The 125,146-nt window shown below is 48.4% G+C and overlaps 18 protein-coding genes, 2 long non-coding RNA genes, 1 other non-coding gene and 2 pseudogenes across 29 annotated transcripts; 14 read left to right on the top strand and 9 right to left on the bottom strand.

Moving 5' to 3' along the window:
- The first annotated feature begins 7,085 nt into the window (after positions 1-7,085).
- Positions 7,086-14,954, top strand: LOC112895820 (respiratory burst oxidase homolog protein A-like). Its single transcript, XM_025963814.1, has 14 exons — positions 7,086-7,932; positions 8,019-8,178; positions 8,330-8,378; positions 9,224-9,337; positions 10,661-11,083; positions 11,759-12,142; positions 12,231-12,326; positions 12,405-12,520; positions 12,664-12,831; positions 12,951-13,110; positions 13,238-13,435; positions 13,535-13,663; positions 13,828-13,906; positions 14,311-14,954. The coding sequence occupies exons 1-14, from the start codon at positions 7,260-7,262 to the stop codon at positions 14,418-14,420; spliced, it is 2,859 nt and encodes a 952-aa protein (XP_025819599.1). The 5' UTR covers positions 7,086-7,259; the 3' UTR covers positions 14,421-14,954.
- Positions 14,955-15,211: 257 nt separating this feature from the next.
- Positions 15,212-19,006, bottom strand: LOC112895821. Of its 7 annotated transcripts, none has more exons than XR_003229281.1 (5): positions 17,564-19,002; positions 17,191-17,341; positions 15,804-15,963; positions 15,654-15,725; positions 15,212-15,527 (listed from the first exon to the last, which is right to left on the bottom strand). It is a non-coding gene; the product is annotated as an uncharacterized LOC112895821 (long non-coding RNA). The 7 variants fall into 7 exon arrangements; XR_003229283.1 differs by lacking the exon at positions 15,212-15,527 and having other exon boundaries at positions 15,573-15,725; positions 17,564-18,069; positions 18,122-19,006; XR_003229282.1 differs by lacking the exon at positions 15,212-15,527 and having other exon boundaries at positions 15,573-15,725; positions 17,564-18,058; positions 18,122-19,006.
- Positions 19,007-19,939: 933 nt separating this feature from the next.
- On the top strand, positions 19,940-21,562 carry LOC112893568 (UDP-glycosyltransferase 88B1-like). The gene has a single exon (XM_025960970.1). It carries the CDS (start codon positions 20,093-20,095, stop codon positions 21,461-21,463), a length of 1,371 nt encoding a protein of 456 aa, XP_025816755.1. The 5' UTR covers positions 19,940-20,092; the 3' UTR covers positions 21,464-21,562.
- Positions 21,563-25,328: 3,766 nt separating this feature from the next.
- On the bottom strand, positions 25,329-27,197 carry LOC112893567 (anthocyanidin 5,3-O-glucosyltransferase-like). Its single transcript, XM_025960969.1, has one exon. It carries the CDS (start codon positions 26,944-26,946, stop codon positions 25,537-25,539), a length of 1,410 nt encoding a protein of 469 aa, XP_025816754.1. The 5' UTR covers positions 26,947-27,197; the 3' UTR covers positions 25,329-25,536.
- Positions 27,198-27,439: 242 nt separating this feature from the next.
- Positions 27,440-27,943, bottom strand: LOC112894100. The gene is made up of 2 exons (XR_003228951.1): positions 27,825-27,943; positions 27,440-27,755 (listed from the first exon to the last, which is right to left on the bottom strand). It is a non-coding gene; the product is annotated as an uncharacterized LOC112894100 (long non-coding RNA).
- Positions 27,944-28,023: 80 nt separating this feature from the next.
- LOC112892390 lies at positions 28,024-29,506 on the bottom strand. Its single transcript, XM_025959569.1, has 3 exons — positions 29,306-29,506; positions 28,929-29,260; positions 28,024-28,798 (listed from the first exon to the last, which is right to left on the bottom strand). Exons 1-3 carry the CDS (start codon positions 29,504-29,506, stop codon positions 28,024-28,026), a joined length of 1,308 nt encoding a protein of 435 aa, XP_025815354.1.
- Positions 29,507-41,086: 11,580 nt separating this feature from the next.
- On the top strand, positions 41,087-42,880 carry LOC112894858 (annotated as a pseudogene).
- A 2,719-nt stretch (positions 42,881-45,599) lies between these two features.
- LOC112895762 (anthocyanidin 5,3-O-glucosyltransferase-like) lies at positions 45,600-47,665 on the top strand. The gene has a single exon (XM_025963753.1). It carries the CDS (start codon positions 46,104-46,106, stop codon positions 47,550-47,552), a length of 1,449 nt encoding a protein of 482 aa, XP_025819538.1. The 5' UTR covers positions 45,600-46,103; the 3' UTR covers positions 47,553-47,665.
- Positions 47,666-49,960: 2,295 nt separating this feature from the next.
- LOC112891504 (anthocyanidin 5,3-O-glucosyltransferase-like) lies at positions 49,961-51,745 on the top strand. The gene is made up of 2 exons (XM_025958385.1): positions 49,961-50,086; positions 50,119-51,745. The coding sequence occupies exon 2, from the start codon at positions 50,152-50,154 to the stop codon at positions 51,595-51,597; it is 1,446 nt and encodes a 481-aa protein (XP_025814170.1). The 5' UTR covers positions 49,961-50,086; positions 50,119-50,151; the 3' UTR covers positions 51,598-51,745.
- A 938-nt stretch (positions 51,746-52,683) lies between these two features.
- Positions 52,684-54,174, top strand: LOC112895018 (anthocyanidin 5,3-O-glucosyltransferase-like). Its single transcript, XM_025962878.1, has one exon. It carries the CDS (start codon positions 52,702-52,704, stop codon positions 54,130-54,132), a length of 1,431 nt encoding a protein of 476 aa, XP_025818663.1. The 5' UTR covers positions 52,684-52,701; the 3' UTR covers positions 54,133-54,174.
- A 5,299-nt stretch (positions 54,175-59,473) lies between these two features.
- Positions 59,474-61,038, top strand: LOC112891689 (anthocyanidin 5,3-O-glucosyltransferase-like). The gene has a single exon (XM_025958615.1). It carries the CDS (start codon positions 59,556-59,558, stop codon positions 60,942-60,944), a length of 1,389 nt encoding a protein of 462 aa, XP_025814400.1. The 5' UTR covers positions 59,474-59,555; the 3' UTR covers positions 60,945-61,038.
- A 1,756-nt stretch (positions 61,039-62,794) lies between these two features.
- LOC112892389 lies at positions 62,795-63,391 on the bottom strand (annotated as a pseudogene).
- A 323-nt stretch (positions 63,392-63,714) lies between these two features.
- Positions 63,715-65,366, top strand: LOC112893741 (UDP-glycosyltransferase 88F3-like). The gene has a single exon (XM_025961208.1). It carries the CDS (start codon positions 63,809-63,811, stop codon positions 65,222-65,224), a length of 1,416 nt encoding a protein of 471 aa, XP_025816993.1. The 5' UTR covers positions 63,715-63,808; the 3' UTR covers positions 65,225-65,366.
- Positions 65,367-65,396: 30 nt separating this feature from the next.
- On the bottom strand, positions 65,397-67,023 carry LOC112893740 (anthocyanidin 5,3-O-glucosyltransferase-like). The gene has a single exon (XM_025961207.1). The coding sequence runs from the start codon at positions 66,946-66,948 to the stop codon at positions 65,527-65,529; it is 1,422 nt and encodes a 473-aa protein (XP_025816992.1). The 5' UTR covers positions 66,949-67,023; the 3' UTR covers positions 65,397-65,526.
- Positions 67,024-70,207: 3,184 nt separating this feature from the next.
- LOC112893742 lies at positions 70,208-71,254 on the top strand. The gene is made up of 2 exons (XM_025961209.1): positions 70,208-71,034; positions 71,159-71,254. The coding sequence occupies exon 1, from the start codon at positions 70,251-70,253 to the stop codon at positions 71,016-71,018; it is 768 nt and encodes a 255-aa protein (XP_025816994.1). The 5' UTR covers positions 70,208-70,250; the 3' UTR covers positions 71,019-71,034; positions 71,159-71,254.
- Positions 71,255-79,181: 7,927 nt separating this feature from the next.
- On the bottom strand, positions 79,182-80,475 carry LOC112894869 (RING-H2 finger protein ATL67-like). The gene has a single exon (XM_025962698.1). The coding sequence runs from the start codon at positions 80,183-80,185 to the stop codon at positions 79,610-79,612; it is 576 nt and encodes a 191-aa protein (XP_025818483.1). The 5' UTR covers positions 80,186-80,475; the 3' UTR covers positions 79,182-79,609.
- A 515-nt stretch (positions 80,476-80,990) lies between these two features.
- On the bottom strand, positions 80,991-81,062 carry TRNAD-GUC. The gene has a single exon. It is a non-coding gene; the product is annotated as a tRNA-Asp (tRNA).
- Positions 81,063-83,987: 2,925 nt separating this feature from the next.
- On the top strand, positions 83,988-86,049 carry LOC112893499 (reticulon-like protein B1). Its single transcript, XM_025960866.1, has 5 exons — positions 83,988-84,469; positions 84,898-85,078; positions 85,213-85,354; positions 85,442-85,511; positions 85,600-86,049. The coding sequence occupies exons 1-5, from the start codon at positions 84,256-84,258 to the stop codon at positions 85,764-85,766; spliced, it is 774 nt and encodes a 257-aa protein (XP_025816651.1). The 5' UTR covers positions 83,988-84,255; the 3' UTR covers positions 85,767-86,049.
- A 212-nt stretch (positions 86,050-86,261) lies between these two features.
- Positions 86,262-88,321, bottom strand: LOC112893500. Its single transcript, XM_025960867.1, has one exon. The coding sequence runs from the start codon at positions 87,722-87,724 to the stop codon at positions 87,050-87,052; it is 675 nt and encodes a 224-aa protein (XP_025816652.1). The 5' UTR covers positions 87,725-88,321; the 3' UTR covers positions 86,262-87,049.
- A 2,503-nt stretch (positions 88,322-90,824) lies between these two features.
- Positions 90,825-110,013, top strand: LOC112895299 (polynucleotide 3'-phosphatase ZDP). Of its 3 annotated transcripts, none has more exons than XR_003229174.1 (17): positions 90,825-91,456; positions 91,552-91,587; positions 92,226-92,522; positions 92,599-92,634; positions 93,018-93,074; positions 93,393-93,707; positions 93,789-93,824; positions 94,162-94,224; positions 94,336-94,392; positions 95,690-95,761; positions 95,908-95,964; positions 96,054-96,130; positions 96,991-97,095; positions 97,479-97,595; positions 98,496-98,623; positions 109,416-109,485; positions 109,813-110,013. XR_003229174.1 is itself a non-coding variant. In XM_025963248.1 (17 exons), exons 1-17 carry the CDS (start codon positions 91,118-91,120, stop codon positions 109,858-109,860), a joined length of 1,677 nt encoding a protein of 558 aa, XP_025819033.1. In that variant the 5' UTR covers positions 90,831-91,117; the 3' UTR covers positions 109,861-110,013. The 3 variants fall into 3 exon arrangements, 2 of the variants coding, with proteins under 2 accessions (XP_025819033.1, XP_025819032.1); XM_025963248.1 differs by having other exon boundaries at positions 90,831-91,456; positions 92,226-92,312; positions 97,014-97,095; XM_025963247.1 differs by having other exon boundaries at positions 90,831-91,456; positions 97,014-97,095.
- LOC112895301 (Werner Syndrome-like exonuclease) lies at positions 108,455-124,309 on the top strand. Its single transcript, XM_025963250.1, has 2 exons — positions 108,455-108,459; positions 123,493-124,309. Exon 2 carries the CDS (start codon positions 123,521-123,523, stop codon positions 124,133-124,135), a length of 615 nt encoding a protein of 204 aa, XP_025819035.1. The 5' UTR covers positions 108,455-108,459; positions 123,493-123,520; the 3' UTR covers positions 124,136-124,309.
- LOC112892388 (Werner Syndrome-like exonuclease) lies at positions 111,022-111,714 on the top strand (the record flags this gene model as incomplete). The annotated part of the gene is made up of 1 exon (XM_025959568.1): positions 111,022-111,714. A coding segment is annotated over one exon (633 nt), but the record flags the coding sequence as incomplete, so codon positions are not given.
- Positions 120,737-121,767, top strand: LOC112895300 (Werner syndrome ATP-dependent helicase homolog). The gene has a single exon (XM_025963249.1). The coding sequence runs from the start codon at positions 121,138-121,140 to the stop codon at positions 121,765-121,767; it is 630 nt and encodes a 209-aa protein (XP_025819034.1). The 5' UTR covers positions 120,737-121,137.
- Positions 124,310-125,146: the final 837 nt, after the last annotated feature.

The following is a 125,146-nucleotide window of genomic DNA, read 5'->3' as shown; positions in this document are numbered from 1 at the left end:
AATTTCATCAAGTTGGAGGCTACAAGTCAAAACCATAAATATCTTGCTGTTCCTTCAAGAGTTGGAACTTCCTGGCAAGATGAATCATAAAAGGGTAGGTGGCTTTAATCTTCTGTTCTTGGCGCCGCTCAAGCAATCCAAATAGCTCAGAGAGAATACCCTGAATTATATTTATTACTCAAATTATGTCATCTTTTTCTGAAATAAGTTGTACTGATTGTGTCTCTATACGCCATTTATATTGTATTATTGGTCGATGGGTTGTCAAGGAATTCTTTTTAAGGGAAAAACGCTTCTTCGTGTACAAGTAACCTATCTGCCTTCTAAAGCAATATTCTCTTTGGACTATACATAAGACCTTTGCAATTTCCTGTTTTCTCTATCACACTCGCCATTATTTACCAGGACATTTGTCCAAATTATATATATATATATATAGGAAAGGGAAAAGGCATTCACCTCGTGGCAAGCAGGTTTGTGATGTTCTGCAGCATGCCATCATGGCATCATATAGCTAGGAAGATTTTTTTTTTCCTTTAGACAATCTCTCCCATGACTCTGGACTTCATCAAAGGCATTGTAAACTGATTACCTGCCCTCTGGCGATAACAACTTTTCGGTAACGTGTGTTGGATCTCATGGCGACCTACCGCAGTTTATTGTAGTGAATCTGAATGAGAATGAGAATGTGATGTTTAGCTTTATTCGTGGTCTTCCTACTTTGCATTGCAAAGTCAGACAGGGAAACATGCACGACAGCTTAGTCAATTATATATTTTGCTTTACTCACCATTTTCTTTTGTTTGCTGATTGTCTGATGACCAACTTGATCATTCTCTCCTCCTCATTTTTTTCTTTAAAAACATCCATTCTACCGCCACATGCCCACATCCCAGCTGGAATGCAACAGATCTATTGTTGAAACGTATGCATAGCTAGGAGATGAACAGGTTAACCACTGAACTTAAGAAGTCAACCCATCACCCTATGTATCAACCAATTACACAGTCCACAGTCGAAACTACAATTTTCTAATTTTTTTAAACTTGCACTGCGTGAAATGGAAGCAGATTTTGGCATTGCAGACAAAGAATCCTCGACTTGTGCAAGATTGTTCAGGACTTCACGTTGCGAAACTGAAAAGCCCACAGGCCACACCTAACTAAGGATGAAAATCGGAAGAAAATAGAAAAATAGATATCCGAGATATCCGAATCCATTTCCATCCGTATCCGATCCGTTCAATCGTTACCGCTCTCCACAGTCCGGACACAGATGAGACCTGCCTGCAAGGATCTTTAGCCGACACTGGCTTCGAAGACACTACACTACACTACTGCCCGCCGCAAGTCAAACGCGCACCGCACGCAGTTCCCTGTTTCAGCGCACCGCTCAGAATCATCGCCTAGTCAACTAGCTCCAGCGCAATCATTCCTCCTCCAGGCCCCAGAGAGTCCCCTACGCGCTGCCGTCTCCTCCTGCTCTATCTATGCTCGCCATGCCAATGCCATACCGAAATCATGTCACTTTGCGCGAAAAGGCTCGCGTGAGACCCGAACTTTTTTCCAATCGTGGCTCGCGGGTCGCGGCCGCCGGAATGAGGCTTCGCCGAGAGGTGAACAGGTGGTGCCCGGATTTGTCAGATCGAGCCACGAACCCGAGCGCGCACGCCCGGCGCTCGGTGCCTGTCCGCGCTCCCGGTGTCGGCCTCGGCGATCACACAAGGTGCGCGCCGCCGTCCAGGGCCGGCTCGACCCGTGTCGCCGACCCGTCCGGTCGCCAAGCACGCGACGCAACGCCAGGGTACGGCACGCGACTGGGTTGTTGACGGATAAGCCAAGCTAGCTAAGCTTAGTGGCGTCGACGCGACCGGCGGCGGCGGGCAGCTGGTGGCCGTCCTCCGTCTGCATGTGTAAAGTTGGAAGGGGAAGGGCATCTCTGCTGCTGCGCCTGTGGCTGCCGGACGCGACGACGCGCATGCTCTCTGGATCCGAGAAAGCGTTCCGGAAGGATCTGAAACCAGCGGTTTTATTTATTTGTTTAATTTCTCCCGCGAATTCTACTATTCCTTTCGCAGTATCAATGCGCGATTAGGATAGCAAATTACCAGTACGTATCATCATGTCAAGCACTTCGCGTTTTGATACTAGTACCAGGCACGACGAGTATTAAATTGTGGAGATCGCAACTAGTCAAAGGCCTGAACGAAGCTGCATCGATCATACCAGGTTTGATAAACAAAAAGTATCTAGTCTGCAGTCCGCTGATTGTTTAGCCCGGCGAACACACACTTCCAGGCGCTCCAGATCGCCACCCCCCTGCTGGGTTTCCTGGCGTTGCATGACAAGTGGGCATCGGTCGATTCGAGTTCGTGTATTAGGAGACGTCTCGTCCCGGTTCCCATGTCGTTTGGTACGCACGGTTGTGCCGTCTCTCCTCAGCTTCTCTTCGTGTTTAAGGCTGTCGTTTGCACTCGGATTTTTCTCGTTTGGAGCCGGTTTTAAGGTTTGGATTAGGTCTTGGTTACCTCTATCTTTTCCCGGTAGTCGGTTAGGATTGTGCCCGGATCAGGGCAGGTCAACGTTCCTCTGGATTTCAAGCCAAGCAGATCACCTGATGGAATTGAATCCGGGGGGCCGACGGTTTTGCGCGCCCCTGCACGCTGATTTGGCGAGCTTTTCGTTATTTTATTTTATACACCCACTGTTTGCTTAAAAACTCTCCAGGACTCTGGTTGGGTTGGGTATGATGCCGGTGAATTCTTCTTCTTCTTCTTCTTTTTTTTTGCAAGGATGATGCCAGTGAATTCTGGAGTGCACCGTATCTTGGTGGTGAATAGTGAAGGAGGGTATATGTGCGACCGAACCTTTTGTGATGAAGTCATTAGGTCATTTAATAATGATACTTCTCAAATTCTTGAGATAATTTCCTATATGGCACGAGAAGATAGCTCAATTTTCTTCTTGGTCCTGAAAAATTTTGCTGCCTCATGTGAGAATTTTAGTTTTGTTCCTCCAATGACCTTGTCGTCCATTTCATATCGTGTTCCATGAATCCCCCGGAAACCATGTCAGAAAATGGATGAACTGACGAAATTACCCTTACCCTCCATCTTCATTTCCGTTTCACTCCCATCTCTCTCTCGTTCCCATTCTCTCTCTCTCTCACTTGTCCCCCCCCCCCGAAATCGGGCACACGCCAGCGGGGACGCGCCATGGCTAGCGGCATGGAGGCCACAAAGAGCCAGGGACGTCGTCGCCCGAGGTTGCGAGCGCCTAGGCCGGCGGCGCAGACGGGCGGCGCAAAGGCAGCTCGGGTGGCTGCTGGCGCCCACGCCGGTAGGGTGTAGGTTGCTCGGCCAGCGGCACGGAGGCTGCTCGGGTGGCCGCGGGAGCCCACGCCAGCGAGGCGGAAGGCCGCTCGGTGGCGCGGAGGCCGCGGGCGCAAGGCGGCCAGGCGGATGGCGCGGAGGCCTCAGGGGCCAACTGCGCGGAAGGCGCTCGGGTTGGATTGGTGGGGGAGGCATGGTTGGTGGCGGCAGGGCGCGCGGCCCTTCCGGCGCCATGGACGGAAGCACTTCTAGCGACATAGGGGGCACGCGTTGGCCTCAGGCGCATCTGCTAGGGGCGCGGCGGCTAGCGGCCCCTCGGGCTCCGCCGCCGGGGTGTTGGGGGCGCGCCGGCCAAGGGTGCTAGGGTGCGGCGGTAGGGGTGTTCGGCCCGCGGGCGCCGAGGGTAGGGGCGTCACGGCCTGCTGTCCTTCGAGCGACGCGGCAGGAGGCGTCGTGGCCGCGGCGGCCAGGGGCGCTGGGCCGGCGGGCGCCGAGGCCAGGGGTGCAGAGGCTAGCTGCCCTGCGGACGTCGAGGGCAAGGACGTCATGGCCGCGAGGGTCGTGGTGAATAATAGGTTTCATGCTGATCAGTTGGCTTCAGTCTGATTCTACGGGCAAAATGGTCTTTTCACAGTCCACTTCACGACGTTTAGCCAATAAACTAAGGGTAAAGTTGTTGGAGGAACAAAAATTAAATTTATGGTCATACGAGGCAGCGGAATTTTTCGAGGCCAAGAAGGAAATTTTCTCCAAATTGTTCCCATCTAGGCTTATGATTTCGCCGGCTACCGGCTAACCTACTAGTATTTAATGTACAACAGCAAGTTCAGCCAATAGCAGCGAGCGTAGTGCATCTCCGCCGGTTTCGGGTGGGCGCGTCGCGAGACGCCCGTCTCCTTCTCTCTCCTCCACGTAGATATCAGCTTGCTTACCGCCCATCATAATACTTGCTCTTATGGAGTGAGATGTGTTAGTTTTTCTGCAAATGCGAAAGTCGATGATTTGGCACTTATTGTCACCTTGTAATTTCATTCTGGAGGATCTAAAGGTGGCTGCTCCGTCCGATTATACGATGTCCACATGATCTTTAATATGCCACTTTGACTAGTAATATTTATCTTTACATTGTCAACTTACATGATCTTTTAACAAGCGGTTAAAGTTAAAAAAAAATGTTCATTTAAGACGACTCTATATGGACTTGTATTACGACGGGAAGAGAGTAGATTTCCTACTGAACGTGAAAGCAACTTTACCCTGTGTGTGTATATATACGCCTTGAATCGCGCAGCTTGTCGTAGGAGAAGCATTTTTTTGGGAAAATGCATGCGGTCAATACTCTGTGACTACGTACGCTTCGTGCAAAAGACCATTTGAGATTTCGCCAAAAAAAAGAGCACGCATGCAGTTACTGCAACTAGGCAGAGCCGCAGAGGCACCTTGCTGCAAGCGCAAACACGTACGCGCAGGCCGGTCTTCCCTGCGGCGGCCACGAAATAGCCGGAAGAAACAAACATGCGGTCGTGTCCATCGGTCCTGGCTACTGGGCAAAGTAACTGTGCTGGGTTGCTGTCTCAGTTTCAAATATAAGTTTTTTTAAAACTTTTTTGAAGTCAAATTTTAATTTTGATCGAGTTTACAAAAGTATACATCAACACATACAAATCAAATTAGTTTTATAAGTCCATCATACAATGTTTTTGAAATAGTATTCATTTAGTATTGTAAAAATTAATATATTTTTTGTAATCCAAAGTAAAGTTAGATAAGTTTGACTTGCTGCAAAATGTAAAAGACTTTTATTTAAAAAAAAAGGGTTCTATGTGTTTCGTCCCATCTCCCATGACATTGACAAGAACATGATTCGATGGTGTGGAATGGGGCAAATATTTATGTTGTATTGTATATAAGTGAGTAATATTAAGCAAAGGTCCCTCTCCCCGGCTCTTACGAAAACGTGCTATGTGACAAAATATGCATGCGTGTTTCCAAGTCTTTTCCTCTCTGTAACGAAAAAAAGATCATTTCCTCTGTGTAGAAGGAGGGTGATGACGCTGCATGTGAACTAAAACATGCACCCTGTTTCTTGCCTTTGGAGCCAATAAACTCCCGAGACACGATGGCTTCGTCTCGGCGGCAATGCTTACATATACATTAACAATCCAAGGCATGAACAGCAAGGAATCCATGTTAACCATACATGCATCTCGATCGCCTTTTCCTTGTAGGCAAAGATGCACAGTCACCTACTCATCCTAGCTGGTAGGTAAAATTCAAATACGCTACGCTTACGTACGAAAGACAATTTTTTTTTTGCGATGTACAAATAGTCCTCTATAGGTTCCTCCTCTAGCAGCCCAACGTAGATCGTAAAACGACGTGTATGAATAACACAGCATCCCCAGTTTTTCAGCATCTCCAGTCTCTCGGGCCCGGTACCAATGGACCATCGATGGACCGGAGTACAGCGACACTAGCGCTCTTTTGTACCAAACACCCCGTAGGCCAGTACCATGTCCCTGTTTGCCTGATCCGCGCGTGAATTGCTTTCCTCCTTGCTTCTCTACTTATTAAAGCGTGTCTAGCCAGAGACTACCCTAGAAGTTCGATAGAGAAGCGAATGAACGCCCATAGGGACTGAGGCGTCGTCACGGAAACGATGTGAGAAACCTATACAGGTTCATGTCGAGCTGCAGTTAAAAACCATGTATGTTCCAACAAATGCTATTCATCAAGTTACTGCCATGCTGACGTTCATGTAAAGCACCATATCTGTAACACACAGAAAAATACTCCACCCAAGGGGTTATTTAGATAATTTTACATGATTCAGGGTGCTCAATACATGATTTCGTAGCTCAAGGAGTTGGCCACAGAAAACCCCAATACCTAGAAGGGTTTATGTAGAGTTGTAGACTTTTTACTTGGGAGTATAAATTTGTGGGCCCACTCGTGCGATTCAACTTGCAACATGTTGATTTTGTGTATGAACTGTATCTTTCTTATGGTACAACTTCTCTCAATCTATCCATTAATTTCGCGCCATGTCAAAAAGATCTTATGAACTAGTACTTACGCATGATAAATTTAAAGGTACTATGTTGAAACTAAGAAATAAATCACTATCATATTCATATCCAGTGGCGGACCCAGGTATCGAATGGAGGCTGGGCCAAGTCTAATACAAATCTCTTTCTATCTGTAACCGAAGAGGATTACGACTATGGTAAATTGATTCAAACGCTAGCCGTCAGAACAGATTCTAGACTCTCTGATGATTTGGTCCCTATTGTTTGAATCAAATACATACTTACAGGCGATAGAACAACGCACAAACCTTTAGAACGGCGCCGTTAGCTGTTAGAACTGATTTTAGCCTCTTGCTGGTTTGGCGATAGAGCCCGGGCCGCTGCCCAGGGCCGCCGGGCCCTGGGTCCGCCCATGGTCATATCGCTGCCTTGTGCAAGGAGATTTTAATGGACGAGCCAACGAGGTGAACCAGAAATTATCGAAAAGGAAAGGGTGAGCCAATAAAGTGTAAAATGGACCACGTCATTTTTGTAAAGCACGGGAATAGGCTGCTCTTTCCCTACGAGTTTGTGCGAGGCTAATCGCCAGAACTTAAGCTTGCCGTACTACCGGTAGTAGCTCTCAGTGGGTGGAGTACAAAGCTTTTGTTAATTATTGTGCTTGTGCGTGGGCCGGGCCGCCGTGCTCGCCTCCTCATATATGCCCCTCCCGTTGCGCTTCCTCTTTCGTCGGCTCGGCTCCCGCTCGGACGCGTCGCGGGCGCCTTTCCCCAGAGATTCCAAAGCCACCCTGCCCAAATCCACCCATCCAGCCGTCGCCGAGCGCCTCTCGTCTGCGAACCAAGCATTGGACTGTTCCGGGAGCCGCGCTGGAAAGCCGCTCCTGATTCGGCCCGGCGATGAGGGGCGGCGCCGCCCCCGCGGCGGCCGCGGGCCACCACCAGCGATGGAGCGCCTCGGCGGGGACGACGCCGCGGTCGCTCAGCACGGGCTCCTCGCCGCGGGGCTCCGACCGCAGCTCCGACGACGGGGAGGAGCTGGTCGAGGTCACGCTCGACCTGCAGGAGGACGACACCATTATCCTTCGGAGCGTCGAGCCGGCCGCGGCGGCCGGGGCGTCGAGGCTGCCGCTGGGTGCGCGCGGGGACCATGCGGGAGGCGGCGGCGCGTCGTCGTCGTCGCGGTCGCGGTCGCCGTCGATCAGGCGGACCTCGTCGCACCGGCTGCTGCAGTTCTCGCAGGAGCTCAAGGCGGAGGCCATGTCCATCGCGCGCCAGTTCTCGCAGGACCTCACCAAGCGCTTCGGCCGCACCCACAGCCGCGCCGAAGGCCAGGGGCAGCAGCAACAGCCGCCGCCGACTTCCGGCATCGAGTCCGCCCTCGCCGCACGGGCCGCGAGACGGCAGCGCGCGCAGCTCGACCGCACGCGCTCCGGCGCGCACAAGGCGCTCCGCGGCCTCCGCTTCATTAGCAGCAACAAGGCCAACAACGCCTGGATGGAGGTGCAGGCAAACTTCGACCGCCTCGCATGCGACGGCTTCCTCTCCCGCGCCGACTTCGCGGAATGCATAGGTACCAACACGCCGCGCCGCCTTCCCTCGGCTCGCCCTCCATTTCTCTCCCCCAGCCATTGAAATATTGGCGAGGTGCGCGTGCAGGGATGACGGAATCGAAGGAGTTCGCGCTCGAGCTGTTCGACACATTGAGCCGGCGGCGGCAGATGCAGGTCGACAAAATCAACAAGGAGGAGCTGCGCGAGATCTGGCAGCAGATCACGGATAACAGCTTCGACTCCCGCCTCCAGATCTTTTTTGACATGTAAACCACCGCGCAACCATGCTCACCATTACTCCACTCCTAGCTTAGCTAGCTACTATTTTTTAAAATTTGTTTTGTTAATGTTATTATAAGAACAACGCCATCAATAATAGTATCGATTTCTCACTTTTTTTTTGGTTGCTTAAATCAGGGTGGATAAGAACGCGGACGGCCGGATTGGTGAGGAGGAAGTGAAAGAGGTAAGCAACAAACACTGTCTGTGCTTGGAGTTGGTGGTCGTGCAGTACGAGCAGTTTCTTTCCCTTTTCTTTCTCCCTTTTCGAGTTTGCTATTTGGGGACATCAAAATCGGATTATTTAGGCGCCTTTGACGGCACGAGTTTTAATATTTGGCCCATTGAGCTGTCTAATTCCAAGCCCCTGCCACAATCATATCTGCTCCTGTTCTTCTAATGGGTAGCGCATCCATGTCGCAGACCTTACGGATTAGTATTGTTTCTTAATTATGGTTTAGTGGAGGAGAAACCTTAGTAACCAGTGATAATCCGACAAGATGGGGTTCTGGAGGAAATGTTCATGGGGGAAGGAAGGGAGTACGCCGAAAGTATTGGCATCTAATCGTAGTCGGTGAGCGAAACCGGCATGGAAAGCATCACGCCATTACCCACTCCTACCTGCCAGTTTTGGGACACTCCTTTCCCCCCTCAGCCTTCAGGAAAGGGGCACCTTTCTTTCTAGAACGTGTGAGGGCATTCCGGTAATTTTCTGCAGATGGGAGTCTGCAGTCCAGCCGCAGTAGGTGAGGGGCATTTTCGCCACGCCAACTGATCTTTTTTCTCTGATCCGCTGAAACAATGCGTTGAAAGGTGACTTGGTGAGGTAAGTAGCTTTTGGATTGGAGCTTGTGTACGTGCCTTTCACAGTTGTCAGTTGTCACTGTGTAAGGACTAAGGAGTCGAGTCAGCCATCTTGGTCGTTGTGGGTTACTTTCTAGTGGTTTGGTAAAATGTGAGATCATGCTCGTTGTACTAACTTATGTTTCCCTACCGTCAGAAAAACTTACGTTTCCCTTTCTACCATTCCAGATTATCATGTTAAGCGCATCAGCCAACAAGCTGTCCAGGCTTAAGGAACAGGCTGAAGAGTACGCCGCCCTGATCATGGAAGAGCTTGATCCCGAAGGACTTGGCTACATTGAGGTAAGCTTACTATTTTTGCATACGCATTTTCTGCAATGTAACAATTTGGTCTCCTGACCACATGTTTAATGTCAGCAACAGTGACGACGAAATAGCACATCTTAACTGAAAGGAAGTGTACTTAGTATTTGGTTAGGGTAATGGAGAAGACTGCAATTTGGATGCGCACTAGACTTCATGGTAGTTGACCGGGGTTGTTTCTTATGACAAAGGTAGTGGATGAGTACCAGTATAGGATTATAAAATGTCGGTATCCATATATACTTAAGTTTTCTGTCACGTTGCTTGGTGATGGATGCCCTTCAACCGGAAGAGCCTACCGATTACTGTGGTAGCAATAAAATTTTGTCCCGGGCTAGGTTAGGACTCGAGTAACATGCAAAGAATGCACTGTTCATAATAAAAAATACTGAAGACTGGCTATAAAAACCTCTTTCCCATCATCATTTAAATCGAAGTTGGTGAGAAGCTGTGGACCAGCTCGCATGCATTTCTTATGCTTCATTGATCTGCCGAGTTTAATGTCATCCTTGCCGCTCACAGTTCACAGCTGCCCCACCACGTCCTCATAGCTATTGACCCTCCTTTTTTCCCCTTCGGAAGGGCGTTGTCATCTGCCTGAGCATAGAAGAAATGATGACACTACATCCAAAGGAAACGTCAAAATAATTAGTCAGGGCTCCATGATTCTTTCATAGACTGTTAATGCACAAGGTTAGGCACGCTGATTTCAGCAGATTAGCAACCACAACTGGCTAGTTAACACTATTATGAGAGTTGATTTCAGGGTTTCAATACTTTTTATTTCTTCTTCTTACTCTTGACATAGTATGGGGTGTTTTGCTGCGCCATGATGCTCCATTGGCCTTTTCAGCGGTCATGTTAGACCACATTCGTAGGGGGGCAGGGGTAGACCAGCTCATGCCATGCTCTGTACAAGGGAGATTCAAGTCCAACCCCCACTTTTCTGGACATAATTATTACACGGGCATCACAAAAACTTTGGATAGCACGGTCACATGAGCTGATGAGAGGGGCTTATTTAACTTGTATAATTGTATCATAATAAAACACTGCATTTAACTGGTTCTTATGCCAGCCTTGGTCATCTACAGATCTGCGCTTAGGTAGTGTGCCTATCAGTTTCTATTTACAAACGTGGCATTCCTTCTTGATAAATTGTATGAAACAATGGCCTATTATTCGTTCATACGACAAATAGTATTTTTATTGATCTAACATTCTAACCTGTTATTGGCAAAGTAACTTTTTGGAATTAATAACTAGTTCTAAAGAATACGCTGCTTGTTGTTGGTTTTGCAGCTGTGGCAGTTGGAGACACTTCTATTGCAGAAGGATACCTACATGAACTACAGTCAGGCGCTAAGTTACACAAGCCAAGCACTAAGCCAGAACCTAGCAGGCTTAAGGACAAAGAGTCCAATTCGCAAAATAAGTACCACATTGAGTTACTACTTGGAGGATAATTGGAAACGCCTGTGGGTGCTTGCATTGTGGATCGGGATAATGGCCGGACTGTTCACTTGGAAGTTCATGCAGTATCGCAACAGGTATGTGTTTGATGTGATGGGCTACTGCGTGACAACTGCAAAAGGTGCTGCTGAAACCCTGAAGCTGAACATGGCAATTATCCTCCTGCCAGTCTGCCGCAACACCATTACTTGGTTGAGAAATACAAGGGCTGCGCGGGCATTACCATTTGATGATAATATAAACTTCCACAAGGTTAGCATTAGTTTATCATCGCCTCTTCTTATCCATATAGTTGTAGAGTTTCATATTAGTGTGATCTTTGTACCTGAATCAATTAATTTAGGCCCAAAAGGATGTGAGTGCACATTTGCATGATCTGTTCATGTAGATGTAGGCTGTTTCAACATTATTTTCATGTGCTTATCCTTAATTTTCCAAAAAACGAACTATGCTCAGCGAAGTTGAATGTAGAATTGTTTTTACCCTTCTGTTCATTATGTGTACTTATTGTACCTGCATTGTGAGCCAAATTAATTCATCCAGTTGAATGAGAAAAATGGAAAAAATATATTCAGTTACTCATGTCCTATGCATACTAAATTCTATTAAAGTTTTTTGATGATTAATTATAAGCAGCATAGCAAGTACCCAAAAAGCATAAAGCACATCATCCACCTGCTGGAATAAGTTGGCGTTCTGTGGTCCATCCTATCTGTACAGAAACACACCGACACCATATCGGATTTCCCCTTTTTTGCAACGACCAAGAATAAATTTATCATATTAGCTCTGGTAGAAGGGAGCCTATACTTAACAGTTACATGGAGAGCTAATCACTAGATGCAACATATGAATATTGATACTACATTGACCAGCTGAGAAAACTAACAATAAGTTGTTGTTGTTTTTTTATGTTCTGATGGGCAGACTATTGCAGCGGCAATTGTTGTTGGTATAATCCTCCACGCAGGGAACCACCTTGTATGTGATTTTCCACGGCTTATAAATTCGTCAAATGAGAAGTATGCTCCTCTGGGCCAGTATTTTGGGGAAACAAAGCCATCATATTTTACATTGGTCAAAGGAGTGGAGGGCATCACCGGTGTAATTATGGTTATCTGCATGGTTATAGCTTTCACTTTAGCAACACGGTGGTTCCGCCGTAGCTTGGTGAAGCTTCCAAAACCATTTGACAAACTGACTGGTTTTAATGCCTTCTGGTACTCTCATCACTTGTTCATTATTGTGTATCTGGCACTCATTGTTCATGGCCAGTGCCTGTACCTCATTCATGTCTGGTACAGAAAAACGGTGAGATTTCATTATTTGTTTTCATTCTCTGGACATGAAAAATTAAAAGTTTTTGTCCTGAGGTTCTTGTATTTTTATTTTGATGCAGACGTGGATGTATCTGGCAGTGCCTGTTTGCCTGTATGTAGGGGAGAGGGTGCTGAGGTTCTTCAGGTCTGGCAGTTATTCTGTCAGGTTATTGAAGGTCAATCAAAAGGACACAAGAAACTTGAGCATTCATTATGCGTGCAGCTACTAATCCAGTAATTTTTAACCCTTTCAGGTGGCCATATATCCTGGTAATGTCTTGACACTGCAAATGTCCAAGCCTCCTGCTTTCCGGTACAAGAGTGGGCAATATATGTTTGTTCAATGTCCAGCAGTGTCACCCTTTGAATGGTAATTGGTACTTGCAGCACTAAATTTTGATTGAAACACACCATTGCTAGTACTGTACCAAATTTCATCAATGCTTCACATATCCATAAAATGTAGTCTTGATGCAACCCATTGCATGCTGAGCATTTCCTTTCTCTTCACAGGCATCCTTTCTCAATTACTTCAGCGCCCGGAGATGATTATCTCAGCATTCACGTTAGACAACTTGGTGACTGGACACGAGAGCTCAAGAGGGTATTTGCAGCAGCTTGCGAACCCCCAGTGGGTGGTAAAAGTGGCCTTCTTAGAGCAGACGAGACAACCAAGAAAGCGTATGAGCCCCCAATCCCCATCCCCACCCCTCTACCAGCATCATTGAAAGGGTTGAATTTGTGCATTATAGATCCTTCACAAACTACAGGTTATAATATTTGTCTTTTTGACAATGCAGCTTACCAAAGCTTCTGATTGATGGACCTTATGGCTCTCCTGCTCAGGATTACAGCAAGTATGATGTTCTTCTACTTGTTGGATTAGGAATTGGTGCAACTCCTTTTATCAGCATACTGAAAGATCTGCTTAACAATATCATCAAAATGGAGGAAGAGGAGGTAAAATTACTATTTTCCATATCTTCACTTGTCACCTTCCTAATCTCATTAGTGAAATGACAGATTCTGAGCAATCTTCTTTCTGTAGTATTTTGGCATCTTTCTAACAATATTTCTGTGTTGGCAGGATGCTTCCACTGATCTTTATCCACCAGTTGGTCCAAATAAACCGCACATTGATCTGGGCACACTTATGACAGTCACCTCAAAACCAAAGAGGGTTCTAAGGACCACAAATGCTTACTTTTATTGGGTTACGCGTGAGCAAGGTTCTTTCGATTGGTTCAAAGGAGTCATGAATGAGATTGCTGAATTGGACCAAAGGGTAATGCTTACTTGTTTTTGAAGTGCGATTTGATCTCATGAGAAATCTTATGTTCCCTTGCGTGAGTTTTACTTACAGTTTACCTTTGCTCCATTCTAGAATATCATTGAGATGCACAACTACCTCACGAGTGTTTATGAGGAAGGGGATGCTCGGTCAGCGCTCATCACCATGCTTCAAGCTCTGAACCATGCCAAGAATGGTGTTGACATTGTCTCTGGAACTAAAGTAAGTACTGATAGGACAATTAACAGCTCACGTAAATCAATTATGTTGGAATGTGAGTTTTGCACCTGACAACTATTAGCATAAATGATTAAAACAGTGTACAATCGCCTTTTAAGATATCAAGCTAATAGTCCCATCTCATCATTGATATGCTGATTTTGCAGGTCCGGACACACTTTGCAAGACCAAATTGGAAAAAGGTCCTATCTAAAATCGCCTCCAAGCATCCATATGCCAAGATAGGTTAGTCTATATACTACATTGTCTGGTTAAATTTCTCTCTTCTTTTATATAGTCATGCACATCCTTGTGAATGAGTTGTGCCCTTTATCAAAACTTCTATTTTGTTGTTTCATAAAAAAATTACTGCATAAATATGCAAATGCATCAACATTTTATAGACTACAATCAAAATTTATTAAGGTTTAGCCCGCATGATTGAGCAGGCAGTGAGAATAGCCAGCTCAGGCTGATTTAGTATGTCGTTTCCATTATCAACTTTACATGGAGGGTGACTGTGACTGTTGTAATAAAACTGTTTTTCCTATACTAATATAATGGCACGCAGTTATCCTGTTTATTCTAGAACGAAAATACATTTGATATTGTGTATGCATTTTGTAAAAATAGAATTTGTTTGCACGCAGGTGTATTCTACTGTGGAGCTCCAGTTCTTGCACAAGAACTAAACAAACTGTGCCATGAATTCAATGGGAAAAGCACAACAAAATTCGAGTTCCACAAGGAGCATTTCTGAGTTCAAGTAAATACTTGGTGGCAAACAAGGGTAGATTATGTATGTGTACAGCATTTTTGTCTTGGTATATTCATCTGGACGAAGGACAGAAGAGGACAGAGCAAAGTGATGAAGCCACCATGAAGTGATTAACAGCTGATGCCCTGTACTTATTTATGTGGCTGCTCCTAAATGAATACATATGTACCGTCACGGATGGTACATGTGACGTCCAATCGTCCATCTGCAGATTGGACCCCAATGCCCAGTGGAACTGTGAGGAGTTCCCTTCCAGTTGGTCTCCAATGTACAGAGCACACATGAAGAGGTCGGGGGTCCATTTAATTTAGTTGGGGATTGTCGGTAGCATGGTATAGGACATAGGAGGGATACCACTAGTCACAAGGCTATTTAATTGTATATTTTTCATGCAGCTGAGTGTCTGGTTAAGGCCAGAAGCACGAATTTTTTACATTTGTACTTGCATACAGAAAAAAAAAGCAAAACAAAACGAGGTGAAATGGAAAATAGTATACTCGATTTGAGTGCTGCTTAGTGTACAGTGATAGTAGTTTTCAATTTACAGGCTGTGAACATCACCAGCATTCAGATGTTCTGACCAGGAACTGGGAAAACGGTGTCTCGTTTGACTGTTTGAGTGCCCTGTTTTGCCCGTTACTACGATCTTAGGGATACACAGCCGCAGGGTGGTAAAGGTTCTAAAATTTCAAATTTTAGCCTAGACTAGATCTGTGCCCGTGCGTTGCTACGGGTTCATACCATGATTGAATTCTATATCTTGAGACCAGATATATAAACACAAGAACTCATTCAATCAAATATTCTGCCCTGAAACCTGATACACAACGAGTTTTACTAATCTCAAGTTCTGCTATCCAAGTGGATGTATATGACCAAATATTTGAAGCAATGTGACTTCTAGCCTGAGACCAACTAAACAAATAATCGAGATGCAGAAGTATAACATCTGTTAAGGTATAGATATAACATATTTCCAACAATCATTTTAACGAAATGGTAGAAACGTGCTTGAAGATTTATCTTAGCTACAAAGTTATCAATATCTCAATAGCAGCCAACAGCATGTAGGTCGTGAGAGATGACATGCTACAAAAAATTAGATGAAATGCAGATATCAGCAAGTCTATTCCCCTCCCCCCCCCCCCCCCCCCCCAAACCAAAATAAAATAAATTATATAGCTCCATTTAAACAAAAAGCACTGTGTGGCATACTGAGCGTGATTTGCTTGATGGGGTGATGGTAGATCAGTTCAGCACAATGGTGAGATATATCAACTTTGTTACCTGCAAATTTAACAAACCAGCTTTAGCCAAATATGCTATGAATCTTTAGTAAGAATACTGTTGTTTATATGCATTTACCAGAGCTATGAGAGTGGCTGCCTCATGTAAGCTGTGGCCACTGTTTCCATGATATGCGCCTCTGCTCCCTCCCAAGTATTACATCCATCTCTCAACCATTTTCCTCCCTTCATCGAGTTAAGCAAGCCATTCCACCATGATAATGCAGCCTAGTAATAATCTAATATTGTAGCCAAGATAAAAAGATGTAATTAGAAACCAATTCAAAAGCTGGAATCAGAAACTAATATGTTCGACGGCATACCTCGGAGACCTCTTTGACAATAGGGTAAGAATCAAAATATAGAGGCAGGAAAATAATCCATGTAAATAATTGGGAGAACCTGGTCTAAATAGACTGATTTCAAGCTACATATTTTCACAACATTGCTGTGAATCTGCTCATTAGCAAAGTGCGCCCCTGAAGCTTAAACATGTTCAGTGCCTGAATTTTTCTATAAATATATCAGGGTTTCATTTATACTAAAACCACGTGGAGTAGTCTTGATGAATAAAATATAAAAGTTCAGCTACTAAAATCACCAGAAAAACTTCTTATCATGCCAGAATTTCCATCTAATAGAAATATTGACACAATAAAAGGTCACCATATTACAGCAAGTAGAACTACACAGAGCTTTTGTGAATATGATAAAACCAAAATTCTGCCTAAAACAAACTGAAGGCAGGTTGCACATGGCATCCTACTAATATGCAATATTTTCATGTGAGACTGAGAGGAAATCGAAAACACTGAAAAAATGGCATCTCCAACTCGAACTACAGGCATCATCTCTAATTGGCAACAAAAACCTTACACAAGGAGGCAGACTGCCAAACATCCTATTATAGGGGCCATATTGAAACAAACATGAAAGTATTATAAAGACCCTGAATAATAGAATATACTATCATGGTCAGTCATATGTTCTAGCTTGGAAGACATGCTCAAAAGCCTATGAATAAAACATAAAAGAAATTAGTAGTAGCATAATTCATTGGGAAACAGCACAAGAAACATTTTTTAGCTTTACAACTTAAAAACCTGCCATGTGTTTTCTTATCAATATTGCTTTGCAATTGAAACGACACTCCGGCATGGATACTACAAAGATAAATCAGTCATAACATGGTAGTAAATATGCATTCTCATTGCCAGATAGGTAACATGTACCAAGTATGTTGCATATAATATATCTATGCCTTTTCTTTTCAGTTTTATAAATGGTGAACATTTATCCACATTTTCTGAATATTAATTTGCAAAGAAATTGCCACAACACAAAGCTTGAGGCTAGGAATCAACAAAATATAACCTTAAATTGTTCCAAATATGACAGCCATTGACTTCATTCTGAATATTGTCAAGAGAACACCTACAAGCTAATCAGAAGTTTCATGTTCTCACCAGATAAATAACACCTGCGTTAGTAATTCCAGCCAATCGCCAGTGCAAAAACAGAACCACATGCTCCATCCATATCTGATTATTTCACTAACCATATTCTTCCTTTAACTTTCTCTTATGCTCCCGCGTTAAGTAGAACATCTTAAATAACCTGCATCATTAACCAGATTATTGGCCATGGAGAATAAATACCAGCTTCACAGGATCGCAAAGGATGTGCCAAAATTCAAAGTCATGCTTTCTAAGATAATTTTGTAATTAGCCAAAAGACCTAATGGTTGACCCAAAACTCAGCCATATGCTCTGTTCAAGTGAGAAAGCAAGAGGCGGATCCAGCAAACAGTACAGCCTCCAGGTGTGGCAAGAGCACAACCTGCTACAAGCAGCGCAACCGGTACATCGCTTGCCTGCTATCCACCTTTGCCAATGTTGTATGGCTCCACCCTTGTCGACCTCTTCCTCCCAAGCATTTCACCAAATAGTTGTAGTGCATGCAAGCTGCACCATTTAACATAAGCGACCATAGAAAAATTAATCAAGCCGTACTACTACCAGGAAGGCCATTGTAACTTTAAGAGCAGCTCACTGATCCGCCATAGTAGCTGCATACTAACCAGAAACAGAAGTAAACTTGCAAACAAAAGAATAATACGAGGGAACGCACTTGTAACAAACCTTGCATCGGACAAAAGACGAGCAACAGCTTGCCGCGCAGCCAGTGGCTGTCTGGCTGAGCACCCAAGCGCTGCTCAATCACCTATATATAATGTGAAGAAGCCGATAAGATCCGTTGCAAATTAAATGATCCAGCTCAATTTCTCCTCTTCTGCTTCTCTTATTCTCCTTTTCTTCGAGGACTCCATGTCCTCTATAAAGATCCTTATTTCTATAAAATCCTGGACAAGGTTATTTGGTTAGTTTGTTGAATTACCGGATCAGCTCGGAGAGACAAATCATCGAACCCAGCTGTACATGGACCGCTTCAGCGTCTCCACGCCGTGTGCGCTGATGAACCCCATCCCTGCTCGGTCGGGCTCGCGGCCAGCCGGGCGGCGGCGGAGCGGGTACGATCGGAGGTGGAGGGGACCTGGTAGCCTAAAAGATACTGGAAGGGCCGAGAAGGGGACGTGGTTGCGGCGGGGCTGGAGAGTGGAGGGGTGGCGGCGCTAGTTCCGCGAGATCGCGAGGAGGCCAAGGTGGGGAGCGGATCAAAGGCGTGGCCGCGTGCCCATCCTCCTGTACGATGAGCCCTCGTGCGGGCAGACGCTGCCGGACGCCCCCTCCCCCTGCGGCGGCGGGCGCAGCGGTCGGCGGGGCGCTGCCGTCGGCTGGCGACGCCCCGGGCGTGCCCAGGCCGCTGGGCCACGCATGCGCCCCCGCACCTGGCCCACATGCGGCGGTGAGAAGAGCGCCCAGCGGTCCTGGCGCCGGCCCTCCAGGGCGCATGTCCGGGTTTGGAGCAACGCCGCCTGAGAGATCGGGTAGCCCACCGCTGATCTGCCGATTTGCGCCGTCAGAGCCTCGTTTCCGGCCTCCGCCGCTGCCCGCCGGTCAGCCATCGCAGGAACCGCCACCGACTTCCGGAGGAGGAAAAAGAAATGACGGCGGCGGGGGAGGAGGTGGCGCAGTGGGGCGGGGCGTCGAGGATGGCCGGGTCACGACGGCGGCGGCGCGTCGGCGAGCGGGCGGGCGACGTGTTGCCTGGTCGGGTGGACGGGGGCTCGCCCGCCCGTGGTTACGCCGGCAGAGACAAAGGGGCAACGTGGACACTATCGTTTTATCGTTCTACCAGTAGTAGAGATAATTTAAACGTGGGGCCGTAACCTTATATAACTTTAAGCTCAAGGTATATAAGAATCAAATTAAGTGTAAAGAGTGTATTAGGATTATGATCCGTTACCGTCTAACGTAAGGTTGATTTGAGCAAAATTTCCCAAAATTCTTTAAGCTGCTTGTGGACGTCAAAGTGTCGCTGAGCTCACCTGACGAATGCAGCGCTTGGAGCAACGGACGGTAACCCTCCAGCAGTTGGGACTCTCGTCTGAGTTAGGCAGCCGAAGGCCAGACTGATGGCGAGGCGTCACCAGATGCCGGTGGTGGGAGCAGCTACGACTACGATGCGGGCAGCGGCAGCGCGGCACCGTGTGGGAGGGGCTGCCGGGGCTGTGAGGCGGCGCCGGTGTTTGGGACGACGGCACGGATGGCGATAGCGGGGGGCGGTGGATCATAGTGGGCTTATATTATTGGGCCGTTGGCTGCTTATCCGCTGCTTGTTTGTATTGGAGGCCCCCGCCAGTTCCTGGCCCGCTGCGCGCCATGCTAGTAGGCCGACGGTTGTTGGGCTTTTAAGCCGGAACATAAACTTTCCGGCTTTTTAGGCAGATCGGCTGATCACGTCCGTGCGCGCGTCATCCGGTCCGATGGGAGCATACTGGGAAGCTCCCCTGGTCTGGTCGGCTGGTCGTCCCCTCTCCCCACTTGCGGGGAACTTCCTCACCCGAGCAGGCATGGGCTGTGGCCTGTGGGCAAGGGCAACCCGCCCTTCGCCAGCAACGTCATGGCCAACGTCAGCAACGTAGTGGGTGGTTGGCCGTCACTCAAAAGACTGCTTTTGAGTAAGCTGGTCAAAGGCACAGAAAGAGAAAGACTTGTTCTCCTGGGCCAGAGAAAGAGACATCTGACGAGCCAGAGCAAAGCCACGGATGGTTCTCAGTTCTCACCATGACACCATATATACCCCGATCCCGGCACCCCTGATGACATCGCACGATCCCACAGCTGCGACAGCGACACGAGCTAGAGCAAAGCCCGCGCCAACGCTTTCGCGTCTTCCACCTCCACCACTTCCACCGCTCCTCCCACCTCTCACGCGCGCCCGATCGAGTGGAAAAGACAAAGAGTCATGGACAAGACCGTGGTTCTGTACCCGAGCCTCGGCGTCGGGCACCTCACGCCGATGGTTCAGCTGGCCAAGCTGTTCGCCCGGCACGGCGTCGCCGTCACCGTCGCCCTCGTCGAGCCGCAGGTCGAGTCGCCCAGCTTCTCCGCCGCGGTCGCCCGCGCCGCGGCCACCAACCCGTCCGTCACCTTCCACGTGCTGCCGCCGCCGCCGCCGGCGGCGGCCGAAGAAGCCCCGCGCGGCAGGTTCGACTACCTCCGCCTCATGGACGCGCCGCTGCGGGACTTCCTCCGCTCGCTCCCGGCGGTCCACGCGCTCGTGCTCGACATGTTCTGCGCCGGGTCGCTCGACGTCGCCGCCGATCTCGGCATACCGGCCTACTTCTTCTTCGCCTCGGGCGCCAGCTTCCTCGCCGTCTTCCTCAACCTGCCCAGCGTGGCGGCCAGCATGGACAGGAGTTTCGCGGAGCTCGGAGACGCGCTTTTCCGTCTCCCCGTCGCTCCTCCGTTCAAAGCTACGGATCTTCCCCAAGTTATCCTGGACAACGACGAGGCCTCCAAGGCCACTCTTCGCATGGCCGAGAGAATCGCGGAGTCCAGCGGGATTCTTATCAACACGTTTGAGCAGCTGGAAGCTCGGGCGGTGCGTGATCTCAGAGACGGGCTGTGCATCCCTGGCCGTCCGACACCGCCGGTCTACTGCATTGGGCCGTTGGTCACGGAAGGCGGAGACAAGAAGCACGAGTGCCTCGAGTGGCTGGACGCGCAGCCGGACAACAGCGTCACGTTCCTCTCCTTCGGCAGCCAGGGCACCTTCTCCAAGAAGCAGCTCGAGGAGATTGCCGTCGGCCTGGAGAGATCCGGGCAGAGGTTCCTCTGGGTCGTCCGGAGCCCGCTCGGCGACGAGCAGAGTAGTGGCGACCCGCTCCCTGAGCCAGACCTCGACGCGCTCCTCCCCGAAGGGTTCTTGGAAAGAACGAAGCACCAGGGGCTCGTCGTCAGGTCCTGGGCGCCGCAGGTGGAGGTGCTCGGCCACAGGGCGACAGGTGCGTTCATGACGCACTGTGGGTGGAACTCGACGCTGGAAGGGATCACGGCGGGGCTGCCCCTGCTATGTTGGCCACTGTACGCAGAGCAGAGGTTGAACAAGGTGTTCATTGTGGAAGAGATGAAGCTTGGAGTGGTGCTGAGGGGTTATGACGAGGAGGTAGTGAAGGACGAGGAGGTGGAGGCGAAGGTCAGGTGGGTGATGGATTCTGAGGGAGGAAGGGCCCTTCGGGAGCGTGCCATGGCTCAGAAGAGCAAGGCCGTGCAAGCATTGAGTGGAGGAGGCTCATCTCAGGCTGATTTTGTTGAGTTTCTAAAGAATCTGTAGAATTTGAACCTTGCATGGTGCCACATTTGTGATACTTCGATTTGTGTACCCTTACCGTGTTGAAAAATAAGTGAGTTCCATTTGTGCGATTGAAACATAGGCTTCACATGATTGTATACTCTATTATTTTAAACTAACGAAGCTACAAAGTAGCCGGATGTCCAATTAGAAATTTCTTATCGGATGCTCCATTGCGATATGGAAAAAATTTCTTAATTGCTATAACGTTAGAAATTAACACTTGTAATATTTAAAAATATGTATAAAAATGACTATGTCATCTGATTCTAGGATAGAAAAATTCCAACTGCAACATGACACCTTGTTACATGCAACATCCACTGAGAGCAGCGATACTTAGAAATAAATTTTGCAACATTAACGCTTACCTTTTGTAATATTTTAAATTTATAGTCATAATATTTTTAGACTGCACTTGCAATATTTTTAAAGCATATTAATTTTTTATAAAAATAATAGTGAAACAAATAAAACTAGACAATTAGACTACAGAGGTGCAATGTAGGAAATAAACTATTGAAACATCTCGAATAAACTTTTACAATATCTTGAAGCAATTATAACAACATCACGTCACATATCAAACATCTTGAGAATAACCATTGTAATGTCACGAATCAACCCATCATAGCATCTTAAAATAATTGTTGCAACATCAATAATTAATGAAACTCCTGCTGCAACGTAATATATTTTTTATTATAGTAGTGAAATTTTGTTAATTGTTGTGGCTATGGAAATCCCTTATTTAGTGGTATATTTTGTCATCATTATAATATTATATTATTTTGTAGTACATTACTTGTTGTATCATCATTATTCAGTAGTATATTTTGCGTTATTCTATTTTTTGAATAAATACTTCTCTTCATAAAATGTTGAATCTATCCGAAATGTTGATGTAGATTTAGTGGATTGTTGGATTAAATTTGAGAAAATACTAAAGCATGTCTAAATTTGGTGATTGGTGGGCTGTCCTAGTTGAGCTAAATGGGTGGTATTGGGCTTTAAATTTCTAACCAACCTTAGGAAGCTACATAGACCCGTGTCGTCATACATGCGTTCTTTAAAATCTAAATGATACTATACCTTTTCTTTTATATCTATAACTGGTAGGTGGAAGCTTTTTGAAAAGAAAAAAGTCCAGTTTACACCCTCGAACTATTACAAAAATTTAATTTTCAACCTTTAACTATAAAACCGGATAACAGAGGCCATCCAACTGTCAAAACCGGGCAAATTTAGCCCTTCGGGTGGTTTCAAATGTGGCTTAATCCCCATTGAGGTGTGGAGATGCCTGGGCGAGAGGGCAGTAGTATGGTTAACTAAGATTTTTAACCTAATTTTCAGGTCAAACAAGATACTGGAGGAATGGAGGAGAAGTATATTAGTACCGATCTTCAAGAATAAGAGAGATGTTCAAAGTTGTACTAACTACCGGGGGATTAATCTGATGAGTCATACGATGAAGCTTTGGGAGAGGGTTATCGAGCATCGCCTAAGAAGATTGACAATGGTGATCCAAAACCAGTTTGGGTTCATGCCTGAGAGGTCGACCATGGAGGCGATTTTCTTAGTACGACAGTTGATGGGGAGATATGGAGAGGAGAAGAAGGACTTACACATGGTCTTTATTGATCTAGAGAAGGCGTATGACAAAGTACCGAGAGACGTCATGTGGTGGGCCTTTAAAAAACATAAAGTCCCAACTAAGTATATTACCCTCATCAAGGATATGTACAAGGATACGATGACTTGTGTTCGAACATATGATGGCGATACCAGTGACTTTTTAATTAAAATAGGACTACATCAGGGGTCAGCATTGAGCCCTTATCTATTTGCTTTGGTGATGGATGAGGTCACAAGGGACATACAGGATGATATCCCTTGGTGTATACTCTTTGCTGATGATGTGGTGCTAGTTGATGAGAGTAGGGCAGGGGTTGATATGAAGTTAGAGCTGTGGAGACACACGTTAGAGTCGAGGGGGTTCAGACTGAGTAGAACCAAGACCGAGGATATGATGTGCGACTTTAGCCCGACTAGGCATGAGGATGGGGACGTTAGCCTCGAAGGTCAAGTGGTGGCCAATAAGGATACTTTTCGGTATCTAAGATCAATGCTTCAGAAAGATGGAGACATTGATGAAGATGTTAGGCATAGAATTTCAGCCGGTTGGTTGAAGTGGCGGCAGGCTTCTGGCGTCCTCTGTGACAAGAAGGTGCCACAAAGGCTAAAAGGTAAGTTCTATAGGATGGCGATTCGCCGGACGATGCTATACGGTGCGGAATGTTGGCCTACAAAAAGGCGACATGTCCAGCAACTGAGTGTAGCAGAGATGCGTATGCTGCGTTAGTTCTGCGGCCATACAAGAAGGGATAGAGTCCAGAACGAAGAGATTCGAGATAGGGTCGGGATGGCACCTATCGAGGAGAAGTTGATTCAACATCGGTTGAGATGGTTTGGACATGTACAACGGAGATCTCCCGAGGCGCCGGTGCGTAGTGGAGTTTTAAAGCGGGGCGATAATGTAAAGAGAGGTAGAGGTAGAAATTAGTTATGGATAGGAGCGCTTGGAGATTAGCAATTAACGTATCTGAACCGTGATCTTTGTTACTTTTTGTTTAACCCCTAACTCTTCCTTTGTCTTGTGCCCTTTTTGTGTTTCTTATTCTTATTTTCTGTGGGTTTAATCTCTAGCCTACCCCAACTTGCTTAGGATAAAAGACTAAGTTGTTGTTGTTGTTGTAAAAAATTCAGATTTAAACTAAAAGGTTCATAAGTAATTTATTTTAAATTAAAAAAATATGAAATGGGTATCAAAAGTTTTATCAGTTATTCGGATCCAATTTTTTCATGTTCATAGTATTTGGTTGGTTGTAGTTATGCCTATTATTTTTTAATAAATAAAATTCAAATACCATAATAATAGATTGGTTACATTTTTTGAAAATTTTTGGTACTAGTTCCGTATTTTTCTGATTTAAAATGAATTAGTTTTGATTTTTTTAATCTAACTAGAATTTTTTATTTTTTTAGAAAAATACAAAACCACTCAAAGGGCTAAACATGTCCGGTTTTGATAGTTGGATGACTCTTGTTATTCAATGTTGTTGTTCAAGGTTGAAAATTGAACTTTTATAGTAGTTTAAGTGTGTAAACCGGATTTTTTCCTTTTTAAAAAAAATGCAGTTTAACCCACGACAAACTCTACAAGGTCGCAAAACTGACGCTCGGCTATGAGGATGTAGGCTGCCAATAAACGGTGCTGCATTTTCTTTAGCAACATATAGTAACCGTATGCTTCTATGCTCGCTGTACTGTAAAACTATGAGGCAGACCAGATCAGGGGCAGTGAATAAAAATATCCAGGTGGTGGATCCACTCCACTTCCGATCCATTGACACGTCAAAAAAGGAAAACATGTCACTAAACTGAATGAAAATTCAGGTGGTGGATCTGAATCCACCTCAAACATTGTTGTCACCCTTGGCTCTGAGGCACGCATCATTATTGGATGGGGACTTGATCACGTCATGCATGACTTTGAAGCCACCTCACCATCCCCATCAGGTCGACAATTTCGCCTCCATCGGGCTTGTCTTCTCTTGTTGCTTTTTCCCGTGGAATTTATTTTCCATGGACCATACTTTTTCCTACCACCTCTGGTCGCCAATCCTGATAGCAAGCTGAAGAAGAAGATGAGCATACGCATGGGGCTGCATGGGAGGCTGGGAGCATATATAGATGCTCTTTGCGTCCGCATGAATGCATGCGAACATGCTTTAGTTCTCTCCCATCCACACCATAACCTTTCCTTCAAGTTTATATATTATTACCAGAACCAAACAGAAGAATATGTAGAATTGATGTTCTTAGAACAACGGCTAATCACACAAAGAAGCTCAAAATATATGTGGTATCATGAACATGAGTAGAAAATCCACAGCTAGCCATGCATGTTGACCACTTGAGTACTGAAAGGCAAGAACTAACGGTGCCTAGCTATGTGGGACTCGAAAGCTTTGAAGAATTAAGTATTTTGTGAGCTAATGGTAAAGCAAGCTCATGTTATCGAGATCCTTCAAGAATTCAACAAAAGCAGCATGAGATGAGCCCCCTTCTTCGATTGCTTCGGTCGCTCTACCTTTCACCTCTGCCACCCTCTTTCTGAGCGCTTGCCCACCTTCATACTCCATCACCCACCTAACCTTCGTCTCCACCTCCTCCGCCTCTACCAACTCCTCATTGTAGCCCTTCATCTCCACCCCAAGCTTCATCTCCTCCACGATGAACACCTTGTTCATTCTTTGCTCTGCATACAGTGGCCAGCACAGCAAGGGCAGCCCCGCCGTGATGCCTTCCAGTGTCGAGTTCCACCCGCAGTGTGTAACGAACGCACCGGTTGCTCTGTGACGTAGCACATCCACTTGTGGCGCCCAAGACTTGAGCACGAGCCCGGTGTCCTTGGTCCTCCCCAAGAATCCCTCCGGAAGAAGGGCGTCCAGGTCCGGCTCCGGGAGTGGGCGAAGCATGTCCTCGGGGTTTCCCGGGCTCCGCACCACCCATAGAAACCTCTGCCCTGACTTCTCCAATCCAATGGCGATCTCCTCGAGCTGCTTCTTGGGGAACGTGCCCATGCTCCCGAAGGAGAGGAACACGACGCTGTTTTCTGGCTGCGTGTCCAGCCACCGGAGGCACTCGTGCTCCTTCTCTCCGCCTCCGGATACCAACGGCCCGATGCAGTAGACCGGCGGCGTGGGGTGGTCGGGAACGCACAGACCGTCCCTCAGAGCGCGCACCGCCCGCGTCTCCAGCGACTCGAAAGTGTTGACGAGAATCCCGTTGGCCTCTGGCAGCCGGTAGAGCGCGCCGAGTATGGGCTTTGCTCCCGGGCTGCCTTGCGAGATCTCTTTGGGCAAATCCGAAGCTTTGAACGGAGGCGCGCCGGGTAATGAGACGAGGGAGTCGCCGAGCTCCGCGAAAGTCGTGCGCGTGTCCATGCGAGCCAGGTTGAGGAAGACGGCCAGGTCGCCGGCGCCCGAGGCGTAGAAGTAGTAGACTGGCAGGTTGAGCTCGGCGGCGACGTCGAGGGCGTCGCCGCAGAACATGTCGAGGACGAGCGCGTCGACGGCGGGCAGCGAGCGGAGGAAGTCGCGGAGCGGCGCGCACATGGCCTTGAGGTAGTCGAACATGAGGACGATGTGGTGCTCTGATGAGATGCCGCCGTCGGAGCTGGAAGGGTCAGCCGGAGCAGGCGGCAGGACGTGGAAGGTGACCGACGGGTTGGAGGCCGCGGCGCGGGCGACCGCCGCGGAGAAGTCGGGGGAGTTGGTGGGCGGCTCGACGAGCGCGACGGTGACGGCGGCGCCGTGGTGGAGGAACACCTTGGCCAGCTCGACCATCGGCGTAAGGTGGCCGACGCCGAGGCCCGGGTACAGAACCACTCTCCTCTTCATCTCTCGACGGCTCGACCAGAACTCAGAACCCCCTTGCTGCCGGTATGGCACTACCGGAACGTACACGAACGTGCTCGAGAGCTCTGTCCTCTGGATTGAAATGTTATGGTGTCTTCTATTTTTGGTTCAGACGATGGCCTATAAAACGGATCGGAGTACGATCCAAGCTGCATCCATCTGGAGTCAAGTCTGGGCGATGCTTGGCTCCAGAAACATAAGTCACACGCAGAGACAAGGGAGTGACGACTGGCAGTGCCGTGCGTGGCTCATGGTGGCGCCGTGGCTGTGGTGCTTGTGGTGGAGAGGATGAGATCTGCGCACGCAGCGCGGACCCGTCACCTGTGGCTGTGCTGCCAGTGTGCGAGCACCGAGAGAATTGGCTTTTTGCCACCGCCAAGAGGTGGCTTTGCCAAATTGCCACCGATTTCGTTGGCTTCGCCAAATTGCTACGTAGAATATTAACATCTTGTTTTTTCTACCATCGGGCCATTATATTTCATTTCCATATTTATAGCCACATCAAAGGACGAATTTGCCCCTGCTAACTGACCATACCAGTACCAAATACACTTAACCATCAGTACACATCAGTACAAGTTCGATACAAGGAAAACATACAGATACATTAGTGCACTTAATAGTGGTTGAGCTCACAGCTTCCTCCTTGGAGTAATTTTTTGTCTAGGCTCTTTTTGCCTTTTTTTCTTTGGAGTAGTCTCTTTGCTGGACTTGCAGTGGCCTCCTAGACGTTTGTTGTGGAAGTGGCTGGCTGTGAGGAAGTGCCCTCACCAAATAAGAATGCAAGGCGGCTGCATAAAAAATACTTTAGAAATATTTTAAAACATGGTAGTAATGGATATAAGTAGACCATAGCTTACCTTCTAGTCATCCTACCAGGGCTATCTCTCAGTATTTGGTCCCTAGTTGGCATTTGTGTTGTGGTCACTGAATCTTTTCTCTACTTTGTAGTATTTTTCCTAGGCTTCCTCTTCCTGCAGCAAAATAATATATTATTCTTGATAGATTAAGGTTACAACAAGGTTATTTGTAGTTTTACTTGCCTTTTCTTAGTTCCATTTAGTGGACATTTGTAGCTAGCTTGTCTGTGGCCCTTCTCTCCGCATCTCTTGCAAGTGACTGGTCCTCTAACCATCTTCTTCCTTTTAGCATTTGTTGGAGCTGAGTTGTCAGGGTTCCCATCAACAATATTGTTGTCATTAGAGACATCCTTAGCACCTTTTTTCTGTGACCTCCTTCAAGGCAGGACTTGAACCTCAGTTTTCTTTGCCTCCCCACATTCCTCTTGGTAAGTGGGGCACACACAGAGAATGGAAGATGCACCTCAGGCCATTGTGACTTGTCTGTCAGTGGCTCAATCTCCCTATCGTATGCAGCTTGGAACATGCACACAGAGAAATAAGGATGCACATATTGTTCCATATCAACATTCTTCTGTGTTGTTAGGAATGCCAAAGTATGACGACAAGGTTTCCCAGTGTGCTGCCACTCTTGACAAGTACAAGTATTTTCATTCAGCTTCACTCTGTGTCTTTCACCACCTTTGCTGTAGTCTACAACCTCTGCACTCCAACTACTAGACTCAACAACCTTCAAATGACCCAAACCTCTAGTGTTTGCCTTAAGCTGAACCATTACAGCAGGAAGAATCTTTCCTGTAGGGAGCCTTTCTGCAATCCTCCTCCTCTTGCTCCATAGAATCATTATCATGTCCCTCACTTTGTCAGCTAGTTCAGCAACTGGTAAGTCCTTGATACCTCTGATCCAGTTATTGAACACCTCAGCTAAATTGTTAGTTATGAAGTCACACTTGATTTCTGGGTTGAAACCACATCTGTACCACAATAAAGAATGGAACTGTTTCATCCACTTCCATATGTCATCCAATTGCAGCCATGTGTTGTGTAAACACCTCCTCTCTATAAGCTCTTGCTGCTGGATAAATCCTACCAAATCCTTGAAACCTCTTCTGGAAATTCTTCATAAGGTGAAAGAAACACTCCCTCTGTTCAGCTGTAGGGAAGACTTTTTGCACAGAGTTCTCTAGTCCTTTGCAAGCATCTGTGCAGATAGCAAGAAGCGGCAACTCTCCAATTGCCTGCTTTAATTCATTCACGAACCAAGTCCAATTATCTTTTGTTTCTGAAGCTATGAATCCAAAAGCCAATGGGTACATCCACGTGTGCCCATCTACTGCTATAGCAGAAGCTAAATGTCCATTCCACCTTCCATTCAATACTGTGGAATCTATACTCAAGTAGGGCCTACACCCTTCTTTAAATCCATCAATACATGGCTTCAGGGCACAGAAAAAATGATGAAAATATACTTGACCATCTACCTGAAAAGTATCAATTTCAACAACACTTCCAGGCATTCTCTTTAGTACCTCAGCCTTCCACCTAAACAATAACTCAAAACTGTCAGACCATTTTCCATAAACCTTGTCCAATGCAATTTCTCTACCCCTCCATACAGTGTCATACAAAAGAGTGACACGGTATTGTTGTTCTAACTTATCCTGCAGCTCTTTAGCACCCATGTCTGGTGTCACTCTAAGTATACTTTCAGCCTTGCTAGCAACCCAATTCTTTGATGGTAGTGGTCCTCATCCTGCTGCTTGATGTACAATTATGCTCGTCAACTAAAATTGTAACCTGTATTCCATTCCAAGGCAAAATTAGTTAGTTTAAGTAATAGACATACCATATACATGCATGTGAAAAAGTAAAGTAGTAGACATCAATTAGTTAGTAAAGACAGTAGTCCCATATGCACCTTAATGCTTTTGTTGTCATCCTGCCGAGTTCCAACAATCCTCTAAGGGCAGTCTGCACTAGACTTGCAAAATCCTCTAAATCTCTTCTTGTCAGATTTTTCTGTGCCTAGTGCAAATTCTTTGTTGATTGCAAACTACCTCACAGCCATCCTAAAATCAGTCATTGTTGGGTACACTAGTCCCAAGATCCATGCTTGGATGATCCTTATCATATGCTATGATAACTTCATCTGGAATGCTATCAGTGACAGGAATAGCAGCACGTACTATATCATCACTTTGTACAGTTCTGTGCATTGCTCTCACCATTTGATTGTCCTCCTCTCTTTTCTGTGCCCTCTCATCTTCATCCCTTAAACCCAACATGACATACAATTGCTCCTCACTAATAATTTCCATCCTATCTTCCTCATCTTGCCCCGTAATTTGCAGGCTGTTCCAATCTATCTCAGGAAGCGCATTTTGAAGACCAAGAGTAGGTTCTGATAGCAAATTGTTCCATTCTATCTGTGGGTGCACAGGTTCTACTACCATATTTTGACCATCTACATCGCCCAATGATCTTGACTGGCTACTAAGCACGGCCTCAGTTTCAACCCTACTCGAATCCCAGTTGAAAATAATGAAAAAAATAGGAATTGACTTCGGTTAGTTCCTCCTAGTCGCAGTAGTGTGACAACAATCACAATTAGCACAAAGGAAAAAAACTTACGTAGCATGAACATCCTCTAGGTCACAATCCATGCCACTAGTTTGACCTAGGGTTTGGTGGGATTCCGATTTTAATCCAAATCTTATGCAAAAACAAAGGGGAGGCTTTACGGGACGGATTCAAACCTGACAGGGGCAATGCCATGTTGCGTCGCCGGAGGGGGAGGGGACGGACAGAGCAGCAGCCTAGGCGGTGATGGGAGCGCGCCTCCCCTCATCCCAGACAGCCACGGTGGAGGGAGGATGAGGAGGGAGGACGAGGGAGGATGACGACGGTCGAGGGAGGCCGTTCGCCGAGAGAGCGCCGGAGCTGGAGGTCGAGGGAGCCGGTGCCCTGCTGTGTCGCCGGAACGGAGGACGAACAGAACAACAGCAGCCCACGAGCTCACGAGAGCTCACGGAGTCACGGTCAGCAAGCAGTCCAGGAGGTACCGAAGGGATGAAAGGATAAGGCAGGGGTAGATTCGTCCTTTGATGTGGCTGTAAATATGGAAATGAAATGTAAATAGATTAAATTGGTCCGATGGCAGAGAAAACAAGGTGTCAATGTTCTACATGGCAATTCGGCGAAACCAATGAAATCGATGGCAATTTGGCAAAGCCACTTCTTGGCGGTGGCAAAAAGCCAATTCTCTCGAGAGCACCAAAGTCACCTGTGGTACTCGTTTGCTGGAGCAGTGGACGTCGTCTCTACTAGCGGGTGGACTGAAGCTGATGGAGCTATATAAATACGGCAGTTCTCTTCCAACCAACCGCCAAAACAGAATAATCCAAGAAGCCAAAGCTGTCATTAGTCATTCGGTAATCTAGCTATGGGCACGTTTGGATATACGTAGGTTAGACCCAACCGAACCGAACGGTTCCTCAGGTATTTTGAAATTTCGGTTACCTAAAATTAGCAACCGATCGGTTCCTGAAATTTTTGAAAACTGAACGATTCAGTTTCGGTTAGTTCGGATCGGTCTTCTGTCCCAACCGAACTAATCGAGGAACTACGGGTCACATCCAAAAAAATGAACTGAATCAACCTTCAAAAAGGTAGAAAAATCACATGAATCAACATTCAGCGAAGGAAAAAGAAATGAAAAACACAAATCGAAGCAATGTCTGAGCTGCCGTCGCCCCTCGGCCCCACCACTTGCTCGCCGCCCAACGCCGCATGCAGGCACCACAGGGCCATGTGCCCACAGGCCATAGGTGCCGCCGCTGCACACCCGTAGGTGCCGCCTCGAGCCCTGCAGCCCCGTCCGCTGCATGCAGGAGCCGTCCGCCGTCTATTACATCTCGGTTTGCTCAGTTTTTCCGGTTAACCGAGACATAAAACTGAATTAACTGTTAAACTTCAATTACCTCAAACCTGAGACCGAACCGAGGACCGAAATTGTCGGTTTCGGTCATTTCGGTTCGATTTTCGGTTATTTATGCCTAGGGTGAGCTACCAGCCTACCAGTTCCCCGAGCCCTGCATCTAGGTACGGTGGCCGCCGCCGCCGATGTCCGGCCGGGTAGCGTGTGCTTGTGACAGGATCTATCATTACCAGGTTCGGGGTTCGTGCACATGGTACGAATATTTTAGAATAACGGATGGGACATGTCCCATACTTTATAGCTGTTGTAATCTATTCGGACACGACTAGAACTAGTCGGAATAGAAGTAAACTACCCGAGCAGTACTCGGGTAGGACTACTGAGTTCGTATCTGGTGTTACATCCGGTTTTAGAAAGGAAACTGAATGCATCTCATATGTGCGCCAGAATCAAGTTTCACATATACGATAGACAATACAAGTGTATACCCGAAATAATATCATAACGAAAGAGAGTATCATGGTACTTTATTACATGACCAAAAGTCTTAATCTTAAGCGAATAAATAAACATTTATAACTAGCAGTGGACTTCAACTTCACACGCAGTTCACACACAGATGACTGGGAGACATACCCTAGTACTCTTCAAAATCTTCAGGTAACTCCGGATAATTATCTTGTTCTGAGCAACATTGGTTTTAATAAAGCAAGCGTGAGTACACTTATGGTTGGTACTCAGCAAGTGGAGTAAATTATATGACATGTAAGGCCAAAATTAAGGAAAAGCTGGCATGGTTTAACTGCGATAAGCACTTTTAGTTGATCAAATTTTATTTAGCAAGCATTAGCTAAATATAAATATATACCGACCCTTAAATAAATAAAGAGATAAGATAACAAGAACATCAATTTAGATCATCTTCAAGTTCAATTATCATGTAAGGGTTCAAGCCGCTCTTAACCGTGAGTATGGCTGATATATCAGTTTTCACTATGCAGAGGTTGTACACTTTACCCACAACTCATGTTTCCCTTTATGTCCGGGTTTGCTAAGCCCTTAAACACTTCCGAGGTGAGTGGCAGGGATTCACTACGAGGCCTTTATAAAGATTTCTTAACTTGCAACGGTCCGCTAAGATTTTAGGGCGCATTGGTCGTAACTCTCCCTAATGAGGCTGTAACTTAGCCAAGGACCATAAACAAAGCCTCCAAAAGAACCGAGCTATACCCATCAACGCACTCCCCTCTTGCCCTTTCGGTAAGATCTTTACAAACTAAAGTTTCTAATTATTTAGCCAAGATCAGAGCCATGTAGTACTGTGGTCGCACTATTTTTCTGGGTGGTTCTCCATGTTCCAATTAATGCAATGATCTTGAAGTTATTACCAATAAAGTATTCCAGAACATGAAGTTAAACAAGTGTAGCATGATTTTCAGGTTATCCAACCAAAGTATAAGTAATAGCAACTAGACACATGCATGCATCCTTAGTTTGGAATCCATCATATTGAAAAGAAAATAGGCACATCCTTAGTTTGGAATCCATCATATTCTAGACACATGCATGCATATAAAATAAATGTGTGCGTTTATAAAGTTATTAGGACTGGAATATGATCAAGGACCACTTGCCTTCGTCAAAGAACTGCTGTTGCTCGGGGACGTCTTCAAAGCCTTGCGGACCCTCGAACTGCGCACCGTCTATCATAACACACAAGTACATACAAACAGACAAATACAATAAATAAAAAATAGCACACCAAACAATATAAATAGAGCAAAATATCACTATATAGCTACCATATGCGTTGCAAGGGTCACGTGAGCGTGAGAATCGATGAAAATGGAGTTAAAACGGAGAAGTTATGGCTAAAACATGATTCTAGGGGCTTATTTGTAGAAGATTTGTAACTAGAAGGGCTCTGAACAAAGAAACCGAGGGCTAGAACATAATTAAACATTAGATCTAGGGTTTAGATTGCAAAACAGAGAGGCTAGGGACGGCGGGTTCTATTTTAGATAAGTACAAGGGCTTAAACAGAAGAAAAATGATCTATTTGTAAATACTTTTGAACTGTCATGGACTGCGGGTTGATTTCAGTAGAACTCAGGGGCTAAAGTGCAAAATAACCTAGGATTGATAGGTATCGGTTCATTTGACTCCGATCTAGATCTAATCTAGACCGTCGGATCTGGATCGAACAGCAGCGAAGCGGCGAGCGCTGGGCGCCGGCGGCGGGCGGCGGCGGCTCGTCGGAGATCCGCGTAAACGCGACTCCGGCCGCGGATTCAACTCGGGTTTGGCCTGGGAGAAAGAGAGCGAGGAGGGGAATGCGTCTACGGGGTTAGGACGAAGCGCTAGTGGCCGAGGAAGGCGGGCGACGACGAGGTGCGGTGTCGAAGCTCCGGCGAGCAATCGTGCACGTGGGAGGACGGAAAACAGAGGGGAAAAGGCCCGGCGAGGATCCTCACCCCAAGGCGGAGCTCCGGTAGCAGCTTGCGGCAGCAGCGGAGCGACGAGGCGACGGCTGCGACAGCGACCGAAACACGGCGGTAATGGCGGCGGCAGCTAGGACTTTGAGGGCGAGAGGCGGCGGCTGCGGGTTTGACAAGTTCTAGGGCACGGGGCGGCGTTTTATAGGGCGGCCGCAGGCGCCGTGGCGTGCGGACTTGGGACGGTCGTGCCGTGCTGTGGTCGGACTTGGGCTCGAGCCTGAGTCTGGCTCGAGGTCGGGGACGACCCTGACGGGTGGGTCCCGGCTGTCAGCGAAAGAAAGGGAGGGGAGAGAGTAGCTGGCGCACGCGGGCCGTTGGGCCGAGGAGAGGGCGAGCAGGCCGCGCACGGTGGAGGGAGAGGCGGGAAAGAAGGCTAGCTGGGTTGGGCTGCAAGGAGGGAAAAAAATAGGAGAAGAAAACGAGGGTGGGCCGGGCCCAAAGAGATATAGAGGGAGAAAAAGAATTGCATTAAAATGCATTTAAATTCAAATGCATTAAATTTGAATTTAAAATTTAAATTCAAGTAGAAGATAAATAATAAAATAATGCAATGCGGCATGAAATGCACAAAAACCTATATTTTCTTATGGTTATTTTTATGGTTAAGTAAATTAATATTAATTCACGGTAAATGCTCTAAAATCAAAATAATGGAATAAAAAATCTTATGGACCCTGTAAAGAATCTAGCAAAATTTATTTAGCTTCCTAATTTGAAAATTAGGGTGTTACATCTGGTTAGGATATGTTCCCTCAGATTATATAAGGGCTGGCAGGGACGCCCTCCAAACCAATCCAGATCTAAGGCAATACAAACCACCACACAAGATTTAGGGTATTACGCTTTCGGCGGTCCGAACCTATCTAATATTTTGTTTTCCTTGGATCTTTGAGTTACAGATCTCAGTGAGACCCCACTTACACCCCACTATCTCGATGGTATCCCTCGGTGGGCTTGACGGTAAAACACCGACAGCTGGTACGCCAGGTAGGGGCATTCATTGAAGATTCCTTGGCGAGCTGGATCGCATCGTTCAACCTCACCGTTACGCTGGAAGAAGGCACAACTTTCGTATTTGGCTCCTGGGTTCACATCGCTAATGGTTCTCATGGCTTCGACAGCCATATCGCCAAACCCTAGGGAGCCGGAGGCATCGACGCCAACATCCAGCCGCGACATCGATGAACTCACCGACAATCTCAGCGAAATCCAAATTTCCGATCTAATCGGAAATCGCAAGAGCGAATTCGGTTCCGACTCGGCTCCTACTCATGATGGGTCCGAACTTGAGTCTCTGTTCAAACTTCACATCACAACCATCGTTTATCGGGAGGCGCTACAGTCTAAGTCTCTATTCGCATTGCAAAAGAACTTGGATGATTTGTTTCAACTCGAACTCCGACCTCAGCTCGCGCCACAACATCGGCACGCCGCTACTACTTCGACTTCACGAGGACGCTCGGTAGCCAGAACCTGTCTAAAGTTTCGTGTTCCTTGCACCTTCGAGTTCCAGATATCGGTGACACGCTACCTACGACCTACCACCTCGTGGGTATTCTCGGTGGATTTGATGTAAAACACCGACAATCTTGCAATATGATATCCAATTGAACACCTACTGAATTGTTGGGAAAGAATGATTCCAACTTTCAGTTCACCAAAGTTTGCAGGCAATTTCGTATAATAGCACCAGCGGCTCTAGTCACGCGGCAGGGTCGGTGAACACCAAAGTCCCCGTCGAAGGGTAGAGCCGTCGCCGTCGGACCGGCGCTGGACGAGGACCCACGTCCGGCTCCAGCGTTCGTGAGTAACAGAACGGAGCGTCGCCTGCTCGGTGCTGGACTGCTGGTTCGCCGCGCGCTCGTGGCTGCTGCTCTCGCCGATGTGGTGCGCCGTCATCGTTTCCTTGAGATTCACTCTGCGGTTTTCGAATCGCCGGCGGCGAACACCAGGCGGACAAGTGAGCGACAAGTCAGGAGACCCAACGAGGAGCGAGAGGGACGGCGGCGAACTGTACAGGGTGGATAAGGGGCCAGGTCGGGGGAACGAACACTTGAGTACTTGACAGTGGACTCACGGCTAAAGAAATAATAACGTGCAATTACCCTTATACCTTTTCTTAAAGGTGCAAAATTAAATTAAATTAGGATTTTGTTCCATATTTTTGGCACTTGGTCCCATATTTTTATACCACCAGGTACCTTAGTCTAGGTACTTGCAGCAGGTACTTTCTACCTTTACCACATACAATTCTATCATATGGACGGCTTTCATTTTTTTACTATCATAGTAAAAAATTCTCTTTTTATTAAGAAGAAAAAGAGTTTGTTACACCGTAAGATGTGAGCTCGCCAAGATCCATGCTTAGAAAAGTCGGATCAGAAAAAGAAAAGGTAAACAACCAAGTTTTACAGCCCCGGCTGCGATCCAAGATTCGCCTTCTTGCCGAATGGAACTTAGCTGAGCTGCTACAGCGTTCGGCAGGGCATGTTTGGATATACGTAGGGTTGGGAATAGACGAGTAGCTGCTAAAAGTTAAGTCCGAACGGTGAGTTAATAGGTGGGCTAGCTGTTAGCCAAGTCCCTAACTAACACATATCCTATGCATATCCAACTAATGCATATCCCATTAGCTGTCCAAAGAATTATCCACGTGCATATCCTATGCATGCAGCCGTGATTTATAGGAGGGGCTAGCTCGAAGGGAGCGTTTGGCGCGAGGAGCCGAACAGATAAAGGTTTTCTCTGACTACGGCGTGCGTTCGCTGCAACCGGTCGCGGCGCTCGCGCGCGATAAGAATTTTGCCACGCTTCTCTACGATCGTATCCACGCCGTATCCTAGTAGATAGCGCAAGTCTCCTCCCTTCTTCTATGTCTTCTTCGACACTGCTCCAGGACCTGAGGCGGTCGACAGTGACAGAGTCACTCTGAAGACACTAGTGTTGCAGAGTCGCAGTTTGGAAGCTTCACTTCACCGGGCAAGTCAAGTGGATCTCTGCTCGGAGCCCCGGACATCCGCGGAAGCGTCATGGGTGACGTCCGTCGGTCCGTGTTCTGAGTGGTAGGCTGGTTACTGTCGGTGGCGGCACTTGCCCAGTTGCACAGATGGGCCACAGCCGCACCCTCCCCATCCTGTCCACCACAGACAAATCCCCAAAGAACAGCATTACAGCAAAGCACTGCCAATTCTTTGCTTGTCTTTTTTATAATAATTCTTTGCTTGTTACTGCCTCATTATTATCTTACCCCTTCACTTAAGGAAAAGAAAACTTTACAACAAAAAAGGCCCTAGTAGCCCTTAGAATTGGGCCAGTGTTCACAATTAGTCAATGAAGGAGCTAAATTGCAAATGCGCAGCTAGCTTTATCCTACCACTACTTTTACCCAAGTCTTTAGCCTGACTTCAAGCACAACTACAAGTCTGCAACTTGGATTTGTCATTCGTGCCCATCTTTATACCCAGCCTCCCTTCTTTGTTCTCCAAACCAAATCGACAGAGAAACATTTCACGTCTAGCTAGAGTGCGACACCGGCTGGAGACTCCGGACTCATCGAGCCATGACAAAGACCGTGGTTCTGTACCCGGGCCTCGGCGTCGGCCACCTCACGCCGATGGTTCAGCTGGCCAAGCTGCTCCTCCAGCACGGAGCAGAGGATGAACAAGGTGCTCATCGCGGAGGAGATGAAGCTTTGGGTGGAGATGAGAGGCTACGACGGGGATATGGTGACAGCAGAGGAGGTGGAGACGAAGCTTGGGTGGGTGATGGAATCCGAGGAAAGGGGTGCACTTAGAGAGCGTGTGTTAGTGGAGAGAGAAAGAGCTGATGGGGCACTCAAGGAAGGGGGCTCATCTTATGACGCTTTTGTAGAATTCTTGAAAGATTTGGAGATTGTCAATCGATTGTAAGGAACTTATCTCGCAGACTCGCACGGTGTGTGTCAGATTACTCATGTACAAGTATATATGGTCAAACGGGCTGCCCAGCCTAGCTTGGCCCGCATCCGCACGACCACATTAACGGATTGTGCCGGGCCGCATGGCTAGCCCAGGCACAGCATGATGGCACTATAATCATGCCGGGCCGGGCCGACAAGCCCGAGGGCCGTGGGTGCCTGCTAACCTGGGAGCCCGAAGCGGAGAGAGACGCAGCGACGGTAGAGTGGAGGGCGGCGCGTAGAGGTCGGAGCAGCGGAGGCCGGCGGCAGACAAGAGGGTGGCGATGGCGTAAAGAAGGATGAATGGGAGGGTGGCGGCCGGGTAGAGGTGCTGAAGTGGGGAGGAAAGAAGTTAGGGTTTTAGATTTTGTTAGATGGTGAGAAATTTTAATGGACCTATCGGGCCATCTAGTTAAACAGATGGTACCTATACCGCCCGACGTGCTGCACAAGCGCCCCAAGCATGACACGCTCTATCGGTCCGTGCCGGCCCGGGCACAATATTGGATCCAGCCGTGCCTTGCTTGGGTCGTGCCTTAGCAGGCCGTGCTCCGGGCCGCCGGTGAGGCACGACCCATTTGGCCATCTATATGTACATGATAGTGCCGGCGCCTAGTTAGGTGATAACTAGCCTATCAACCCGTGCTCGCGCATAGGCTATTTAGAATTAATATAAAAATAAGACTTATAGCTAATATTTATAATTATCTATCTTATGCTCTCTTTCATCTATTAAATATTCTAACATAAAATACTCTAAAGATACGTACTCATTCTTATCTAGTTGTAATATGTTTAGTTAGTAATAATATTTTTCACTTTATATCACACTCCATATGTATTTAATTGAACCATCTGTTTAAGCTATGTGAACAATATAAAAATTGGTATCTTATATCTTCTCTCATACATGACATGTACCATGGTTAATATTTTTATATAGCAATAATATAACTAATATATAATAATAATAGACATAGTAATTTAGAATTTTATACTAGTGCACTTTAATATTTTGTTACAATTATATAATTTAGATTCAGATTTAGGGATTACTTTAAATTTTAATACTGACATAATTGGATAATTTATATGCAAATTTAGGGGGTTATTTGTATTATTTTTATAATAACATAGGTGGATAATTTACATGAAGATTAGGAGGTTATTTTAGAATTTTTATAATGGCAATGGTGGGTAATTTAAATACATGTTTAGTGAGTTACTTTAGTCTATTTTTATAATGATAGGGGTGGATAATTTATTAGTAAAGATGACAGATCCATGATTAGACTTGTCGGATTGATGGCCGAATATTTCTGATTTTTCTAAAAATTTCTCTATTTTTTAAGTGTCCATCTCGAATTCTAGATGGCTTCATATGGAGGCTTCAGAATAAGCCTATAATTAGTAATAGTAATATGATACACATGTGTGGGATAAAGTTCACCGCATGCGCTTAGGAAATATGACATGTAAAAAAAAAAAAAAAGAGGGAGCAGACCGGGAGGAAAAATGGTGAGCTCGAAGTTACTCTTGCAACGTCGCAATTTATTAGAAAGATTGCTGCGACAGCCATAATTTCCTAACCTCCCTTGTCAGATTGGTTGTATTGTCAGATTGCTGCATAACCCTATATCTCTTAAAATTGTTGGCACATCCGGAAGCGCGACTTGATAAACCAGTACACCCCTGGGTATTTTGTCTTTTATACTCCTTGTATGTATAGTGCAAGCATAGCCAACCGCCACGGATGACCATGCAAACTTCGTGAACAAGTTTTCAGTCGTATGCAGGTATTAGGTGTGTTTGCATCCAGTGATTTATTTTTAGTCCGTGTCACATCGGATGTTTAATTTCAATTAAAGGGATTAAACATGATTTAACTATAAAACTAATTGCATAAATGGAGACTAATTTACGAGATGAATCCATTAAGTCTAATTAATCCATCGTTAGCATATATTTACTGTAGCACAACATTATCAAATAATGAACTAATTAGACTCAATAGATTCGTCAATGAATTTTATAATTAGTTTATATTTAATACTACTAATTGATATCCAAATATCTGATGTGACCGGAACTTATTTTTAATCCCTGGAACCAAATACTGCCTTAGAACTTAAAAGGCTAGGAAGCATCTCCAGAAGTAATAACAAAGCTAGCCGTGGCTTGACGCGTGCATGCCTTGATCTGTACGCTAAGTGAGTGTAGGCTTTGGCTGTCAAACTGTAGAAGTCAGCGCTCCTATAGGTCCACTGCTTGTATCCCAAAGCTGCCGAGCAGAGCTCCCAACCTCGATTTGTTTCAGGACAGCATCCAAGTGGAAGCTGACAGGAAGCATCCTCCTCTACACTGCCTTGCGAGAGATCGAGGATATCCAAGATAGCAAGGTGTGTGCTTTGGATCTAGTGGAACATGATCGAGTAAGCTTCTGTAAAATAGTGAGGATTTTTTTTTATAGAAAAACTGGATTTTAGTTGTTACTCTGTCACCATTAACTTTTAGACATTTGACCATTCGTTTCATTCAAGGTAAATATCATATTTTGTTATGGCTTCTTTAATCAATAAAGGCATTTAAGATGAATTTTGTTTTTATGCATGTGCTATAAATTTTTAAATAAGAAAAATCAATTGTGACACATTTAGGAACATGAAGAGGATTAGCAGACCATGCTGTTTGGACACCATGTTTGGTTGGAATAACATGCAGCTAGTAACCTCACATGCACAGCAGCCAACAGAATTTCAGGTTGTGTCTCGTGAGGCTCCAAACGTGTTTCCCTTTTTGGCAAAATTTGAGATTCATTTCGTAACTGTACGGGGAAGTAGTGGCAAAAAAATGAAAAAAAAAAACAAATCGACCCCCTCCTTTGACCACCAAGAAGGCAAGAACAACAAACAAGTCATGTGCTTCGCCGGCAAGGCAGTGGCGCAGCAGCGCAGGTATAAAAAGTTGGGCACTGCAGTCTGCAGCCAGTCATCTCCACAGCAGCTCCGAAGCCACAGCTACTGTACTTTCTTTTCCTATCTTACCCTCAGGTTGGGCAGCCACCGCTCCTATGGACAACGGATGCGCGAAGCAGACCGTTGTTCTTTTCCCCGGCGGCGGCGTCGGGCACGTCGGTCCCATGACGCAGCTCGCCAAGGTCTTCCTCGACCACGGCTACGACGTCACCATGGTGATCATCGAGCCGCCGATCAAATCGACCGACTCCGGCGCCGGCTTCATCGAGCGCGTCGCCGCCTCCAACCCGTCCATCACCTTCCACGTCCTGCCGCCGATCCCACCGCCTGACTTCGCAAGCTCCCGCAAGCACCCTTTCCTCCTCATGATTGAGTTCATGCGCCAGTACAACGAGAAGCTCGAGAGCTTCCTCCGCTCCATCGTCCCGCGGGCGCGCTTGCACTCCCTTGTCATCGACATGTTCTGCACCCAAGCCATCGACGTGGCCGCGAAGCTGGGCGTCCCCGTCTACACGTTCTTCGCGTCGGGCGCCGGGGTTCTGGCCGTCTTCACCCAGCTGCCGGCGCTGCTCGCCGGCAGGCGAACGGGGTTGAAGGAGCTCGGAGACACGCCCCTCGAGTTCCTTGGCGTTCCGCCGATGCCGGCGTCCCACCTCGTCAGGGAACTGCTCGAGGACCCGGACGACGAGTTGTGCAGGACCATGATGAACATTTGGAAGCGCAACACGGACACCCTGGGCGTTCTGGTCGTTGGAGAGCCGGGCCCTGCAGGCGTTCAGGGATCCTTTGTGCGTGCCCGGCCGGGTGTTGCCTCCAGTCTACTCCATCGGGCCGTTGGTCGGCAAGGGCGGGAGCGGGGCGGACGAAGAGGAAGCGGAGAGGCCCGAGTGCATCGTATGGCTTGACGCGCAGCCGGAGCGCAGCGTCGTGCTCCTCAGCTGGGGGAGCAAAGGCTCGCTGCCGGAGGAGCAGATCAAGGAGATCGCCGCTGGCCTAGAGAAGTCCGGGCAACGTTTCCTATGGGTCGTGCGCACGCCGGCCGGCAGCGACGACCCCAAAAGGTACCTGGAGCAACGCCCCGAGCCAGACCTCGACGCGCTCCTGCCGGAGGGGTTCTTGGAGCGGACCAAGGGCCGCGGATTCGTCATCAAGTCATGGGCACCGCAGGCGGACATCCTCACGCACCCGGCCACGGGCGCCTTCGTCACCCACTGCGGGTGGAACTCGACGCTGGAGGCCATTGCAGCGGGCGTGCCGATGCTGTGCTGGCCGCTGGGCGCGGAGCAGAAGATGAACAAGGTGCTCATGACCGCGGACATGGGCGTCGGCGTGGAGCTGGAGGGGTACAAGGCAGGCCTCATCAAGGCCGAGGAGGTGGAGGCGAAGGTGAGGCTGGTGTTGGAGTCCGAGGAGGGGAGGGAACTCAGGGAACGGGCGGCGGAACGGAAGAAAGAAGCGGAGGAGGCGCTGGAGGACGGCGGCTCGTCGCGGGCGGCGTTTCTGCAGTTCTTGTCGGATGTTAAGAATCTTAGAGCGTAAGCTTGACGAAATTAATATTGCAACCAGTCTTGGTGTTTGTGTTTGTTTTCTTGCATACTACTGTCCAGGGTCCATCCTTTGTCAATCCTACTGTACTCTTTCTGCTGTCTTTCTTAAGCAATATCTACTAGCTATAGAATAAAGGAAACGATGGCGATTATTGACTGGCATAGAGGTTGATCATGAATTTGGGATACTACACTACACATATGCCTACTGTTGAGGATATCCTGGAAATAGGCAGTTGCATTGTTCTATTGAATAACAGAAGCAACTAGTAGGAATCTAGGATGGATCGAGGCTACGGAGCAGGACATTCCTACACGGAATCCAATTCAGCCATCGCTTGCTGGAGTTGCTGCTGGCGGGCGATGCGCATGCGCCTGACACGTTCCGCTCCGCGGGGCCCACCTTAGGTGGCCACCTTAGCATGCATGCATAATGTTTATTTACTTTCCTTCCTTTGGTTTTCTATTTTATTTTTACTTCTCAACATATGGTAGCTACAATCATTAGCTATATGGCTAATCAAATTCATATATGTTTGAAAGTTTATCTAGAAAGAGTTATGCACAAAGTTATGCGAAATAAATTGTATATATAAATTTGCTAGGGCGTTGATTACTTGTACAAATTATTTATAAAAGTTGTGTTAGAAAACTTATGCGGATAAATTTTATTATAATTTTACTTGTAAACTTTGTTGGCACTATTCTCATGTGAACTTGTGATCAAGATTATCACTAAGAAGTTATTCTAAAAAATTATAAGGATGAGTTATATCTAAAAATTTTATTCGAAACTTCTCTAATAAAATTTTCACTGAAAAGATACTTAAAAAAGTTTGGACATGAAAATTATACATAAAAATTATATATACAACTTTATAACTTCTAAAAATGGAAAATGCGGAAAATAAAACTTTCCAAAAAAGAAAAATTTGGTGTTATCGAGATCGATCGCTGGGAAGCCTCATGGAGATCGATCGCTGGGAAGCCTCCTGACGCCCACTCGTTAACTAGAAATCCTCCATTGCTACACTGCTACGGCTGGCGCCCCAAGCGCCCACAAGGCCACAAGTCACCACCGCACTAGGAATCTAGGATGGCGCAAGCCAAAGTTGTCATCCCGCCACCCATGCCTCACTCGGGCGGTCGCTGTTGCTGTACCGTCTGCAGATCACCGCCCCACAACATGGTGTGGCCGCCAAAATTGGTACAACCTGCGGGCGCTGCGTGCGATGCCAAGAAAAATGGATGGACTGAGGGTTGAGGCTCCGATATGGATGGATATGCTAATATGATATTACTGTTTGTCTATTATTTAGAAGAAGATTCCATATTTAACACTGGTAAAGTTGAGAATTATTTATTTGACACTGAAATTTTTTCAACTATTTGACACTAAGTTGAACTTTCGTTCAGACACTTCCATCCATTTTATCAGTTAACTCACATAAACATTAATATATGGACTCTCCCTTCTCTTTTCTAGGCTAAAATGACTATCAAATCACCTCTGAAATTTATAAAATTGTTTGTAGGGATATAATGGATGTAGATAAATCCATTTTACATAAAAACATATATGTAGCCTTTAAATTCTTAAAATAAAAAACCATCAAAGTAGGTAACTTTTGAAGATCATCTGAATTTTTAGTACACAAAAATACTTTCCAACAATTATGCAAAAATACATAATATTCCTACATTTGGATGAAAGAATTTATAAAATTACTTTACATAATAAATTATAAAGAAAATTTTAATTTTTTAAGAAAATAAATTTTAAAGTTGTTTCACATAAATAAATTTTGAAATAACTTCAAGATTCTCTAAGTAACTTATGATAGAAAATAATTTTAAAAATTATTGCATGTCATGATAGGATTATTAGGTGTATTTTTATAACTTTTGAAAAGTAATGATATGTTCTAAAAATTTAGATAAGCTCCAAAAGTAACCTATTTTGGTGAATTTTAGTTTCAAGGTTTTAAATGCTACATATGTGTTTTTATGCAAAATGGATTTATCTCCATTCTTATATCCCTACAAAAAAGTTTCATGAATTTGAGATGATTTGATAGCCGTTTTAGCCTAGAAAAGATAAGGGAGAGTCCAAGTTGTTGTTCATGTGAGTTAACTGACGGAATGGATGGAAGTGTCAAATAAGAAATAAAAGTTCGACTCAATGCCAAATAGGAAAGCTGAAATTTTTAGTATCAAATAAGTAATTCTCAATTTTACCTGTATCAAATAGGAAATTTTCTCTTTATTTAGTGGAGGAGGATGGAGACAACAAAAAATGTTGTGCGATGAGGTGACGACAGTTGTTTCAAGACTTGTCCCGGTCATTTGGTGGGTGCATTTGCCTGCATGTGTCGCTATTTGTAATTATGCCGCCTTTAGAAAATGTGGCTGCTGAGAATATGATTTTTGTGTTAGTCTTCAATATCTATACAAGTACAATAATATATACTAGCAAAATATCCATGCACATCTACAGTGAAATATTAATTGTATTATTTTCTTTTAAAACTCATATGGTTTCTTATTTATTCCATTGTACTTTTCATTTCGCTCTATGAATATCTGGCTGCTTCTTAGGATGTGAATTCAATGGTATATTTTTTCTCTTTTTTCTATTAGCGTGCTAATTTTTAGACCCTCTTAGCAGATGTGTAATAGTTTTTATTAGTATTATAATATTATTATATTAAGATAATAGGCTCATGCTAAGGCGGAGCTAGCATATTACCCTTAGGGTCTACTGACATAGTGGCTTCCTGCCATCTTAACATGTTGCTTGTGAAGATATTTCAGAGTTTTAGTACTTCCAAACTCATGATTACCCCGGTTGGCTTCCTGCCATCTTAACATGTTGCTTGTGAAGATATTTCAGAGTTTTAGTACTTCCAAACTCATGATGACCCCGGTGACCCCAACTCAGTTTCTAGCTCCGCCCTTCGTGCCTTGATCTGTACACTAGATGAGCTTTTTTTTTTGGCTTTCATTTGTTTAGAAGGTCAGCAATGATTGGCCTCTGGTCCTGGTGTCCGGGTCTAGTACTTGTATCGCAACTGGCCAAGCAGATTGGAAGAGTCCTCAGTCTTCACAAAGGACTGTTATCCAAGGCAGACTATTTCTCTATAACACCTCTCTACATCCACAATGTAGATTGGATAACATCTCCAGCAAGAAAAATATAGTACCGTAAGTCGTCGCCAAGCAGCGCCTCCCTTTTGACGGCAAGATATATAATGAACAAGTCAACAAGTGCTTCTCCATTCTCCAACCTCCAGCAAGGCAGTTCGCAACTATAGAAGTAGGCAAGCAGCACGATTGCCCAGAACAGTCCGTCTTCTTACCTCCTAGTTCACTATCCACCGATCAAATGGACAACGGTGTCAACGGATCCGTGAAGCAGGTCGTTGTTCTGTACCCCGTCGGCGGTGTCGGGCACGTCGGCCCCATGACGCAGCTGGCCAAGGTCTTCCTCGACCATGGCTACGACGTTACCATGGTGCTCATCGAGCAGCCGATCAAGTCGACCGACTCCGGCGCCGGCTTCATCGAGCGCGTCGCCGCCTCCAACCCGTCCATCAACTTCCACGTCCTGCCGCCGATTCCAACCCCTGATCTGGCCACCTCCCCCAAGCACCCTTTCCTCCTCATACTGGAGTTGATGCGCCAGTACAACGGGGAACTCGAGAGCTTCCTCTGCTCAATCCCGCGGGCGCGCTTGCACTCCCTTGTCATCGACCTGTTCTGCACCCATGCCATCGACGTGGCCGCGCTGCTGGGCGTCCCCGTCTACAAGTTCTTCGCCTCGGGCGCCGGGACTCTGGCCATCTTCACCCAGCTGCCGGCGCTGCTCGCCGACAGGCGAACGGGCCTGAAGGAACTCGGGGACACGCCCCTCGAGTTCCTTGGCGTCCCGCCCATGCCGGCGTCCCATCTCGTCAAGTCGCTGCTAGAGGATCCAGAGGACGAGCTGTGCGGGGCCATGATGAAGATCTTGAAGCGCAACGCGCGCACGCGGGGCGTTCTAGTCAACACGTTCGAGTCGCTGGAGAGCCGGGCCCTGCGGGCGCTCAGGGATTCCCAATGCGTTCCCGGCCAAGTTCTGCCTCCGGTTTACGCCATCGGGCCGTTGATTGGCAAGGCCGGGACGGACAAAGCGTGGCACGAGTGCCTTGCGTGGCTCGACGCGCAGCCAGAGCGCAGCGTCGTGTTCCTCTGCTGGGGGAGCAAGGGCGCGCTACCCAAGCAGCAGCTCGAGGAGATCGCCGCCGGCCTCGAGAACTCAGGGCACCGGTTCCTTTGGGTCGTGCACACCACGCCGGCCGGCAGCGACGACCCCAAAAGATACTGGGAGCGACGCGGCGAGGCGGACCTGGACGCGCTTCTGCCGGTGGGGTTCTCGGAGCGGACCAAGGACCGCGGCCTCGTCATCAAGTCATGGGCGCCGCAGGTCGATGTGCTCAACCACCCGGCAACGGGCGCGTTCGTCACCCACTGCGGGTGGAACTCGACGCTGGAGGCCGTCGCGGCGGGGGTGCCGATGCTGTGCTGGCCACTGGCCGCAGCGGAGCAGAAGATGAACAAGGTCTTCGTGACCGACGACATGGGGGTCGGGGTGGAGATGGAGGGGTACAGGGAAGGTTTCATCACGGCCGAGGAGATAGAGGCGAAGGTAAGGCTGGTGTTGGAGTGCGAGGAGGGGAGGAAGCTTTGGGAACGAGCGATTGAGCTGAAGAAAGAAGCAGGGGAGGCGCTGGAGGACGGTGGGTTGTCGCAGGCGGCATTTCTCCAATTCTTGTCTGATGTTGAGAACCTTTGAACCTTGAGTAGCTTCGGGAGAGACGGATTTGCAACCCTCCAACTTTTTTTTGTCAATTTTCGTGTAATCTACTGAAGTGTGCCATTCCAAACCCTGATGATAAGTAAAAGAAATATCATTGTATTTAGCAAAAAAAACGTTTGCTTAATTTCTTTTTTCTTTCAGACAAAAACGTTTGTTTCATTTCACCAGAAAGAAATAAGGTTGATGCATGCTATTACTTTTTGGCATGAGAAAAATAATGGAGGGCATTGTCTTCTAACAAGGACAAGAGACAGCCGCGCTGCCGTGCAAAAAAATAGATAAAGACATGCATGCGCCGGCAATGGATAATAAATTAGAAAGGGAAGGGAACAAGTCATGCGTGATGTCACATGCAAACATATCGGAAAAAATTCAGTGGAGCCGGCATGCAAACCCACGCCTGTGCATACCGGCTTCCGATTGTTGCCGCGTGGAAGCCCAGGTAATCCAACGCCCGCTACACCCCGCCTGCTCCCTCGGCTCCCACGCGTGCGGTAATGTGACGGCTCGTCCGCCACGCTCACGGTCGGCTCGCAACGCTCGGCTCCCGCCGCACTGGCCCCTCGTGAGCCACCAGTCGTCCTCCGCTGCCCCTCCCCTCCGCCTCCCCGTTCGTCAGCAGCGAGCTTCGTCAACGTGTGTTAGCCGGGAGGTCTGGATCATAAGAGCGAGTGCATTGCGCGCACCACTGCGCGTAAAATTTACCTTTAATTCTATTTAGCAAGTTTGCACTTGAGTAAATTCAGTTAGAGCGAAGGTATTTAAGCCTCTGTGCGAACGTCGGCGCTCTCTCGTCGCCGCTCGACCACCTCTTCCTACGCGCGGGCCTGCGCTGCTTCGTCACCGCCTACACTCGTTACTGTCTTGCATTGGAAGGGATGGCACAACGGTGGGACTATGGGACGGGAGGCAACGATGATAGCCCAGAAGCGGAGCAGTGACTGGGCTACAGCCGAGAGGAGCAGAACACCTTTTCTTTAACCGGGAGACAGAGAGAGGCGCTCGCCTCCCTGAAATGCCGGAGCTCCGCGAGCGCTGAGGGCGTCCACGTTGGTAAAACAAATTTTCTCTGTTCGATGGTTCATCTACGTCGATAGGTGCGTCAGCGAGATTTTGCCATTTTTACCATTTTTAAGTAAAGAGTTATGCAATAAGTAATCTTTCAGGCAGCAAATATAAAATCCTTCTAAAACCCTAATAAACAGTTAGGTTCCATCAGAACAAATTGCACCACTAGATAGATCTTTTAAAAAGAAATCTAACAAAATTAAGTTTAGTATATTTGAGCAATAGAGAATTAATCAAACAATTAAATTACTTTTTCATAAACGAAGCATAGCTATTTAACGAAACTGAAACATGCAATCCACCAACTCTATACGGTAGATCTCAGCCAGCCCAGTCTAACAAATTTCATAGTTTTTGAAGATACAGAGGCATTATTCAAGGGGTCAGGTCTACTTACTTTATCTTTCTTTCTAATTTTATTGTGGGTCTGATAAGAACCTTTTTTTGCTTTGTGGATAAATAATCGGAAAAAAGAGTTTTTTTTATAACCTACTTGTTTTTATTCTAACAAATCCTATATGGAACTGCCCGCTGAAGAGAAAATTTATCTGATTGTCTCTCATCTCAACCCAGCCTATATCGAATTTAGGAAAGAAAAAACAAGAATTTTCTTCTTTTTTATTAACATTAAGAAAAAAGAATGTAATTAAAATGGAATTGGCAATATAATTTTTATGCACTTTTGAAATGAAAGAAAAAAGGAAGGATTTTTTGCAATCGTTATTTCTTGCCTCTCTCATATCACGAAAACCTTTTGATTTGGAACGGGGAGAGATGGCTGAGTGGACTAAAGCGGAGTTCATGCGTGCCTCGATGAAACGGTTCCACACATTCAAAGGTCACGGTGATAACGTGTACAGCAGGGTACATGGAAGACTTGGAACAAGTAGAGTTGTGAGATGACTGATGTGAGGTGAACCGACTATGACATATATTTGTTTTCCCTCCGGTCCATTGCTACTGCTACTTGTGTGGTAATAAAATGGTAAGATAAAACCATTTCTTACCGGGAATTTGAACCACAGGCTGTCTCAGTCTGGCCCTCTGTTGACTCCTTCAAGCTCCACCTTTGCCTTGATCTGCAACTTGTAAGGTACTATTAACTTTTTAATTTTCTTTAGAACAGTTTTTGGTTATTAAAACGTAAAAGTCCTAGTTACAGCTTGTACCGCAAGCACAATCATACATAAATAAGGTGATCAAGTCTTGCTTCTTCTAGAAACTAGAAAATACAGATTGCCAGGAAGCATCCTCCCATATCCATCTCCTGACATGCTGCCAAACATGGCTATCTATACAGCAGTAGTTAGAAGGCATCTCTCCTCTGACCAAACGATTCATCAGGCTGCTTCTCCGGCAAGGCAGTACGCAGCTATAAAATGTTGCCTGCCTAACTACGCAGCTAGCCAAGCATCTCCCAGGATAACTCGAGCGAAAGCATCCTTATTTGTTCCGAAATATTTGTTCCTAGTTTCTAGTTGGCGAAGGCGAACCACCGCTTAAGCAAATGAAGCAGACCGTCATCCTGTACCCCGCCGCCGGCGTTGGCCACGTCGTGCCCATGGCGGAGCTCGCCAGGGTCTTCCTCAGCCACGGCTACGACGTCACCATGGTGATCGTCCCACCGCCCTTCAAGTCGTCCGCACTGGGCGCCAGCCAAATCGAGCAGATCGCCGCGGCCAATCCGTCCATCTCCTTCCATGTCCTCCCGCCGATCCCGGCCCCCGACTTCGCCGGCTCCCCCAAGCACCCGTTCCTCCTCATGCTGCAGATGCTGCGCCAGTACAACGACAAGCTCGAGGGCTTCCTCCGCTCCATCCCGCGGCAGCGCTTGCACTCGCTCGTCATCGACATGTTCTGCGTCGACGCCATCGACGTCGCCGCGAAGCTGGGCGTCCCGGCTTACACGTTCGTCCCCTCGGGCGCGTCATCGCTGGCCGTGGTGACCCAGCTCCCGACGCTGTTGGCCGGCAGGCAGACGGGTCTGGAGGAGCTGGGGGACACGCCCCTCGAGTTCCTTGGCGTTCCGCCCGTGCCGGCGTCCCACCTGATCGCGGAACTGCTCGCGCACCCCGAGGAAGAGCAGTGCAAGACCATGGTGAGCATCTTTGAGCGCGGCATGAACAGCAGGGGGGTTCTGGTGAACACGTTCGAGTCGTTCGAGAGTCGAGCGGTGCGGGCACTCAGGGATCCCCTGTGCTTCCCTGGCAAGGTGCTGCCTCCAGTATACTGCGTCGGGCCGTTGGTCAGCGGCGGCGGACGGAATGGCGAGAAAACAGAGAGGCACGAGTGCCTCGCGTGGCTCGATGCTCAGCCGGAGCGCAGCGTCGTGTTCCTCTGCTTCGGGAGCATGGGCACATTCTCCGTCGAGCAGCTCAAGGAGATCGCCGTTGGCCTGGAGAAGTCCGGGCAACGGTTCCTATGGGTCGTGCGCGTTCCGGCCAACATCAATGATCCGAAGAGGTTATTGGACAAACCATGTGAGCCGGACCTCGATGCCCTCCTACCGGAGGGTTTCTTGGAGCGAACCAAGGATCGAGGCCTTGTTATCAAGTCATGGGCACCGCAGGTGGATGTACTGAACCACCCAGCTACAGGCGCATTCGTGACCCACTGCGGATGGAACTCGACGATGGAGGGCATCATGGCGGGGGTCACGATGTTGTGCTGGCCCTTGTATGCGGAGCAGAAGATGAACAAGATATTCATGACTGAGGATATGGGTGTTGGAGTAGAGATAGAGGGGTATAGGACAGGTTTTATCAAGGCCGAGGAGGTGGAGGCAAAAGTAAGACTGGTGATGGAGTCTGAGGAGGGGAGGGAGCTCCAGGCACGAGTGGTGGCACGAAGGAAAGAAGCAGAGGCGGCATTAGAGGTAGGAGGCTCGTCACACGCAGCGTTTGTTCAGTTCTTGTTGGACGTGGAGAACCTTGGAGAGGAGCTCGCCCACTAATGGATTTGTAGCTTGTGTTACCTTTTATCTTATAATATTCTATCATTCTATGCTATCCTTTCATTGTTTGACCAACCATATTTTGTACCTTCTACAAATAGAATATCAGCTATAATAAAAAAAAAGTGGGTAAAGAAGATTTTGCTTATTGCTTGGTTGGGAACCGTAGAAGGCTAGAAGTTTGTCATCCTGGAAACAATTGTCCAAAAATCGGATGTGCTCAATCCTACTTAGTTTGAAGATCGCCATTTTTTTTTCTTTTCTGAAAAGTGAGGATCGCAAATTTTTATTCATAAAGCCTGTTTGGATCCACCCAGCTAATCCATTAGAGGCTATAAATTATTTAGGTTGGATCGGCTAATTAGATAGCTAATATTTAGGTATATAGAAGGACTTTACCTGACAATTAGTTTGTCCTATTCGGATTCACCTTAGCTAAAATTAGTTACCTACCAATTAGCTAGTAGATTAGATAAATCTATAATTTACAACGTGAGAGAGCAATCTAAGTAAGCAAAAGTGTGATATTTACACTAAGTCCACCGCACGCCTCAATCCAGAAATGGACCTAGCTAGCTGTGGCCCAACTCGCTCTATGGGCTAGATCTGACTACCGGCGCTTCTTTTTCGGTCAGATAGTCGCCACAAACATAAATAGTCGCAACAACTCCAATCTTGGTTGATCGGAAATCTTTAGATGTTGAGGATTTTTAGATGCGTTCTTGACTAGAAATGTTTTCATTTTAAATGTTAGAAGCAAAAGGTGAACCCGTGATGCGTTGCCAAGGCCAAGATGATTAAAGAGCTCGCCGTTTGTCTGCGCACATTTCGAAGCGGTTACTTCAAACAAGAGGAGCGCCGGCGCCGCCCATTGATCCCGGGCACGCAGCCGGGCAGCCTTAACACGTTGCCGATTTGGCTCTCTCCAGCTCAACGTGAGACTTGAATTGGAAGTGAACACATGGAAACAACGGCAGCCATTCAAAGACAAACAACTGGACAGGCCAAAGGCCCTGCCGCTTCACGTTATATATAGAATAAACAGGTGGCCCCGTATTTCAATGTCGCGTTCCGTTCCCTCGTCAAGAACGAGAACTGTGACCCATGGCCGTCGCGGCGCCGAAGACGGTGGTCCTGTACCCCTCGCTGGGCGTCGGCCACCTGAACCCCATGGTGGAGCTGGCCAAGATCTTCCTCCGCCGCGGCCTGGCCGTCGCCATCGCCGTCGTCGACTCGCCCGACAAGGACTCCGTGTCCGCCGACGCGTTGGCGCGCCTCGCCGCCGCGAACCCGAACGTCGCGTTCCGCCTCCTCCCCATCCCGCCCTGCGGCAGGGAGGACCATCCCCACCTCGTCATGCGCATCATCGACGTGATGCGCGCCGCCAACCCGGCGCTCCGGGAGTTCCTCCGCGCGCAGGTCCCCGCCGTGGACGCCGTCGTGCTCGACATGTTCTGCACGGACGCGCTCGACGTCGCCGCCGAGCTCGGCGTTCCCGCATACCTCTTCTTCCCCTCCGCGCTCGGCGACCTCGCCGTCATGCTCCACCTGCCGGACTACTACCCCGCCGCCCCGTCCTCGTTCAAGGATATGCCCGAGGCCGTCCTCCACTTCCCCGGCGTGCCGCCGATCCGCGCTCTCGACATGCCGACCACGGTGCAGGACCGGGACAGCGACGTCTCCAAGGCGCGGCTTGCCCAGTACGCGCGCATGCTCGACGCGAGAGGCATTCTCGTGAACAGCTTCGACTGGTTGGAGTCGCGGGCCCTGAAAGCGCTCAGGTGTGGCCTCTGCACGCCCGGGCGTTCGACTCCGCCAGTCCACTGCATCGGGCCGTTGGTCCTCCCTGGAAACGCGGAAGGGATCAGCGAGAGGCACGCGTGCCTCGAATGGCTGGACTCCCAACCGGACCGGAGCGTTGTTTTCCTCAGCTTCGGCAGCTTGGGCAGGTTCTCCACCCCGCAGTTGAGAGAGATGGCGCGTGGGCTGGAGAACTCCGGGAAGAGGTTCCTGTGGGTGGTGCGGAACCCACCTGAGCACCAGAGCAACTCCGTCGAGCCAGACTTGGAATCGTTGCTTCCGGAGGGTTTCTTGGACCGGACTAGGGAGAGGAGGTCTGTGGTGAAGAATTGGGTGCCGCAGAGCGAGGCGCTGCGGCACCAATCCGTCGGAGCATTCGTGACGCATTGTGGGTGGAACTCGGTGTTAGAGGGCATCGTGTCAGGAGTGCCGATGATCTGCTGGCCATTGTATGCGGAGCAAAGAATGAACAAGACGCATATGGTGGAGGAGATGAAAGTGGGCGTGGTGGTGGAGGGGTACGAGGAGGAGCTAGTGAAAGCAGAGGAGTTGGAAACAAAGGTGAGATTGGTGATGGCGCCTGATAACGGGAAGGAGCTTAGGCAAAGGATCACGACGGCTAGGGAGATGGCTATAGATGCTATCAAGAAAGGCGGGTCATCTGACGTGGTATTTGACGAGTTCCTGACAGACTTGCAAAAGAACAGGATTTGTACGAAAGAAAGCGAATTGTGATGGACCCACAATTGTTCTTTGTTTTTAATGGAACTTTGACTAGCCCTTCTCCCCATATTGTCTCAAAAAAAAATCAGAAGCCATAAAATGAAACTGTAACATCCCGAATTTTTTCCGGAATGTTCTAAGATGCAAAAATCGTGAATTTTAAAAACTTCTTATGTAAGTGTTAGAATCTGGGAATAATATAAGGATATCTCTCTTGTATCCGAAATTCCTAGCAAAATAAAACCTAATATATAAGTGTTAAACTAATCTATTAATGTGATTTAATTTGGAGTTATTCGAGTTCTTCCGAATTGGCTTGTTTGAATTTGTTGGTTTGGTTTGGATTAAGGATATTCTTGTTAGTATGAATTTAATTGGAGTTGTTAGGATTTAATCGAAGCTATCTTGTTTATTTGAAATCGCTCTGGGATTTATTTTCTTGGTTTGAAATTATGTGAAATTTAAATTTGAAGTGTGCCCTTTAAATTTAAATTCAAAAGCTAACTTACCCTGCGTGGACCCACCTAAGTCTCTAAAACGCTTGGCCCTAGCCCTAACCTGATCCGCTGACTCTAACCCCAATCCAGCCCTAACCCGGCCTGACCCACTAACCTACTCTACCTAAAAACCAGCCATAATCCAGCCCAGCTGGCTAAGCCGGCCTGCCAGCACACCCTCACATGGCCCGTTAACTGGCCCAGCCCGCGACCTCGTCGGGCTTACCCCTTCTCCACCGCTCGAGCTACTGATGAGTGGGATCCACTCGTCAGCTTTCCCTTCTCCCACCTCCAACCGCGCCTCACCCCGCTCCCTCACCGTCTCCGCCCGCGCGTGCACTCCCCCCAGCGCCTCGCCTCCCTCGCTTTGCGCCAAAGCAGTGCAACGGCCGTGCTGCCTCGCTTGCGTCACGCCTGCCGCCGCACCTCCCCTATCGGTCACCAAGCCTCGAGCTGCATCCCGAACCCTAGCCCGGGACCCCCTCGGATCCGCGCCACGCGTCCACGGCCTGGACGCCGAGGATCCCCGTCGTCCTCGCGCAACCGACCGAGCCAAACCCTAGCTAGCCGCCTACAAAAGCCCCAGCCACCGGATCCGAAACCCTAGCTGTCTTTGGGGTTTTCCCCCTTGTCCGCCGCCGTTACCTGAGGGGGAGAAGAGGAAGAGGAGGAGAAGGAGGTGGGCCCAAGGAGGAGGAGCCACCCGCTCAAGAGCCTACGAGCGCCGCCGTGAGCCCGACGCCACCACCGATCGAAGACGCGCAAGCCAAGGGGGAGCTGTCCCAGCTGAAGAAGCCACCGCCGGAATTGCCTCACGCCGCCGCCGTTGGAGTTCGCCGCCACGCCAGCGCCCCACTCGACGACACCGACGTCCTTGCGCTACCCGCACAGCCTCACCTTGTCACGTCCGCACCCCCGTAACAGTGCCGTCCCCGCCTTTGTCAACCACGCTGGTAGGTGCCGCCGCCCCTTCCCGTTCTCCCTCCTACTGCCGACGAGCTCCCCGACATCGATGAACCTTCCAACAGGGGTCCCTATAATCCCCAATCCTACCCCTTCTCGTGCAGGAGCCTGAAGTGCCGCCATGTTTCCTGCAGCCGCCGTCGCCCTCTCGCCGCTGTAACCGTGTCGCGGGCTCGGAACACCGGTGCCCCGCGCACGGCACAGCCACGCCGCGGTCCTGGGGTACCAAGACCCGCGCGCGTGCATGCGCACCAAGCCGTCGGCCACAAGGCCGAGCCTTGTCCTTGCCTCACGGCCCTTGATCGCCGGTCATCCTCCCACCTTGCCACGCCGCACCGTCGCGTCGCGGCCCTGGACTGCCATGTGCTCCCGAGCGTGAGCTCGTCCCCAGCCAACGGCAAAAGGCTGTGCCTTTGCCCTTTCCCGAGCCCCGCCATCGTGATCTCGCCTTACCCTACCACACTGTGCCGCCGTCCTGCCCCTGCGCTGTGGCTCTGGAGCACCAGGAGGCCGCGCACCGGCGCACACACCTGCCAATTCCAGTCATGCCTGCCTCATCACGGACTCACGGTGTGCGGTCACCACCCCAGCACGACCACGACATCGCGTTCGTGTCACGGCCAGGCCAGTGCGGCCTTTCGTCGAACGCCCTTGGGGCACACACAGGTACACCCACCTCCACTGACACTTGACTCACACACGCGTAGCCACCGCACCGGATCTGGGCGCTGCCACACCAGGTCTGGCGAGCCACTGACCGGTGGGCCATGCCTGTCAACGTGTGTGAGTAGGGAGAGGGAGAAACTGACCTGCGGGGCCGAGTTGTAAGAGAATAAGGGGAGGAGACGGGCGCATTGGGCCGAGACCAACCCAACTCGGCATGCCGGCCTATTTAGCCAAGCCGAGCCTGATGGGCTGGACCGAGCCAGCCCAGTATCTTTCAGCCCAGTGAGCCCGAGCCGTCTAATCTTTTTCTTTTTCCTTTCATCGACCTGACACGTGGGTCCCATCTGTCAGTGACATGGTGTGACTAACCAGCAGGACCCACTGACCACCTGACCCCATTGACCGTTGACTAGTCAGCGTTGACCAGTCAACCCTGACGTCAACACGACCCACTGCTAACGTCAGCGGATCCAACCCACCTGCTGACCTCATGATGACGTCAGCATGCCACGTAGCGCACCCTGGTACTGACACGTGGAGGTGACCGTGTGTTCTTTTTCCAAAATCTTTTATTAATTTCAAAAAATAAATTAATCTTAGAATATTCATAATTAATTAACCGGACCTGCAAAAATTATGAAACCAGTTTCATAATTCTTCTAAAATCATGATCTACCCATTAGATTAGGTTTTGTTGTGATTTGGATCTTATTTGAGTACTTTTATGTGTTTTTGAATTTTGGTCCCTATATTTATATGTATTTATGATTAGGTCCCCGCAAGAAGGAATTGACCGACGTCCCGGACAACCGGAAGATCTAGGAGGACTTCCCAGATGACCAGAAGACACCGGAAGACTACAAAGAACCACTAGGTTCACGCCCATCTACGAATTTGAATACCTATTAGGCATTACTCGCTAGATATGTTGTGCTTTATCTTATGTTATGATGAGATAAACCTGCATAGCCTATTTTAATTACATGAACTTCTTGTAATACTATATACATGATAATTATATGAGATGCCTTGCTATGCCTTATATGTGTATGTGTGGGATGCATGGATAGTCTTAGTGTGAGTGGAGATACACTTTTCAGAGTTGGTGAATAGGCCTTTTAGTAGGGAGCAAGCCACCTTAACTTGATCTTTGGATCGAGGGTTTGGAGTGTGTATCTTGGCACACTCTATGGTGTGCCTATGGCAGGTACGTCTCTAGTGGTTACTTGGTTGAGGAGTTGGTGGCACCCGTAATGGGTGCAGCTGCGGACCATTACGGTGGAGACGCATGTGATGAAGATGCTTGCTTCGGCAATTGAGAACCGGTTGAGGGTAACTATAATTAGTGGGACTATGTTAAGCGTGCACACCACTTACCCATTATGAGGGTAGACCCGGTCCGGGGCTAGCGAGTGCGGTACCAAGCCGGTAGAAGGATCGAGTATCAGTGCAGGGGAAGGAGGTGCTGACCTCATGTTCCTCGAAACGCAAGGGAGGCTTCACAATCCCGAAGCGACCTCTTGCGGGAGGATGCGCCCAAGATCCGGGAAAGCCGGATGGTGCCGTGGCTCCTAATCCTGTTTCAGTAGACCGGTGTCTCATCGTTCAGTTGGGTCGCTCCTAGCTAGCTTAGATTCGAGTGAGTCTAGGTGTACAACCCCTGTAGGGTGAAAACTATACGTGTACTCGGTCATGTACAATCCTACTCTTCTGTTACTCTTATTAATTAGTGTTACACATGTTTTCTACCTCCCTCTAGTGTTTGACTTTTGCCTGGGGCAGCTGAGGTGCGAGGAGTGGGAGTTCTCGCACCGATTCGGTGGTATTTCGAAGGTGTGTGTGAACCGGGAGTCTGGAATGCTGTAATGGCCCGAGTTCGGAGTTTGGATGATGATATAACTTATGGTGCTGCTTATGCATAGGAAACCCCATCTTTCCTCCTTGATTTTGCTATACCTGACCACTTAAACCTTGCATGCGGATGGTGACGTGAACCTATCCCACTCCTTGGAGATAGTTGGTAGATGCAGGATTTGATCCGAATCGTAACCCCGACTAAGAAGGATGACTAAAGGATGGCCCGTACTTCACTCAAAGTTGCCTGTGGAGGGGTGTTCCCCAAGACAAAGGATGGCCCAGAAGCTTAGCTACCGCTTCCGTTTTCTGTTCGTTTCACCTTAGCCCAAGAAGCTTGTATTGTAAAACTCGTGATACAATACTTCAGATTGTGTAATAAATTAAATCCATATCTAAATCTATGCAATGTATGATTAAGATATCCGTCTGAGATGAGTTCTGCATGTGATAGCTACTGATCAGGGACTATCACAACGATACAGAGAGTCACGACGATACACAGAGTCGGATTCTCTTTCGAAAATCCGGTACCTCACAGAAACTATTTTCACCGTGTGTCTATTGGCTTCAAGCTCTGCTAGGTGTGTAACATACCTCCTTAGATTTGCCATTGTGATGATAAGATTTTGAACAATTTTCATAGACGGCTGTTGGACTTGAAATTGCTAGCTGGCAATTTACAAATTGAGCTATGCGTTTGTATATACAAGAGTAATATTGCAAAATATACGACTATAAAATCGAACTTAACCTTTGCACAGTGGAAGGTAATATGTTAATCTGATTACAATATTGTATGTGTATGTGTATGTATGTTGTTTAACAAAGAAAAAAATACATTGATGTCAAAACGTTACTACCTCCAGTATGGCGTATATGTATATAGATCTTGTCGTTGACGTGCTATGGCTACCATATAAATGAGAAAAACGATTTTTTTTTCTTCCGGATCGGAGATAGGTAGCATGAAGGGCTGGCACAAATTCATACTGTAATAAAAAAACAAGCTAGAGATGTTTTTTTCTGAAAAAAGCAGGTGAATCTTGCCTTAGCCAAAAACAGGTGGCCCGACGCTTCAGATGTGGCGAGCCCGTCAGTTACATCGTGTCGTGGATCGCGCCCAGCGGCCCAGTTCATCAGGACGCCGAGGTGGCGGGGTGGTCCTGAATATGCTGACGCGAGTTCTGCCATGATCCTCGCAGACGGGACGGCGACCACACGTTCCCTTTCTCCTCTGCTAGTAGGAGCGAAGCATGTGCTGGCTGCCCGTCTGATGCACCAGGACAATGGACCAGGCACCACAAGTACATCATGTTTAGCTGCAAATGGGGGACGTAAAGCGAGGGAGTTGGCCCGTGGAAGGAGATCAATAGCACCACGGCTCCTTTTGTGCCTGTGCCCCTCCTTGATCTTGTTGGACTCTCTTGTGAGCTCGGCGAGGAACACAAGGCCATGGCGGAGAAGACGGTGGTGCTGTACCCCTCCTTGGGCGTGGGGCACCTGAACCCCATGGCGCAGCTGGCCAAGGCCCTGCTCCGCCGCGGCGGCGTCGCCGTCACCATCGCCGTCGTCGACCCGCCCGAGAAGGACGCCGTGCTGGCGGCCGCGCTGGCGCGCCTGGCTGCGGCCAGTCCCTCCATCACGGTCCGCCTGCTCCCCATCCCGCCGTCGTCGCGCGCCAGCAACAAGGGGTACTCCCACCCCATCATACCCATCCTGGACGCGCTCCGCGTCGCGAGCCCCGCGCTCCGGGAGTTCCTCCGCTCGCAGGCCACCGCCGTCGACGCCATCGTGGTCGACATGTTCTGCACCGACGCGCTCGACGTCGCCGCAGAGCTCGCCATCCCCGCGTACATCTTCTACCCGTCCGCGGCCGGCGACCTCGCGGTCTACCTCCAGCTTCCGGATTTTCGCCGCGCGGTGCCGTCCTCGCCGAAGGACATGGGCAAGGCGCCGCTGGGATTCTCCGGCGTGCCGCCGGTCCGCGCCCTCGACATGCCCGACAGCATGCAGGATTGGGAGAGCGACGTGGGCAGGGTGCGGCTGCAGCAGATCGCCCGGATGCCGGAAGCGACAGGCATCCTGGTGAACAGCTTCGAGTGGCTGGAGTCGAGGGCGCTGAAAGCGCTACGTGATGGGCATTGCCTGCCCGGCCGCTCGACACCGAAAATCTACTGCGTCGGGCCACTGGTCGACGGTGGCGACACCAACAAAAACGGCGAGTGGCACGCGTGTCTCGAGTGGATGGACGAGCAGCCGAAACGAAGCGTGGTGTTCCTCTGCTTCGGAAGCATGGGCACCTTCTCGGCGGCGCAGCTGAAAGAGACGGCGCGCGGGCTAGAGCGTTCAGGGCACAGGTTCTTGTGGGCCGTGCGAAGCGAGCAGAGCAACTCTCCCGAGCCTGACCTGGAGGCGTTGCTTCCGGATGGATTCTTGGAGAGAACCAAAGACAGAGGAATGGTTCTGGAAAACTGGGCGCCGCAGACAGAGGTGCTGCGGCACGAGGCGGTGGGAGCATTCGTGACCCACTGTGGGTGGAACTCGGCACTGGAGGCGATCATGTCCGGTGTGCCGATGATCTGCTGGCCATTATACGCGGAGCAAAGGTTGAACAAGGTGCACATGGTGGAGGAGATGAAGGTTGGGGTGGCGGTGGAGGGCTATGACGAGGAGTTGGTGACGGCAGACGAGGTGGAGGCTAAGGTGCGACTGGTGATGGAGTCCGGGGAAGGGAAGAAGCTCAGGGAGAGGACGACCATGGCGAAGGAAATGGCTGCACATGCCATCAAAGAAGGCGGGTCGTCTTATGTCGAACTTGGCGAGTTTTTGTGGGGTTTATGAAAGATCGACATATATATATAGAATGAAGAATGCAAGTGATGGATGCTATGTAATAGATAGTTAGGCTTTGCTTTCAATCTGTTTGGTTTTTGTATTGAAGGGTGCTGCCTTTTTTTAATAATGGCCGGGTATTCTTGTAGAGGTCAAAATATTTACTATTCATTTATCTAAAATGTAATAGATAAACGGATGATGGCTTCTGAAATGGATGCTAATATCTAGGACATTGTTGAGGGGGTTTAGCTCTTTCCTTTTATCTTTTTTCACAAAAATACTAACTTTTTTCTTACTAAGTCCTTGCTTGGCACCTCAAGAAACCAGTCCCTAGTCCCCTCAAGAAACTAAGAGAAGTGTTTCTTTTTTCTTACTACTACTAGTAAAATCACCCAATACGTGTTTATCGAATCAATTATCTCAACTTGTCTCACGAGCATTCTTTCAATAATCAAAATATACCGAATTAGCCAAACAATTTCATGAAGTGTTTATGATTCACAAGAATATGCATTGCACGGAGAAGCAAGACCATGAACCAAATGTGAGATTCCTTGTGGTGGAATTCTTTTGTTTTGACTCTCCAACTCAGCATGTGTGCTTGTATTTTCACTTCTTCAGCTATAGGCGACATGTCGGTTGACCGGAAGACATTTGTGGCTACTTCATCAATTTAAATATCTACCATACCACTCTTGGAGGTGCTTATAAAGGTAAGGATATATGTGTTAAGTTTATAGGTGTGAGTTTGTGTAAGTGTACAATGGTGGAACCAGGAAAAAATCACGAGAGGCCAGACGAACTTGATAGGCATCTCATTATATATACTATTAAAAATACACATTTAATTGAATGCAAGCTAAATTTTATGTTATTTATGCATTCACCTTGAATACTTCAAACAGATGCTAATCATGGTTTTCAGTTACGTGTACCAAGTAGCCTCCGTATGTAGTACCAGAAAGCACAGGCATGTGCAGGGACAGTAATTGAGAGCTCAGGTGCAGATGTGTTCAGCAGAATTTCCTCAGACAATGAGTGCTCAAGCAGACCAGATGATGCAAAAGTATATCTTCCTGATGATGGCTTCTTCAGTTCCAAAAGTCAAAAGATCATTTTGTTCCGACTATGTTCATGTCACTCAGCGATAAAATTACAGCAAGGAAGAATTACATTTTTCATAAGAAGAAATAATTTGATTTGTGGGGCAAGATTACATTGGAGTCAGTTCAGTTACATTTGAGCATTGGATGGGTTCAGTTCATCTTCCAATCCTTCAATCTTGCGGTTGCTTGGTAAGCATCCATTCTTCGAATGAACCCTCCACTTACTTTTTGCTTGAGTTTTAGGCAATTACAAAATGCAGAGTGATGTACGGATCAAGTGCAAGGATTGATGTAATCTTTTCCTAATCGCAATGCCTTCTTTTGTCTTGCAGACTAATTAATTATGATGTGAGGAAACGCTAAACCAACTTTAACTGAGGAGGTGAAACCAGAAAAATCATTACCTCAAGTATCATGTAACACCTGGCATCCAAACTCCAAAGTCTACAGGCAGCCTATCTCCCACGTAGGACAGACATACCACCTCGAGTCACCGTGTCCCTGCCCCGAGGCCCAGGCGGTCGTTCCACCGTCAGAGCTGTTGCAGTGGCAGCGATTACAATTTGTCCATGATCTCTCCATCCATTTTCCCTTTCGGCTGATAAAGGTGGCAAATCTTCAGTCTTAGGGTGCGTTCGTTTCGTATTAGAGGGGTCTAAAATACAGATCTATAAATTAGAGGTCTAAATATTTTAGAGGTATTTAGAGAGGCGTTCGTTACAGCCCTCTAAAGTGAGTAAATTTACAGTTTTACCCCCTATCCACCCACACCTCAGCATCCACGTACACCTCGCCCCTGCCCGCGAGCTCGCCGGACCCTGGCCGCGCCTGGGCGGACCTGAGCAGGTGGCCGCGGTACGAGACGGCGGCGGAGATCGCGCGGTAGCGGAGCGGGAGGACGAAGCCCGTGTTGCGGACGCGGAGCCGCAGCGCGAGGCCAAGGTCGAGCGCGGGCGGGTCGGCGCGGAAGCGGTCGACGCGGAGGCCCTCGACACGCGCGGCGGGGGCCGAGGGGTAGAGGAGGAAGGCTGCGCCGGCTAGGAGCGCGAGGGCGAGGAGGAGCGGGAGGGTTCGGGCGCAGGCGCGACAGAGGCCCCGCCCGCGGCGCGGGCGCAGGCGGCGGAGGCGGACGAGCACCGGGGAGCGGGCGGCGGAGGCGGACGAGCACCGGCGGAGGCGGCTGCTGCGGGGGCTGCGGCAGCGCGAGGAGCGGGCTCGCGAGGTGCGCGTAGGGCTTCTCGCCGTCGCCGGCACCGGCGCCGGTGGACGCCGTGGATGCCATCGCCGACGCGGTTGCGGGGGGAATCGGGGGATCCGGTTGGGGACGGACTAGTGGTAGCTTCGCGCGGGGGGAGCAGGGGCGGCGGCGCGCAGCAGGGGGCGGCGGCGCGGGGGGGTGGGGGGCAGCGCTGGGAAAGGTGAGCTGCAGCGAGCGGATTAGAGGCCGTTAGAGTGCTCGCGGGCTCTAAAGTTTCTCCACCTCTAAACTGGCCATCGGAGCGCGTCTAGTGGGCCGTTTGGATCCCAACCTCTAAAGTTTAGAGGTTTCGGGGTTTAGAGGCCGGAAACGAACGGGCCCTTACCCGCCTCTTATTGTCAACAAAGTTGCGTAAGTCCCTGCAGCACCTTCTGGCTGCTGCTGTTCTGCACGTCTGCTAGCAGAGCAACGACCACACCACGAAACATCAGGCAACAATCCACTCAGCCACCATATATACTCCCCCATTGATCTGAGCGCACATAGATCAGTGCCACATACAGCAAATGGGCAGCGCCGTGGTGCTGTACACATGGATGGTTCGGGGCCACCTCCACCCCATGGTTCAGCTCGCCGGCCGCTTGGCCGGCCACGGCGTCCCCGTCACCGTCGCCATAGCCGACGTCCCGTCGTCCGGCGACTCCCGTAAGACCGTCGAGCGCCTCTCCGCCTCCTACCCGTCCGTCTCCTTCCACCTGCTCCCGCCGGCGACCGCCCGCTCCGGCGACGAGGCCGACCCCGATGCCGACCCCTTCATCACGCTCATCGCCGACCTCCGAGCCACCACCCCCGCGCTCCTCGCGTTCGTGCGGTCCCTCCCGTCCGTCAAGGCGCTCGTCATCGACTTCTTCTGCGGGTGCGCGCTCGACGCCGCTGAGGAGCTCCGACTCCCGGCCTACCTGTTCTTCACGTCGGGCGCCTCGCCGCTCGCTGCCTACCTGCACATCCCCGTCATGCGGCCCGACGTCTCGTTCGGGGACATGGGGCGCTCCTTGCTGCACTTCCCAGGCGTCCACCCGGTCCCGGCCTCCGACTTGCCGGAGGTCCTGCTTGGTCCTCGCAACGAGCAGTACGAGGCCACCATTTGTCTCTTTGAGCAGCTGCCCAGAGCGAAGGGGATACTGGTGAACACGTTCGAGTGGTTGGAGCCCCGCGCCGTGAAGGCGATCCAAGAGGGGAGCCCCCGCCCCGGCGAGCCCGTGCCGAGGCTGTTCTGCGTCGGGCCGTTGGTCGGCGAGGAGAGGGGAGGCGAGGGGAAGCACGAGTGCCTGACGTGGCTGGACGCGCAGCCGCCGCGGAGCGTGGTCTTCCTCTGCTTCGGCAGCGCGAGCTCAGTGCCGGCGGAGCAGCTGAGGGAGATCGCGGCGGGGCTCGAGAGGTGCGGGCACGCGTTCCTCTGGGCCGTGCGCGCGCCCGTCGCGCCCGACGCCGACTCGACGAAGCGGTTCGAGGGCCGGGGCGAGGCGGCGCTGGAGGCGCTGCTCCCGGAGGGGTTCCTGGACAGGACGCGCGGGCGCGGGCTGGTGGTGCCGGCGTGGGCGCCGCAGGTGGAGGTGCTGCGGCACCGCGCGACGGGCGCGTTCGTGACGCACTGCGGGTGGAACTCGACGCTGGAGGCGGTCACGGCGGGGGTGCCGATGGTGTGCTGGCCGATGTACGCGGAGCAGCGGCTGAACAAGGTGTTCGTCGCGGAGGGGATGGAGCTGGGGGTGGTGATGGAGGGCTACGACGAGGCCGTGGTGAAGGCGGAGGAGGTGGAGGCCAAGGTCAGGCTGGTCATGGAGTCCCGGCAGGGGAAGGAGCTCAGGGAGAGGACGGCGGTGGCGAAGGATATGGCCGCCGCCGCGCTGGAGATCGGCGGGTCGTCGACGGCGGCGCTCGTTGACTTCATGAACGGCCTGGAGATTTCGGCCCACGATTGAAAGGATCAGACGAGGCCACGCACAGGAGCAGAGTTCCAGTCCGACACGAGCGCTGCGTTTCTCTTTCTCGTGTCCCCCGTGCAGTCGGAATGTGCATTTTCTGGATACAGTGTTGCAACTTTCTTATTCATGTTTCGTGACACAAGATCGTTCGGATGCTGAGCAGGAGAAGGATGGCAAAGTCCAAGTTCCCGTTCACCTGAATTTTGATTTTTGAGATCCGTGGCTCTTATTCATGTTTTTTATTGTATCTGAATTTTGACTCGACTCGCCGTCCATGCCCATTTGGCAAGTAGTAACTTTCACCTTTTCCACTGGCTTGCGAGCTCCAGCAGCGCTGTTCTCGACTCCCCGCCGTCGCTCAGCGCCGCCTTCGCCTGCCGCATGGCCGCCCGTGTCCGCTCCCGGAGCTCCCTGCCGCCGTCCGACTCCATCAGCCACCTCACCTTGGCAGCCACCTCCTCGTCCCTGACCGCCTCCTTGCCGTACCCTTCCAGAGCCACGGCCAGGCGCAGCTCCTCGACCAGGAACACCTTGATCATCCGCTGCTCGGCGTACATGGGCCACGCCAGCATCGGCACGCCGCCCACGATCGCCTCCAGCACCGAGTTCCACCCGCAGTGCGTCACGAACCCGCCAACCGCGGCGTGGGCCAGCACCTCCCGCTGCGGCGCCCACGACGGCACCACCAGCCCCTTGCCCTTGGTGCGGGCCAGGAAGCCGTCGGGGAGGAGCGCGTCCAGGTCGGGATCCGCCGGCTTCCCCGCGCCGTCCTCGCCGGGCGGGCGGCGCACGACCCACAGGAACCGCTGCCCGCTCGTCTCCAGCCCGCGCGCCACGTGCCTCGCCTGCTCCGCGCTGAACCGGCCCATGGTGCCGAAGCAGAGGAACACGACGCTGGCTTCCGGTTGGGTGTCGAGCCACGCCAGGCACTCGTGCCGGTTCGCGCCGGCCTTGTCCAGCTTCGTCAGTGGGCCGACGCAGTGCAGCGGTGGCGTCCGACGCCCCGGCGGCGTGCAGAGGCCGTTCACGATGGCGTCGGTGGCGCGCGGTTCCAGCGCGCGGAAGCTGTTCACGATAAGGCCGTGGGATTCGCACATCTGTTCGGACAGGGCGAGGAAGAGCCTGTGGGTGAGGCCGTCGCGGTCGAGGTATGCCGCGGGGAGGTCTTCCGCGGGTATCTCGGGGCTGCCCGGAAAGTTTAGACGCTCGCCACCGAGGTCTCGGAGGCTCACGGTTGTCCGCTCATGGATCACGGGGTGGTACAGCAACTCCGCCAGGATGCAGATGGACGAGGTGAAGAAGAAGTAGGTCGGGATGCCGAGCTCGGCGCCGACGTGCACGGCACTGCCGCAGAAGAAGTCGAGGACGAGGGCGGCCGGGGACGGGGAGGCGGCGCGAAGGAACTCGCGGAGGTCGGGGTTGGAGGCGCGGGCGAGTTCGAAGGCCAGCGCCACGTGGTCGTGGGCGGGCACGTCGCGCGGGCGCGTCACGGGCGGGAGGCGGCGGAAGGAGAGCGCGGGGTGCGCGGCGGCGGCGCCGTCAGCGAATGAATCGGCGGCCTCGTCGTCGGTCCGCCCGCCGAGCGCGACGGTGACCTCGAGGCCGCGCGCCGCGAGCAGCTCGCCGAGTTCCGCCATGGAGACCAGGTGGCTGTTGTTGACCATCGACGCCGGGGCGTAGATCACCACATGCTTCTTTGCCTCCTCGCCGTGGCTCGCCATTTCTGTCCGGTGGCCGCGAGCTGCTGCCCGGGGGTTTGCTTGAGCGAGAAGATGGCGCGAATGCTGTTGTGACTTGTTGTATTGCACGGCGCCGTGACCTTTGCTTCCGTTTATACCTTTACGGGCTTCATTTTGGACCACGAGTCCTACCTACCCCCATCGTCTTGCACGGCAAATCAATGAAGAAAATCATCGCCATGTTCACCGTCAGTAGGTCAATCAATCAAGCCCCGACACGGGGGTTAAACGTTAAATGATCTCTTCAGGACCATCCATTGGGCCATGATCCGTACACGCACGCATGTTCAGGTATCATAGCTTGAAGAAGGCTAAACAAGCACAATCGCCTCATGCTGCGCATACTCGGAGAGCGGTACTGAACGTATGAAGCTGCTGTCATTCTGTCAGCTGCCAAGTGTCTCGAGGGGAATAGGGCTGATGCTACGCGTCGCCCTATGCAACCAGGTGAAGACCCATAACACACACGAGTCAAAAAAGTCATTACGGAAGATTTTTTTGCGCGGGCATAATCTCACTTGAGCATTGCTAATCATCGCTAGAGCGGAACAAAATTGACGGCTGTTGCAACTATTTATGCTAGCGGAAGTAAAATGCGGTAGGCCAGGGGAAGGCCGGCGCTGAGAATGGCATGTCCGGCGCCGAGATCGGCGGAAGGCCGGGGGAAGTGAAGGAGCGCCTCGTGGGGTGGGGCGGAGCACTGGTACGGTAGGCAGAGGAAGGAAGCCAAGGCGCTGGTGGTTGTAGTAGAAGTACGCGGGGGGCGTGCGGAGCTCAACGAGCGGAGGAGCGCGCGAGGCGATGGCTCGCACAGCCGGAGCGCGTCGACCATGCTTTGAAAAGAGGCGGGGCGGGCGGTGGCGGATGTGGGCGTGGGGGCTAAACATGTCGAAATATCCGCATACCTATGTATGAATATTATAGACAGTATCTGGTCAGTAAAAAGCTACGTCAGTCACAATTTTAGCATAACGTGTAGCTTATCTATAGAAAAAATAAATTAAATATATGGTAAGTAGGATAGCAGAACATGACATTATATCTATAAAAATCTAACAGTGCTTGGTTCTAATGATTAGAAGTCCTAATTATTAAAATAGAGATCAAAATAATTCATGATTAGTCTAAATCAGTAATCTAAGCTTGTTTATCTAGATCACCAGGGGGCCATGGCCCCTGCCGCCCCCCGCTCTTATGGATAATAAACTCGGTAGGCATAAATACGGGTCTAAGTTTGTGCCCGTGGATACGGACGCGGGTATAACACTAAACCTAACATACATCTACTAGCGGGTATATAAAATTGATACCTAAACTCGCCAAATCTGCTGACATATGCACCCAAACATCCGTATATATAAAGAATCTTTAGTATTTTCTTCCCATTTCTCCAACTAGCTCCCAAATCCCACTCCTAGCCGCCACCACCCAGCCTCCCACCCGACTGCCCCCTCCCTCCCCCGATTTTGCCCCTTCTGCATTGTCGCTCCCGTCCTCCTCCCTGAGCGCCGCCCCTCCTCCTCGGCTTCTCCCCATGCACCGACCGGTCGGCACGCCTAGGGCTCAGGGCCTCGCCCTTGCGCGCGCCCACGGCGACGTCGGTGCCCTTGTAGTTCGCGCGCCGCTCCCGCTCCCGCTCCCGCTCCCGCCCGGCCCCTTCCTCCGGTCCTACTGCGCGCCGCCTCTCTACAGTCCTCCACCAGCCGTCCACTCCCTCTCCCTCCAGATCTCGCTGTGCCCATGCTCGCGCCCTAGCTGCCTGGCACCCCGGGCCCCTGGCATGCGGGGTAAACAGGCGTGCCCGCGGGCATGGGGCACTCACAGATAGTAGGTATGGGTATGATTTTCTACCTGTAACGGGTAGCAGGCGTGGATGCAAATTTAAATTTTTTTTCACGAAGCGTATATCCACGTGAATTTTACGTGTTGCCATCTTTAATGATGGGGACGGCGGGGCGAAGCCTCGGTCGGCGGAGGAAGAGCCCGGTGAGGCGGCGATCTCCACCACAGGGATCAGGCGGCCCAACTGCAGGGGTGCAAAACGATGCGGCTGCCGGTTTCCATCCGGATCTCGATCGCGTTCTTGACACGGGGTCGTTGTTCTCTCTGCGATGGAGTCGTTGCGTTCTGGCAGGCCGCATCCCGGGACCTCGGACTCGTGGGATTCCATGCCTTCCGTTTCTTTGCACACGCATCCACATGGCAAATCTGCTGCAGAGAGGAGACATGCCTATGATTCGCGAAATAATGTACTTAGCTGATCACGATATACCAGGTCAAGTGCGCGAGGTCGTCAAATTCGATCGCTCACTTAAACTGATTAAAGGCCTCGCGACAGCAGTTCTGTTGACGAAAGCCTCATGCCTTCCACGACCAAATCGTCCCGGTCTACCTTCATGAAGCATGCCAATTTGCAGCCCTTTCTATCGCAGTATCGCGAGAGAGGAAAAAAAATACCTGGTGCTTTTTTTTCGAAAAAGAATTACCCATGCTTATAAGAAAGCATATAATTCGATACAAGCCCCAAAAGGGACTCAAGCACGACACACGCTGGGGTTACCAGCAAACATTGTCGACCAGAACAGAACTACCAGGGAAAAACCCTACTACTGTGCGCAACAAACACAGAGACAGATAAAAGGAAAAAGACTGATTTTCTAAAGCAGGTCTTCCATGTTGTCACCCTTTCTCGGCCTCCCATCAAACTCCTGAAGCCAGAACTTGAGCTTCTGAGTCTTCTCATCCAGTAGCGATTGCTCAGCAGGCTTCAGCAGGATACGCCACTTCTGTAGAGGGGAGAATCATTTAAACAAAATGGCATTAGAAGACCCAGGAAACACCCCCTCCATGGGAGGCCTAGAAACAAGTAAACGCAAACAAGCAGCGAGTTTTTGTTTTTTTTTTTACAAGCAGCGAGGTTGACTACTTGACTCTCGTGTTCTATCATATCTCGAGAGGGAAAAAAAACACGCAGGTGGCAACGGCAAATGCCCGGGAGTCAATTTGTGTCAGCGGAAACCTGCACGGCCCATTTATTGGTGGTGCAGTCCACACACATAGTTCAAGCGGCGGCGAACTGGCGGAAGTCAAGCCGACGTGTTTGTCCGGCTCCGTCGCGAAGAACACGTACGCGATGCACGGCGGCCCGCCACAGCGAGAACTTTTGTGCCTTCCGTGCGAGAATCCACCGTATAAGAGCTTCGCGACCCAGCATCAAGATTTCTCACGTCCCGCACGCTTGATCGCCAGCGCCTCCTCTGCTCTCCCCTCCCAGTCCCTACCCCATGGCGACCGCGACCGCCACCGCAGGGCCGTACAACAACGCCGCCACCGAGGCGGGGAAAGAGGAGCCGCCGACGAGGCCGCTCGCCACCGCGTCCCCGACCGTCTACCCTGCCGCGGCCGACGGCGCCGCCGGGGACGAGGAGGTCGCGACCTCCTCCAAGCGCTGGCGCTCGGCGCAGTACCTCCGGAAGCGCCGGTGCGCGCTCTGGTGCTGCGGCTGCTGCGGCGCCGCCGTGGTCCTCCTGGGCATCGCCGCCCTCGTGCTCGCGCTCACCGTGTTCAAGGTCCGGGACCCCGTCCTCACCATGAACGGCGTCACGCTGGAGGGCGTGGACGGCGACCTGGGCACCGCGGCGGGGCACCCGGTGTCCGTGAACGCCACGCTCAGCGCCGACGTCTCCATCGAGAACCCCAACGCGGCCTCCTTCCGGTTCGGCCGCAGCGAGACGGACTTCTACTACGCCGGGGAGACGGTGGGCGTGGCGTACGCGCCGGGGGGCGAGGTCGGCGCCGGCCGCACCGTGCGCATGAACGTCACGCTCGACGTGCTCGCCGACCGCATCTCGCCCAACGTCAACGCCACCGACCTCATCTTCGGCCAGGACTACAACCTCACGAGCTACACGGAGATAGCCGGGAGGGTCAGCGTGCTGGGCATCTACAAGAGGGACCTCGACATCAAGATGAACTGCTCCATCACGCTGGAGGTGGGGGCCTTCACCACCGTGCAGAGCAAATCCACCACCTGCGTTGCAAACGTCAGCTGATCATTTCGGTTAGAAGGTCGTTAGCCACCTCCATGGATTCATATATTTTTGTTGCTACTAGCTGTCTAGCTCTGTGCTTCTTTTGCCTTTCTCCCCTCTCCTTCTGTATACAAGTAACAAGTACATTTTTTTGGTTACAGAAGAGTGACTATCATAAACGTCTGTCTTGATGCTCAACGGCTTGTGTATTTATGTGCTTTTCTAAATTCTGATGAGAGGATACCTACAAGTTCAGGCCGTATTCAATCAGCTTCGATTCAGAGTAGTTTCTGTCTGCTGCGTGTCTGTGACACTGACACAGTGGCATGAAAGAGAGCAAACCAACTAATCCGTGTCCTTTATATCGACTGTGGTACTTGGTACATGGTAGGCTACCCACCATGTTTTGTCAGAGTTCCTTTTTCTAACGCCGCATGTTTTTCCATGGGTTTATTGATCCCTCTCAGAAACAATTACCTTGCTAACCATTTCTTCATTCAGAAAGGACAGATGTAAAAAACAGTGGTGCCATAACAACCAGTCCTAGGAGCATCCTCAAATCAACCAACTCTGAATGTCTGAATGTGACGTCGCCGGATCAGTCTAGTCACCTCCGTTGCTTGCCGCCACCGGTGCCAACTGCCAACACCATCTCGCTGCACACCCTCCGCCGCCACCACGGACTGAAGGACCTTGGCCGTGCTTGTTTCCGATTCTAGATTGATTCTTAGGAAAAAATAATCAACAACCCCCGCTAAACGCTGCGATTTTACGTCGATTCCACTAGAAACGATTCTCCAAGGGAAAATAACTGACGTAAGGAATTGGTCCTCCCACCGCTTGAGGTAAAATACCGCTGATTCGGTGGGGTTTGTTATGAAAAAGCTCTTGAACTTCATCAAAATTATATCCAAAATGCCATCAAATGTTCATTATGAAAAAACTCCTGAACTTCATCAAAATTACAACCAAAATGCCATCGAATATAAAGACGGTCTACGGTTTCGGCCCCCTCCTTTCCCCTGCCCACCGCCCTCCCCCCTCCTCTCCACCGCCCACCGCCAATCTTGTCCCCCACATACCGCCTTCCTCCCTACGCCGGCCTGAGCCGTTGGCTGCGGATCTCGGCTGCGCCGCTGCCCTAATCTTGCCTGCAGCGCCGCTCGGGCTCGCCACAGCCAGACCTCAGCCACGCCGCCTTCGAAACTCGGTCGCGCACCCTGATATGCTTCGCCCCAATCTCTGTCGGCCTGATCTGCTCCGCCGCAATCTCCGCCGGCCCGTTTTGCTCCGCCACGAGCTCTGCTGCCGGTCTGCTCCAACATAATTTTCTCATGATTCACATGAATTCTGTGTTTACATGAATGCTATGTTATTGGATTGTTGCATTCTATACTTATTTTGCCACAAGTAGTTAATTTACACAAGTAGTTGCTTTTATTGTTTTGGAGAGAGAAAAAAGAGTTTTAATAGGCTAGCAATGATAAATTATGTCTTGATTCAAATTTAGCCACTCTTGTAATATAAGAAATTAGTGTGATTATTGGATTACTTCATTCTATGCTTATTCTGCCACCAAATAAGGTATTGTTTGTGTCAGAGGTATATGTGTCATTACACACACAGTGCAGATAATCAATTATAAGAAAATCAGGTTGCCAAACTCTCAGCTTCTTATGCCAGCAGATTCTGTAGGCAGCGGATTCTTACCATAGCAGGATTTTTTAGAGAATCGCTTCGCAGAAAAGCTATAAGGGCCCATGACCCACTCTCAAGCGCCAGTCCACTGTCGCCTTGGTGGCCGCGTACCACGCACGCACCGTCTTTCTTGGCTATCAGTCACCTGCCACTTCCACCAAACTGACCTCAATTCCGCGTAGCTTCTATGATTCGAGGGAGAGGAGAACCCTTCCGCACTCGACCTCTCAACCCTAAACTCTAAATCAAATGCCACCGCTGATGGGAGCTCTAGCTCAGCGGTGTGAAGCGACAGAGAGAAGCTGAATCATCGCTATCCACATGTGCCTGCCGCCAGTTTTAAAGCTAACTGTTATTACACATAAGGGCAACCTGCAAAAAGTTAACATTGAGCGATAAAACATTCTACAATTGTGGAACTGAAACCACAAGTTCTGACACATTTGAAACGAGCTGCAAACTGAGATCTTCTCAAGGAAGCTCCATGGGGTAATCCCACAGGATTTCTATGTTGCTGGAGCTTGATCGTTCTGGTCTGTCTCTGTTTACTGCCGGCTCTACATCCCGAGCTTTGTTTCAGTTAAGTTCACAGGTGGTGTAGCGCCGTGGCTATACACCGCTCGCGCGACAAACGGAGATCTTCTCAAGGAAGCTCCATGGGGTAATCCCACAGGATTTCTATGTTGCTGGAGCTTGATCGTTCTGGTCTGTCTCTGTTTACTGCCGGCTCTACATCCCGAGCTTTGTTTCAGTTAAGTTCACAGGTGGTGTAGCGCCGTGGCTACACACCGCTCGCGCGACAAACGCGCGAGCCATCACATGAAGTGAGTTGAATCCGGCCCAATTCAATTTCCGCAGCCCACGACAGCCTTCTTCCTCCTCTCGTGCTGCGTCTTCTTCCTCATCCACTCGTCTTCCTCCGCTCGCTGTCGTATTAGGGTTACGGTTCAGGAGTTCAGATTGCCGGGGCCGGCTTGTCTCCTGCGTGCCCGGCCATAAAAGGAGGTCGGCGGCAGCATGGTAGCGGGCGGTGGTGACGGACTGTGGACGAGGCGGCGGACACCGCGGGCCGCGGGCCATGGAGGATATCCGGTGGCCTGCGGAGGCAGCGGGGGAGTCACGGCGAGCTCCCCTGGCGCTCAACGGAGGTAGGTTTGGGCGGCGGGGGTTGGTGGCGGCACAATCGACGGCGGGAGCGGTAGAGGCGATGGTGGAGGGCGGTGTGGGGGTGAGCAACCCCGACGGCGGCGCGTGGGCGAGCAGCTCCAACTCCAATGGCGGCGGTCGACGGCGGCGAATCCGGCGGCTCCTGCCACTGGAGACGAAGGCGGAGGGTGGGGTTGGGGCGAGCGGGGCGACGAACGGCGCAAGGAGGAAGAAGATGGTTCTGGACCGTTTGTGGCCGCTTCAGGCGATGGGTTCTGATTTCATCACAAGTGATGTATAATTATGCTCGGTGGTGTAGTGCCATTCTAAATGTGTTGGGATAATTGGACCAATGGTTATCTAATTTTTTTTATGAGAAACCGCGAGTCTTTTCATGGCCCTTTACAGGCCCAAAATACTTAAAAGACGTCTTTTTTACCATCTCCCATCACTTTTCTTTTCTTTTTATCCATAACTAGCTGACTAACTCTTAAGGCTCAGTATTAACAGGATACAAAGAATTTGATGTGTTTGGGTGTCAAAATTTTTCTTTCGAGCTGTCATTGTTCATCTGCAAGAAGCAGAAATAGCTGGGGCAGGACATGAAAGTCAGAGTCAGCTTCGGCTTTTTTTTTTTTTGAAAAGTTCAGCTTTGGCATTCAGGAAGCCCAATTGCTGGTATCAAGTTTGCATTCTCTTTTTCCCAAATCTTTACTTACTAGAGCTAGATATAATCACGGGTCGAACAATGATAAGAATGGCATGTTATCTAATGTAGCTTAGAGAGCCAAACATTTTTTGTTCAATCCAAATCCGGCATAGCTCTACTGAAACTGTAATTGATCTCTGATTTTTTTATACTGATTATTAATTTACGAAATTGGAAAAACTTACATGGATTAAGACTTCAAATATGTTTCAAGTACACCAATCTCGGTGTTCCAATTTCAGATAAGAAGGTTACAGTTTACAGAATGTTCAACAGACTGTTATTAGACATACCACTAATATCTCTCATTGCCCATGTTACCTGGTAAAAGTAATTGCCTTTGTACCGTCGATTCCAGTTACTGCTGAACATTGCAGAGGAGATGAGAAATGCTAGGATAAATTCCTATGTTTTTTTTCTGTTCACATGCTGCTCAAAAGATTCAAGCTGGTTTGCACGCACCTGAAAAATGCTGAAAAGCTCCTGCTGATAAAGGCAAATGAAAGAGTGAGCATATAGCTCCTGCTGATAAAGGCAAATGAACCTCAGCCTCATCGAAACCTGCTGACAAAACCAAGCCATGAAGTTTGTAACTTTGTATGTGTAATTGTGTATTCTCAGCCTTCATAAGCTAATACATTCAGTTTCAGTACATCACTAGCCCTCTTGCAAGTTGTACCTCCGGATATCTCCAGCGCATCCTTCACGCGATTGCAAAATGCGAGGAGATGGAAGCTTCAATGCGAGGAGATGGAAGCTTCAAGCTTGCAACAAAGCACTTTCTCCTAAACCAACAACGAGCTGGAGCTGGAGGACGCGAGCACGGGCGGCGCCGACGAGGCGAGGGTGCCAAAGCAAGCGCAAGTCGGAAACACGGCCATCCGCTCGTAGCAGGATCCTTCGCCGTCTCCGGCCACATCGCTCCCGTCGCGCCGCCACGACGGCAACTGTGGAGGATCTGGGAATGCGAGCGGTGCGGCGCGGGGTGCCTGGCTCCTTATGAGCGGGTGAGTATGATAGATCTCCACGATGCGGGCACGAGCCGCGCCGCCGCCCTGAAGTATGGGGGAACCAACCCCGATCGAAACAGGGGTCCTTTTGTAAAATTTCGATCGGACATTTTCTTAAACCCCCTGGTTTGATTAGGGGTCCATATGTAAAATGATAGATCGGATATTTTCACTAAACCCCTTCTGACTGCTCCACCTCCGGCCTGCCCAACGACGGGCGCCGCCGCCGCCGCCGTCCTTCCCCATGTTTCCGTTCCAGCGGAAGCGCAAAGGCATATCCCTCCCTCAGCACCTTCCGTCTTCCCACTCACGAGGTCTGCACGCCGCTGCTCCCGCAACAAGCCGCGCGTCCGAGCCGAGCGAGATGCCGTGCGCTTGAGCGGAAACTCCCCTGGACCAGGCTGCGATGCTGGTCGTTAACTCCGCCATGAGAGGCGCGGGAGAGCTTTCACCATGAAATGTCTTCTGTTTGTCTCTCCGGACGGCGACGGGCCGTAGATTGCATCCATTTCCGCGCCAAGGCTTTTGAGGCCCAAAGTTGATCACGCACCTTCTTCTCTCCGGAGCCAGGTGTGCTGTCGGTTGCGGCGGCGTGCGACGTACAGACTCGGCAATCGCCGTTGTTGTGGAAGCCGCTGCGCGAATTCGAGGTGAAACCGACTGTGGCTAAGCCTTTGTATTAGTACAGCAACTTGAGAATGTCACGCCACGCTACCAGAAAGACCACCATCTTGGCTGTGCTTGGTAAACGACCATTTCTGTATCGAAGAACCTGTGAAGATTCTTTAGCAAGAGGGCGTCATTCTGAACTGAATTCCTGCAAGCCAGGCTTGTTCGGCGTCGCCAGAGCATCGTCTAAACAATCCTCGCAAAGAAACGAAAGGCCTCGTCCGCAGCGAGTAAAACAATCTCCCTTCCGCAAAACAAATCGGCACGCATCCGTCGTCTTCCCCCAATTTGGTTCGTCCTCTCCAAATCCGTCCAGATCGTGCAGCTGGAGATCTGTTCCATATGCTACAAGAGTACAAGCATCATGCATGCAGCCATTGCAGCGTGCCGCCAGTCACCCACACTAGAAAACAGCCCTGACCTGCTTGCCCCGCTGGGCGACGGCCGTTCCAGCCCCGGTTCAATGTCGTGCCCTGCCCTGCCCTGCCCTCCTCCAGTGCCCGCCCATGTGCGCGTGCCCGTGCTCGCCCAGTCGCTAGCACCGTCCCCCCTGCTGCTCCTGCTCACCTGCTCTCATTGTGCATGATGGAGACGCGTATTCCGGAGGTAGCCAGTTCGTCATGCATGTCGTACACCGTACGCCTGTACGCTCGGTTGCCTGCATCCTCATACTGCTCGCCATTTCTCCGGCGTGATAATGCCAGCTTCCTGCTCTCCATCATCCACTATTCCACCTTTTGCTCTTCGCTCCAATGACTGCGACTGCGAGGGTCTTCAGCCAAGTCGTGCCAGCCACGGCGAGAGCAGCTCCTTGCTGTACAAGTGGCTGTTCACTCAGCAGGTCATTAGCAAATAATACTTCAGCATGGACTTACCATTATTTCCTCAATTTCTGGTCTGCTCCTGCAACCCTGCTTATCCAGTTATTATGGTAGCACACCATTTATTCTGACATTTAATGTTAAGAGATCAATTTGATTTTCAGTACAAGCACAGGAATCGCTGAATCATTAGACTCTAAAACGTGCTGAAAACAATATTTTTCCTAGCTCCTACAGGAATTGTAACATATACTGTTTCTACGTTATAAACATGTCTTTGAACATTTGTAAGAAACGTTTTGCGCTCACAGTGGGATCAAAAGGGTATGCAAAACTCACGGATGAACGTAAACAATCTAACTGGTCAAGTTCAACCATGAGTGCAAGTTGAAGCATGTAGGTAAAAGAAAAGAAACAGTACATGGATTGAAAATTCAGGACTTTAGTCAGAACAGATATGCAAATACGAAAGCGTGTCGAAGCTGCTAGTCTTGTTTCAAGAGTAAACCAGAAGCAGACAATCAGTCAACAAGTGCATTAACCATACACCCACAAGAATCAGAAGCTAAGACAAGTGCATCAGAGAATTCATTTCCAAATTATCATAAAAGTTGAATTCAGAACTTCCCAGGCATCAATATCAACAGGTACCATCTTCAACAGAATTCCAATTTCTTGCTGTCAAGCTTCTAAGGCCTTACAAGCATTGTGGAACAGGAGTAACTAAAGAGAAATTCATTATGAGGGCATAAGACAAAAGGGAGCAAGCGCCGCCTCGTTAAAAACTTTTGCAGGTGGGTGGACTAGGGAAATGTATTAAAATTACTGATAGTGCAAGTAATAAGTAATGCTTTGCTTGCCGTTGCAGTTCTAGTTTCTAGGCCCTTACATTAACACATCAGCCTTTTGAAATTCCTGAGTAAGTACCACTCTTATGTGGACCCAGTTAGAGTACTACCCCAAGCCCACAAGCAACTTCAAATGGTACCACGATACACTGACTTGCCAACAGACGTACAATATGCGACAGGGAAATTGGGAGGCGCAATTGAATGTGTACCGAAAAAGATTATTTTCAGTCATTATAATATGTACACAAAAAGATTATTTTCAGTCATTATGGCATGAGAAGAAAAATCAAACACAGTTCGAGTACTCCGTAGGTAAATATCTACAACAATACGAGGGTGAGTCCACTGGCTCGCCTCAATTCGAGGCTGAGTCCAGTGGCTCGCCTCACTCGCGCTCCGCCACGTCAGCTCTCGCCCCCACTCTCACCCTACCCCTCCAATGCAGACACTATAGTGCTAGCTCTCACTTCTTTTTTCTCCACGTCAGATTTTCTTTTCCAAATTTAATTATTTCAACCTCCATGTGGACCAATAGAAACGCGCCACGTCACTCCCGCCCCACCGCTCTCGCCCGACGCCAGCGCACCGCCTTGCTACCGCCCGCCTACCGCCTGCCAACGCGGGCGAGAGCGGGGCGATAGCGCCCGCTCTCGCCCGGCGGTAGTGCTACCGCCTTCTCTCTCCCTCTCGCCTGCCTCTCGCCTCGCTCTCGCCTGGGCTGGGGCGACAGGGGGGCGATATCGCCCCCCATTGGCACCAGCCTGAGTTTGGTTTTGATATGTATGATGTGCTTTAATAAGAAGTCACCATGTATGTCATGCCAACAAAATGAGTGGAATTCTCAAACAGGAGCAAAACAGTAGGTTGGATCCAATTTTCTGCATCACTATATTAACATTGAATTCGCCGCTTCCAAGGTCCAGTATCATGTATGTTTAGCAACATGTACAGAGATCTATTTCTAATTGTGATGATTATTACCCAGAGGTGCACAGAGCCACAGAGTAACCCTGACATTAGAGCTAAAATTACAACCGTAAAATTAGCTTACCTTAAAGTAAATCAGTCAACCTTAACAAATACTCCGCATGTCCCCATGCCAACGAAGATAAAAGACAAATTAACATTCGTTTAGCGCATGGGCATTGATGGTCCTGCTCACCAACCATGCGGAGCTAAAAGTCTCCTGGACCCAGGAAATTCCTATACTGATAAAGGTTCATATAAGATCTGTCGCTTAGCTTGGATACTTGACATACAAAAATCCAATACGAAATGCAAGTTTGATGGGATCAGGTAAATGCAAAGGTTCTTCCAAGTCCCCAATGCAGCAAAGGATGAAAAATAAAAAGTGATAGTTATGCGTTCCATTCGGTGACATAAGTAGCCATCATACACCAATTCTCTACATTCCATCTGGCCATAGTTTCAGTAGTAAGTATAAGTATTGGATAAATTACCAGAAGGTTACTCACAGAAACAAGCAATCTGTATTGTTATTTACACTATCCCCTGCTCCAATCATCTACTTCTACATTACAAAATCTAATCAAGATCATTGTGACTTCCAAATTAAACAATTCTCTAGATATCCTAAAACAACCCCACAGTAAAGCAACCCACAACTTCACATCCTCGAACGTAAAGAGATGAAAAAAAAGAGTAATGCAGTGACAAGCACCGTGTTGCACCGGTGTGGCAACGTCCATCACCTGCGCCTCCGGTCGGCGGCGTAGTGCGAGAGAGGAACGAGCTCCGAGAGCGGCGTCGCGAGCGGCGTGGCGGTGGGCGTCGGGATGGGCGAGGACCTGCAGACGGGGCACGAGCCGCTCCGCCGCAGCCAGGCGTCGAGGCACGCGACGTGGAACCCGTGCCTGCACTCGGGCATCACGCGCAGCATCTCGCCGTCCCTGTACTCGCTGAGGCAGATGGAGCACATGGCGTCGGGCTCGGCGGCCCTGCTGGAGAACGGGACCTTGGGGTAGGACGCGATGGCGGCCCGGTCGAGCCCGACGGGGGAGCAGGACGCGGCGGCGGCGGAGGAGTAGGCGGCGTCGGGGGACTCGGAGCCCTCCGCGACGAAGAGCACGCGCGGGACGGTGATGGAGAGGTGGCCGGAGCTGGACGCCGTGGTGGCGGCCTCCCCGGCCCAGTAGTCCCCGCCGCCGCGGCGGAAGCACAGGTAGGAGGCGAGCAGGAGCGAGGCGAACAGGACGAGGAAGCCGAGCGCGATGGCGATGGAGTAGCCGAGGCCAAGGTTGGACAGCGAGGAAAGGAGGGACATTGCGGTTGTGCCGGCGGCGGCGAGTCCCTCGTGGCGATGGAGCGGCGGAATGGCATTGGCGTAGCGTGCGCACGGCACGGTGGTGGTGGTGGATGCCCGGGTGGAATCGCTGCCGCGTGGGGTGGGGGCGTAGGGGAGTAAATGTGGGAAGGTGGCGTGGTGAAGTGGCGAGATTTTTCCCTTCCTCTCTTCCTTCGCCTGCCTTGTCGCGGGGTTCAGATCTGGCGGGGGTGGGTGCGCGGCTCGAGCGGCTGCATTTATTGCCGGGGCAGAGGGACGGCGGGGAGTAATGGCGGGGATGGGGATGCTCTGCTCGTGCTCCGAGCGGCTGCTCAAGCTCGGCTGCGCTGGGAACGATTTGGCACTTGAGCGGTGCGAGGGAAACTTCTGTCGGGATCACCCGTTTGACCTTTTGGGCAGCGGAGCTGAGTGGCGAACGGTGTCAATTTTGGGAGGACGTCCTGTCGTGGTGTCGTCCATCGACTGACGGTGCTGCATGACCTTTTGTTGGCTGGGGTTTTCATGGTTATCTAAAAAGCGGGAAAATTCCGTTTCAAGCTTGAAGAGCGAAGAAGTACTCCCGTCCTGGCACCGGACGGCATGATTGCTGTTGGTTTGAACCCTTGGAAAAACGAAGATTTGAAAGCCACGGCAAAGTTTTCTCCTGTGCGAGTTGCTATCGCGTCAGTACAGCGCAAAACCGCGATGGTTCACCCCATGGCATGCTTAGGTATTGAAGACGTCAAGCTTCCCAGGGAGGAGAAAAAAAGGAACGGACGCTGTGTAAATAAAAAGACAAAAATAGCGCCGTTGCCGGGGATCGAACCCGGGTCACCCGCGTGACAGGCGGGAATACTCACCACTATACTACAACGACTTCGATGCAAATTTGTATCATCGCTTTATAATGTAGAGTTAGAGGACCGTTGGGCATCCGCACATCCCAGTAGCATATTCCCAGCTTCCGCGTTCCGCTGATCCCTTTACAAGTGGATCGTCATCCTGCTCCGCCCTCATCGCTTGCGCTGCTCTTATCGACCCCGACAGGTAATCCTCCCCGCTCCAGCTGCGCATCTGCGCTCCGCCCCATGGGCCATGGCGACTGGCGTTTCCGCCACCGCGGTGTCATCACGAACGAAGCTTAAGGGGGCAAATCTTCACCGCTGCCCGTGAGGCCGCGACTGTGACTCTGTGAGTAGTATCTCGTTGTTCTCAGTTCTCACTAGATCCAACTCGTTCTTTTCTTGGGTTTTGGTGATGCCACGTTTTGCTTCGCCGAATTGGGTTAGTAGTGCTTTAGTTTGAGATTCTCATTTGCTGATGCTAGCCAAGCTACAGTCCATAGTTTCAGAGTTCGAGCGCTAGACCGTTCAGACTTCAGATCAACAATCTTAGACCTTAAAACTGCCTTCACCATGTCGTGAAGCAGCAGTGTAGTGATAGTTTTAACAGCCGGAATACAGTTTCGGGTTTTTTTTAAGGGAAGTAGATTTGGTTGTGCTCGATGGATCGCGAAACATGGAGTTACCAAGTTAATTTGAGCTGATCGAGCATCGGGATATACTTGACAGCCTGAAACCTGAAAAGTCTGGTATACCGGGGAGGGAGGCCTATTAGACCCACTTACTGTTCATCTCTCGGCTGCCTCCGCCCCGGCCTCCTCCTCGGCTGGCGGCGGCCGCCGCCGCGCCGCCCGCCCACCGCCCGCCCCTACCCTCTCGACCCCACCCTTCCTAACGAGGTGGGCGTCCTCGCCCCCGCGGCCGGCACTGCCCACCGGGAGTCTTACTGCTGGGTCTTGCCCTGCCTAACTGGCAGCGCTCCCGCGCCGCCTCGCCCTTTGCCGCCGGCCAAACCGTCGCCGCCGCCGCCCATCCTCAGCCGCCTCCCGGCCCCCTCCTCTTCTATATCCGGAGGCCATTGAAACCCCCGGACCTCGGTAAACCCAAATCCTAGCCCTAACCACCACCGCCTCCACCACCTCCCCCGGTCAGTGGCGACCTCACTGCCGGCCGCTCCCCGACCTCCCGCCCCTTCGCGCTCCAGCGAGCGAGTGGCGTGGCGCGGGCAGAAGCCGAGAGGAGGAAGAAGATAGAGAGAGGATCGGGCGGGTGAGGGAGATGGATCGGACGGTGGAGAACGTGGAAGCCTTCCGGGCTTCCGGAAGCTATATAGGTTTGGTACGAGGGCATGACTTCTCTTTTGTTAGGAGAGAAGCATTCTTGGGCTCTTCTTAGCCCAACATTTTATCCGCTGGGCTTCGGCCCACTTGGGAAATTGGGCTTCAAGGGTACCACGAGCTAGTTTAGGACTAGGTCCGCATATGGCAATAAACAAGTATCTAGTCAAGGATAGATAACTTCAAGTGTTATTAATTCTAAGCACAGCTGCAAAAGGTGGCAATGTGATTTTTTCCGACTTCAAAGTGTCCCCGTCAGGTTCTGAATTTTAAGAACACAAGGTCCACGGTTGTGGATGGAATTCTAAAATAAATATAATTTACATGGTTCAAATGGACTTTTTCCTGTTTCCAGATTCCAACAGCTCCTCTCCCAGCGATTTGTGCCATGAATTAGAGTACTAAATTTGCTTAAAATATGTGTTATCTCATAACGAATTGCAGTCTTAATTGTGGCATGAAAAGGGTATAACTTTTAAATTGGCGAGGTTGTGTTTGGATATACGGTTGAAACTGAGTTACGGAGGCATGATATGGGTACGGGTTCCAAATTTGTTTGCCATTCTAATGTATGGTACATGATTTGGGTCGTCATTTTTTTATGTTGTAAATGTGTATTGAGTATGGATTTTAATCTGGTAACATGGTTTGAGGAGAATAATGTCTAGTTGTCTGCTATCACCGCAACCTACGCGCCCTATCACAAAACTTGGTGCTCTATAGAACCAAAGCCATATCTACAAATCCCCAACCTTGCTTTACAGGACCTATTTGATGAAGACACCTTACTGTATAATTCTATTTTCACTTGAGGGTAATAAAGTTGATTCTAGTTGTAGCACGTTCTCTTCATAAGACGTGTAAAAGGTATACACAAGTACACAACGTTTGTGCTCATATTTACACCTTACTTTATATATCAACAATTTGCTACACATGATACAAACAAAACGTCTGCAGACTGGCAAATTTTGACACCAGAGAGATCAATCGATGTCATGCATCATATTGTTAACTTTTATTTTATGCACAAGTCAATCTGATTATCATTGTTGTTAATATTTAAATTCACGAGACCCTTTGTTTTGGAATTTATACATCTTTTTCTAGGTTTCTTAAAAAATGCGTCACGTAGAAGGACCCTTAGGTAATCTCAAAAAAAAGGAGGAGGACCCTTAGCCAAGAAGCACGAGCCTTGGTCATGTCGAATTCAAACCGTGTAGTTTTAAAAGAAAAGAATTCAAACCGCGTAGCCGCTTTCCAGAACCTTCTCCCCGACCATCATCTTTTCCCAGGTCCCACCTACAGCCCACCAGCCGCTCTACGCCGATGGATGCCGGCCAAGGGCCCCATTGTGCCACGTGTCGAACGGACCCTGATGCTTTCCTCGCGATCTCCACCGTCCTCAGACTTGCTCGTTGGCCCCCTGTGACGTGCCCGCGATGAAGCCGGCGCCTCCCTGTCCACGAATTTAAACTTAACCCTTAAGTACCAAAATCCCGCGGCTACCATTTCTACACCCTCAGCCACTGCTGCTGGGCCCGAATCTGTACTAGGGAGCCTTGATTCGCCGTTAAGAGAAGGGGGGTAGGCGGACTCCCTTTCCGTGGGGACTGGGGACACCTACTGCGCGGACAAAACGAGCCAGTGCCCTGTATTCAAACGGCATTGGCTCGTATCCACGGCCGCTGCGCGTTCAAACGGACGGCCAGGATCCCGTCACGTGCCGGATATAAGGAGACCCGGCCTTGCTACGTGCACACACGGCGTCTTTGTGTGAGCACACCGCGCAGCGAAGAAAGGGGAAGAAAAACCAGCCAACAAGCTTGCTTTCGGGGTTTCTCATCCGAGCAGCGGCAGCGGCAGCGGCGAAGAGAAAAGAGGGGGCGGCATGGCTGAGCACAAGGAGGAGCCGGTGCTGGAGTCGGTGATGGATAAGATCTCCGAGAAGTTCCACGGCGGCGACTCCTCGTCGTCGTCTGACTCGGACGACGAGAAGAAGAAGGGGTCCTCGTCGGCGTCGGCGGCGGAGGCCATGAAAGCCAAGATCTACCGCCTCTTCGGCCGCGAGAGACCCGTCCACTCCGTCCTTGGCGGCGGCAAGCGTAAGTCCCGCGATTTGTAGTCCCGATTCGCTCCTGGTCTGGCCTAGATCCAACTCGATCTGGTTCCATTCGTGATCGCTTGTGCTTCCTGGACTGTTACTTTTGCTGCCGCGTAGTTTGTCACCTCACTATAAGCTGCTTTACGATTTGAAACTGAAGAGAGTTTGGATGGTGGTTTTGGGATCTGTAGCGTAGTGGTTAAGCATCCGAGGGTTTAGTGTTTGTTCCTGCGGCTGTAGCGTTAAGATTTCGCTAATTGATATGATTAGTTCCAGCGGTTAAGCTGCGGCGCAGCTTGTCCTTACCCTTAAACCCTTAGATGCTCTGTTCGATCTGGATTTGGAAACGGATCTGGAATGTTTAACCGCCGCTTTTTTGTTGGGGGTGCTTGGACTGACGCGATTATTTATATACAAATGCGGTTGCAGCTGCTGATCTTGTCCTATGGAGGAACAAGAAGATCTCCGGCGGTGTCCTTGCTGGTGCCACAGCCATCTGGCTCCTGTTCGAGGTCATGGAGTACCATCTTCTCACCTTGGTGTGCCACTGCCTCATCCTCTCACTGGCCGTCCTTTTCCTGTGGTCCAATGCCTCCACTTTCATCAACAAGTGAGTTTCTGTGATTCCTAATGTTCAAATGAAAGCTGAAACTCATTGAAGTCATTCTGGACCTGGAGCTGTTGATTGTCATGCCTGGAGCTAATTTTCACATGACTTTAATTTGTGGTATTGCTGGCTGTCAGGTCTCCACCAAACATTCCTGAGGTGAAAATCCCAGAGGATGCGGCCGTTAATGTTGCTCTCACACTGAGATATGAGATCAACAGGGGCTTCGCTACCTTGAGGGAGATTGGACATGGCCGTGATCTTAAGAAATTCCTAATTGTATGTTTGTTGTCCCCTTGGACTTTTTTGTTCCCAGTGTCTTGGTATTGTGCTGATACCCTGCACTTGTTCTTCTGTTTATCACAGGTTATAGCAGGTCTCTGGCTTCTTTCAGTTCTTGGGAGCTGCTGCAATTTCCTGACATTATCTTATATTGGTAATGATCGGGTGTCTTATATTCCTCAAATATCTCCTTTTATTGTTGATGCAAGTTATGAATGGAAACTATTCTGTTCCCTTTGCAGTCTTCATGGTGCTGTACACTGTCCCAGTACTGTATGAGAAGTATGAGGACAAGGTTGATGCTTTTGGTGAGAAGGCTATGATTGAACTTAAGAAGTACTATGCCATCTTCAACGAGAAGTGCCTATCGAAGATTCCAAAGGGTCCTCTGAAAGATAAGAAGCACTAGATTTGTAGTAAGGTTCTTGCTATGAATATGATAAATGACTACCTATCACCTTCGGTTTTGGAAGGATGGCTGTTGGTCCAAGTCACTAGTTGATAGTATATATCTGTATGGGCAACTCTAGCGTGACTGATTGTTGTGATCTGCTGATATTTGAAGTCATGTCGGCTGAAAATTGTTGATCTTGTTTTTGGTTTCAACTTTCAGCATAGTTGCTCTATCTGGAAGCTTGAAATATATCATGCTATCTATCAATGTCATGGGAATTTTGTGGTACTAGTTTTCATTGACTAGTGCCTTTTGCTTGTGCTAGGCTAGTGAGGTATGCATATTTCTGTGGTTACAGTATGATAGTATTTAATCTTTATGTCATTGTAGTCCATTGTCATGACTCATGAGTATGCATCCAATATGGCAATATGCATCATTGCGTATAGGTAAAGTCATTTGAGACTGAAGGTCCCAGCAGAGGCTTGATCTGAAATGATGAGAGCTCTCTAACATTGTAACCTTCACAAATAAACTAAGCCATGTCGTACGATGCTTGAGTTTTGCTTGATATTTCATAGCATCTCAAACCATGGCTACAGAGGGATGGAATGATATTTGTACAATGTTCCGATGTCCAGAGCTTCATTGTTTCTAATCATAGCTGCAATATAAATCTTTGATGAGAATAAAAGTTGCAGCAATACTTGCAGTTATGTTTGTGTTTTGTCTACTTCCAGCAGTTTTTGCAATTTATTGTTGTTTGTTTTGCTTGTGCAGCTGGGGGTTTGAGCTGAAATGATCCGTTCTGTTATTATGTGCGCTTTTTAGATGGATCAGTGTCTGAATTTGGTTTGGTACTCCATGATGGGATTGAACTAATGTATTTTGAATGGTTCAGTGTCTTCTGGGATTTGTTTGGGGGGTTTCAAGTTCAACACCTTTGAAAGTACCATATCCAGTATGGTCCCATGACTTTCCATTTCTGAAATGAGATTTCGTGCCTGGTTGGCCTTGGAGCTAAATTTGTTGATAACTGGCGGTGTATGGTACTTCGCTGTTGGCATTTAATGTTTTTGCAAGTCATTTCATTATGGCACCAGTTTTAACGTGAAATATGGATTGAGCTGAAAGACTTATCATGTCATGCGAATAACATTTCGCTCTCGCACGGCTGCCTTCCTTTCTCAGCGCTGGCAAAATTCCAGTACTGCTAGAACAAGGTTTAATTGAAGAAGAGAAAAGTCTAGAGCTCAACACCTCCTGCAAATGTTTCGATGCTCGTGACTACAGCCTGCCTACAGGGATCTCTTGCAGTGAAGAATAGCGTCCCTGATGGCATTCTCCTGGCCTGAATCACACAGCTTAACATTGTCGCCACCGTACTGGGTACGATGCGAAACATCCATCACCTTCCTCCTCCAGACGCATCTCGCTATCTTCCGGCACAAGGGCGCCAAGAGCCTGAACGACATCCACTTGCGCCGCTTCCCGCATCTCCCGAAAGACGGCAACCTGAGCTTGCTCGCCCTGAACACGGCGCTCCTCGCGGGGGTCACCGCACCGCGGCCGCAAGGCGAAGAGGTCTGCGACGCTGGCCGGGGTAGCCGGTGCCGCCTGCTACTCGCGGCCGCGGAGGCTACCATCCTCTGCGACGAGTCCAGCGACAGCGACCGCGCCAGCGCCGGCCCCTTGCGGCCGGAATCGCCGCCATCCTGGCCGTGACGGCTCGCGAGCTGCAGCGGGAGGAGCAGGCCGTCGAGGAACATCTGGCCGGCGTCGGCCGTCTGCTGGGGAGGCGATAGCCGGAAGTCGAAGCTGCACTGCGACGCCGACGCAGGGTCCGTTGCGATGGATCCGTCGACGCCGGCGTGGTCGAGGCGCTCCTCGGGCTGCCGCTCTGGTTTGCTGGTCGGCCAGCTGTAGGAGAAGCTGCCGACGTCGGGGACGGGATGCGAGGCGGCGTGATCCATTGGTGGCTAATTTGATGGATGCAGCTCTGCGCCCCGGCCATGCGTAGGAGAGGAGGAGCTCTGCTGGAGTGCTGGGGATGTTAAGAAAGGGTGGCAGCACACCATCAATTGGCGATACATGCAAGCAACCCTGCTGAGTGCTGACATTGCTCGGCTGGGTCGCTCTCGCGTGACACGATCCACACACACAGCCCCTGAGAATGTACCTGGGTCCCCTTCCTCGAGACCGGAGAAGAGAACGTCGCGGCATCGCACCCCGGACTGCAAGACGCCACCGGCCGAGCCGTTGGCTTGTCCTGCGAGTGCGCGCTCGAGATGCGACCATCGACTTGTTTAGCATTGAGAATCCAGATACGTCGGTGTTAGGCTGACGAGTGAAGCTGGGCGGTTAGAAGAAGCAAGATAAAGCAGCGGTTTGACCGACATTGACGTGCTACCTTCTAGAGTAGGGCATGCGCCGATGCGCGTGTGTTGACCGACGCTGAGGCTCAAATGGCCACTGTTATGCCCGGGAGGCGAGCGACTGGCAAGTGGAAAGCGAAGGCTCACCCTTTCGGCGTGGAGCCGATTTGGCTTTCTTCCAGATGGCTTCGGCAAGCAGGAGATGCGCTGCAGTAGCCACGGAAATGGAGTTTTTTTTAAAAAAGGGATAAAAAAAAATTCGAAAAAGGGGTGGCCGTTGGGAAAATTTAGAGAAATGGGTGCCTCCCGCCCGCTGAACGGGCGGGACGCGTGGGGCCCGGGACATCCCGCCCACCCAGCAGGCAGAATGTCACCCGAGGGCCTCTTCGCAAATAATTTCTTCGCGAAGAGGTCCCTGGGAGGGCATCCCGCCCAACCAAAGGGCGGGATGTTGTGCTGATGGGCATCCCGCCCTTTGGTCGGGCGGGAGGTCCCCCCACCGGCTATTTAAACCCCAACCTGCCCCAAAAATGCCATTTTATCCAGCAAAAATCAAAAAAAAGAGAAAGAGAGGAGAGGAAGAGAGAAGAGGAAGCGGCGAAGCCCTGTCCACACGTCGATTTTGAGGTATATTCTCGTTCTAGCCATATAAGTACTTGAAAATAACTATAATTTAGGAAATATTTGTTAGAGTAGTTATGTTTTGAATAGTTTTAGTATTTTCATTTGTTTTTAGTATAATTTATAATCTGAATAGTTTAGAATCTGTAAAATATAATCTGAGAGTCGCTGAAATTTAGGATCGTCGTTCGTTGTGTATTAATATGTAGTATAACTAGTTTATTAATGATTGACAGATATGTCTTCCGAGAAGGGTATTTTCAGTATATATTACGGAGAAGGAAATGTAATTTATGGGCCGAATGGGGTAGATTTAAGTGAATTCAACTGTGCGGTCAGAGGAATTACCAGACCGCACGAGAGGACATTTGAATCCTTATGCAACTGGTTAATGAGGGGACTAAGTATTAATCAGGAGACACACACTGTGAGTGTTCAATGCGTCATAAATCGTACCACTCACGCTTTGATCTGGGAGCTTATGCCACTTGCAAGCAACGAGGACTGGTTAACTTATCTGCAAAATGCAAGTCATTGGCAGTGGCCACTGGTACTCCTTGTTAGTGTGCACCAAAACCCTTTGATAAACATTGAAGCTGGTCCGGGGGATGAAAATATTGATGAAGAAGTCGAGGAGGCAAACATTGAGGCAGGTGGCACCGCAGCACCTCAATGCGTGGCTGATGAGGGGGAGAACATACCCTTTATTGTTGAACAGCTGCAAGACGAAGAACGTGAATTGGATGAAGCAATGAATGCCGATTCGTCTGATGATGACGATGATGTGCCTCAAGATTGGGTAAGCAGCGACTTCAGTCATCTTGTAATATTTGCCGCGTTGAGATTCTATCAGACCTAAATACGTATCTGTAATATTTGCCGCATTGACTGAAGACACAATATTTGGATTCATGTATTTGTAATATTTGTAATGTTTATTATCATATTATTTTATTTTAAATGGCTTCATGTATTGTACTATCGTAATATTTAGATTCTACGTTGCAAATGTTATCGTTTAACTATCTTCGTACGAGTTTTAGATACCGTAATCTTCTTTGGAAAATTGAATTAAAATTTTATGTGCATACATAAGAGTATGGCGAATGAATCTTATATTTGAAAAAATTCTGAATTTCAAATAGTTTTTGAAACAAATAATCTAAGAAAAAATATAACAAAAATGGACCAGGAGCATAAGATTATAGGTTTTAGAACTTTATAGGTTTTAGAACTTTGACTATATATTAGATATTAAATAATATCATATTAGAGAATAATAATAGATTTTAATTAGAAAAGGGTTATAATTAGGTTTAGTTAACATTTCAAATTTGAAAAATTCAAGACAAAAGAAGTTAAATTTACATCAAATTTGAGTTTAAAACTTTGCACAAAGGTACCTAGAGTTTATAGAATAGTCATACCAAACTTCATAAACAACAAACCATGAAATCCTAAAGTTAAGCATAAACTTTTCTTAATCTTAGTTTTAAAATAGGGGTAAAAGTATTTTGTTTCAAACTAAACTCCATTAACAAAAGTTATAGAGTTTGAAATCTAGTTTCTAACAAAACTAGTTTTGCTATTTTTGGATTTTTCTGTGAATTGTTACGAATTTTGGAAGCCAGAAAACACACACACATGAAATAACAATGCACCAGGAGGCATCCCGCCCAGTGGCCGGGCGGGAGGCATCCCGCCCAGTGGCCGGGCGGGAGGCCTGCTTCAGGGACCTCTTCGCGAATAAAAAAAGTTTTCTTATTCGCGAAGAGGTCCCTGGAAATTTTTTTTGAGCATCCCGCCCTATGGTTGGGCGGGAGGCTCCTTTCCGCCCTCCCAGCGGGCGGGAGGCACCCATTTCCCTAAATTTCTCCAACTGGCACCCCTTTTTCGAATTTTGTTTTTTTTATCCCCTTTTTAAAAAAAACTCACGGAAATGGCGGTGTCTGAATTTCCAGGCCCAGATCCGCTATCACCAGGCCGAATTGGCTGATCTTGTAAAAGTAGCCCATATTCAAACAGTGAAACCCATGATGGCCTGTCACGACTTTTCTACGGCAGGCCCGTTCCGTTACGACCTCCATCCACAAAATGGAGTAGAACAACTCGACGAGGACGGCCCCCAGAGACAGACAGAAGTAGTACCCTGGCGCCTGCCGCCTGGCGCCACCGGCACGGCAGTCCGCGACACCGCCACCGGGCTCGCTGCCCAAACCCTTCTTTCTTCCCGCCGGAAATCAATATCTCTCCACCGGCCACCACCGCGATCCCCGCGCCCACCGTCCGCATCCAATGCACGAAACCCTAGCCGCCGCCCCACGCCCTCACCGGCCACCGCCAACATAAGTTCCCCGCTCCCCACCTCGCATGCTCGTCGCCCCCCTCTCCTCCCTATCCCTCGCGCGAAGCCCCGGCCGCCTCCGCTTTCTCCTCCCCGCTTCCGCTGCTCGCGTCGCCCGCCTCGCCATGTCGACCGCGCCGCAAGCGGCGGCGGCGGCTGTCTCCGTCGAGTACGCCAAGTCGGGCCGCTCCACCTGCAAGGGGTGCAGCGGGGCCATCGCCTCCGGGGCGCTCCGCCTCGGCGCCTCCACGCCCGACCCCCGCGGCTTCGACGCCACCAAGTGGTACCACGTCGCTTGCTTCCCCTCCGACGCGTCCCACCCGCTTGGCCCCGTCGAGAGCATCAATGGGTTCGACTCCATTAAGGTTCGCGCATTGGGTGGTCGGTTCTGTCATTCTGCGCCGTTCGTAATCTCGTTCTGTATATTTTTGGACTAATGCGTGGCGTTTGGGGGCTGCAGGAAGCCGATCGTGAGGAATTGCATGAGCTAGTGAAGGTAATGCGTCCTTCAATTGTTGAAATGACTTTCACGTTTCTGCTATAGACCCCAACTTTGTGCTTTCTTCATGCTCAATTTTGGGTAATGTAGAATAGTTTCAACAAAATTTACGGTTAATAAATGAATTTTATGGCGAGTAAGTATAATTATTTTTTCCTAAAGGAATGCTGTAAGTAGAATTGATTTTTCTTTTCTAAAGGAACACCATAAGTAGAATTGATTTTTTTAGTGGTATTGCCCTGCGTTATTTTTCCACCCTGTGCCAGCGTGCTTGTAGGATGATGTGATATGATTGGATAGGCATATGTAAAGTGTAGCACATAATTCAAAATGCAAAAGATACCACAGCGATCTCTTGTCTGAGTGGAAGTAGGGAGTTAATCACTTTTGTTTGTTTGTCCTGGTTCGTGATTACTGATTAGTGAATCAACATATATATGAAATGTGGATAGAAGAGATTAAGGAATCCGTAATAGATTTTAGTTGCTATATAAGTGATCTATAGTTGTTGGGATATTTTTTTAACAAACTCCCACAGTCTACTCAATGACCAGCAGGGCTCCTGCCTTTGCTTTTCCTATGTTCTTTTCTCAAATATAAAAGCTCCAATGATATTGAGAATCACTCATTTTCAGAATCGCAAGAGAGACCAGACTGCAGAACCAAGTCCAAAGAAAGCAAAGACTCAGATGTCGTCCCCTGCAGAGGGGGTGTCAGATAGGGCAAGTGTCTCTGTTGAGTATGCGAAGTCTGGCCGCTCTGCATGTAAAGGCTGCAGTGAGAATATTGCCAAAGGCGCCCTCCGCCTTGGTGCCTCTTTTCATGATCCCCGTGGCTTTGAAAATACCAAGTGGTACCATATTGCATGCTTCCCTACATCATCATACCCTGTATTTCCTGTGGATAATCTGAAGGGGTTTGATTCAATCGAGGTTTGTGCTTTTATGTCGCAAGCTTTTGCATTTTGTTCTTACTATGGATACTAACTTTTGGATTTGGTGTGTATAGGATCATGATCGTGAGAAACTGCAGGAGTTAGTGGAGGTAACAATTAGTCAATCATACAGCTTATCTAAATCAAGTGTCATTCTTACTTAGAAGTATTGTACTCAGTAGTTATTAGTTTCTGTAAATATTGGATAGATGTGAGTCCATTTTTTGCTACACATAAAAAGATGAAGGAAACTTTACATCGTTTCCTCTACTGAAACTCTCGGAGTTGTAAAATGCTGCAACTATTTCACAGTTCATTACAGATATCCCGTGCATTCAGTTACTATTTTCTGTGCCTTGTGATACGGAACCGCTCAATATATGCTTTTAGGAAGATTCACCGTGTTCATTTGCAGAATTACAAGAGCGATTCTGCAGCTGACTCTATCCCCCTATAGCACCTGTAACCTTCTGCATTACTTGATTTCTTCTAGGCTCAGAGCGTAGGGGACTCTAATGAAGTTACTGAAAAGAATCCAGAAGAAGTAAAGGTGAGTCACTGAATCACATGCACTTAAACCCAGCTAACCTTTGATAGTAAAGGTGAGTCACTGAATCACATGCACTTAAACCCAGCTAACCTTTGATAGTACCTATAAAGAAGGCACGCAGAAAAGACTGATAAATGCGAACATAAAGGTCATATCTACTTTCAAATCACTCTGCTTGTCCATCACAATATGTGCTAGGTAAGGACAAAACCAGTAAAGAAAAATCAATAAATTGTTAGTGTTGTATAAGATATTTAAATTTCTATTGAAAATCTTGTCCTGATTTTCAGTTCAATAACCAGAACTATTCCTTTACAGAATCGTGATGATAAGGTAGACAAGACAGTCGATCCATTGGATGAGCCTAGTCCAAAGAAAGTAAAGGCTCACATGTCTTCATCCATGAAGTGGGTGTCTGAAAAGGCAAGTGTCTTGGTTGAGTATGCAAAGTCTGGCCGCTCCACCTGCAAGGGATGCAGTAAGAATATTGCCAAAGGCGCCCTCCGCCTCGGTGCCTCTGCTCATGACCCACGCGGTTATGACAGCACCAAATGGTACCATGTTGCATGCTTCCCTGCCTCATCATACCCATTATTTCCTGTGGAGAATCTTAAGGGGTTTGATTCTATCAAGGTTGGTCCTTTGATATGTTTCAATACTTTTGAATTTTATTCTGCCTATGGAGACTAATATATAGATTTTGGGTGCATGCAGAATAATGACCGTGAGAAGTTGCTGGAGTTGGGTGAGGTAAATAATCGGTCACTCATAACTTTTATAAACTGGGTGGCATCCTTGCTATCAATTGCTGGGTATGTCTACTTTTAGGTGGTTTTGTACTCTGTAGATATGGAAAAGGTTAGTGCTTTTGGTGAAGAAAGGGAGAGGAAAAGAAAAGAAATTTATGCTGTTTGTTTAAACAGAATGATTGGAGTAATAAAATGATTCTTGCACTTAGCTGTCTGTTTAATTTATCCTAAATATATGGTTTTTAGTTTGGGTGACTTCTGACTTGTTATCTTACATTAGAGTTTCGTTTTGTTGTTTGCTAGTAAATTCTCAGATTTGTTCTCTGATCATTTTGCAGAATTACAAGAGAGATGGCAATGCAGCTGATCAGTCGAGTGAGCCAAGCCTGAAGGAAGAAATGGTTGTCCTTCGAATCAACATGTGCATCTTGTAGTTGATTCCAGCACCAACACATTTTTGTGTGTGTTAGTTTTAACTTGTCTATAACCATTCATCACTTGATTTCATTTAGGTTGACAGCACGAGGATCTCTAAAGAAGGTGCTGAAAATAATCTGGAAGAAGTAAAGGTGACTTTCTATGCTTTTGGACTCTACCTAAACCATTGATGACACCTATAGAGGGAGCAAACACAAAAATAAATAAATAAGTAAAATTGTCAAGGGGGACCTACATTCATATGCCTCCACTTGGCCATCACAACATTTATATCAGCTAAAGCTTTTAGTTCTATGTTTTTCAGAAGTTGTCAAAGTGTAGTAACTCCAAATGTTGTCATAATAGTTTGCTCCTGGCCTGGACTTAGGGTCACACCAGAAAATTCACATTCACTAGACTGATCATTTTCAATTGTAGCATTTGCATGTTTGTCATGTTTGATCCTTCAATTCAAATTTAAATCGTCTTAATGTCTTTTGCTTGTTCGATGTGAATTTTTGTGAAGAACTTGAACTTACATAGTATAGCCTACAGTCATCATGTTTAGGCAAGTATGATCGTTTAATGAACCTAGGTCGGAATCTTGGTATTTCTAGAAGATTAAATTAGGCTACAAATTTATATCCATGTTAGTAGCACCCATCTTTCTTTGCTTAGTTGTAATTAGAAGCCCAATAAAGTTCCTGGAGTTCGTGTCATACCTTAGAAAGCACAAACATCGTTTAAGCTGTTCGCCAAATTTGAGCTAAATTGGATATCATTTTATATTTTTTTGAGGCTACCCCAATTGTTAACTGGTCACGGCTAGGATGTCGAAATAATGATTAGCTCTTTTAGAAATTGAAACATTAAAATTGTTGATCACCTATCTTTGTGCATGCCCACTAAAATGGGATTTGTACATGTTACACAGCACACACGTCTGAGTTTGGAAAAAAAGTAGAGATTATTTACTAATTTAACTAGAGGGGTGAATATGGGTAGATGGTTTAGATTTTTCCATCACTTGGCCGCTGGAAGCCAGCTCAGCTTTCTGTATCTCTCTGCCTCTCTGCTGCATGCCAACTGATCAGAGGCATTTTGACACGCGTCTGGCGATGTGACGACCGAGCTCGGTACCCTCTCTCCCTCATCTACCCTGGCCGAGTGTGAGCAGCAGCTGCACGCCTGCACCTCGCCCCCTCCACTCAATAACCTCTGAAATTTGCCACCCTTCCCACACCATTGACTTATGAATGATGACCCCACATGTCATTATGATATGAGTGGCAAATTATGAAGCACCAGTTTTAAGAATTGCAAATCTAACCTTGTTAAAAAAATTTCACTCCTGTAATGAATAGGAAAACAACCATCATCTTTTCCTTAAAAATATCATTGCAATGCTCAACACCTGATTACTCTTTTTTTTATTTTGTCTCCTGACAGTTTTCTGCAGGGAACAATAGAATACGTCCAGTGATATCCTTTTCAGTTTCTGATACCAATAAAGATTACAAGGTAGTTATATTATTCTTAGCTAGTCCCATTTTTGGCTGCTTCTGCTAAGTGATTGGGCTCCCTATCACACCATTTTTGGCTGCTTCTGCTAAGCTCATGGTTATACTGAATTGCTACATGTGCCTTCCTGCTGTTTGTGGACGTAGGGTGCTACACTTCCCACTCATTGGAAGGCTTTTGAGACAGTTATCTTCCGTGAACAGGTTTTTTGATATTTATGTCATACAATATTTCTGGTTATAAGGTCTAACGGACTTTTCAAGGAATAATTTTCTTCCAATTGTATGTCCAGGAAGATGGCCTTCATGCTTCAGCTAAGATTGCTGCATTTGATTTTGATGGGTGCCTTGCCAAAACATCAGTGAGGATGTAAGATATACAAGATTGTTTCATTCTAAATGATATTCTAGATGCTTGTGTAGTGGACATTATTACCATTAATCAGTCTTCTACAGTGGAGATGCGTTTTAATTGCCTTGCTAAATACAGTTTTAAATTATGATTGCAGTTCTACAGGTAGTGGTTAGAAGTTTTTCTAGGAGTTGGATATAATGGCATTCTGTTATTTTGAATGAACTAAAGTAGCATTCTTATCCTGTCATCTGTCTATAAGTTAGGACTACTGAGAACCGAGCAATAGCCTAATTTCTAGAGCCTCCAGTTGAGAGGCCACCCACCCGGGGGCGAACCCCAGTGCTTGCAGTCACAGATCGTGTAACTACCTCTCTTAAGGAAGTGATGATAGGTAGATTCTTACCTTTTTGGAGTTGGTCGAGTTTTCTTTTTTATCTCTTGTGTAAGATAAACTATCATATGAATCTTGCTATAAACCAAACATGTAGCACTATGCCTTAAAAAATTATGCAAACACCATTATAGCGGAAACTTTCATGATGTTGAATTAAATGCAAACCATACATTATGTATGAATTTTCACTGCTGTGAGTTGCTAGGGAAATCCATAGGCATCCATGTATTGAGTTTGGAGAATCTTGGTCAGTAGGAGATTTCAATTTTTCTTCATCTGTCAGCCTTTTGCCTTGGTGTTGTATGGTTTACAAACGAAGGTATCAGCTATTAAGTGATGTTTTGATGGCCTTGAGCATAATGATAAGAACCCACTTTTGGCGTATTGTTCTCCGAAGTTGACAAATTTATACAAGTGGAATTTATGACTCACAATACATTCTATTTTGCATGCTGTTTCTTAATAATTACTTCGTTAGTAGTTTCCAACCTTCTGCACGTGCAGCATTGGTGCAGACAAGTGGTCTTTACAGCATCAATCAATTCCAAAAAAATTGCAAAGTCTGTACAATGATGGTTACAAACTGGTTAGTTGCTTTCTTTTCACTACTTAGTTTAGTATTTCACTTCTTTTCTTATTCATTTTTTATTTGTGTACTATGTTGTATCATGTAGCATGCTCATACATGCATAACATCCGTCCATTAAATTAAGGCGAATTTTGGTTAATGAAAGTCTTCCAAAATAGATTTTGACCATTACTTTCTCCTAAAATTTACTGTAAATTGTTACAAAATCAATGATGTGATGCATCTTCTATGCACTAAACATGCGTATGATTTTACTAATTGTTTGTCAACCTTTTCCTAGTCAAAATACGCCTTGCATTGATGGATGGAGGTATAGCTTTGCTTTCAGTGCCATATCATCTCTTGGGGAATAATGTCAACTCTTTTTTGTCTACTGTTAGGTCATATTCACCAATGAGTCGAACATTGATCGCTGGAAGAATAAGCGGCAGGAAGCTGTTGACTCCAAAGTTGGACGCCTCGATAACTTTATCGAGTGTGTTAAAGTCCCTATTCAGGTATGCTGTAAATTTATCTTATTTATCTGAAACCTGTCTCAAATGTATCAAGAAGCTTCTGAACAGCCCTTTAAAGAAAAGGTAACAGAGGAATGCATCAGTTATTTTGATACTCTGATAACTGAAATTGGCATTGTGCTATAACTTAAATCACATAGATCTTATAAGTCTGCAACTTCTGTGCTGTTAAGTACAGAAGTTTAATGTGCTATGGAAAAAATGTTGTAAAATAAACTTTCGTTTTGTTGGAAAGCCTGTTAGTTTACATATGTTCTGTTATACAGCTGTTGTTTTTTCTCACAGTTGTGTGATTTTGAACTAATTAATATCTATATTTGCAGTATAGATTTAAAAAGTGAGTTAGACAGTCATTTAGGTCCTGAAAGGTTACATCAAACGACATTACAGAATTGACCTCAATGTCAAAGTGAGCCTTAGATCTTAGTCTGCTATTGTTTATGAGACCAAAAACACAGAACCTGGATCCCTATCCTTTCCATGATATCTGATCAGTGATTATAATCACGACTTTTGTGCTCTGGACGTTGGATTATTTAAAATATTTATAAGTTTGCGAGATTAAATTGCTAGCATACAATTCTTTATTACTGGATACAACACTCCAATTTGTGGCAAAACATAGGTCCAGTATAATTTATTGGAATGTGGCTATAAACAGCAGTGGACGTAGCACAAATCCTTGAGACACCAAAAGCACCAATGTTCCGTATCATCTGGGAGTTCTTGTTATGCTTTTTCTTTGGATTGGTCCAGCACCACCAACAAAAAAACATTGGTCTGGGGTCCCCAGTCTGAATTTGCTCAAATAGGGCTTGTCACTTGAAGTGTGTTTGCATTTCAGGTAGTTCTATGATTGATTAATTTGATTTGCACCTGCAGGTTTTCATTGCTTGTGGTTTAGGGCAAGGAAAAGGTACTCCAGATGATCCATACCGCAAACCAAATCCTGGAATGTGGTGGTTGATGGCTCAGCATTTCAATTCCGGAATTGAAATCGACATGGACAAGTAATCACTCTTTTCTCAGACAATATTTCAGTTTTACATAACCATACTACCTTTAGCAAACTGTCACAAAATCACTCATAATCATCAACTTTAAAGAACTGGGCTTCAATTTGAATGAGACTTTTAAGCATGGGCTGCATATTTTTTGGGCTGGAACCACACATCTGTCTCACAAGCTTTACCTGTTTCTATTTGGTAATATGGAGGTAGTTGCTGTGACAGAACCGCCAAATTAAAACTCTAATTAAGCGTAATGGCCGTCATTTGAACACATCGGGCGCATTAGCTTAACGGCTTAATTTGGCGATCCTTTCTCAACCCACGTCCCGATCGAAACAACACTGGTAGTCCCACGCGAAGGTGGGCGCAGATGGTACAGCTTGACATAACTTGAAAATACACAAGAGTGACAAAACGATAACAACAAAGAGTTTTACAAACCCAGTTCGAAATACATAATATTATACAAGAGTATCTGCCCTTTATACAAAGTTTGGATAACATGGAATCTACCCACTACCACATCCAAAAACAGATAAGAATTGCGCACTCAGCCCACGAGTGTGCAATCCCATGCACATCTAAAGTTACGCGCCTGGATCCTCAACACTCCACCCCTCCACGTCCAACCGAACGAACTTGGCGCAACACGGACAGAAGTCTACGGGTGCGGGACCTGAAAACATTTTCCAACAAAACTCTGAGTATACTAATACTCAGCAAGACTTACCCGACCAGTGGGTATAACTTAGCCCACATATCTAGACATGCAAAGCATTTGGCTGGTGGTTATTTTGCAGAAAAAGCGACTAAAGTAATCTCTTACTTTCATCATTTTAGCTCCAGATTCTATTTAACTTAACTATAATCTAATCATTGGCATAACCTATCTATAGCACACATGTGAAGCATTAACCTTAATTCAATGTATGGATCCTCATCTATATTTCTTATCATCCCCAACATAACACTACGCTGCGACGCAGTGACCAAGGTGCTCATATCCGAGAGCGACTGACGGCGAATCGATTCGATTTAACCTTGCAAGGTGGACCTAACCAACACGGCACGCGTATGCCCCGTCGGACCACACGCACCAACCTTTCCCCTCCCCGCCTCGAACTACAGAACCGCCCCACCTGCATATAGTCAGCCGAGCCCTACGAGAGACCACCAAAAGTAAACTCATGCATCCCAATTCTCCGCGGCCACTCGACTCGCCCTAAGGGGTGGGTAGAAGTTCTGTACTTCCGAAGCAAGGCAGTACTCGGCTTACCGGTTTCGACTACCTCCTACTCCCGGCATGCGGTTAGTACAATTCAAACATGATCAGCAGGGCCAACAACGGCTCGGTCCTTAACCGACACAGGCGGAACTACACCTCTCCCGCCCGGTCTTAGATTCTATTCTTTCTTTCATTTCAAGACTTTCATCCATAAATTAGTAACTCATATCTGAAAACATAAAGCTATCCTATATCTCGCGAGTAACCAAAAATTACTCGACTTCTACCGAGTTCTATTAAGCATAGCATTTCTATCGTCCTATACATACTAGTACAACTCAAGGACACCTAGGGGTCATGCAACTAGGGTTTCAAACAACTCCTAAACGTAATGCATAAGCAATAACTACATATATATATAGGTGTCGTAATTTAAAAATTAGTAGGATGTGCACCGGGGCTTGCCTTTGGGCTGTTGCTTAGAGTCAGGGGCAGACGGGCCTTGGGCCGGATCCTTGCGAACCCCCTGTGGGACTTGCTCTGGGTGCTCTTTCGCCTCCGCGATCACTTCATATACGACTCCCTCGGCGGCGGCGTCTACACGTATGCACATGACATGAGAATGTATGCAAATGCGATATGCAACAAAAATCTTTGAAATGCCCAAGTAGAAACGCTACAAATTTACCCAATTCTACATCCAATAGTTCTAATAAAACCCGGAATATCCGGACTCATATCCGGAGTATCCGGACTCCAACGTCCGGAGTTTCCGGACCTATACCCGGAGTTTCCCCCGGAGTATCCCAAATCCGGAGTATCCGGGCTTATACCCGGAGTTTTCCCCCGGAGTATCCCAAATCCGGAGTATCTGGGCTATTTCCCGGAGTATCTGGGCTTGACAGCATTTTCGCCCCAAAAACTGAAATCTTGATTTTTGGCAAAACCACCCCACCAAATTTTAAACCCTCTTGAATCCTAGTTGAAAGATGCATATAGAGATGATTGACCAAAGGAAATCACCTAGAACATTCTAAAACAACTAAATCGGCGAGCCCTAGCTTCTAGTACCTTGAGCTAGTTCCCCTTGCAAGAAAACCCGAAAACGATGTCGCCCCAAGGTGGAATACTTGTAGAAGATGATCCCCCACACCGAGTGAAGCTCCCTTGGCCTTGGAATCAAGTTGAAATGAAAGATTTCGGAATCTAGAGCTTAGGGGAGAGGGAGAGCTTGTGAGGGAGGTGAGGGAGAGAGAGAGGTAACGGGAGAGAGTGAGAGTGAGGGAGAGAGAGTGATCTTTTCTATTCAAAGATTGTGGGGTCCAGATGACCAAATTTGGAAATAGAAACTCCACGCTCGGAGTATCCGGGACAATGGCCGGAGTATCCGGGTGTTACAATCCTTCCCCCTAAAAGAAATCTCGTCCCGAGATTTAGGTGAGAGTGCCAATTTGGAAACAATGCGGAAAAATCATGTACCGTGGTGAGTTTGGAGCAATTCCGGACATTTTGACTGAACGAACTCCTCCGTTTCCCAGGTAGCTTCTCGTTCGGAGTGATTGCTCCATTGGACTTTGTAAAAATGGCTGATTTGATTGCGAGTGACCCGAGTCTTGTGATCCACAATTTTGATTGGATACTCGGGATAGACAAGATCGGGCTCCAGTTGCAACTTTTCTAGGTCAATCACCTTTTCTGGAACACGAAGGCATCTTCTAAGCTGAGAGACATGGAAAATATTATGAACCGCGGATAATTGGGCAGGAAGTTCCAAGCGATACGCTACCGGCCCACACCGCTCAATGATAAGAAAAGGCCCGACATAGCGAGGGGCGAGCTTTCCCTTCACACCGAATCGCTGGACTCCTTTCATTGGAGATACCCGCAAGTAAACATGGTCTCCCACTTGGAATGAGACGGATTGACGTTTCTTGTCCGCATAACTTTTCTGTCGAGATTGGGCTATTTTTAAATTCTCCTGTATGAACCGGACTTGTTCTTCTGCCTCACTGACCATCTCAGGGCCGAACACATTCCTTTCCCCGGCTTCTGACCAATTCACTGGCGTTCTACACCTCCGCCCATATAGTGCCTCAAATGGGGCCATTCTGATGCTTTCTTGATAACTGTTATTGTAAGAGAATTCTGCCAGAGGTAGGCACTCATCCCACTTCTTGCTGTAAGAGAGCACACAGGCTCGAAGCATATCTTCTAGAATCTGATTGATTCGCTCAGTTTGACCATCGGTCTGAGGATGATAGGCTGAGCTGCGAATAAGCTGAGTCCCCAGAGACGCATGCAACTGTTCCCAGAAACGGGCAACAAACTGTGAGCCTCTGTCTGATATAATGGTTCTTGGGATACCATGAAGACTTATAATCCGTGCAATGTATAACTCAGCATATTGATGAGATGAATAACGGGTCTTCACTGGAAGAAAGTGAGCGGACTTAGTGAGGCGGTCAACGATAACCCAAATCGAATCATATCCCTTTGACGTGGGAGGTAACCCAACAATGAAGTCCATACTAATATCCTCCCACTTCCACGAAGGGATATCCAAGGGCTGTAGCATACCAGAAGGTTTGAGATGACTTGCTTTGACTCTTCGACAAATATCGCACTCGGACACATATTTGGCGACCTCACGTTTCATCCTGGTCCACCAAAATCGTTGTCTGAGATCTTGATACATTTTGTTACTGCCCGGGTGAATAGAATACCTCGAAAGGTGAGCCTCATCAAGAATTTGTTTCCGAAGCTCAACATTCTTAGGTACTACTATCCGATCTTTAAACCAAAGAACTCCCTCACTATCTCGATGAAAGCATTGCACCTGAGGATCATCTTCACTGAGCCGTTGCCTGATCTTATCGATGCCCACATCATTCTTCTGAGCCTCCACAATTTGATCTCTAAGTGTAGATGTGAGGGTAAGATTAGTAAGTGTGCCTTCAGATACAATAGTCAGATTTAATTTTTCCATTTCTTGGCATAAGGTTTCATGCACCACAGAAGCTGAGGTGCAACTGCAACTTGCCTTGCGACTCAGTGCATCTGCAACGACATTCGCCTTCCCCGGGTGATAATGAATCTCCAAATCATAATCCTTTATCAACTCTAACCACCGTCTCTGGCGCAAGTTGAGCTCACTCTGGGTAAAAATATACTTAAGACTCTTGTGGTCCGAGTATATGTGAATAGGATTACCCAGAAGATAATGGCGCCAGATCTTTAATGCATGTACTACTGCTGCCAGTTCCAGATCGTGAGTTGCATAATTTTCCTCATGCCGTCTGAGGGCTCTGGAAGCATAAGCAATCACCCTCTGGTCTTGCATGAGTACACAGCCGAGGCCCGTACCTGAGGCATCACAATATACATCAAAGGGCCGAGTAATATCCGGCTGAGCCAGGACAGGGGCGGACGTCAGAAGCTCCCTTAGGGTCTGAAAAGCTTGCTCACATTTGTCATCCCAATTGAATCTCACCCCTTTCTTGAGTAATTCAGTCATGGGTCTAGCAATTTTTGAAAAGTCCGATACAAATCGGCGATAATAGCCTGCTAGCCCAAGGAAACTACGAATCTCTGAAACAGACTCTGGAGTCTTCCAATTCAGGACATCCTGAATCTTGCTAGGATCAACAGAAATCCCCTGGTCTGAGATGATGTGGCCCAAGAACTGGACTTCCTTGAGCCAGAAATCACACTTACTGAATTTGGCGTACAGTTTGTGCTCCCGCAGGCGCTGAAGCACAATGCGGAGATGCTCTGCATGTTCTTCTTCATTCTTGGAAAATATCAGGATGTCGTCAATGAAAATCACTACGAACTTATCTAGCTCGGGCATGAACACCGAGTTCATGAGATACATGAAATGAGCAGGGGCATTCGTTAGCCCGAAAGACATGACCAGATATTCAAAAAGTCCGTATCTGGTGGAAAAAGCCATCTTGGGAATATCCTCAGCTCTAATCTTTATCTGATAATAGCCAGAGCGGAGATCAATCTTAGAAAATACTTTGGCCCCGAATAGCTGATCAAACAGAATATCAATTCGGGGAAGGGGATATTTATTTTTGATTGTGACGGCATTCAGAAGTCTATAGTCCACACACAACCTGAGGCTTTCATCTTTCTTTTTCACAAAGAGTGCAGGACAGCCCCAAGATGACGTGCTAGGACGGATATAGCCCTTGTCAAGCAATTCCTGCAATTGTTTCTTTAACTCCGCCAGCTCATTGGGTGGCATCCGGTAAGGCCTCCTAGAAATCGGTGCTGTACCCGGTTGCAATTCAATGGTAAACTCCACTTCACGATCAGGCGGCATTCCAGGCAATTCATCCGGAAAAATATCCGGGTATTCACATACCACTGGTATATCCTCTAGCTTCTTGCCCTCGGCGTGGTGCACCACATGGACCACCGGGGTGGAGTTCACAAGACTTAAGGCCATCGAACCATGAATAGGGGAGTTGATGTGCACGGATTGAGAAACAGTGTCAAGAACGACTCTGTGAACTCCCATCCAATTCATGCCAAGAATAATATCCAGCTTCTGGGATGGTAACACGATAAGCTGGGTGGCAAAACTTCTTCCCTGTAATTGCAAGGGTACTTGTCTAACAAGTTGATTAGTAATCAAGTGTCCCCCGGGTGAGTGAATATTATATGGCCTGGATATGCTCTCCACTTCTAACCCTAGTCTATTTACACATCCCTTGCTAATAAATGTGTGAGATGCCCCAGAATCAAATAGTACAGTAATGGGATGTCCGTCAATAGAGAACGTACCCGACATCACTGGTGCTCCCTCAGGAATATCCTCAAGGGTGGTGTAGTGCACTTGCCCCGGCTTGAAGTGGGCCACACTCTGCTTCTGACCTTGCTGGCTCGATTGCTGGCCTTGCTTAGGTGGCATTGGGCAGTTCCGTGCAAAGTGACCCGGCTGTCCACAGTTGTAGCACGGAAAGAAATTGGGGCGTACCCCTTGCTGCTGCACCCAGACCTTCTGCTCATTCTGCTGAGGAACAGGAGGCCTGACTGTCCCCTGTGGCTGAGTGTCCTGAGGGGGCCTGTATCCCCACTGCTGCGGCGGCTGGTGCTGAAAGGGGGCTCGCTGTGGGCCCGACTGCACTAGACGGAACCTCTGAGGGGCACTGCTAGAAGATCCTGCTGCCGGCGTCTTTCTCTTCTTTCCTGCCTTGTGAGCTAGGTGGGCATCCTCCTGTATGATAGCCCCATTGACCAGCTCACTGAAACTGTCAAACTTGACCATTGCCAAGCGATCCTGGAGCTTACTACTAAGCCCCTGCCTGAAGCAAGCCTGCTTCTTCTCATCGTTGTCTACATGGTACCCCGCATACTGTGCCAGTGTGTTGAAGGCCTGGGAATACTGCAGCACACTGTTATTGCCCTGCTTCAGGGCTAAAAACTCTGTGAGCTCCCTTCGGATCACACCGGCTGGAATATGGTGTGCTCTGAAAGCCTCCTTGAACTGAGCCCAAGTGAACCGGGTGTCCGCGGGGAACATTGCCACATGATTCTCCCACCATGTGCGCGCGGGACCCCTCAGCTGCTGGGCTGCCAATCCTGCTTTATCCCTATCATTGTATGGGTGCAGGGTAAACTTGGACTCGATGGTCCGAAGCCAACTGTCCGCCTCTAGTGGTTCATCCGCCTTATGGAAGAGCGGTGGCTGAGTGGCCAAAAACTCCGGATATCCAGGAGCAGGTGGCTGGTGGTGATGTTCAGGCCGCGGCGCTCTGCCCTGCGCCACAAGCTCACGGAGGAGTGCCGTCTGCTCGTCGCGCCCAGTCAACATGGCCGCAATGGCCTGAGCCAAATCCGGAGGGTTCAGTGGTTCCCCCATTCTGTATTCAGCCATGGTTGAATTAGTCCCATAACAATCAACCATGGAAGAATGCAGAAAGCGTAAATTAAATCAAAAAGCCAGGATTCTTTTTGCAACCAAATCCGGAATATCTGGATTATCATCCGGAATATCCGGACACCCCAATCCGGACTATCCGGATTCTCATCCAGAGTATCCAGTTACCCTCGTGATGTCTCGCACCGTTCCCACCCCTAATGCAGGAATTTAAATCAAATAATGGCATGATGCATGACGTATGATCGTCCTACGGTAACCCCTCCGCCCAAAACCACCCATCTACCCACGATTCAAATACTAAATATATAGGGCTATTGTGAATAAACCCGCCCCCACCACCAAATAACCTTTTATCTTAAGTTGAAATTTGTTTTTTTTTTAATTCGTGAAAACCTCAAAATTAGTCATGCTCGTACCACCCCCAGTGTGTTTCGGCTCTGATACCAGCTGTGACAGAACCGCCAAATTAAAACTCTAATTAAGCGTAATGGCCGTCATTTGAACACATCGGGCGCATTAGCTTAACGGCTTAATTTGGCGATCCTTTCTCAACCCACGTCCCGATCGAAACAACACTGGTAGTCCCACGCGAAGGTGGGCGCAGATGGTACAGCTTGACATAACTTGAAAATACACAAGAGTGACAAAACGATAACAACAAAGAGTTTTACAAACCCAGTTCGAAATACATAATATTATACAAGAGTATCTGCCCTTTATACAAAGTTTGGATAACATGGAATCTACCCACTACCACATCCAAAAACAGATAAGAATTGCGCACTCAGCCCACGAGTGTGCAATCCCATGCACATCTAAAGTTACGCGCCTGGATCCTCAACACTCCACCCCTCCACGTCCAACCGAACGAACTTGGCGCAACACGGACAGAAGTCTACGGGTGCGGGACCTGAAAACATTTTCCAACAAAACCCTGAGTATACTAATACTCAGCAAGACTTACCCGACCAGTGGGTATAACTTAGCCCACATATCTAGACATGCAAAGCATTTGGCTGGTGGTTATTTTGCAGAAAAAGCGACTAAAGTAATCTCTTACTTTCATCATTTTAGCTCCAGATTCTATTTAACTTAACTATAATCTAATCATTGGCATAACCTATCTATAGCACACATGTGAAGCATTAACCTTAATTCAATGTATGGATCCTCATCTATATTTCTTATCATCCCCAACATAACACTACGCTGCGACGCAGTGACCAAGGTGCTCATATCCGAGAGCGACTGACGGCGAATCGATTCGATTTAACCTTGCAAGGTGGACCTAACCAACACGGCACGCGTATGCCCCGTCGGACCACACGCACCAACCTTTCCCCTCCCCGCCTCGAACTACAGAACCGCCCCACCTGCATATAGTCAGCCGAGCCCTACGAGAGACCACCAAAAGTAAACTCATGCATCCCAATTCTCCGCGGCCACTCGACTCGCCCTAAGGGGTGGGTAGAAGTTCTGTACTTCCGAAGCAAGGCAGTACTCGGCTTACCGGTTTCGACTACCTCCTACTCCCGGCATGCGGTTAGTACAATTCAAACATGATCAGCAGGGCCAACAACGGCTCGGTCCTTAACCGACACAGGCGGAACTACACCTCTCCCGCCCGGTCTTAGATTCTATTCTTTCTTTCATTTCAAGACTTTCATCCATAAATTAGTAACTCATATCTGAAAACATAAAGCTATCCTATATCTCGCGAGTAACCAAAAATTACTCGACTTCTACCGAGTTCTATTAAGCATAGCATTTCTATCGTCCTATACATACTAGTACAACTCAAGGACACCTAGGGGTCATGCAACTAGGGTTTCAAACAACTCCTAAACGTAATGCATAAGCAATAACTACATATATATATAGGTGTCGTAATTTAAAAATTAGTAGGATGTGCACCGGGGCTTGCCTTTGGGCTGTTGCTTAGAGTCAGGGGCAGACGGGCCTTGGGCCGGATCCTTGCGAACCCCCTGTGGGACTTGCTCTGGGTGCTCTTTCGCCTCCGCGATCACTTCATATACGACTCCCTCGGCGGCGGCGTCTACACGTATGCACATGACATGAGAATGTATGCAAATGCGATATGCAACAAAAATCTTTGAAATGCCCAAGTAGAAACGCTACAAATTTACCCAATTCTACATCCAATAGTTCTAATAAAACCCGGAATATCCGGACTCATATCCGGAGTATCCGGACTCCAACGTCCGGAGTTTCCGGACCTATACCCGGAGTTTCCCCCGGAGTATCCCAAATCCGGAGTATCCGGGCTTATACCCGGAGTTTTCCCCCGGAGTATCCCCAATCCGGAGTATCTGGGCTATTTCCCGGAGTATCTGGGCTTGACAGCATTTTCGCCCCAAAAACTGAAATCTTGATTTTTGGCAAAACCACCCCACCAAATTTTAAACCCTCTTGAATCCTAGTTGAAAGATGCATATAGAGATGATTGACCAAAGGAAATCACCTAGAACATTCTAAAACAACTAAATCGGCGAGCCCTAGCTTCTAGTACCTTGAGCTAGTTCCCCTTGCAAGAAAACCCGAAAACGATGTCGCCCCAAGGTGGAATACTTGTAGAAGATGATCCCCCACACCGAGTGAAGCTCCCTTGGCCTTGGAATCAAGTTGAAATGAAAGATTTCGGAATCTAGAGCTTAGGGGAGAGGGAGAGCTTGTGAGGGAGGTGAGGGAGAGAGAGAGGTAACGGGAGAGAGTGAGAGTGAGGGAGAGAGAGTGATCTTTTCTATTCAAAGATTGTGGGGTCCAGATGACCAAATTTGGAAATAGAAACTCCACGCTCGGAGTATCCGGGACAATGGCCGGAGTATCCGGGTGTTACAGTTACCATGCAGGATAAGGGCTCACATGTTAGTGGGATTGCAGTTGCATGCGCATAAACGAATGCACACGCTGACATCTCTAGGAGCCTTCTATCTCTTCCTAATCACTTGGAGAGTTGGTTTACCATAATTTGGGGGGGGGGGGGGGGGGGTCCAAGCCTTGGTTATTTATTTGGATTCCCCCCTATTATTAAAAAATAACTAATTTAGATGATGATGGAAAGAACCTTTGTTGGATGTCAGATATTGCAATATGTTTGAGCTTGAAATAACTACAATCACAATTTCGCAGTGCCTCTTATTGAGGACCGTTGCTGCTATGCTCCTGTAGTTCTCTAGTTGTCTAGTTGACTATACAATAGTAAAATGTCAATTTCCATGATGTTGTAAGATATGTAGGATTGTCTGAGCTGGTCTGACATGGAAATCTGTAAGAGTGTTAAACTCACACGGAGTAAAGGCTCGAAGCCGATTTAGATTGTACTATCCACATGTTTTCTAGGTTAGGCTTGGTCAAGTCTAGATATGGCAACCATTCTTCTTTAAAAGGACAGGAGATTTTGGGTCGCTTGAGTTGGCCATTGCAAGAAACTCAGGATGCTTAAAAAAAAAACTCGACCAGGGGGGAGAGATGTCCCCCTGATTTTCATCTTAAGCTTGTGCCGTGACTCGAACCGGGCTGGATCAGCGGACCGCTTCTCCGGCGTGTTCGGCTGACCAGTTGCACCGTGAGAGTGTCGGCAACTCAGGATGCATTATTCTGTATTGCTGCAAAGCTATCCACAAAATCTTCAGAGATTTGCTATATTATTTCAGATCTTTTTATGTTGGTGATGCTGCTGGGAGAGAAAACGATCATAGCGATGCCGATATAAAATTTGCTGAGGTATGACAACCTGTCTGAATGAGCATTCAACAGAGCATTTTTTTTTCCTTATTCGATTTAAATAATTTGAAAGGCCCCTCACTTGTCATCCGGAGAGAACATAGCAACCTTGTTCACAAGGCATTGGCAAAATAGATGAAAGGAACTGAGATTTCTTTGTACCATGCAGAACAGGAACTTTTAGATATCCATTTCCAGTTGAAATTACTTGGATGCTAGGCTGCTTTTAGTTAGTCGTATTCATTTATTACCTTTTTTTCATTACGGTATCATGTTTGGGATAATTAGAAGCCTTCATTAGCTGACGTGTGATATGTCCTGTTATAGGCCATCGGTTTAAAGTTTCACGTTCCTGAGGAATACTTCGGTCCCTAGGAGTTCTGAGGTGAGGTCTATTTGGGTAAGATGGTTATGCTACCATGGTATGTAGTTTTTAGTTGTTGAGAATACCACAGCTATCCTGATGTGGAAATCTGTATTTGGCTGTTTAAACAGTCTAATAATATCGTAGCTATTCTGATGTGGAAATGTAGTGCTAAATTGGTGAGGTAATGGCATAATGCAGCACTCGAGCCTTTAGAACTATAGGTGCAGAGGCAATCAGGTCCTGGACTCCTGGTCTCATTCTGTAACGATCGACGATCAGTAATTCTGATGGCAGTTCGATCACGCTCAGATCGATCAGTGGATCTATCATCTATCCATATTTTTTCCGCGAAAGTAGGCCGTACCCTTGCAGAATCAGCAACCATCCGCCTGCTTGTTGCCGAGGATGGATCGCGTCGTCGCGGTTGGGATCGCTTGGTGTGGCCTATTACTATTCCCGTGTCCCTGTCGCCGAGTGCCCACGGCGGCACGGTGTGAGCAGAGTAGGATGATGGATAAATAGGTAATGAGTCACTGAGCAGATGAACATTTGAGTTAAGAGTTTCGCAAAAAAAAAACATTTGAGTTAAGAGGCCTACTTGCTACCTATGACATGCATAGCACGTCCAGTGGCCTTTTGCAGATGAACATTAGATAGGTAACTCAAAGCTGTGCCTTTTGCATGATTCCAAGACAAGAAAATAAAATGACTCATAGATTAGCAAAACATGTAAGACAGTCTGTTCCGATCATCTTCTTTTGTGTGCCAAAATCAAATAATCAATCTCACGCTGTAACTTGTAAATCCGAGGCAAGTACTTCAGACCCAACGGGAAATTCTCCCACATCTGTCCAGGGGATCGTTAGCCAGGGTTTTGACAGGAAAGAACCTGCTGGCCTTTGACTGCCACGTTGGCCCGGAAGACCGCGACTCGCGTTTGCTCTCGCGTTCGAATCCCCCATCTCAAACAAACATCTCAGCTTTCAAAAAAAGAAGACGTTTGGCCACTATCCTGGCCGTCGACAACCGCTCCAAACGGAATCTGAGCCACCCATTCGCGCGAGCGCGAGCATGACGTCGTCCCCGTGGTGGCGTGGTGTTCCCCTTCCGCCTACGTGCCGCACGAGTCCGTCAGATCTCCGTCTCAATACATCACCCGTCCATAAACCCAACGCAGGGAGCCAGGGGAGCGAGCGAGCGAGAGAGAGATCAGCGGAGGGACATGGCAACCGAGATCGAGGGCTACTACAGCCGACGACCCAACGCTCACCGAGTCCGGCGACGTGGTGGAGTCGTGGGTGGACAAGACCTACAGCATCCACCGCCGCAGCCGCCACCCCCTCGTCGCCGGCCTCGACGTGGAGTGGCGGCCCGCCCGCGAGCCGGGCCCCGTCGCCGTGCTGCAGGTCTGCGTCGGCCGCCGCTGCCTCGTCTTCCAGATCCGACGCGCCAACTACGTCCCCGACGCCCTGTCCAACTTCCTCGCCGACCGCCGGTTCGCCTTCGTCGGGGTCGGGATCCGCGACGACGCGGCCAGGCTGCGGGACGGGTACGGGCTGGAGGTGTCGCGCGCGGTGGACCTGCGCCGCCACGCCGCGCGCACGCTGGGGAGGCCCGAGCTGCGCGGCGCGGGGCTGCGGGCGCTGGTGCGGGAGGTGATGGGCGTGCGGATGGAGAAGCCGCACAATGTGCGCGTCAGCGCCTGGGACAGGCGCAAGCTGACCGAGGACCAGTGCAAGTACGCCTGCGCCGACGCGTTCGCGTCCATGCAGGTCGGCTGGAGGCTCTACAACGATGCATGACGAGCTCAGAACTCCGGGTCGCCTGGTGTGGTATTTTGCGGCGTGGCATGTAGTGATCTTTTGTTGATGTAGTGATCTTTTGTTGCGTGGATTCCATTGATGGCATCTGAACAAGAACGTTGGCATGCGATTTTTTCCCTTTTTTTTGCGAGGAAAATGCATGCGTTTTTGTACCCGTCAATTGACCATTCCATGATTCTGCAGTCTGATGAATCTTGTTGTTTCTTTCAGTTATTAATAGCACGGTTTTGACGGGTAGGTACCTTACCTTCCTTGATTGGTGAGTATAAGGTAAAATACCAAAACTATGGAAAGCATTCCAGATTGGTCCAAAATGTATCTAAATCTTTTTTCAGAAATGTTGAAAAAATCACAGCTGTAGGTGACAGTAGGGTCCGCGTGTATGCTTGACTTAAGTGCAAATTCAATCTCTTTGGTGAGGTGTGCAAACTAACAAATTCATGTGCAGATTCTATCTGATTTAATTCTGCACCTGAAATTTTATCTAAAACCCAATTTTTGCACTTTAGTTTGTGCATGAATCGACAACAGGTCATCACGTATAGCTAAGAATTTTTCTAAATATGAGAACTTGTCCATGCACTAGGAGGTGTGGGGCGCTTCCATTCTTACGATGACGTCACTAGGAGGAGGTGACAACAAGCTACAGTATGATAGATGATCAGCTGGGAAGTGAAAGCTCGAAGCTGTCAAAGCGAAGGACAGAGCATGTGAGTGTTAAAAAACTAGGCAATTTTCGGTATATTTTAATTTTAAATATTACTAGCAATTTTATGATATAAATAAGTGATAATATGTGAATAAGATATGTGCATGTGTTTATATTATTCTTAGTAATAAGCATGAACAAAGAGTTAAACTAGAATAGATTTAGAATGTATCCCAAGGCGGGACTAGTGCCGGAGGCACCGGTTGCGCCGTTACCGGCTGGAATAGACATGCTATTCGACTGGCCTTGCTCAAAGTAGCCGAATTATGTCGATGCAGGAAGATGTTCGCAGTGCAGTCCCACGAACGGTCACGTCGGGAAGTAGACGAAATAGTCGTTCAGGGAGCGAGCAGCCGCGTCAAGACGCTCCCCAAAAATCTGATTGCCCGCGTCCCGTGCAGGACCTTCAGCGAGCAAAGGTTCCGGAGGCCTGCTCTCGCTAGAGCTGTGTGCGCAGCACTAGCGATGGAAATGGCAGAAAGCAGCTGAGTGAGAAGGGAGAGGTCTCCTAAGCAGGAGTATCTGGATCAAGTGCTGAGGTGAGTGAGGATGGGAGGAGGACGAGATGATTTATATAGGCGTTGAGGTGCCTCTGGTTCAACGAACCTATTGTGCCTCAGGTTCAACGAACCTGGACGTCGTAAAGAGCCTTGATTGTCCAGTCATTACTATCAACATTAATTCTCTATTTTAATGCTCTTTACAGCAAAACGTTCTTCTTATCTTAGCACGTTGCACCGCACCTGCACGTCACGTCACGTCCGGCCGCGCCGCGCCTCGCCTCGTCCACGACCTTGGCGCGGCGAGGCGAGCGCGCGCGCGTGTGGTTCACCGTACTCCTCTTACCGGCTTCACAAATGGTGTACACGAAATCCACCCTTTAAGTCGGTTGAGATTCTCCTCAAATTCCGGTACGGAATTAAGCAATTGATTCTCTAGATTTAATAGTAGGCATTAAATTTTTTTATTGTATTGATTAGAATGAATGGGCCAAGCCCATAATTCCAACAATCCCCACCAAGAAATTCAAGCCACACTAGAAATGCCCTTATTCCCTCATTTATATACCAGTATTTGACAGAGACTGTTAAGTTGAACTTCCATCTAGAATAAAAGTTACAGTTATACACAACTGTACAATGGACTATGCCTTGAATTGCCAACAAGTTTGACTAGAGCCCTACACTGGTACTAGGCTGCAAAAGCATCCCCACGGATTGGAGCTTATAAGTCATACTCCAGGCCCTTCATGAGTTTCTAGAGAATACCCAGTTCTCATAGACCATGACCAGTAGTCAGACTCATATAGGTGTGTTCCTTTCAAATGTTCTGTAAGACAACATCTTTATTCCAAGAAACAACTTATTTGTTTTAAAGAAACCACCTGGAACACATTAAGATATAGACCAACCTACCATACAGATTAGAAAAGAAATGCATCTTATACACGGAATGAGCTCTTTTCACAAAGGCTCTCTTCTCACAGTCAAACTTTAATTTATTTCACCATCCTAATTCACAGGATCTCCGATCACATAGGACAGGTTTCCACTGTAGAATGACTCACATGGGTCTCAAGCCCAATTCCATAGATGCATTGTGTAACATCCCAGTTTTCATCACTATTAAAAGAAATGCAAAGTAAGGATGTTTGCGTAATTTTATAAAAGTACAAGTCCTTTTATGCAAATATTTGATTTACAAAAGTAACTTTTAAATTTACTCAGAACTAAAGTGTAAAAATGCGAGTCATGATGACATGTCTATCCAATCATTATGACGAGTCTATCCCGTCATAATGACATGTCTATCCAACCATTATGACAAGCCTATCCCGTCATAATGACATGTCTATCCAATCATTATGACAAGTCTATCCCGTCATCATGACGTGTCATAAATGCTTGCATTTAGGTCCTGAATTTTATAAAGTTTTACCCTTTAGGACAAAAGCAATTCAAATCCGACTTTTATTCAAAAATTCATATGTAAAAACATAAGTTTTGAGTTTTTGAATTTGAGCCCTAAAGCAATGTTGTAGAGTTTGAAAAACTCTTCAACTTTTGTTTTAGGCATTTCTTCATTTGAGTTTTGATTGATGGAAAATTTTGCCTTACAGATGAGTCCCTGCAGTTTTCTAAAATTGCGCATAAGTCCTTGAGTAATTCCATTTCCCTTTCCCCTCTGTTTTCCTTCTCCGGTGCTTTCTTTACCTTCACTGGCAGCACCATCCCCCTTGATCTATAAATAGGACCCCCCCTTTTGCCATTCACCCATGAGCAAGGTAGATAAGTTGTGATAAGGTTAGTACTGGACTAGCCACTTAAAGGTGTGCGTTCCTTCGTGGTTTTGTCGCTCCAATAAGGTAAGTGTTAGTCTCCTGGTTAAACCTGAGTACGTAGTATATAGATTGTGATTCATCTGTTGGTAGGCTTCACCTCGCCATAAATCAGGGTCGTCGCACACAGCGCCGGCCGAGATATTTTTCCGCCGCGCGAACCACCTCACCTCATTTAAAAAGGAAGCCGACGCACCTCCCTGCCGTCCCCCACCCGTGCTCGCTTTCGCCCGCGCACGCGCGACACACCGGCCCCACGACGGGACCGCGCACTGCCGCCGGCACCGCGCCGTGCCGCCCACCTCCGCGTCCCCACCTTGCCCACGCCGCTGCAGCGTCCTCGCCGGCTTTGCCGCCTCGACGCTCGCGTCTTCAGTGCTGCCACTGTTTGAGCTGACGGCGAGCTGCCGCAGCCCACGCCGCCGCTCGTCCCTGTGCGACGCCGCTGCTACTCTCCTCGCCTATAAAAGGAGCGAGGCCGTGATGAACTCCACCATCAGCCCTAACACACCGAGCCGCTTCACCTTGCTAGCTGAACCACTTCTCCCGAGCCCAGTTCACTCACGAGACGAAGCTCCAACTGTTGACCCTCTCCTCAAATTGTATACTATCTATTTCTCCTATTTTCATCTCCATTTGAGCTTATTTTATAGCTTGCTTGTGTTGTTTGCCGGTTGTGCCGTTTCCGCCCGTTGATCACGGAGTGACCGAGGAGGAGCCGGCCAAGGAGTACGAAGGTCAGTACAGCGGGCCGGAGCCAGAAGACCCGTACCACGAGCAGGAAGCCGCCGCCGCCGACGCGTACATAAGCGAAGACAAGTTTCATCGACCCCTACGTGAGCGGTTGCATCCATGTGAGGACGTCTAGTTGTAGCTCTGGTTTAGTATCGATTACATATACCCGTGCTTGAGTGATTGAGTGTGCTCATACATGCATATGAGTAGTTATGCATATCCAGAGTTGAGATTAGGATATGAAGGATTTTGGCTGAGGCTAGGGCAGCTGGGTATGCTGAAGTCGGCGCTACCGTGGTGGTAGACTGGTAAGTGAGTGCTACAGTGGAGGTAGGCTCGAGTTGACATGTTGAGTAATGGTTGCTGCCCTGGCGAACCTTAAGGAACGAGTTGTTTTGACATCTCACCTAGCTTACTTTAGTACGACCACAGGTTCTGTTATGGGCCGGATTTAGCCTAATCCCACTGGTTAGCCTGGCGGTCGCAGGGATGGTTCACGGGTATAGACCATTGGGGTCAGGGCCCGAGGGTTGTGCGGCCGGACTGGGGCGTGACCACGGCTGGGTGTCGGCTATGTCGTTTGTCCGTTCGGGCAGTCGAGCTTGTGGGTACAGTGTACGACCTCTGCAGAGTGTAGAATCCATTCGAATGGTCCGTGTCCACGGAATGGACAGGCTAAGATGTGATCCTGACAACTAGTGAGCTACCTACTGTGGGTTGTGTCGGGAAGAGTTGCATACCATAAGAAGCATTACTAATGCATTGTGCTTAATGTGTGTCGTGCATGTCATTCCCCTCCCGTAGGGTGAGGTGGAACTTGCTGAGTACTTTTGTACTCACCCGTTTATGACTTGTTGCAGAGGATTCTGATTTTGTGCCTGAGGAAGGCAAGTAGTTCGTGCCCTATACCCAAGTCTGGAGTGGTGCCGTCGCAGTAGAAGCCACCATGACAGATGAAGAGTTTACCCTCGCGTTTATTACCGCTATTGTTGTATTCCTAGTTTATATTATTATTGTAATCGAACGTATTAAATAAAGCTATGTATGACTGTGGCACCACTTGTGTAATGTATTTTCGCCAGAGACTGCTTTCTGGTGTTTAAATACATGTTTAGCTCCGGTTGTTTAGACCGGGGTGTTTCACATTGTCTATCACATTTCGTGAAAGATCCTTTGTAAACTGATCTGCCAGATTTTTAGCCGTCTGAACATAGTCTAGGGTTATAACTCCAGAGTTTCTCAATTTTCTGGCAGATTTCAACCGCCTTTTCACATGTCTAGATAACTTCATGTTATCCTTTGAACTGTTCACGTTGACAATTACCGTTTAATTGTCACAGTTCATTAGAATTGCCGGTAATGATTTTTCAACTATCGCCAAGTCCATAAGGAGCTCACGAAGCCACTCAGCCTCAACGGTGACGGTATCTAATGCTGTGAGTTCCGCTTCCATAGTGGACCTCGTTAAGATGGTCTGCGTGCAAGACTTACAGTAAACAGCTCCGCCACCAAGTGTAAACACATATCCACTTGTGGTCTTTATCTCATCAGCATCAGAAATACAGTTTGAATCACTATAACCTTCTATTACCCTTGGGTACCCGGTGTGGTGAATTTCATAATTCATTATCCCCTTTAGATAGCGCATTACTCTTTCAAGATATTTCCAATGATCATCTCCCGGATTTGAAACACACCGGCTCAGTTTGCTTACAGCAAACAAGATGTCAGGTCTTGTAGCACTCGCTAAATACATCAATGAACCAATGATCTGAGAATATCTCACGTGATCTCGCATTATCCTTTTGTTCTTCCTAAAAATTAAACTGGCATCATATGGTGTTGAGACAGGTTTATAGTCGCTATAACCAAAACGACTTAACACATTCTCCACATAGTGAGACTGTGTAAGAATTACCCCACCATTCCTCTCTTTTATCAGTTTTATATTAAGAATAACATCAGCTTCCCCCAGATCTTTCATCTCAAAACTTTGAGATAAAAACTCTTTAACTTCCTTAATCACATTAAGGCTAGTGCCAAAGATTAGTATATCATCCACATACAAGCACAAAATCACCCCTTCAGCCCCACCATAGCGATAGTACACATATTTGCCAGTTTCGTTCACAACAAAACCAGTAGAGGTCAAAATTCTGTCAAACTTTTAATGCCACTGCTTAGGCTCTTGCTTGAGACCATATAAAGATTTCAACAACTTACAAACCATTTCTTCCTGATCCTTTAATACAAACCCATCCGGCTGATACATATAGATCTCCTCTTCTAACTCTCCATTGAGAAAAGCCATCTTAACGTCCATCTAATGAACGAGAAGACCATAAGAGGCTGCCAGGGAAAGTAACACTCGAATTGTGGTCAATCGGTCAACTGGTGAATAAGTGTCAAAGAAATTTTCTCCTTCTTTTTGGGTATAATTCTTTGCCACAAGCCGAGCCTTGTACTTTTCAATAGTACCATCTGGCCTAAGCTTTTTCTTGAACACCCACTTGCATCCAACCGGTTTACATCCATAAGGACGTTCAACGACCTCTCAGGTTCCATTAGATATAATAGAATCCATCTCAATCTTCACTGCTTCCTTCCAATAGTCAGCATCAGAAGATTAATATGCCTCTTCAATGGTTCTGGGTGTATTATCTATGAGCTATACAATGAAATCATCACCAAAAGACTTTACAGTCCTTTATCTCTTGCTATTTCTTGGAACATCATTGTTATCTTGCTCAGGATATTCCATAAGTGTATGTTTATTGTGTTTTGTCAGCTCAGCAGAGCCATCATTCTCGATGAACTCTTGCCTAGATGAACTTGTTTCATCTCTCATGGAAAAAATATTTTCAAAAAATGTAGCATCTCTGGACTCCATTATAGTACCAACATGCACGTCAGATATTCCAGATTTCACTATTAAAAATCTATACCCAACGCTGTGAATAGCATAATCTAGAAAGATACAATCCACAGTTTTAGGCCCAAGCTTACGTTTCTTGGTTATTGGCACACTCATTTTTATTCTTTATAGGAACACGGTTTAGAACATTATATACAGTCAATATAGTCTCACCCCACCATTCCTTGGAAAGTCCCGCGGTATCTTATATGGCGTTAACCAAATCCGTTAGAGTGCGGTTCTTTATTTCGGCAACCCCATTTGACTGAGGTGAATAGGGAGGCGTTCTCTCATGAATAATACCTTGTTCCTCGTAGAATAAAATAAATAAATTTGAGAAATACTCGCCACCACGATCTGACCTAACTCTTTTGATCTTTCTCCCAAGTTGATTTTCTATTTCAGCTTTATAAATTTTAAAGTAGTGTAAAGCTTCATCTTTTGACTTCAACAAATAGATGTAACAAAATCTAATACTGTCATCAATCAAAGTCATAAAATATTTTTTGCCACATTTTGTCAACACTCCATTCATTTCGCACAAATCAGAATGAATTAATTCTAAGAGTGCCAAGCTCCTTGACTCCGCGGCCTTACGAGGCTTACGAATTTATTTTGATTCAACACGTACATGACACTTAGAATTTTTGATAAAAGTAAACTTTGGAATTAAGCTCAAATTAGCTAAGTATACAACCAAAATTAACGTGAAAAAGTCTCGAATGCCAAACATTTATTTCATCGACATTAATAACATTGTATGCAACTTTATTACAAACATCTGACAAAAAAAGACGAAACAAGCCTCCGCTTTCGTAACCTTTTCCAACAAAAGTACCAAACTTGGACAAGATACATTTATTAGACTCAAAGACTAATTTAAAACCATCTCTACAAAGTAGAGAGCCGTTGACTAGATTCTTCTTGATGGTGCGGACATGCTGCACGTTCTTCAGCTGCACGGTCTTCCCCGAAATAAACTTCAGATTTACCATACCAACACTAAGAACACGCGAATGCGATTCGTTCCCCATCAACAATAAGGAAGTCCCGCTAGTCTGGTAAGAAGAAAACAAAGAAGCATCAGCACAAACATGAATATTAGCACCAGTGTCAACCCACCATTCGGGTGAAACAAAGAATGAAAGAACTGTAGGTAATAAATTACCGTACCCCAATGTTTCTCCAGGCTCGCTAATAACCATGTTGGTGGAGTCGTTGCCTTTGAGATTCGGACACTTTGCAGCAAAGTGTTCCGTACTAGCGCACACATAACAAGCTCCCTTCTTCTTCTTTTTCTTCTTTTTAAAAGTGGTTGTATGCTTAGTCTTTTGCGGTGGCTTTTTCTTATTCTTGTGGGAGTTGTTCTTCTGAACAAGATTTGCGCTAGAAGTACCAACAACTCCTTTCCCACGTATGTTCTTTGCTCTCGACTTCTCCTCAACGTCAAGAGTCCCTATGAGTCCATCTATGGTGAATTTCTGTCTCTTGTGTTTTTAGAGAAGTAGCAAAGTCCCTCCAAGAAGGTGGCTGCTTAGAGATTATACCTCCGGCCATAAACTTATTGGGTAACACATATGGGGACTCTTTACTACAATTTTTTAGATATTTTGCCAGAGTATGTATTTCATGAGCCTGTTCCATCACAGAACGGTTTTCGACCATCCTATATTCAAGGAACTGCTCCATCATATACAACTCACTGCCGGCGTCAGACGCTCTATATTTAGTCTCAAGAGCATCCCACAACGCTTTGCTAGTTATCAGCCGGATATAGGAATCCACCAGATTTTCACTGAGAACACTAATGACCAAGCCTCGAAAGAGGATATCAGCCTCATCGAACGCACTCCCTTCCTCTGGATTAGTCTCTTTTACATAGAGCACTCTCGATAGTGTTAACCATAGTATAAGCCGATCTTGCCAACGTTTATAATTTAAACCATCAAAAGATGGTGATTTGATTGATGCAGCAAAGCTACATACCGAAGCGTACTAACACAATTTATATTGATCGGAATGAATAGGGCAACAGGGAGAGCACAGCACAGCGCCACTGCTTCTGCATGATGGAGTCGCAGGCTTTCGGAGCTCGGCCTTCAAGATCTTGGGGGCCCCCGCTCCTCCGCTACGGTGCTGGACAACCGTCAACCGGAGCCTGGTGGAGCTGGACTGGAGGCACGCGACGCACAGTGCACCAGTGCAGCGCAGCGCGTCGACCGTCGATGAGTCTTCTCAGTCAAGTCGAGGTACTCTTTTCAACGAGGTCAAGTCAAGGTAAAACCCAAGCTTCGACAGGAAGGAACCCAGCGACTAGTGGCCCGGAAGAACCGGAACCGCAGAGCGAGCGTCTGTTCCGGCATTTACCGCCCCACCCGTCCCACGCACCGTAAAATCTCGAGCAGATTTTTTACTCCTCCCGTTTATCCGTTCGGCCAGATACGATCAACAAATACGAAAGTTTATACTACCGTCCCTTACAAGCGGGCCCCAGCACGGGAAACGTAGGTGGGACCACGTTATCAGTGAGCGTGTAAAGGCAAGCCACGTACTATTTATTAGCGATAATAGCGCGACGACAGGGTGCTCCCACGGCCGTCGACGCAAAGCGAGATCCCTCTCCATCCAAACGAAAACCCACCCACGCGCCGCTGCGGCGGTTCCATATATACAAATATCGCCCCACATTGCCGCCACCCAATCTGATCTCCCTAAACAACGCCGCGGAGAGGGAGATCGATCGCCGGAACAGGAGGAGGAGAGGAGATGGCTACCTCGATCTGCTCCGCCAACGACGACGGCCACTACGTGGTGTCCTTCGACGAGGACGCCATCCGCACGACGCTCGCGGACAGCGGCGACACGGTGGACTCGTGGCTGGACGAGATCTACCGCGTCCACCGGCGCCGCCTCCGCCGCCTCGTCGTCGACCTGGACGTCGAGTGGCGCCCGTCCCACTACGGCCACTACTACACGCCCCCCGTCGCGCTGCTGCAGCTCTGCGTCGGCCGCCGCTGCCTCGTGTTCCAGATCCTCCACGCCGATTACATCCCGGGCTCGCTCTTCGACTTCCTCGCCGACGAGCGCTTCACCTTCGTCGGCGTCGGGATCGGCGACGACGCCGCCAAGCTGCGCGCCGGGTACGGGCTCGAGGTGGGGTGCGCCGAGGACCTGCGCGGCCTCGCCGCCGACACGCTCGGGAACCCCGCGCTGCGCTCGGCCGGGCTGCAGGAGCTGGTGTGGGAGGTGATGGGCGTGCAGATGCAGAAGCCGCACCACGTCCGCGTGAGCGCGTGGGACGCGCGCAGCCTGTCCTACAGCCAGCTCATGTACGCCAGCGTCGACGCGTTCGCCTCCTTCGAGGTCGGCCGGAGGCTCTACGACGGCGACTACTAGACTAGCTAGGGTATTACTACTTAAGCCGTTAGGCGTCGCAAACTCTTGTGGGAGCCATGCTAGTCACGTTGGTTGGTTGCTTCGATGGCTTGTCGCATTTGAACTGCGTGTGATTAGCGTTCGTCATCTTAGGTTGCATTTGGTAACTGTTTGCTAATTGCCGTGGAATTACCGAAACGATGACATGTATGGTTATGTGAATTGAAAGCTAGTAGCGCTTTCCTTAATCCATCTTCTATTAACACTTTGTACTTGTACTAGAAACTAAGCGGGTATTTCCTCCGTCCTAATTACAATTCGTTATATATGGATATAAGTACGTCTCGATGCACAGTAGAGTTAAAAGTAAATTATAATTTAGAACGGAGAGTTAAAATAAATTTTAAATTATAATTTAGGACGGAGATAGTAGTTACGATCTTTTGGAAAAATCTTTAACATGCACAAATTAACACTATTCAAACGCCATCTTTTACCCACATATATATGTTAATAATTCTTTTGTAAATCGTGTACTACTACAAAGGGGAAAACAAATTACTGCAACAGTTTTGCCATGGTTCTTGAGACTTGAGGTCGCTATTGCTGTTCATGGTTATTTTTCTAAAATATAAAATGTTTCAATTGTATTTTAGTAACACCAACAATATCAAATAAATACATTGTACATCATGGTAAATTAATATAATCTAATTTAATGTTAAGGATTCCGATCTAATTCCTCTATTAATTTGGTCAGTTATTATTGTATGATTTAAAATAAAATTTAAAATCTCTCACAATTTCAAAAGGTAGGAACATATTTCTGCGCTTGTCATCCATGCTATCAGTCATGATCTACTCCATGCGCTCGGTATCAGTCATGATCTACTCCAAACATAGGGTGCTTGGATCCTTTGGCAAAAGGGTAAATAGTAAAAAAATTACTCTTTTTTTTTATTTGGACCCAAACACCCTATGGCAAAAAGAAAACAGCAAAAACAGATAGCAAAATGAAACAGCAAAAAATTTGCTCTTTTTTTCCATTCGGACCCAAACACCCTATGATAAAAAGGAGAAAAGAGGTTTAAATGAGCTTTTACCAAAACTTTTACTATTTGGATCCAAACACCCCTAATGCCAAAACTTTTACCACTTTTAACAAATGGTAAAATTTTTACCCTTTTACCTTTTTACACTTTCGATCCACTAGCTAAAAAGCAACCACCAAACGGGTGAGAGAACCACCAAACGGATGAGAGAAGTGTGCAAACTAGTTGGGCACGCTTCCAGTCGCAGCGCAGGCTTGCACAGCAAGATTCTTGCTCATGACCTGTCTGTCGCTCAGCTTCAGAGTCAGTACTCAGTGCTGTACTTGCGGGCTGCGTACCTTGACACCTGGCGGTAGTCAGAACTGACGCGTCTTGGGAACAAAGAAGGGTCACCGAGGCCGCGAGAGGAACAGGATGAGGATGGAGCCTGGAAAATTTTTGTTCCACTGCCAGGGTGGGCCCGAAGGAACCGCACCACGGCCCGCCTTGTCAGCCCGGCGTCGTATATGCTCGAGCAAATATCTCCACTCGGCCACGACCCCGATCCAGGAGCACGGTGAACAACCCATTCATGAACTGTCGCTTACGAGCGGGCCCGGTCAGGGAAGCCGCAACGCCCTTTGTTCCCGGCCCGGCCTATATAACCGCCTCCCCCATCGTGCCCCATATCCTCCGTTTTCAGTAACGCCCACAGAGAGAGAGAGAGAGAGCACCGGAGGGCCATGGCGACTGAGATCCAGGGCTACTACGAGGACGGCACCACGGTTGTGTCGTTCGACGAGGACTACATCGACACGACGCTCACGGACTCCGGCGACGTGGTGGACTGGTGGGTGGCCGAGACCTACCGCATGCACCGCCGCGGCCACGTCGCCGGCCTCGACGTGGAGTGGCGCCCCGCCGGCCGCGCGCCGCCCGGCCCCGTCGCCGTGCTGCAGGTCTGCGTCGACCACCGCTGCCTCGTCTTCCAGATCCTCCGCGCCGACTACGTCCCGGCCAAGCTGTCCGCCTTCCTCGCCGACCGCCGGTTCACCTTCGTCGGCGTCGGGATCCGCGACGACGCTGCAAAGCTGCGGGCCGGGTACGGGCTGCGGGTCGCGAGCGCGGTGGACCTGAGACGCCTCGCCGCCGACGCGCTCGGGAGGCCCGACCTGCTCCGCGCGGGGCTGCAGGCGCTGGTGCTGGAGGTGATGGGCGTGCAGATGGAGAAGCCGCACCACGTGCGCGTGAGCGCCTGGGACGCGGCCGCGCTCTCTTACGACCAGCTCATGTACGCCTGCGCCGACGCGTTCGCCTCGTTCGAGGTCGGCCGGAGGCTCTACGACGGCGACTACTAGGGACTCTAGGCTCAAGGGCTGTGCCGTGTCTGTGTGTGTCCGGTTTCGTAGCTTTGTTCGTGTTGCCAAGCGTCCCTCCTCTGTTCCGCTTCCGCGTCGTTAGGGCCTTTTAATCTGCAACTCTTGGCATGTAATTGTTCTGCTTTTGTTATCCTTAAATCGCTCGCTCGTGTTGGCCGGAGTAGTTATTGTCGGTTGCCTGGATTGTGTGGATCATGGAGCGAGTTGTTTCCGGTGAGAGCACGGTGAATGGCGCTGTCTCTGGTCACGTTCGTGTCGCTGCTAATCGTGCCCGTGGCTCTCGGCGTGACCACCTCGTGGACGCCGTCGACGGGATCTACAGTTTCCATTCCATCACCAGGTTCTGGGAAGAAGGCAAGGGGGGTTAACTGACCACTGCAACCATGATGAGTGAAAGCTGTTTTAAGCATCCGCGCGACGAGGATTTCAGGATCTGTGCAGCCATTAGGCTGTCTTCAACGGTGTCCTCTAAACCGTTCTCTATTGTCCTCTAAACCGTTCTCTATTGCTCCAGCAGCGTGCGTTCTGTAAATGGTCCTCTAAAATAGAGAACGTTATAGGTTTTCTCTATATATAGAGATTCTCTCTCCTCTTCTCTATTTTTTCTTTACGTTTTAAACACTGAATTAAATAAAAATAAAATATATCCATAGCATTTGAGGTATGATAAATACGTACGTACAAAAATTTGAAATAAAATACGTTTCTAATATAGGATTTAATGTATAGAGAACGAGATTTAGAGAACCTTGTTGGAGAAAAATGAGATATAGAGGAGAGAATGTTGTAGAGAATTCTGTAAATGAAGAATATAGAGAAGGATATAGAGAACGACGGTTGGAGATAGCCTTACCACCCTTGGACGCTATAATCTTCGGCCGTTTGGTACTCTAATTCACATTTCACGACGGTGTGCAGTGTAATTCAGCAAACTGCTAGTCGGCGATTAAGGGCCTGTTTGGATCCTTCGGTAAAAGGGCAAATAGCAAA

The sequence above is a fragment of the Panicum hallii genome, chromosome 5 (assembly GCF_002211085.1).
Source record: "Panicum hallii strain FIL2 chromosome 5, PHallii_v3.1, whole genome shotgun sequence".
In the NCBI taxonomy this organism is placed as follows: Eukaryota; Viridiplantae; Streptophyta; class Magnoliopsida; order Poales; family Poaceae; genus Panicum; species Panicum hallii.
Note: the sequence above shows the minus strand (reverse complement) of the source record. Positions and strands in the feature narration are given on the sequence as shown.

Coding starts and splice junctions, on each gene's coding strand:
- LOC112895820 (XM_025963814.1), top strand. CDS start 7,260: ATGAGGGGCGGCGCCGCCCCCGCGGCGGCCGCGGGCCACCACCAGCGA. Junction 13,436..13,534: donor TTGCTGAATTGGACCAAAGG/GTAATGCTTACT, acceptor GCTCCATTCTAG/AATATCATTGAGATGCACAA. Junction 13,664..13,827: donor ACATTGTCTCTGGAACTAAA/GTAAGTACTGAT, acceptor CTGATTTTGCAG/GTCCGGACACACTTTGCAAG.
- LOC112892390 (XM_025959569.1), bottom strand. CDS start 29,506: ATGGGTGCTAAAGAGCTGCAGGATAAGTTAGAACAACAATACCGTGTC. Junction 29,261..29,305: donor TTGAAATTGATACTTTTCAG/GTAGATGGTCAA, acceptor TGTGCCCTGAAG/CCATGTATTGATGGATTTAA. Junction 28,799..28,928: donor ATGAAGAATTTCCAGAAGAG/GTTTCAAGGATT, acceptor ATTGTGGTACAG/ATGTGGTTTCAACCCAGAAA.
- LOC112893568 (XM_025960970.1), top strand. CDS start 20,093: ATGGACAAGACCGTGGTTCTGTACCCGAGCCTCGGCGTCGGGCACCTC.
- LOC112893740 (XM_025961207.1), bottom strand. CDS start 66,948: ATGGCGAGCCACGGCGAGGAGGCAAAGAAGCATGTGGTGATCTACGCC.
- LOC112894869 (XM_025962698.1), bottom strand. CDS start 80,185: ATGTCCCTCCTTTCCTCGCTGTCCAACCTTGGCCTCGGCTACTCCATC.
- LOC112895762 (XM_025963753.1), top strand. CDS start 46,104: ATGGACAACGGTGTCAACGGATCCGTGAAGCAGGTCGTTGTTCTGTAC.
- LOC112891689 (XM_025958615.1), top strand. CDS start 59,556: ATGGCGGAGAAGACGGTGGTGCTGTACCCCTCCTTGGGCGTGGGGCAC.
- LOC112893741 (XM_025961208.1), top strand. CDS start 63,809: ATGGGCAGCGCCGTGGTGCTGTACACATGGATGGTTCGGGGCCACCTC.
- LOC112895018 (XM_025962878.1), top strand. CDS start 52,702: ATGGCCGTCGCGGCGCCGAAGACGGTGGTCCTGTACCCCTCGCTGGGC.
- LOC112893742 (XM_025961209.1), top strand. CDS start 70,251: ATGGCGACCGCGACCGCCACCGCAGGGCCGTACAACAACGCCGCCACC.
- LOC112893499 (XM_025960866.1), top strand. CDS start 84,256: ATGGCTGAGCACAAGGAGGAGCCGGTGCTGGAGTCGGTGATGGATAAG. Junction 84,470..84,897: donor CGTCCTTGGCGGCGGCAAGC/GTAAGTCCCGCG, acceptor ATGCGGTTGCAG/CTGCTGATCTTGTCCTATGG. Junction 85,355..85,441: donor ATCTTAAGAAATTCCTAATT/GTATGTTTGTTG, acceptor TGTTTATCACAG/GTTATAGCAGGTCTCTGGCT.
- LOC112895300 (XM_025963249.1), top strand. CDS start 121,138: ATGGCTACCTCGATCTGCTCCGCCAACGACGACGGCCACTACGTGGTG.
- LOC112893567 (XM_025960969.1), bottom strand. CDS start 26,946: ATGAAGAGGAGAGTGGTTCTGTACCCGGGCCTCGGCGTCGGCCACCTT.
- LOC112891504 (XM_025958385.1), top strand. CDS start 50,152: ATGAAGCAGACCGTCATCCTGTACCCCGCCGCCGGCGTTGGCCACGTC.
- LOC112895301 (XM_025963250.1), top strand. CDS start 123,521: ATGGCGACTGAGATCCAGGGCTACTACGAGGACGGCACCACGGTTGTG.
- LOC112893500 (XM_025960867.1), bottom strand. CDS start 87,724: ATGGATCACGCCGCCTCGCATCCCGTCCCCGACGTCGGCAGCTTCTCC.
- LOC112895299 (XM_025963247.1), top strand. CDS start 91,118: ATGCTCGTCGCCCCCCTCTCCTCCCTATCCCTCGCGCGAAGCCCCGGC. Junction 94,225..94,335: donor CAAGCCTGAAGGAAGAAATG/GTTGTCCTTCGA, acceptor GATTTCATTTAG/GTTGACAGCACGAGGATCTC. Junction 97,096..97,478: donor ACAATGATGGTTACAAACTG/GTTAGTTGCTTT, acceptor GTCTACTGTTAG/GTCATATTCACCAATGAGTC.